At 39.3% G+C, this 106,420-nt stretch overlaps 2 protein-coding genes and 1 pseudogene across 3 annotated transcripts; 1 reads left to right on the forward strand and 2 right to left on the reverse strand.

Annotated features, from left to right (window-relative positions):
• Positions 1-3,295: 3,295 nt before the first annotated feature.
• Pkp2 (plakophilin 2) lies at positions 3,296-67,017 on the reverse strand. 2 transcript variants are annotated; one of them, XM_021658742.2, is made up of 13 exons: positions 66,633-67,005; positions 56,189-56,301; positions 54,915-55,471; positions 49,684-49,819; positions 43,095-43,302; positions 37,257-37,434; positions 20,778-20,895; positions 19,406-19,570; positions 18,381-18,554; positions 14,012-14,165; positions 10,170-10,359; positions 5,971-6,058; positions 3,296-3,820 (listed from the first exon to the last, which is right to left on the reverse strand). In XM_021658742.2, exons 1-13 carry the CDS (start codon positions 66,853-66,855, stop codon positions 3,752-3,754), a joined length of 2,373 nt encoding a protein of 790 aa, XP_021514417.1. In that variant the 5' UTR covers positions 66,856-67,005; the 3' UTR covers positions 3,296-3,751. The 2 variants fall into 2 exon arrangements, with proteins under 2 accessions (XP_021514417.1, XP_021514418.1); XM_021658743.2 differs by lacking the exon at positions 10,170-10,359 and having other exon boundaries at positions 66,633-67,017.
• Positions 7,932-8,968, reverse strand: LOC110562072 (protein phosphatase inhibitor 2-like). The gene has a single exon (XM_060391718.1). It carries the CDS (start codon positions 8,719-8,721, stop codon positions 8,068-8,070), a length of 654 nt encoding a protein of 217 aa, XP_060247701.1. The 5' UTR covers positions 8,722-8,968; the 3' UTR covers positions 7,932-8,067.
• Positions 67,018-95,392: 28,375 nt separating the features above from the next.
• On the forward strand, positions 95,393-96,748 carry LOC110562069 (nucleus accumbens-associated protein 1-like; annotated as a pseudogene).
• The last annotated feature ends 9,672 nt before the right edge of the window (positions 96,749-106,420 follow it).

The following is a 106,420-nucleotide window of genomic DNA, read 5'->3' on the forward strand; positions in this document are numbered from 1 at the left end:
TGGTTGTAATAAAATAGCACTATTTGGGCATGCTTTTCATTTCTTGCCAGATCTGTTAACAGCGTGTAGGCACAATTCAACTTTCTGAGGCTTGAACTGCTCATTGATGTTAGATTTATGGGGAAACCTGATCAGCCAGTAGGAATGTCTGCTGCTGCCTCAACATGCTTCTTTGGGTAATAACTACTTTCTGATCTACCTGCTGTCAGTTTGCAGCACTCCATATGAACAAAATGCTCAGAGACTGGTTTTCAGTCTACTAAAATTAGCAGTGTGCAATAAACCACAGCTACAAACAATCACACTGATAGGTCTGAGCACATGCAGGTTTGTCACACGCAGAACACTCTGTTTGGGGTATCATGATGCCTTCTGCTGGGGTTCAGAGAAGGCTTGAAACAAGAAGTTTTGTGTTTTTTGTTTGTTTCTTTGTTTATTGGAGGCAGAGTATGTATTTATGGCTTAAATGAAAGTCACTATGTAGGCCAGGATGGGCTTGAACTTGCAGAAATCCATCTGCCTCTGCCTCTGGAATGCTGGGGTAAAAGATGCTTCACCACATTTGGTCCAAGAACCTTTTGCTCTCTGTAGAACTCTTCCTTTCCCAATCATACAGGACTCATGTGCTGAGAGCAATATTCAGAACCACATGCCAGCCTATATTTATTCCCTTTCACGGTTAGGTCTCCTATGGATTTTAGAATGTTTTTCTTTTTGCTTAAATTGTAACCATCTTCATACTAACAGATGGTATTCTCTCACACTTATCACAGGGAGATAGTTTGTCTTACATGCCTTAAAAGGCTGGCATTTATTAGTAAATCAGTACCACTGCAAATTAAAATGTTAACCTTAAAGCAGAATTATATTTTTTATATTTCTAAAAGTTAGTTCCTTTTTGTTGTTGTTTCCCCTCCCTCAACAAATATCTTCATACCACATTACTGAATCTTAAACTGGGCCTATTGTACTAGCCATTAGCTTAATGGGTGAGTGAATGTCTTCTGCTGTCACTAGGATTGAGTCTTGTTGGATATAAGATACTCCAAAAACTTGACTAGGTGTCTTCTAAAATTCCTTCTTAATCCTGATAATTGATTTGAAACTCCTGCACATTTATTTAAAATATATGTGTATCAGTGTCATCCTCACGTCAGTATGAAAGTTTGTTATGTCTTTGTTAAGCAGAAATCTCACAACCTATTATACATACACACATATACTATTCTGTTTTCTTCTGAGGACTTAATTCTGTAGAGGATAACTTGCTTGGTATTAAGCAGTTTGTCTAACCTGGCTATTTATTCTCCCTTTTGACACGTTAATCCCGTTTTTATGGATAACCTTTTGAAGATAGAGAATTACCAGTCATGTGAAAACAAATGCTCTTGCAATGCAATCCCAAGCCAGGAACCTCATAGATTCTAGAAAACTATCCAGAATTCTTGGATATAGGAGTGGTCCTCATAGCATAAACAGACAAAAAGGGATTCCATGCTTTGGGAGATGGGCACAGTCTGGAAACAATAGCCTGTGTATATGGTCAAAACTGCTCCTCATCTATACCTGGCGCTCCTTAGATGTGCTAGCAAAGAGTAAAGTAGGGGCTGCTTATAAACAGCTTGAAGAAGAGGATCAAGTTAGCTAATTGCTCATAGACTGACAACAGTTGTGTGTCTTTCCATTTTAATATACTTACATCACCACTGAAAATTTTTCTTGGTAAAGAGTTTAGTACTTTAATTTGAAATAAATATAAATAATTTTAGGTGATGTCACTTTCACTCATTTTGTATTTAATATAACTGAATAACACCTTAAGTTAAAGACACTAAAAGCAAACGAAGAAATCCTCCACAGAAACTTTGAAACTTTCATCATGTATCTGGAGAAATAAATGAACCCTGAATGCTTATTAGAACTTTGGTGAAAGATTCTCTCTTCAGTATTTAGAAAAAAATAAATTTTGCAACCTGGGCTAATCATTTAAGTTGAAGCTTTTAAAGTTAAAAACATTTTAAATTAGAACATAATACAGCACTAAACATACATTTAAATAGAAATGAGAATTTGTTTTCTGTTCTTTTTATTCACCAAAGTAGCTGAAGGATTTTTCTTCTCTTACTGTCTTATGCAAATGAAGTCAGACTTCAAAGGAGAAATAAACAGCAGAAATGTAGTTAAAGGACTCTTGGGAATGGCTTTAATTACTATCTAGTTAAAACTGCATTTCCCACTGGCTCTTTGGTCTCCCCACCCCCGAAGGGAGGAGCAGTCCTGTTAGGCCACAGAGGAGGGCTTTGCAGCCAGTCCTGAAGATACCTGATAAAAGAGGATCAGATGAATGGGGAGGAGGTCCCCCCTATCAGTGGACTTGGAAAGGGGCACGGTGGAGATGAGGGAGGGAGGGAGGGACTGGGAGGGAATGAGGGATCGGGACACGGCTGGGATACAGAGTTAATAAAATGTAACTGATAAAAAAAAAAAAAACAACAAAAAAACCCTGCATTTCCCATAGATGCACTTCCCTAGCAATAGATAACACCAGCTGCTTGGAGGTACTTCTCAGGTTCAGGCCATAATAGCTTCCTGCATGTCTCTAGAGCTTCCTTACCAGGGAAGCCAGCATGAGCAGCCCTGTGTTATACTTTAAATGAGGGATGAAGTTGACAATATAATTCATTAAAACAAATGGCTTTCGGTGGCAGTTTAAGCTCACTGCCTCAGTGGCCCTTGGCATCTGTTGGAACCTTGCTGAAGGACAGAACATTCTTGAAGAATCTAAACTTTTAAATTTTTTGAATTATTTTTATTTTACATGCATTGGTATTTTGATGAATGTATGTTTGTGTGAGGGTGTCTGTTTGGAACTGGAGTTACAGTTGTGAGCTGCCATGTGGATGCTGGAATTGAACCTGGGCCCTCTGGAAGAGTAGCCAGTGCTCTTAACCACTGGGCCATCTTTTCAGCTCTGGACAGAGCATTCTTATACCAATTCCAATGGGTAGAAAAGCCCAGACACACTGTAACTAGAGAGATTCACAGCTATTAGTGCCATTACAGGTAAATGATTTCTTAGAGCAGAATTTCCATTTATACAATGTTTAGGGAGAATGCAGAATTTCAGAACCAATACTTGTCTTTATATATAGCCAGATATTTTTAAGTTTGCTATGACCACTTCTTAGTTCCCTTGTATTATTGTCATGCAACTCTGTAATCTACATTTCTTAACATTCATTAAAATTAAAGGAAGAAAAAAAAAGTAACCAAGAGGGTCAAGAATAATCACAGATTAAACGATTTGCCATCAATGCTTTATTCTTGTCCTCTGTTCAACATTGTTAATAATGAAGTAACATGCAGATGAGTGACAAGAATGAGAAGATAGGCGGGATAAAGATGTCAATCACACTTTCATAGTCTGGGCATATAACGTCTCTCCTCAGGTATTCCTTTGATGCTCACTCACATGAATTCACACATACTGGAAGCTTGGATAATGATACCATGTCTGTATAGGGAAAACAGATTTCATAGCCAGTACTGGTGGCAACCTTGTAAAAGTCTTTAGTATGCTTAACAAAATTATGTTCTGATAATTCATTTTCTAGATTTGGGGAATGAAAATAGAAAAGAATATAAACAAAGCATGCTTTTTGAGGTTTCTTGGGTCTGTTAGTAGAAAAATAGGTGTTTTATTTGAGTAGGCTTTTTTTTTTCTTCTTTTCTGTATCTGTTTTCACCTTCATCAGTCTTTAAGGGAGTGGTAGGCTTTGGTGGTCCGGCTGTTGACAAAGTCTGTCTTCTTAAACTGAGCCTTTGGAAGAAGCAGACAAAAAATGTAAAAGGCTACTAAATCCTCCCATAAGAAAATGCCTCATCCATTTGCCAGTTGAAGGACACTTAAGTTGGTTCCATTTTCTGGCTGTTGTGAATAGAGCAGCAATGACTTGGCTGAGCATGTGTCTATGCAGTAGGATGTCAAGTTGTTTAGGGCATATGTCAAACGGTGGTATAGCTGGTCATAAGGTAGATTTATTATCTTTCCGAGAATTTCCCACACTGATTTCCAGGGTGGTTGTAACAGTTTGCAACCCTAACAGTGAATGAGGGTGCGGCTTTCCCATAATCCTTACTAGTATTCATTGTCATTTGTACTCTTGAGCTTAGCATTCTGATTGGGGTAAGAAGAAATCTCAAAGTAGTTCTAATTTCCATTTTTTCTAATTGCTAAAGCTGTTGAAATAATTTTTTTGAAACAACCTAAATGCCCTTCAACTGATGACTGGATAATGAAAATGCAGTACACATACACACTGAAATTCTATTCAGCTGTAAAGAAAAGTGAAATCATAAAATTTGCAGGTAAATAGATTAAACTAAAACATTTTATTGAATAAGGTGACCCAGACTCAGAAAAACAAATCACTTGTTTTCTCTTATTTGGGGCTTCCCGCTCTTAACCTTTATATATATAAGTATATAGCCTGGATTATCTGCAGAATGAGAACAATTAAAATGGACCAAGGTAGGCCAGGGAGTAAGGGAAAGGTTGGGCTGGGGGCAGGGGAATAAGGGAAAGTTCTTGAGTAGGGAATGATATAATCAAGATAAAAGAACAGATAAAATGAAGGTGGAAATGGAAAAGATGGGAGTGTTTTAACTGGAGATGAGGAGGGCAATACAGAGGGAAAAAGAAGGAAGGATAAATAATGCTAAGGATGTTTGAAAAGACATAACAAGTTATTTCATGTTTACCTAAAACTATATATCTATGTGCATACATAGATATGTAGCTTAAGGAAGTTATACCACTTGGGGTGATAATGTTCCCCCGCCCCAAAGCCATAGGCTATCTAACAAAACCCCTAGTACCTGTGAGAAAACACTTCTCAATTTGTTGATCAGGAGGGTCCAAGAGACTCCCAAAGCAACTTAGGCTTATTACTGTTTTCCATGGCTGCTTCCCAGAACTTGAAGATAAATCCCTATTGTTGAAGACACCACACGCTGTGGACACAGGACTTGGAGGAACTGAGCTGGAAATGACTTGGAATTCTCCTTCCTAAGGAGTGACTCTCACACATAGCAAGGTGCCATGCAAGTTGCCAAGGAAGAGGGGCGATCACTAATAATTGTAGCCAGCTGCAGTGTACAACAATCATGATTGGTCTGGCAAGATATCCACAGCTCTGTACGAGGGACACTTTTATCTTGGAGGTAATAACTGCCTAATAGGATTTAAGGATTGCTCAACAGGAGGGAAATCATGTCTGGTTTATAAACCCTGGAGAGGTCATATGCCCAAGAGGAGGAACTGCTGCTGCCAGATCCTAAGTCAATATAATTTCTAATTGTATTCTAAATACAATTTCCTTATAGCCTCTGGTGAGTGTCAAAGACGTTTCTTTTTGCAACACAGAGAAACTATTACAGAGATCTACAACTGATCTAAATGCAGAGAATAAGGGACTGTGGAGTGCCTAACAACTGATACATCTGCAATGCAAGCCTATACCCAAGGCTCAGAGAAAACCATGGAAGAAAGGGATAGAAAGATTTTAAGAGCCAGAGGTCCATGACATCTGTTGCGATATGGCAGCAAAAATGGACCCATGAACTTTCAATAATATAATCATTTCAAAAAGACCAGCAAAATGGTACCTCCAGTTGACATACCAATGTAGACAGGGGAAATTTCATATTACCCTTCTCCTAGATGAAGAGCTACAGGAGGTCAAGGGTCACTGAGAAAGAAAGAACCAACTACTGCCAGGAATGAACTCCTACACAGGTTGTCTAATCCCATGTAGTCAGCCTCAGACACAAGCTAAGCTGGTAAAGCAATAGATTTCATAGATGTGTGCATAAGTACATATGTGTGAGTGTGAAGAAAGAGGAAGAGGAGGAGGAGGTGCTGACTTCTCATGAGTACCAAGTCTCCTTTTATCTGGTCAGTGTTCTCACCTTCTTGTAGGCAGTATGGAGCTCTGTGTGCGCCCACAGGGAGTACAGGAGGACAGAAGCAGCTCTGCTGGCTTTGTTGGGGGTAGAGCTGAAAAGAGAGAGATGCTTCTGGGTCAGTGAAATATGGCGCTTCAACCATTCCCTTCACGTTCCTTAAGTCTTCACTCAATATGGCTTCAATGTTGCTACTTGTCATACAAAGAGGTTAACTTTGAAGGCAGAGTTCACTTTTTAAGAGGCACTTTTAAAATTTCAAGGACAGTGCTAATAAATAAGTGATTTACTGAGAAAAAAATAAATGTTATTTATATATATTTTAAATCCTTTAATTACTTACAGAGCCTTTACATGTGTGTGTTGTGTGTGTTTATATATTTACAGACTCCAACAGAGAAAAACAAATGAAAATGCGCACGTCTCTGAGACTAAAGGCCCTATTAATGTCGGGGCAAAACATTTTTTTTTAAGTTAATATAATACTCTTTTGTGGTAGTACTTTTTTTTTTTTAACAAGCAAGGACTCTTACCACTTTATTTTGACATTATGATAGTTCCATAAATTTAAAGTGGAAGATAGCTGTTCAATAAAATATATATGAAATGGCTTTTATTGAATACCTATCTTCAGTGTGTATATATATATATACTCATTATATATATTCATTATATATAAAGTTATATATATATATATATATATATATATACATATATATAAAATGAAGTTATTTTAAAAGTCTGTCATATAACAGATTCATTTGGTCTACCAAAAACTTACAATACAAATAAATGACTATAAAGGAAACCATCACTAAACTAAGACACACAGGGACTACATTTCAGGGGAAATGATTTCTACCATGTTAAATGAATCAAGTCCATTTGTCACAGTGTGCATTATCATATTCCCTTAAAGCAGGGACTTTTCAAAATCTTTAAATTTAAAAATATTCAGGTACAATTCTGTCTGTACATTCAGAAACAATTATATTCTGATTACATACAATGGTTTTGTGCAAAAAGCTTCAGCTAACTGTTTTCTAAGGTCTAAAGTCAAATGAACTAATATTAGCCATTTACTGATCAAGCTGTCAGAGAAGTATAGAGATCAAGTTGCTGTCCTTCCTGCCATAGATATGGCTACTACTAGATCTAGTTTCTTCCTGTATTAGAACTAGCAGGTATCAAAGTGAGAATTCATTCTGTACCAAATAACAGAAATGCAGTAAGAGTTCATGTCCAAAAGCCTTTGTCATCCTTTACAATTGTATGTGTATAAGCAGAAGGGAATGGGAAACAAGAGCAGGTTAAGACAGGTATATAAATAAACTGGTGTATATATATAAGACACACATATATATATATATATAAAATGCTGAGCTAGCATATGGTATTAAGAGCCTTATCTGAAGTCTTCCCAGGGTACTAAAACAAGCAGAGCAGATGTCAGTGCAACTTTAACCTGGTAACTGAGTGTGGCTGTGAATGGGGAAACCAGTGTGGATGAAAAAAGTTCATTCCTTTCCTTTCTAGCACAAAGAAAAGCAACAGGACTTTTAAAAGTCAGATGAGAAAATCAACAGTAACTCTTAGAAGCCTTTTCCATTAGCCAAAACAAGCTACAGATAAATGTAGAAAAAAAATCTCTCAGCCTAAATATTTATCCATCTATATATCCCACTACGTGAATAGGCTTTTGATTAAAAGAAACATCAAACTACCCGCCCAAACATTCTATAAGAGGTATGACTATTTAGAAGTGACAAAATAAATTAGTTTCCCCCAATGACATTAATCTCTAAAGTGTAAAAATCTATATAATATCTTATACAAGTGAACCAGTGTTCTTACAAATGTAAAGCAATTTTGGACTAATGACATTACACTATATTTGTGGTGAAGTATGAGGCACAAGAATATATGCATAATTAGACATTTTCCATCTAATCAGTCTCTGGCTATCACTTAATTCTTGGCACTATATTACTGGTGTGTATTTTCACAAGTCACGAATTGTGGAGATCAAGAGGCAGTATTTATAGTAACAAGGTTTGTATTTGACAAACGACTGTATTGTGGAAGACATTTCTTTTATGAACTTTATGATTTGTGTTGCAGATGGTCACTTGCTGTAGATCCTTGATTTGATGCTTCAATATTCATGCTCCCTCCATCTGCGGTCTCTGACATTTTTTCATCTTTGTCATCATCATGCAGTTCTTCTGAAATTAACTGTCTAGCTAATTTGATATTTAGTCCTTCATTGTAGTGAAGCTTCCTTTTCATTTCAAACTGCTGCTTCTTTCCTCGCTCTTCAGGGGAAAGGTCATTATCTTCCTCTTCACTGTTTTTTTGTTCCCGAGTCTGATACTTTGGCTCTGAGCCTTCAGCAGCAGCTAATTTCTTAGCTAAGACATCTGGAGTCAAGACTTCGTTGCCTTCTGAATCACTATAGGCCTCTTCATCGTCACCTAGCATATTGTGGTAAGGAGTATTTGGTTCATCTATTTTCATCAAACCATAGTCTTTGTCGGCTGGGTGATATGTTGCCAGGATGTTCATTTCATCCCACTTCTGGGACTTTTTACTCAGCTCCTTTTCGACTCTCCGGCGGGGCTGTTTGGCTAAGGCTATCACCGGGGAAGCTGCAGATGTCTTGTTCTTCAGGATTCCCTTGATGGGCCTGTGCAAAACCACTGAGGCCACCGAGGCCGCTGAGGCCGCCATTGCTGGTTGCTTCGGCTGTTGGCTCATGGTCGTTACTGGTGTGGGGTCCTGGAGAAATGGTGGGTACTGCACTGACCCTCAGGCAGCCAGAGCCCAGGCCGAGCTAAAGCTACCGCATCCGCTGTCGCGGAAACCACTGCCAGCGTCACTGTCACGGCACAATGACTGCAACTCCACAGCCAGCACCTCGAGGCAGGCGGCCCTTTGCGGCTAGCATAGTAGCCCGTGGCCCTGGGAGGAGGAAGGCCTAGTGTGGCAGTACTTTTAAAGGCAGTTTTAAAATCATTTGTGTCTTCAGTGTAGCACTGAGAGAAAACTTACTCTGTCACAGATCTAATTCCCCACTGGATTTGACAGTGGCACTGGGTTCTGATGTTCTTTTTTTTTAAGATTTTTATTTATTGTGTACACTGTTCTGCCTGCATGTATGGTTTCAAGCCAGAAGAGGGTACCAGATCATTATAGATGGTGGTAAGCCACCATGTGGTTGCTGGAAATTGAAGTCAGGACCTTTGGAAGAGCAGCCAGTGCTCTTAACCTCTGAGCCATCTCTCCAGACCCCCTGATGCTCCATTTTAAAATGTGGCCTAAACTTATTTCTGGCTAGAAATCAGTTTCTGTTTAGATTTCATTACTCTCTATTACCTACTAACACATGGGTGTATTTTCTTTTTCAAACAAAGCTTGTGGGCTTATCCTTAGCACAGAAGTCTATTAACATGCAATCAAGAATACAGAAAGCAAAACTATAATGTACAAAAAATTGTTGGGCTCCTTCTTCACCTTTTCTCTTCCCATGGTGGGAAGCTTCATAGGAAGGGAGAGTCAAGTTAGAACCTAACAGTGGTGTTAGTATCCTAGGGACAGAGTCACTTGGAGTAAGTAATTCCATCCAAATTATAGGTCTCATATTCAAAGTTCTATACAGTTCTTTAATGTCAAGGGTTTTTATATTCATAATATTTATCTAGAAGTTAGTTGTTTGGCATTTGAGTTTTTAAAAGATATAATGTAGTAATATCCCATTTTGTCTGTAATGTACTTTTTTTTCTGTTTTGTTTTTGTTTTCAAGACAGAGTTTCTCTGTGCAGCTCTGGCTGTCCTGGACTCACTCTGTAGGCAAGTCTGGCCTCAGACTCAGAGATCATCCTGCTTCTGCCTCCTGAGTGCTGGAATTAAAGGCATGAGCCACCATTACCTGGTTAGTCTACTACTCTTAAATCACAGCCATTACTCTGGGAAGCTAATCCATTACATTAGTAAATATAATCTTTTAGAAGAGAAGAGATAGCTTGGCTCACTCAGTGTTTTCCTTGCCCAATACCAAGAATGAGAGGAGATGCAGCCACAGTCTGATACTTGCTTGTGGCTACGTTACTCATAGGACTCAGGAAAAACTAACTGCAGCTAGAGTATTTATCCAGTCCTGGTGACAGGAAATGGAGACAGTGATGGGCAGGTACTAAGAGACTTACCCTTCCCCTATGCTGATGGTCATAATTTTCTGCAGGCCTCCAGTGTTCAGAAGGTCTCGTGCATTCTGGTAACTATTCTGCATTAAATTGTTCAATGTATAACAAGCAGAGGCTGTAGTTTCAATGAGAAGGTCAGTACTTGGAACTGTGTCAGGAATTATGGAAACCAAATCTGGTAGAGTCTCTTTAGCTACAAAATTGAAAGAAAAACAATGCTTGATTAGAAAGATTTTTCTTTTGGGAGAATGTCTGTGTGTGAAGGTGTGTGGCACATGCACAAGCAATGTCACAGCATGATGTCAGCTGTCTTCTTACTCCCTTTCCACCTGTTTTTGTGGAGAGAGGGTTTCTAATAAACTAGAAGCTCATTTTTTAGGTATGCTGACTGGCCAGTGAGCTCTTGAAATCTGCCTCTCTTACCTCCAAGTGCTGGGGTCACAGGTTGACAAATGTATAGAAAGATGCTGAGTCTCTATAATCAAACCAGAAGATCTTCCCAAAGAGAATCCCCTGTTCGCAGTACAGTGAAAGTGTGCTGGAAACCCAATGCCCTGCTCTCAGTGTGCTGAAAACCTTTCCACAGAGTTAAGGTGGCATAAATATCAGGAATTTTAAATTTTCATATTCTTCAATTCAGCAATTCCATTTCTGGCTATGCAGATATCACCTTAAAAGTGGATAAAGATTTTAGTATGTTTATCCTATATTATATGGCTAATATACACTTATGAATGAGTATATATCGTGTGTGTCTTTCTGCTTCTGGGATACCCCACTCAGGATGATCTTTTCTACTTCCCACCATTTGCCTGCAAATTTCATGATTTCCTTGTTTTTAATTGCTGAGTAGTGTAAATGTACCACGATTTCTGTATCCATTCCTTTATTGAGGGACGTCTGGGTTGTTTCTAGATTCTGGCTATTACGAATAAAGCTCGAACATGGTCGAGCAAATGTCCTTGTTGTATAGTTGAGCATACCTTGGATATATGCCTAGGAGTGGTATAGCTGGATCTTGAAGAAGCACTATTCCTAATTGTCTGAGAAAGTGCCAGATTGATTTCCAAAGTGGTTGTACAAGTTTACATTCCCACCCGCAATGGAGGAGGGTTCCCTTTTCTCCATATCCTCTCCAGCATGTGTTGTCACTTGAGTTTTTCATCTTAGCCATTCTGATGGGTGTAAGGTGAAATCTCAGGGTTGTTTTGACTTGCATCTCCCTGATGGCTAAGGACATTGAACATTTCTTTAAGTGTTTCTCTGCCATTCAATATTCCTCTATTCTAAACAACAAGGAAGACCCTAGGGAAGATGCTCAATCATTCAGAAGGACAAAACACATCAGTCATTGGAAGCAGAGAAGACATGGAACAGGACAGGAGCCTACCACAGAGGGCTTCTGAAAGATTCTACTGATCAAGGTATCAAAGCAGAGGCTGAGACTCATAGTCAAACTTTGGGCAGAGGGCATGAATTTTATGAAGGAAGGGAGAGAAAGAGCTGGAGGGGACAAGAGCTCCAAACAGAGAATAACAGAGCCAAAAAATACTAAGCCCTGGGAGCCCTGCAGAGACTAATACCCCAACCAAGGACAATGCATGGAAGAGGACCTAAAACCCCAGCTCAGATATGGCCCAGAGACTCAGTATCCAAGTGGAGTCCCTAGTAAGGGGAGTAGGAGTTTCTCTGGCATGAACTCAGTGACAGGCTCCCTGATCACCTCCTCTGGGGGGTGCAGCCTTGCCAGGCCATAGAGGAAGACAATGCAACCAGTCCTGATGTGACCTGATAGGCTAGGGTCAAATAGAAGGGGAGGAAGCCCTACCCTATCAGCGGACTAGGGGAGAGGCACAGGGGGAGAAGAGGGAGAAAAGGTGAGATTGGGAGGAGACAAGGGAGGGGGCCACAGCTGGAATACAAATTGAATAACTTGTAATAAATGATAATTAAAAAAGGAAAAATAGTAGATAAAGGTGAGGATGGAATGATGGCTCAGAGGTTAAGAGCACTGGCTGCTCCTTCAGAGGTCCTGAGTTCAATTCTCAGCAACCACTTGGTGGCTCACAACTAACTGTAATGTGATCTAGTACCCTCTTCTGGCATGCAGTTGTACATGCAGACAGAACATTGTAAACATAATAAATCTTTTTAAGAAAAAGTGGAAAAAGACTTCTATAAAGATATTTCAGATAGAATTATATATAACTAAAAACATCACAAAAGCCTAACTATCCTATAGGCATATGTTTATTAACTAAAATACACTTGGTAAAAATAAAGCACCTGTGTGGTTCAGTTAGCAGGTGAGTGAACTTAAATGGCTCTCTTTAAGGCCAGGACCAATACCACAGCAGACCCTATAGACACCCTGGCTTTGCAGTGTGCATATGCTATCTTCCCCTCTTTGACAAACTTTTCTAACATGGAATACTGAATGCCACTATCTTCCAATATAGATTGTTCTGAGTGTGTTCAGGGGTTGATGCACATTAACTGTTGCCATATGTACTAAGCTCTCAAGAGATGTAAGTTATCATCAGAAGGTTAAACCACAGACTGAACAATCTTAAGAACATGAATATTCCTTTTACAACTTACGTGGACAACATGGAAATAATTCTGAGCCAGCTATTAGGCCCCAGCCACCCACTGAGAGCTGTGCTACCTTCTTTTCAACCCTTCTATCCCTTCTATGGACACAAGGCTATCCCTTCTATGGACCAAGGTTAAAGAAACACATTGGGGTCAATGCTGAGGAAGAGCAGCAGTTAAAGGAGTTTTCTAGCATATTTACTTATCTTAGAAAGAACATGTATCAATTAACTATATTCTACAATATACTATGGGAAGATGTCTAAACCCATATCCATGATATTCTCTCTCTCAATCACTAAACAAATAAGCAAACAAACAAATGAAAATCTACCTGGCTAGAAATCTCATTAAAAACACAACATGTATTGAAATGGGTTTTTTGTTTGGGGTTGGTCTGTTGCTATGTATTGAGATCTGGTTACCGCCTTACTATGGGCATTGTTATTAATGTTCATCTCCTGTAACCATGTGATAAGAAGGAATATTTCTAGTTACCCAAAATTGGTTGATTAAAAGGCCTAAACCTGGGCAGGCAGACTGGGGAAAGTGTGGCCAAAGTTCAAGGGCTTTCAGGGGAGGAAGATCATGAGAGAGAAAAACAGAAGGAAAATAAAGAAGGAGAGAGCAGCCAGGGTGAGCAGGGAAAGAAGCACATGGCAGGCATAGATGGAGGAAGCGGCTCTGATGAAGAATAAGGAAGTATTTCTGGAACTATGGATGGAAGGTAGCCCTGTCCCAGTGATATAAGGCTATTTAAAGTCTATCAGGTGTCGTGTCTTTTATTGATTGTGATAGGTTAGATATACCGCCATGATAATTATACACTAATAATAAACATTATTAGAACTTACCATTAAATTAATAGCAATAGTTTTTACTTATTCTTGACTATTAAGAATCAAGATGGGTCTTATTGCTTAAATTACATGTTGAACATAAAGCAACTTTGAAATTTTAAAATTGTATTTATGTTAATGACAAACATGTAGATGAGAGAAAAGCATTGAGTGGAACAGCCGAAGGGTGAGAGATGTCGTGCAGATCATCTGTCTTGCTAATTGTTAGCGTGGGCCCAGATTTCTCTTTTTTAAGTCATCAAAGCAAATTAACAAAAGGCTGGTTATCAGTGACAACAAAAGAGGGTGCCTGCCCTAGCAACCTGTGGAGCAAAGCCAGGCCTACTTATTACCTGCGCTCCTGCACTTGTATATTCAGTATTCACCTATGACATGTAGACCTCAACCCACCAATTTCATTCCGCAGAGAAAGATTCCGTGACAAATTCCTCAGCAGGGAGACAGCAGTCTTTTTCACACTGGGATCACCTACATGGAGCATCTTCCGTGTGTGCTGAAGACCATTCTCCTTCTGGACAACCATGCGAGCCACTGATGTGGGAATCTGTTGTGAGACACATCCTGTAAGTGCTATCACATTGCTAGCAGAGAAATAAGCCCTCTATAATCCCAGAGGCCGAGGGAAGAGAAAGCCAGAACTCTAATAAGAGCAGTTTACAGATATTTTCTTCAAATTCTTTTAGATTTCAATACAGTTGCTAAATAAACATATTTTTCAATATTTTTAAAGATTGGTTACTTGTTACTATTTTGTGCCTGAGTTTATAGGTAAAATAGGTCTGATATTACTTTGTGCTATATGTAAAAAAATATTTTTGAGTGTGTGTGTGTGAGCATGTACAGCCCTGTACATGGCTTGTGGAACACAGGAGGACATCAGGTGACTTCTATTGTCCTCCACCTTATTCCCATGAGCCAGGGTTTCAGTGAACCTGAATTTTGGTGTTTTTGCTAGGCTGGCCAGCAAGCTCTTGGGGTCCATATGTTTCCATTATTCCAAGGTGGTCATGATGGCTTTTTATGTGCATGAGGGCACTCAAATGGAGGTCTTTATCCTTGCAGGTAAGTATTTGTGGCCACTGAGCACCTCCCAATGTTTGAGTAATACAAACTTAATTGGTACAATTTGGCCACATAGCTGTTAGCTCTACAATGACCCAGATTCTTTGTGTTCCTAGATTGCCAACTGAGGTGAGAAAACATAAGCTCCTTTGTTACTAATTCACTTCATATTGTTCCTGTTTCTTCTGGTTCAAGTTTTAGTCATTAACATATTTCAACAAACTTTTTATTTCTAAACTACAAACCCAATTCATTCTAAAAAAAACAAAAAACAAAAAAAAAACCGGGGTTTTTTTTAAAGAAGTAATTTTATTAATTCCTTGGGATTTCATACAGTGTGTTCTGATCATACATATCTTTTCCTCCCAATTTCTTCCTGATCTACCCTCACTTTGAATTTTCTTTTTTTAAAAAACCCTGGATAAGCCTGCCCCTCTGGTGTGCCCACCAATGTATTTTAAACTTGCCTTGATGTATGACTTTCTTTGTTCTGTAGAACTATAAAAATTTCATGAAAATACTTCCACATTGGAACATGGAATTTAGAGTAACCTGAAACTGTGTTCATGGCCATGGTCATTCATAATAATAAACTATCTCTTTTTCCCTGTTAAAAAGAAAAAGAAAGAAACTCATCAGGTCCAATTGGTGCTGACCAGCTACTATTAGCCATGGCCTGTCCTGGAGTATAGTCGACTCATCAAGGATCATAGCACTAAAGAAGATTGATTTTCTTTTTCTCACCAGCTATCAATACCAATAGCTCCTCAGTTAGAGGTGGGACTCTATGTGTGTCTTCTTTCACCCCCACTACTGGGATTTTTGTCTGGCTTGAGCTTGTGCACATCTTGACGACATTGAGTTCATATGTATATGTAACTGCCAGATGGATATTAGGCGTTTGAAAAAGGCAGCACATTGCTAATTGGATTATTTTTCATCATGTAACTCTTTCATTGAACTTGCTATGTAGACCAGGCTGTCCTTGAACTTTCCACCTGCTTCTGCTTCCTCCCTGAGCATTGGGATTAAAAGTATGTGACACTAATTAGCATGTAATAAACAATTTTTTAGTGTATCTGAGACTATTGATTGCCCAGATCTAGAAAAAGCTTACTTAGAATGTAAATCTTGACCTGGCCTTCTCTGGTATCAAGAAGTCTTAGTACTGCAGATTTAGCTTGTGTCTATGACTGTATATTAAACTTCTGTTTGAAGCTAATATGAGGCTACTATGATAAAAAATCCTGTGATTCCTCAGGATATCATTTTTGTCTCATGTTTTGCATTCCCACCACCACCTGTATTCTTCATCTCCTCAACTCTACTTTCTAGAATTGAGGCTCTTAATAAAGAGCCAAACACAGGTGATGGAATACAGGGTCTCTGAAACTTTTTGTGTTTATAGTCAATATTCCTAGGGGAATCATGCATCACTTTACTATAGTCTCAAATGTTTAATGGCTCAAGGAAGTTTAATTATTACTACTTTAAAACAGCTATGTCATAATGATGATTTGGTTTTAACCAATTGTTCTCTAAGAAGATTCCTTTCCCCAGAGCTATCCACAGAGGAAGCCATTTACTATGTAGAATACCAGACCTTGGGTCAAGAGTTCCTCTCTTTCCAACATGCCATCTAAATATACATTTTATCTGAAGGCTCTGAAGACTGTCAGCCTTCTCTACTTCCTATCCATGTAGCAAAGCAAATGAACCCTTTCACACTTCCCAGGCTCCCACCTTTCATTTCTTCATGCATCAATCACTTAGTCTCATCGTCATACGGAGCCAGAAAAACACTGTCTTATGTGGCTGTAGAGTTCTGAATACCTTTTTGTCCTTGTTCTGTCTGTTTTCAACCACATTTATCTCTACTATTAGTCCCTTTATACCACCCTTTAATCCCTAAAGCTCACATCATCAATTGTCTTCTTCCTTGCATCTATACTAATGCTAGAGTTGCCTGAGCTATCACATAAATACCATCCCACTACCCTAACATTGCTGTCATCCAAGTTCAATTTCACCCACCTGGGTTCATTTAGCTTTTTGCCTTTTCTGATTTTTTGATTTGTTATATTGCTAGAATAAATAGTACATTTTCAGGTTAGCATTTCTGCAAACTTATTCATCCAACCCTCCCCCATGACCTCAAATGATGACAATCAGCTTGATTTTTTAGGCCAGGTACAGTGGCACCTGGGAGGCAGATGTAGGTGGATCTCTGTGAGTCCAAGGCCAGCCTGGTCTACAGAGTGAGTTCCAGGATAACTTGAGGTATATGAGAGACACTGTCTTAAAATAAATAAATAAATAAAAGGAGCTTTATAGGTAAGTGGCTGGAGAGACAGATCAGATATTAAGAGGACAGGCTTCTCTTCCTGAAGACCTGGGTTTCACATCCACATGGCAGCTCACAGCTATCTCTAACTTCAGCTCCATCCTCATACAGACATACATGCAGGCAAAACACAATGTACATGAAATAATAAAAAAAACAAACCAAAAATTGCTGATTTTAAAAAGAGGTGGAAGATCTAGTAATGGTTATCTGTTGCCTTCAGAATAATGCTCTAATATCTTACATAGCTCCTGCTCTCCTTCCTCACCTTTCTCTACTACCAGTCCCCAGCTATCTAGATAAAAATTACTCTATTTCATATTATCTCTTTTTTAGACCACAAGTTTCTTGAAACAATGGAGTTTTCCTTTCTGTTTGTTCAGAAGCATGCTTATGACGAATCAAAGAAATGATTGTTTATATTCCTAACCACAGTGCAGTGGTAATGTGACCTTATCATTTCATAATTTTATTTAAAATGAATACATTTACTCAAATGTTTCTTCCCCTTTGAAGATATGCCCTCTCTCTCTATGGAGATATGTATCTGAAAACTGACTAATGAACTATTTTGGAGTGCTTACTTTATGATCAAGCTTAGTTCAAATGATGATTTTAAATAGAATATATAAATATACAACATGCACACAATATATAGTACAAGTAATAACCTTTTGCCATTTATACTTTGACTTTGATGATAAAAAGTAAGTCACTGGGAAGGAGAATGAATTCTGCTCTGTGGGTGGGTTTCCAAGACACAGATCTCATACTATGGTAGACATCGCTGTTTTTACCTACAAAGAATGTGCTGCTTATTTTGGTGTGAACACTGACTTTCTGTGAGGGAGCATTCCTTTACAGGTAATATAAGCAGCAAGTGACCCCTGTCAGTGCAAACTTGTTTCCTGGGCACTTTACCCAGTCTGGGCCAATTAACACCAGTCTCTTCCCAGAGACAGAAATCAGACCAGTGAGACATCTGCTGAGTTCTCAATAGCACTGCTCATGAGGATAGCAGGTTAATAAGATATGTGAGCCTGCAGTCCTTCCTAGCTATCCTTATTACTACATAGGCACACAGGAAACAAAACCCAGTGGGGCATTCAAGACTAATCCTGAAAGAAAAGAGACCCAAACCCAAACATCTGAATTCCAAGATATGAGAAATTCCTTCCTTTCTCTCTCTGTATTTTTCTCAACTAGCTTGAGGCAGGGTTCTGAGGCCTGTAATGGAAGAAGAACTAAGCAAAATAAAAGTCAATGTGTTGCTTACTTGTAATTGTAGTATGGTACAGCTTTATAGAACCTGAGGCTAACTCTAAGAAGTAGAAAAGCTGGCACAAGACTTACCGGGCCACCTCCTGCTGTGAGATTCTGGAGAGCCCCTAATGAGGCCTCTTGGGTATAGTTTCGGGAACTCTTGGCAATTAAAGACAAATACATCCTTATTACAATGGAGTGCCACAGCCACTCAATACCCCGGGGACTGCTCCTTTCCTCTGGCATCGGCATGTCTTGGTATTGCTAAGTGCACACAAAATGAATGTATGTCAAGTGATGACTACAGTTCTGCACCCACACCAGCAGACCAGAAATACTGTCTAGAAAGACTAACAAATCAGAAAAACATTATACATGACTTTCAGTTACCTAACTTTTAGCTCAGAATAATAATTGCTTTCTAAGAAACTTTCACAACCTCCAACTTTATACTTCACAGCAAAGGGATTAAAATAGGTTCTTTTAAAATGGTTTCCAGTGCATTTAGCCTAAATTCTAAATGATCACCAGCACTTCAAAGATTAAAAAAAAAAAAAAAAAAACTGGCCTGTTTCCTCAGAGGCTTATAGATTGGTTTGGGATAGTATTAAGGGTCTAAATTTACCAACCATTTCCCAAATTCAAGCACAGCACAACACTAAGAATATAGTAGTTCACATTTTCTTCATTTTTATGTCAGTTTTGAAAGAGACATGCACCTTTCCTAGGAAATTTGCTGTTAACGTATTCACAGTTTATTTTTAGAGTATCCAAAGAAAACACCAGGGCTTCTGGTAATGCTCAAACCATGAATATATCATGGCCCAGTAAGAACACAGGGCAGCATGGTTTAATAGCTAAAAGTACATATATGAAGCCGGATTAGTAGGCACTGAATTTTATCCCCTTCACCCATTCACTGAATTGATGTAGGAAAACTAGTGAATCTTTCTGTACCTGTTTTCTTATTGCTGAAGCCTCATCGGAAGACTGATTTGAGAACTACAACTATTTGAAGCAGTAGCTGACATAGTCTCAGGAATCAGAGCCTCCTCACCCCATTCTCCCTTTGCCTTATCTACAATCCACAGTGTCTCAAAGATTTCCCAATATACCTCTTTTACTTTCCTACTTCGACTGCCAAAACATCCGATGCTTTTGTTACTGTTAGTGTGGATATTCTGGTTTTGCATGTAGATACTCTGGGAGTATTTCTCTGGGAGCTCTGCCTCCAACTGGTAGGAGAGGTTATGAAGAATGCACACACAGTTCTCTGTGGCCTGAGGAAACAGAACATGAATACTGTTCTTATACATAATTAACATCCCTTTCAGATGACAAGGTTGTTTAGGCTTCAACTCTTAAAAGGTTTATTGCATGTAATTTAGTATGCTTCAACAATAAGGTATGCAGAAATTACTGAGACTAGCTGGCATGGCTAATGTTAGATCATGAATGAATGGTCATGAGTACTATGCTAAAACACAGAATCCAAGTTTCTTAAAATAATGGTTGCCTTCTCCCCATCCTACTCTTTTAAAAAAAATATACTATGTGGAGGTAAGCCCAGTGCTTCTTGCACAGTGGACAAATGTTCTCCCACTGAACTATAGTTCTAGCCCCTTAGCTATTTTTCTGGACATATATTCCTAAAAAAACTGTATGTTCAGAACAACGTCAAACTTCACATACATAAGTTAGTAGCCACACTAAGATGGGGAATATATATGACACTCTTATAGTGAACAATTTGGAGGCTACTATAATGGCTGGTGTAGAGGATTCATGGATGGAAGCAGCAGATATGGTACAGGAGAAATGGCACAATGGTGTACTGCCTGTGCATATAGGGTTTGAGGGGAGAGGTGATAACTCATTCACTCATCTATTCATCAGTTCATTCATTCTGTATTTGATGCTAGAAATAGAACCTATGTAACATGCCATACATGTCAGGCCAGTGCATTACCACTGAGCTATAATCTTTAGCCATGGACATGCTGGTTATTAGATAGATTAAAAATAAGACAAGAAGGATGGGGTTATGGCAGAGATGAAATTCAGTTCATTGTTGAGCACGTAGTGCTTGTGTTCCTGATGAACATCCACACTGAGATGTTTAAAAGTTCATTGGAAATTTGGTTTGGGGAACACACTGAGCCTCAGGCTACATGGAAAATATGTCAGTGGTCATTGGTGGCACACACCTTTAATCTCAACACTCAAGAGGCAGAGGCAGGTAGATCTCTATGATTTTGAGGCCAGCCTGGTCTATAGAGCAAGTTCCAGGACAGCCAGAGCTACACAAAAGGAACCCTGTCTTGGAGAAAAAAGAAAATAAGATGTCTAAGCATGTAATGAAAACCTTGGGCTCAGCAAGTAAGTCAAGGAACAAAGATACACCCAAGCAATTATTTTAATAATTTGAAGCATCTCAGTAAGTCATAGTGGGTAATATGGCATGAGGGCACTTAGATATTGAATTACCTTATCATCTGGCTGGTAGTCTGCAATAGTTCCTCTGACATAATGGACCAACGAGTCAATGAGACCATCACATCTTCTCATCATCTTCCTCCCATCAGGGCCAGCTGAGCTCATATTTCTTTCAAGAACAACAAGAAACTATAAGATGTATTCTATGTATCCCAAAGGCCTATGCAAGTCATATGCTATGCATCCCAAAGGCCTGTGTAAGATGTGTGTTATGAATCTCAAAGGCCTGTGTAAGATGTGTGTTATGAATCCCAAAGGCCTGTGTAAGACATGTGCTATGAACCCAATAGGGCTGAGTTTCAAAGCTTCACTTTTAGGCTTCTTCTAGGTGTTTGGAAACTGGCAAACATAAAAGTTTGAGAGCTTGTCATCCATACAATAAATCATTAACTGCCTGATGTCAAACCTGAAACCATAAAGACACAATCTTATTAATGAGTTTTCCACCTGCTTCATTCCATGTTATCAAGGCCCAATCAGGATTTATATAATCTTGCCCATATTTTTGAGAGGCAGATATGAGGCAAATATCTATAACTAAAGAAATACAGCACACTAGAGATAGCAATATGCTATGTGTCTAAGTTCCAATTTGTTCCATGTTTTAACTCTAAATATCTTAAAAGTTGCTCTGGGCCTAACTTTTCTCATTTGTAAAAGTCTTGAAAGTTTCTATACAAACCATTATTGACAGATATTAAACCTGGTTCTCTAAAACATGACAGTTCTCTCCTTCAAATGGTGGAGAGCTAAGCTATCAGACAGAACATACTTTCCAGGGTCTGTGATGTCAGAGCCTGACCTATAAATATCTTTACACTTAGTCTTTTTCTAATTGTTGCTAAGCCATGATCACAAGTGGAGGCTACTTCCTTATAGAGAAGTGCATATTTATCACATATGGTAAAGCAAAGTATTTGGTGATCGCACTGAGCACTCAGGCCATATTTAAATTCTGGTACTATTGCTTTTATATTCCCTTGTGTTAAGTTTTTCTTTTTATCACTAACCACTCAAAAAAAAAATTCCCTGAAAAATGTTAACATTTCATTAACAGGACAGTGGAAGGGGCTATGTAGACAGCAGCCATTCGGAGCTTTGCATGCACTGAGGAACCTGCATCAGGTGCCTCTGAACTTCAGTTCCAGGAGATCTGATGTCATCTGGGTTTTGTGGGCTCACACACACAAACTCAGTCAGGTATATACATAAAATAAAAAGAATAGCAGGGCTGGGGAGATGGCTCACAACCATCTATAATGAGATCTGGTACCCTCTTCTGGTGCACAGGCACCTATGCAGGCAGAATGCTGTTTCAATAATAAATAAATCTTTTAAAAAATACTAAACAAATTTAAGTTCTGGATTTGAGAACTACCTCCTATTTCACTTGCCAACTTTAATTGAAAAACACACTATAAACTGTAATACCTGTTTATGGTCAAGTAGATCATCAAAAATATATTCAAGAGTTTCTTTTTTTTTTCTGTCTCAGGCAGTGTCACTATAACATTAATAGTTCAAAACATCTGGAGAATTACTTTCTTTATTTAAAAAATATAATTGCATTAGTGATTTCAAAATATTTTCTGTCCTCAAATACTGCCTTCAAAGGAACAAATGCATTAAGAACTAAAGGGAGTGGAAGCGGGCATATTGCAGTTCCATGGAGGTTCCACCTACAGCTGATCTCTATGAAACCACCATGCTTGGCTGCTTTAGCTTCCAAGATGGCACTTTCACAATTCAACTTAACAGTGAAGGAAAGAAGATAGTTCAAACAATTTAATGGTGTTGAACTGACACAATGAAAATTCTGATATTAACAAAATTCTTTCAGTGATTTTAATTCTTCAAAAGCTTAATTCCCTTCATTTTTGCTGTATGTGAAAAACTTGGTTGTTTTGTCAATTACAAGAATAGATAATGAAGGGTGCTGAGATGGCTTAGAGGTATAGAGTTGGCTGCCAAGCCTGAGGATCTGAGCTTACTAATGGTGAACACATGGTGGAGAGAATGGACTCCAGCCAAGCCATCCTCTGATCTTCACGTGCATATCTCTTCCAGTAATAAACACATTTTAAAAATATATTGAATGGGCTTATTAAGTGGAAACAAAACCATGTGACTATAGATTTTTCTTAAGAAATGACTGTTTACACTGGCACTGTCCACCTTTGACTACTCTCTGAGCCCATTAAGAATTGCTGTTAAGAAACACACTGATCATTTTAATCTTTGATTATACATTTTGTTGGGTGTTTAAAACCACAAAGGTAGCCAAAATTCATCACTTTTCTTTTCCACTGTCAAGGCCAGATGAGGGTCCTTGGGGATCCCCGAGCTTAGGAAGAACCCCTGCCTCCATTAGCCTTAATTTTGTAAAACCCAATGTTCATCTGCTGATGATAAGTCAAAGGTCTTGCTTCACTTTGAAAGCAGTGAGAGAGTTCTTTTGATTCTTCTGAGCAGAATGGACACCAGCTATAGTTACCTGAGAAAATCATAACAAGTGTCTCAGGAATTGAAAAACATCTTTTTCGGTCTCCCAGTTTCTCACATGAAAAAGGAACAGCCTCAAAGAGTTTAGTTTACTTTTCCTGATGACAACAAATTAGTGGTAATGTCAGGATAAGAGAACTATTTTTCTTCCATTTTATTTTTATGTGTATGACCTTTGCACCATGTCAATGCAGTGTCTGTGGGAGAAGGGTCAGAGAGGGACTCAGATCCCCCAAGATTGAAGTTACAGATGATTGTGAGATGTGTGGAGGCTGGGAATCGAACATGGATCCTCTGTAAGAGCATCAGTGCTCTTAACTGTTGAGCTATCTCTCCAGTCCTATAGGAGGACGATTTTTTCATCCTGTGCAGAGCGGTACAGGAGAGAGAAAACCTTATCCAACATTCATTCTTTCTGCTCTTTGTTTAGCAAATGTTATATGTCCCCAACCACAAGAAAATGCTCTTTAAGTTTAAAAGCTTCTGACTTTTTTCCAACTACTGGATTAGAGAAATGATCCCTTAAAATTGCTTTGACAAGTCAAAAGTTCAGTCTTGTTCACTTAGCTAAACCTCCTGTATCCTTTTCAAAGAGGACATAGCTTTGTCTAACTTCAGAGTGTTTACTCTGCTCAGGATGCTAACTCAGTGTGGAACTGCTGCCAGTTTCCAGCAGCTAATGGTTATCTGGTAGACTCCATCATCCAGACACTACTGGCTTGAAATAGAACTTATCAGGGGTTTCTGGCACTTGATGTCTTTGCTCACAGAAGTACATGAAATCTAAATGCTACAGTACTGCCTTTACATATCAAAAATATTTCCCATCATACTCAGCTATCCAAAAATATAAACAAGGGTAGATGATACCATTTTACCTATGAAAGGAGGTCATTAGACACAAGCATTTTATAATACTCTGATAAAACCAACAATTTATTTAAAATGACAATTATCTGAAAGCATTTTAATAGCTAATCTTTAATGGGTTTAGGAAACAGAATATAGACAGCATGATCCTTTTATAATCTGCCTCCTGAATGCTGAGAAATACTTATTTATTACTCTTTCCTGTATGTAACCCAATGGAGAGTTAACATAGAAAGTATCTCAGAAGTATAAATTAAATATACCAAAATAACCATTCTATTGCAAAGTAAGAATACGCTTCTACAGAAAGGTACATACTCACTTATAAGTAGATATTAGACATATAATATAGGATAAAGATACTAAAAACTGTACACCTAAAGAAGCTAAGCGAGGGAGTGGGATACAGCTGGGACACAGAGTTAATAAAATGTAACTAATAATAAAAATAAAAAATTAAAAACAACAACAACAACAAAAAGAAAAAGAAAATACATATCATCAATAAATGTAACCTAGAGGGGGGGAAAAAAAAGCAGCTAAGCAAGAAGGAGGACCCAGGGTAAGATGATCAATCCTCACTCAGAAAGGAAAATGGGTTGGACCTCAGAAAAGGGAGAAAACAGGGAACAGGACAGGAGGGCCTCTGAAAGACTCTACCCAGCAAGGTATCAACGCAGATGCTGAGACTCATAGCCAAACTTTGGTCAGAGTGCAGGGAATCTTATGAAAAGAAGGAGGAGATAGAAAGACCTGGAGAGGACAGGAACTCCACAAGGAGAGCAACAGAACCAAGAAATCTGGGCCCAGGGGTCTTTTCTGAGACTGATAGTCCAACCAAGGACTATTCATGGATATAACCTAGAACCCCTGCACAGAGGTAGCCCATGGCAGCTCAGTATCCAAGTGGGTTTCCCTAGTAATGGGAACAGGGACTGTCTCTGACATGAACTCTGTGGCTGGCTCTTTGATCACCTCTCCCTGAGGGGGAAGCAGCCTTACCAGGCCACAGAGGAAGGCAATGCAGCCAGTCCTGATGAGACCTGATAGGTTAGGGTCAGATGGAGGAAGAGGAGAACAAGAGGGGCATGGGAGAAGATGAGGGAGAGAGGGAAGGCAAGATTGGGAGGGAATAAGGGAGGGGGCTACAGCTGGGATACAAAGTGAGTAAACTGTAATTAAAATATAAAAAAATTAAAAAAAGAATAAACTTCTGAACCAGTCCTCAGTAACATGTGCCCAATGAGGAAAAAATGGTGCTCACTTGAAGGCACTATTAACCTTAACCAGACCCCAACACAGTATCTGCAGCCAATGACTGATATTAGGGCTCCCTCCTGAACTCCCAATATAGTTTTAATGGAGTTAGGGGAAAGAATGGAGTCGGGGGGGGGGGGTCGATTCTGACCTCAGTATATCTCTGAAGTAGTCTCAGACTTCACAATTTTAAAATGTTTCAGATTCCTTGCCTGGGGGGAGATTTGTGATTCTGGACTATCTCCAAGATTGTTTACCTCTCACATTCCTTAGTGTCACAATGAAAAGAGCAAAAAACAACTTGGCCCTTGCTAGAATTAAAAAGGAATTCTGATATGTTTCTGCTAAGATTAATGATGTCATGACTGAATCACCATTCATATAGAAACCTGAAGAATGGGAATAGAATTTCAAAAGCACAGGAATTAACAAATGAGACTATATGAAATTAAAAAAAGTTTCTATATAGAAGAGAATAAACAAACAGCCTAACAACTAAGAGTGATCTGAACAGTTTTCTTTTTTTTTTACATTTTTATTTATTTATTTTTTAAATTTTTATTATTAGTTACATTTTATTAACTCTGTATCCCAGCTGTAGCCCCCCTCCCTCATTCCCTCCCAATCCCACCCTCCCTCTCTCATCTCCTCCCTGCCCCTTTCCTTCCAAGTCCACTGATTAGGGAAGACCTCCTCCCCTTTCATCTGACCCTGTTTTATCAGGTATCTTTAGGACTGGCTGCAAAGTCCTCCTCTGTGGCCTAGCAGGACTGCTCCTCCCTTGGGGGGTGGGGAGGTCTGAACAGTTTTCAAAAGAAGAAATGCAGATGGGCAGTAAGGGGCACTAAGTGGGTGTACCTCTATCATGCATGAAATCTTACATCCAATTCCCTGCAGACTTAAAAGAAAAATAAAAATGAAACAACTCTCTATAAATAAAACAGACGGCTAAGAAATATTTTAGAAAACTGTTCAGCATTTGTAGCCATTAAAGAAATGCAAATTTAAACTACTTTGAGATAATATGTCAGCCTTGTCAGAATGGTCATCATCAAGAAAACAAATGACAAAAATGCTGAAGAGGATATAGGGAAAGAGAAACCTTATACACTATTAGTAGGAATATAAGCTAATATAATCACCGGAAATCCCGAAAGAGAATTACCATATGACCCAGCTGAACCACTCCTGGGCATACACACAAAGAGCTCTAATCCTTACCATAACAGATTTGTGCACTTCCATGTTTGTGACTGCTCTATTCAAAATAGTGAGCAAATAGAATCAGTTGAGATGCCCATCAGAAAACGAATGGACAATGACAATTCTGTACATATATGCAATGGATTTTGTTCAGTTATATAAAAAAAAAAATGAAAGTTTCAGGAAAACAGCTTGAGTTAGAAAAGATTAAGTTGGAGAACAATGTAGCTAGTCCTGATGAGACCTGATAAGCTAGGGTCAGATGGAAGGGGAGGAGGACCTCCCCTATCAGTGGACTTGGAGAGGGGAATGGGAGAAGAAGAGGGAGGAAGGGTGGGGATGGGAGGGAATGAGAGAGGGGGCTACAGCTTGGATACAAAGTGAATAAACTGTTAATTAATATAAAAAAATAAAAATTAAAAAAAGAAAAAAAAAGAAAATATTAAGTTATGTAAGTTAGGCCCAAAGAGTAATTCCTGCCTCTAACTATTAAATGTGCATCTTCAAATAGGAATAAATGTGAGGAAAGGCCAGAAACTAAAAGGAGCCCACATGATCTGAAAAAAAGATATTAAGGGAGAGGGGTGTTGAGGACTGGGCTGATCCAAGGTGTTCCCTGAGAACCTGATGTATATAGAAGGGGAACATAGTTCCTTGTCTGAAACCAGGCACATGCTGGACATAGATCCCAGCTGGTGTAAGACCTCCTGACCCCAGCCTTTGTCTTCTCCATTGTCTATCTTCTCTATCTTCTCCACCCCTGACACCACATAATCCTGTCACTGAAGAATGACCTGCTGGTCCAGGTCAAACTAGCGACTGAGCAGGGATGCCCTAGAATAGGGAGAAAGAGTTAAGTACAGTTGTAGTGCATAGACAAATGACAGAAGTCATGCTAGCAGGACCGCCAGAAGGTCGAGGGAAGCATTAGGAATTCAAACCCAAGGCAGCTGGATTCTAAAGAGTACTTGCTTTCCTTTAGATGGTTGTATATTTCTACATTCTAGTTCTTGTAATGTATTGCTAGAGTGCCTAAAACAGTTCTTTATACGGTGGGCACGGTGGCAGCACATGGCTCTAATCTCAGCACTCAGGCAGAAGCAGGCAGTTTGAAGCAAGTTCCAGGACAGTCAGAGCTATACAGAGAAACCCTGTCTCAAAACAACAACAAAAGTTCCTTACTTTTATTAAAAAAACAAAAACAAAAATAAAACTACCCTTGGTTCTATAAATTTAAAGATATGGGAACATGTAGTTAAGAGTTTAAGGACAAAATACCACCTAAAAGGGTGAGTTTGCAACTGATGAGTGTGCATTGGAATTTGATTACAGATTATTTACCACAACATAAAGTTGACTAAATTGTAACTGAACACCCTGTATAAATCTGGTGGGTCTCCTCCAAAACAGAAGGATAAAAGATAAAGATAAAAATAAAAAGCAAAAACCAGAAACAAAAGGCCTTAAAGACAGGAAAGTGGTATCAATTTTAAAATTATTTTTGCTTCACAGTATAAGGAAAAAATTTTTTTGATGATTGTTATAAAATGACCCAAAGTGGCTATTACTTATTTAGCTGAGCCAAATACCCTACTGCAGCAGGTCATTCACACACGGGAAAAAAGAACACAGTCTAATGCAGTTAACAGTGGATCCAACAGATGAGGGCTGGCTTATAGTAGCTGTGCTAGCACCAGAAGATGGCAGAGCTGACAAACGTGGTCTTTAAAGACTGCCGGAATTCCAACCAAGGACCATGCATGGAGATAACCGAGGACTCATGTAGCCCATGGCAGTTCAGTGTCCAAGTGGGTTCCATAGTAATAGGAACAGGGACTGTCTCTGACATGAACTGATTGGCCTGCTCTTTAATTACCTCCCCCTGAGGGGGAAGCAGCCTTACCAGGCCACAGAGGAAGACAATGCAGCCACTCCTGATGAGACCTAATTGACTAGGATCAAAAGGAAAGAAAAGAAGACCTCCTCTATCAGTGGACTTGGGGAGGGGCATGCGTGCAGAGGGGGTAGGAAGGGAGGGATTGGGATGGGAGGAGGGAGGGAACCACAGGGGGGATACAAAGTGAATAAAGCATAATTAATAAAGAATTAAAAAAAAAAGACTGCTGGAACACTGGTGTTAGGGGGGGCAGCCAGCTGGTCAGTCTCCACTCCTCAGGCACAGTGACACCTCAAAAGGAAAATGGAGCCAAGGCAGGAATGTAGGCAGTGGCACAGCAGAAGGGAAAGTGCCTGCCGGGGTGGACAGGCACTGAGAATTTCGCGCACAATGTCTAACATGTTTCCCACCTGCAAATCTCTTTTCTACTCTCACTCCTAAACTTCTCTTCATTTTTGCACAACAGGTTTTGCTAGCTCAAACTTCTACCCTAATTCCTAAATTCCTCTTTTAGGTGCTATTAGGGCTAATGAGCCCCACTCTATCAAAACAAAAGAGCTCTTGCGGCTAAATTCTCCAGTGCTGTGGGAGCCAAAGCCCCAACCCTGGAATATGCGATTTAGCTCTCCCACTTCAGACTATTTTTTCTCAGTATGTCCTTTAAACACCTCTCCTGGGTCAGGCAGGTCCTCTGGCTCTGTGACAGGGAGAAAGAGAACAGAACACCCTAAGAGATAAATACAAACAATAAAAGCTGGCAGCTTTCCATAGAAAGACATAAAAACTATCTGTCCTCTCTCTAACAACCACCCTATTAATTACCTCTGGGCTCAGCTTTCTTGAGCTAAAAAGATGTTTATTTTTAATATTTTAAATATAAAACACAAAGAAAGCTAATATTTTAGAGTGACAGACTAAAAAAAAAATCAAAAGGTAATTACCATTGCTGCTATTAAAGACTTGATATCCTGAGCAAGGTAACCCAGACCCAGAAAGACACGCATGGTAGGTACTCACTTATAAGTGGATATTAGCCATTAAGTACACGATAAGCATTCTACACTCCACAAACCCAAAAAAGCAAAGGAGGGCCCAAGGGAAGACGCTTGAATCTCACTCAGAAGTGGAAATAAATTAGACATGTGAAGTAGATGGAGAGAGGGAACTGGATAGGGAAGGGGGCAAAAGAGTGGGGATCAGGTATGTGGAGAATGGGGGAGGGGTGGGAGAAGGACTGGAAGAGAGAATGGAAATCAGTGTGTGTGTGTGTGGAGGGGACATCTCTGGGACAGGGGAGGCTCCTGGGAGTCTATGGGGGTGATCCTAGCTGTGATTTTAGCAGTGAGGGATATAGAGCCTGAAGTTGCCACCTCCTATAGCCAGATGGGATCTCCAGTGAAGGGAGGTGGACACCAACCCACCCATAAAACCTTTGGCCCCAAATTTATTCTGCCTACAAGAAGGAAGGCAGAATGAGGGAATGGAAAACCAGTAACTGGCCCAACTTAAGACCCACCCCATGGGAGAGAGCCAACCCCTGTGACTATTGTGATACTCTTCTATGCTTGCAGACAGGAGCCGAGCCTAACTGTCTTCTGAGAGGCTTTATCCAGAAGCTGATGGAAACACATGCAGAGAACCACAGCCAAACAATAGGCCCAGCTTGGGGAGTTCTGTGGAGAAGTGGGAGGAAGAATAGACGAAGCCAGAGGGGTCGAGGACTCCACAAGACCTACAGAGTAAACTAACCTGGGCCCACAGGGCCTCACAGAGAATGAACCACCAACCAAAGAACAAGCATAGACTAGACCTAGACCCCCTATACATATGTAGGAGATGTGCAGTGTGGTCAACACATGGGTTCCATAATAATAAGAGTAGGGGCTGTCTCTAACTCTGTCACTGCCACTGGATCCCTTTGCCCTAGCTGGACTGCCTTGTCTGGCCCCAACAGAGGAGGATAGGCTTAGTCTTGCAGTAACTTGAAGTGCTAGGAGGGTGGGATTGGAGGGAATGAGACAGGGGCCTACAGCTGGGATACATAGTGAATAAACTGTAATTAACATAAAAAATAAAATTTAATAAAAAATGAGAAAAAAATGTAGATCATGATATAAATGGACTCAAAGAAAAAAATCATGATCATCTCAATAGATGCATAAAAGACTTTTGATAAAATAAAATATTCTTTCTTGATAAACGTTATGGATAGAGGTGAAGACAGCACACCTCCACATCATTTGTAGATATACTTACAGACAACTTCACATTAACTAGATAAAAATTCCAATGTTCACAATAATGTCAGGGATGAAACAAGATATTCCCTTTCCCCACTTCTATTTATTATAGTGCTTAATGTTTTAGCTAGAGCAGTATGAGAAAGAAATAAAAGGGCTATAAATAGGAAAAACAGTGAAAGTATTCTTGTTTGCAGATAATATAAAAGTCCCTTAAGACTCAACCAAAACTATTCTTAGAGCTGATAAGCTTTTTTTCCCCAAAGTAGCAGGATACAAAAAACAATACACAAAAGTTGTAGCTTTTTTTATATATGAATAGAAAATAGAAGAGAAATCAGAAAAACAATCACATTCATGGTAGCCTCCAAAATGACAACTAGCATAAACCTAACCAAGGAAACAAAAGAGCTCTATGAGGAAAGGTTTAAAACACCAAAGAGAAAAATTGAACAGAATATGGAAACCTCCTAAGCTCATGGAATGGAAGAATTAATAACATGGCCATCCTAAAAATGGCCATCCTAACAAAAGTAATCTACATTCTCAAGGTTATTCCACTCAAAATTTACACAGGAAAAAAAACAATCTCAAAATGTATATATAGCATGAAAGATCAAAGACAGCCCAAAGCAATATTGAATAAAATAATATCAGTATACCTTCTAGCCAGATACAATATCTTTATTACTTTATCTACATGCCATCTTGGACAAAAGTAGATCCCTTTCCCCTTTGAAATTCCAAAAATCTGAATAGCTATCTTGATCAAGATAGCTATTCAGATTTTTGGAACTCAGGCTCTTAGTCAACACCTGCCTTAGAAACTGTTCACAGGTCCCTTTGGCCCCAGTTCTATCACCCATTCCACTTTGTATGCAGATTTCCATGTCCCCCTCCAGGGTCTGCCTGGTAAGTTCTCTGATCTTTCCATCATGCCTTTTCCACAGCTCTCCAGATCTAGCCTTGGTCCCATGACCAGCGCATCAGCCTAGTCTAGCATACCCTGCCTATACTCCAAAGGTATTCTAGAATTGAAGTAGATTTTCTCTACCCAGCCACAGGACTCTGCCCCACCATATTCAGCCCACCCAGATCTACCCTACACTCCAGGCTTGAAATAGGAAGTATATCCTAGATATACTGTCCCTTCTGTCGACCTGACTCCATTCCATCCACCCATATATCCTGTCTTCTTCTGTTCTTACCAAACTCAGAAAACAAACAAAAGAAGGCCACATGCCCACATTTCACCACAAAATGCCAACATTATGAAAATCTCAAGCCAGTATCTTCTCTCTCACACCTACCAGTCCTACAGAAATATTTGCCAATAAGAATTATCTAGATGAACTCCAACACACAAAATGTAAAATAACAATCATAAACTTCATCAAATGATTCAAGGCATTCAAAAAAGATACACAGAAACAGCTTGATGAAATTAAGAAGAAAGAGTTTAAGGAGAATAAACTGGGTGATGCATAAGAAAATACATACATAAGGCTGATGGAAATGGTAAAGACAAACCAGGACCTGAAAACAGATTTCAATTAAGATATAAAAATACTGAAGAGGACTCAAGCTGGGATGAAGATGGTACTAAGCAACCCAATAGCTCAACTAGAAAAATCAAAGGAAAGCTTTACAAGTAGAATGGACCAAAGAGAAGACAGAACATCAGACTCAAGGTAAAGTTGCAGATCTAGAACAAATAAGCAAGGAACATAAAAAGTTAAAAAAGCACAGAAAAATTCCTGGAAAATAAGGAGTACCATAAAAAAATAAACAAGAAACAAATCTTTGAGATAGCGGCATAGATGAGAGAAAATAATTAAGAATTTTACATCAATGACACAGACCTGATCTTCAACAAGATCACAGAAGAAACCTTTTCCAAACTATAGAAAGACATGCTAATACAAAGAGCATAGTGAACACCATATAAACAAGACCAAAAAAGAAAATCCTCACAGAATATCATAGTTAAAACACTAAGTATACATAACAATTATTTGCATTTAAAGGTATAAAAGAAAAAACACAAGTCACATATAAAGGAAAACACATAAGAGAAACAGCTGATTTCTCAAGAAACTTTGAAAACCCTAAGAGCCTGGAGCCATCTCAGTCTTAAAAACTATGAGCGCCAACCTAGACTTATAATCCCTGCCAAACTCTCTGCCATATTTCAATAAGAGTTAAAAAAAAAAAAACTTTCCATGACATAAGCAGCCTAAAAATATTTATATCCAACCAACCAAACTTGAGAACACAGGAAGCATACTTCAGGCTGAAGAGAGGAATGAGCAGAGTAGAGAGACTGTGGAAAGAAACATGAAGCCGTAATTAGTAAAACACAAAATACCACTCAGAACATAACAGCCACAGTAAAGATCAACAACATAATGGTCACAATTAACACACACACTTCAACAATAATTTTAAGTATCAATGGCTGCAATTCTCAAATCAAAAGACAGACAGACTGAATGGAAAAAGAAAATCCATTTCTCTGTTGCTTCCAAGAATACACATGGTAGTTTTACAGATAGGCACCTCTTAGAGTAGAAGGATGGACCAAAGTACTTAAATTGGATGGGACTGGGAAGTAAGCAGGTGCCACTATTCTAATGTCTGACAAAACAGACTTAAAAATAAATCAAACCAGAAGAGATAAAGAGGGACACTTCATTTTAATCAATGGAACAGTTAACCAAGAAGATATTACTATCCTAACCATACATGCACCAAATTTGGAGTATCCATTTCATATAAAACTGCTATTAGATTTAAAGATGCAGACCAACATCGATCCATTAATAGTAAGTTACTTCAACACCCCACTTTCTTCAATATACAGGTCACCTGAACAAAAAATAGAGGAACATCAGAGTTAATGTGTGTCGTATGTCGGAGCCGTGACTCCAGCGGCCTGCTTTGAAATTTAAATCTCAGCAGAGAGACTGCTTTTACTGGACCTTCTCTAAAGGCAGGGTAGAACTTACAAGTCCATCTCCTTTTGTTTGTGACAGCAGGTGGGATAGCTTGTGAGGGTCACACCTCTTCCTCAGGCTCCTTGTGCAAATTAACCTATTGTTCTGAGATGTTTTACTGGCTAAAAGTAACTCCTGACAATAAAAGAGGTCAGAGGGCTGGAGGCAAGGGAGGAGGCAGAGACTTGAGACTTACTGCTTGCTGCAGCAGCCTGCCTTTTGCTGTGGCTGTTGAGAGTCTGGACCTTTAAAAAGTTTCCTGTGTGCAGTGTGTTTATTTTATTAATTTTAATTCTCACTCCCGACTCAAGAACCGTTCGACTCTGCTGGCTGGCTCCGGCAGTCATATATCAAATCGAGTTTTCTATTTAATATCAAGGGATACAAACTCTACTCGGCACCACAGAAAGATTCCTGCGACACAAAACAAATACTTACAAACCCAAAAAAGTGAAATTGCTCCTTGTATAGTATCTGAACACAATACAATAAAACATATAAACTGATAACATATGAACCGCTAGTAAATATTCAAACTCAGAATGATTAAACAACTCATTACTGAATGATAAATGGGTGAAAAAAAGAAACCAAGAAAGAAATAAAAAAAACTTCCTGCAACAGAATGAAAATGAAAACAACACACACTCCCAAACACACACCCCCAAAACAAAAACAAAAACAAACAAACAAAAAAACCAAAACTTTGTGACAAACTGAAAGTTCATGTGAGGGAAATTTTAGCTTTAAGTATCTACATTAAAAAAATCAGAATGAGCAAAAAAGAAAAAAATGGCTTAAGGATATAATTTAAAAAATTGTATCATTGGAAAAACTTTTCAGATCAGATAAAATCATATATTTTTTTATAAATGTATTTCTATATTCTGTTTGTAAGTATTTTGTTGAGCATTTTTGAATATTTGTTCATGAGGGATATTGTCCTGTAATTTGTTGTTGTTGTGTCTTTACATGTTTTTGGTATTACAGTGATACTGGCATCATAAAAGTAATTTGGGAAGAAATATGTGAGGAAAAAAATGATCTGTTTTCAATAAAAGGGGGAAAAGAAAGTTCAAAAGAAAAAAGAAAAAATGGTTCTATGGGGGGAAACTTCTAAGGATGGAAGCAATGAAAAGTCCTACCCAGCAATGATGCCCATGTGCTACACCAATGACCAACATGGCACAGTAACCCTATGGGCAGCAGTAGAGGCATGCATACCCTGTTAATAACAAACAACTCTTATTAGACTTAAGATCCACGTAACAAGAGCAAAAACTATGCCTGCTACTGAAAACCTAGCCAATTACTTAGTGCTAGTGATGTCATGGATCTTGAAGAACCTATTACCACCACCTTACTAAACCAGCACAATTCCTAACACCAATCTATCAACATTTGTCCTTATACCTTTTGCAACAGATAGACACGACTACAGAAAACCACAACCAGTCAAAATGTAGGGCCATGAAGCTCAGTCCCAATGATGTCTATAAAACATTCCCTTCATCTAAAAGTCTAGGAACCTTGTAGAATAGGATGAGGAAAGATTGTGAGAGCCAGAGGACCAGGGAGTTTGTTGTGAGATTGTATCTCCTTGTAATATCAGAAGCTACAACCCATAAATTCTCACCAACATGACTACCTAAATGTGAGCCAGACAAGGACAATAATGGACATGTCAACATGTATAGGGGAAAGCCAACAAGGCCTCAACCCCACCAAAAGAACTACAGGCAGCTACGGAATGTTGGGAGCAGGCAGCTACGGAATGTTGGGAGCAGGAAAAACAGTCTTCCAGAGAAGAGCATCCCAACTGATAACCAATATCAATGTACAGTCCTGAAAACAATCTTACAGACAGAGCAGGCTGTTAGAAACACTTACCCATACATATACAATAACATATACAATATATAATACATATATAAATACATATACAACAACAATTAATTAAAAAAAAGAGGTCATTAATTTGATAGATAACAAGGAGTATATGAACGGGAGGGTTTGGAGGAAGGGGAAGGGAGAAATGTAATTATATCATAATCTCAAAAAATTTTTTTAAAAGATTTAAAAGGGGACATGACTTTAAAAGAGTTTCTTCTTTAACTAGGTGAAGGGAATACTGAGGTTTCGTAATATCTTTTTAAAAGTTATTTGTTTCTACTTTGAAAAATTATACATATAGAGAAATATGGTTATACTACTTATTCATCTTTTCATGTTAAAATAATAAACTTCTGCAAACCAAGGATGCTATATGGAGAACAGGGTGTAACAGCCGTCACTTTCTCCATGGAAACACTCTCATTATGGCTGGTTTGTAGCCACAACATAATGTCCCTCAGTTGCAATGCCATGTCAACAATCACTTGCTAGTTCAATACTCACAGTTATCTCTTTTTACTGACTTAAATTTTACCACCCACTGCTAGTCTAGTATCATCTTCTTAATGTATCTTTCCTGTTACTACTGTATTTTTTCCTTCTTTAATCCTTTTCCAACTCACTGGACACTAGCTAATTCTGCAATCAGAATAAAAGAAAAATTAACTACTCACAATCACTTCTGTGACTCTGAAATCTGTCCTTAGGCTATGTTTCTATCTTTTGTTTGATGACTTTCTACTACTCCAAATTTCATTTGCTCGGGGTTCCTTCAATTTAAAGGACTATGCATGCTAAGCAAGCATGATATCACTTGAGCCTTAGCTTTTGTCCTTGTCACACTTGATTGTTATTCAGTTTTTCATGAATTGCATTTGTGCATTCATTTCACCCAAATTCTTTAAGACTACTTTTTTTTTAGTCACCGTGGGTTATTTTATTTATAATGGAATTGAGTAAATTTATTTATTATTTATTTATGTATTCTTTGTATAATTTCCAGTAGCTAACACAATGCTTTAAATAAAAGTGTTATTTGATATTATATTGACTAGTTTTATGTCAATTTAACTAACAAGGTAGAGTCACTGAAAAAGGCAGGTGATAGGCAAGCCTGTAGGGCACTTTCTTGACTGATGGGGGAGGCCCAAGTCCACAAGGGTGGTGCCATCCTTGGGTTGGTGGTCCTGGGTTCTATAAGGAAGCAGACTGAGCTAGCCAGTAAACAGTACACATTCATGGCCTCTGCATCAGCTCCTGACTCCAGATTCCTTCCCTTCTTGAGTTCCTGTCCTGACTGCCTTGCTTCTATGATAAACAATGATGTGGAAATATAAGCCAAATAAGTTTCCTCCCCTTTTTGTCATCATGTTTCATCACAGTAATGATAACTCTGAATAAGCCCGGTATTAACTAGAAAGTTAGTTAAGACAGTGTGATTATCTAGACAGAAACAATAAATTTCCTCAGTTACCACCCAAGCAGATCCTGTCAAAACTAAACTCTGTAATTACAGAAAGGATCCAAAACAGAGTACAGTTTCACTTCTCTTTGGGTGCCTAATTTGACTATATCTTCTACCTGAAGAGGTGGGGGCAAGGGGTTGCATTACCTTAGGCATCCACTGACATTGTAGAATATATCAAAATCAAGCAAGCCATTTGTTTTGGGGTAGTCTCCTTCAGGCCACCCTGAGAAGGGGATGATGACACTCTCTGTCAAGATGAGCAAGGCTTCCGTTATCATGAGATGCTTGAGTTTATCACTAGAAGACAAGTTCCAGAGCAAACCTAGAAAAACAGCTACAATAAGAATGGTGCTCAAACTCCAGGCAAGGCCACCAGCTTCAGGACTATGAATAGGTATACTTAAAAAGGATGTGGGATGGAAACCTCTTTGGAGCTCAGTTAATGCTAACACAACTGAATCCTAAGAACTATTATCTATTGCTTAATATGCAAAGTCATGCAGGTTCAAATTAACGAGGAGTGTGAATAAAATAGTCTGAGTGTGAAATTTCCCCCACAGGATCATGCTCTGAAGCTCACCTCCCATTCTGGGAGGCTGGCTGGAGGGAGAAGGTCACTGGGGCAGGCCGTTAGTGGGTTATTATGTCTTGTTCCTTCCCTTCTCTCTGTTTTCCACCATGTGAAGAAGCAGCTCCAGGATGCCATTCCCACCACGACAGACTAGATATCTTGATGCTCTAAGCCCAAATAAACTGCCTTAAGTCACTTTTGTTTGGTCTTTTATCTCAGCAATAAGAAAAGTAAGCAACACATACTTAAGCTTCATTGCTGTTTTTTTTTTAAAGACTCTAGTACAACACTGACCTCATTGGGCTAACATGCTCGGTTCACCAACATGGAAGTGAGAAACTGCCCACCCTCCATAACTACTATTTTAACAACTTGAAGGAATTCAGTCTTTTGGTTTTCTCCCTGAGAAACGTCAGGAAGCAGGCAATGTTCCTAATTGCTGCTCCTTCTACCTGTAACCTTCACCTGGTATTTTCTGTCCCATTCATGACAACAATGCCTGTAGAACACTTTTCTTTAGCCTGCTGCAGAGCTGATCAACATTTCCAGCTAAGGTTTGCCAGCTGCTACCCAATGATGGGATTTGTCCCTTATGGACTTTTGCTAAACACCTTCCATATTTTTTTAGAGTCTGGCAGTAAAAGACAAAGAGCACTGCATCTTATCTCTCCACAACACTATTGTCAAAGATTGGAATCACATGTCCTTTAACTTTCCCTTTGATGCCATTATTAAAGGGAAAGGTTGCATAGCCAACTAGGAAAAAAATTAAGATAATAAAATACCAGGTTTTCTAGGGCATTTTCACATAGAAACTGGAACTTGGTGCTAAAAGATAACAGAAAATCACATATATGGGTCGGATTTTTTAAAATGTAGCTCTGGTACCCAAATACTTCTCAGTGGAGGTATTATGGACTTACAATTTGCTGTGACAATGGCTCTGCCCATGTGTAGTGCTGCCTTCTATCTTTTGTTCCCCAATAGGTTGCTCTAACTCACTGCTACCCAGGAAAGAGCAAAGAAAGGCCAGGAAAGAGAAGGGGTGATTTTCCCTTTCTTATCTTATCCTCTTCGATCCTCCCAGGCAGTAATTCCTACTTCTTAAATGTACTGCAGTGAAAGCATAGGCTATCTATGTTACAATAGGTGATATCATCTCTCTTGATTTTAATGACTAAAATAATGGTCTACGTAGTTAAAGCTTGGAAATTATTCAACACTTTGTGTGTTTGACCCAATCAATTAAAACACATTAGGCCTAATGTTTCAGGCTTAAGCAGTTTGCTTTGGCTGTGTATAATAGCTAATTTTTGAAAGAGCAACCAGATTTTCATGCAGCCTACACATAGCTTCCATTAGATATGGTCACGGTAGGACTGATGTCTGCTGGGAACAGGATTTCTGGCCTGCAGGAAGTCTTTTCCTGATCAAACTAGCATTTGGGGTTAGTCAGGAGCAGTGTCTCAGCCGTGGGTTCTGCAATACAATGGCTTCTTCCCTCTCACTTCATCTTAAGAGGCCCTGGAAGGGGGACAGAGAGAATAAAACTCAGATGGTAGTTGGAGACAATGTAAGGCCTGTGGTTGAGTTTTGGTTACTAAGCTACAAAAGAAAAGAGGAGAGAAAGTAAGAGAGGAGGAGAGGGTGAGGCTGGTAGTGGGGAGGGGGCTTCCTTAAGTTTAAAATAAGCAAATGAATCAAAAAGCTTCTCTGCCTGCCAGTGGCTGGAAAATCTGATACACAATGAAGTTTTCGCTCTTACAAAGAACCATACAAAGTGCTCTCAGTACATCTTACATAAAAACTAAAGAGGATTACTTTGAACAAAGGGAATGAAATTTTCCTTTAACAGTCGATATACATCCTTTTTAGATTGGCATGTACATTACTTACATAGAAATACATAATTTAGGAAGTTTTGTTGTAATTTTAAAAAAATATAATGTGGGATAATGATAATGTAAATATAGGTCATGACTACCAGATTTCTGGATGGCATAACATCGAAATAAAAGTATTCTTTGGAGATATACTTATGCACATACCCTTCTGCACACAGACACACAAGCTTAATAAGTAATCAACTAGAAATAGGGCAACTACTCAGCACAAAGCTTAAAGATGTTAGGGTTACTATATGTGGCGATTCTCATTGTCTAGTCACTAAAGAAGGTTAAACTAAAAAGACGAAGACCACTCTCTGTGTTTATAGGAGGCAAAGCCAGAATCACTAACTGAAAACTTTAAGGAGGGAGATTTTGAGGAAACCACTTTGTAGAAACCAGAAGTATCTACTTCAAAGATCCAGCTTTATTACTGGGCTGGGTAAAAATTAGCTCACTTTTTACTAAAATGTTAACAAGGATTGTTATGCTCAAGTTAGTGTTAGACTGGAAGTTTGCAAAGGAACCCAGTAACAGACCAAAATCTGGGACATCAGAATCTCAATATGAATTAAAAAATTTTTTATTTCTGAATGTAAGTTCTGCAGTCAAGGAACCCACACCTATATTAAACATTCTTTGAGACTGGTTAAAGTTTTAATGCTGTTGGTGAGTTGGGAGTCAAATTATCTTGAGTGATCTTTAATCCCTTTAATAGCATGCTATCAATTACCTCCTTGGTTCAGTTAAAATCCTTCTGTAATATGCAAATAGACCCCAGCTTCTACCAATACTAAGAATGTCATCAGATAGCCCCTAAGATTTCCAGAGACTTCTTCACTTAAATTTAACTCTCATATCTGATGTTTCCATCAATGTACTTAACAAACACCTTGATTTATGGCTTGCTTTTGATCTGTTATTATCAAAGCTTCATGAAATCATTACCACACTGGAACATTTGGTGTAACAAAACTCTGGGTTCCAGGACATGTCAGTCATATCTGGCTCAGAAAAAACTTTCTCTTATGCCCTATGGGATGAGAACTATGCTTTTTTTGTGGACAATTAAACAGTTTCTTTCTGGATATGGTGGTACTTGCTTATGATCTTAATACTCAAGAAAATGAGGCAAGTTTAAAGCCAGCCAAGGCTACACAGCATAGCTAGGGAAACAGGATACATTCCTTAAATTCCCAAATTTTTGGCAGTAGAAAAACAACGGTCTAAGGAGTGCTAATATGTAGCCTCATGACTGGGAATAGATGTGACTTAATGGTTAGACTCTAGATTCAGCAACATAATATTTGGGTTTAAGTTTTTATTTGTCTCTATTTTAATTTCTGGTTAGTTTATTCACAGAACTCAAGTTTTTCTCTCTTTGTTGAGGTCAGTCTATCTTCTACCAGCAGGTTCTTATCTTAGCCAAGAAGAAAAAACAAACAAACAGATTCTAGTCAGTGATAATCTGAAAACCTAGCAATTATAAGAGCTATAAGAATTTCACAACCCACAAACTTGACACCAACTCTGATGATACAAAAAAAATTTAAAAAGCTAGTAAAGGTAGTGAAGGGGTCTTATAGTATTAAAACACATATTTTACTAACTTGCCTACTACAAAAGGAGATACAGTTATTTAACTAAATCTCCTTTAACTTTTACATAACAAAATATATATTTTTACAGTGAAGGAATATTGCCATCTTCACTGAAGAATAGGGATCAGAAATGATAGTGACACAGACAAATGACAGCAGGGTCAATAAAGAGAAAACTAGCATACAGGCTTCTTATGTAAATGTGTCTATGTTAGGGCAACAGTTCTGAGACTTGGGAAGACTTACATGTATATTTCTTACTATATAGATGTGTCTATGTTAGGACAACAATTTTGTTCTGAGGCTTAGAAAGCACTTATTCTACAGCTAAAGGGAATCATTTAGACAATTTATATCAAATGCCAAAGCACTAATTCAGTACAATTAATACAATTAATTGTCCTCCTGTACAGAGGTCTGGCTTGCTCTGCATTCATCAGCTGTAATGCTCTTTGACTTTAGCCTTCTATCATCTGTACAAGAGAAGTATGGTTTAACGGATTTATTTTCTCAAAATAGGTGTCCTAACCCAACACTCATATCCAGGTTTCCCTGCTGTGACCCACCTTTGTAAGATCCCATCTCCTTCCTTTCTAGTCAAATTCACTTTGCCATGAACAATGATCATTCTCCTTTAGGTTACCACTAAGGCCTTTGCAGCCCTTTAAAGACCCACAATGAGACAACCTCTTCGCAAGAGTATTTTCTGACTATGAAAAGGAGAATATGCTTGATTTTCTTATGGTTTACTACTAAATGGAGAACATGCTGGGTTCTAAATGCAAGGGTTGGTCTTTTATCATGCAAAGTCTTTCATGCTTTAAATAGAAAAAAAATTAAAATAATTTCCCCAGTTCATGGCTCAGTGCCTAACATCTGGAAGTTGTGCTCTAAATGTTGACTGAATGAAGGCATCACTGTTAATTTCTGCAGATATTTCATGTGACAGATGTGAGAGAAATCTTGTATAGGACACATAGCATGTGGACAGCAGGGCAGCTTGGTGATATCCTTCATATAATTTATACAGTTGATATATCAAAATAAGGGCTAGGTATCTCCTAGCTCAGCACGTACAAGGTCCTAACAGATTTAAAAAAATAAAAATAAAAAATTTAAGTAGGATATATTGCTAAAATTTTATAGAAGAAAAATTAAGAGATTTTTCTAGCAGCAAACCTGCCAAGAATGAACAAGGGCCTGGATTCAAGTCTTGGTAGTAATAAAAAAAGAATTTACCAGAACACTGGTAACTATTATTAATTCTTAAAACCTTTCGATAACTTTAAAAATATTACATTCCTTGAAGCACAGTTTCTTTGACAGTAAAACTGAGATTTAATACCTCATAATATCTCAAAATCTAAAGTCTCTTTGGTGCTAACTACACTTCAAAACGACATGAGCTATGAAGGTCATAGTAAGAGGAGTCCAGATGATATACAGATAGAAAAAAATGGCTCTTTGCATTTTGAACAATTTGAATAATGAACATTTATATGTACCACTCCATGTCATTCCCCTCACAAATCTAGATGCTGACTGTTGAATAAACACTTGTACATACTTCTTCTCATTTTACTCTAGAATGTTTGGGATAATGTCAAATCTTGACAAACTCTCAAATCACAAAGCTGGCTCTTAATGAAGTTAAGTAAATTTTTCACATAGTTAATCTTGTCAAAAAGTTGTTTGAAAAACATTTAGTCATAGGTTTATAGAGTTTCCAATTTAAAATATTAAACAAAAACTTCAGAATATTTTCACCAGAAGAATGGAGTTCAAATTCTGGATATAAGCCATTTCCTGATGGCTTATATTAATGAGCCATCCATTCCATTCCAGAAAACATAAGAAAAAGACACAACATAAAGTCTCTGGTTGGCTCTGCATTGTAAGACTCTTACTGGTTAGTAGGCTATACCTGTTATTTGCTTTTTTGTCTCCAGGTCTCTGGTTTGCTTCAGCACCTGGAGTAGTCGAGGTACACCATTCAGTTCAGCTACTTCCAACTTGTTGTCATTGTCTTCAAATACCAAGTTTCTCAAGGCCCCACACGCACCCCGCTGAGCATCTTCATTCTGAACTTTGAGCAGCTGCAGGAGCTTAGGGATTCCTCGAAGCTGATTAACCTGGGATAAATGTATATATTCCTACTTATTATTTTTGGTGTGGCATTAAGACACTCAGGAACGAATGTTCACTGATGGACTCAACAACTGAATGTAGCACAATATGAGACTCAGATTATGGTGAAAATCTGTTCCATAAGCAAAATCTGTCAATGAGCTTCAAGAAGAAAGGTTAATTAAGGAAGGGATGAGTAAAGGGCATTTGGTAACAAAAGCCTGGAAAACAGTAAAAAATAGGATAACCTTAAATCTGGGGACTAGACAATTTTATTAAAGAACACAAAATTACATAAGTAATTTTTAGGATAAATGTTTATAGATAATAAAAATGAATAGAATTACCATCAATAGCAGAAAAATGCATTTATTATGGCAGTATTGGGAGCCTTGAAACTTATCTCCAAATCTAAGTTACCATCAACTGCTTTGAGTATTTATAAGGATGACATAAGCTATGTGAGAATTTTAAGTAAAAAATTTATACGTTTTGATGTGCTATTTTAAAACATTTTCTTCTACCCATGCATGCAAGGAAGAACATGTCGTCTATTAAGAGAGAGTGCTACAACTAGTAAGGGAAAGAGAAAAACAGGTTACTTAGCTGAATATGCTACTGTATGCCTGTAATCCTAGCACTTGAAAAGTTGAAGCAGAAGACTAGAAAGCTGCAAAGTGAGCCCCAGTCTCAAAACAGAACAACAATAACCAAGACAAAATAAAATAAAGGCGTTAGATTCACAGATTATGTAAGGTTAAAAGAAGCCAAATAGTGAACAATGTCAACTTGAGCAGTAATTTGGTGTTTTAGACTGCAAACACCATAGAAGAGGCAGACATGTCATCCAGAGTGTTAACTTGCAGTTTCATAGTTGCTCTCATCTTTTCTCCATCTACATATGCCTTGCAAAATTTCAAGTTGGCAAGGGCTTTTGGTATAGACTTCACTCATTTGCATCATCATAATGTAGAAGTTGTTAGGAAGTCAGTTTTTATAACTGCCCATGGGCTTGATGTTCAATGAAGCATAGAGGTGCCTGAGCAGCCAGCTCATTTGTGTATTACCTAAGTATCAAACTCTAGCTTCCCTCCCTCACACAGAAAGCATAAGTGAAGGCTAGCAGGGTGGCTCAGTGGGTAATGGTGCTTGATGTCAAGCCTGATGACCTAAGATTGACCCCTGGTAGAGGAAGACAATTAATTCCCACAAGTTGCCCTCTAATCTCCCCTTGTGTGCCATGATACATGTGTGTGGGCACAAACATACAATAAATGAATATGAAAAAAATAGCGAAAGTGAAATTTATGGCAAGAGTCTTCAAACCTTACATTTTCTTTTGGTAGAATTGGAGAAAAGACTACCAAGAGAGGAATAAAAACAGCTTTATACAATACTCTAAATAGTAAATTATACCATAATAATAACCACAATAACAAGTTTCCCTTCCCATTCTGTCTGTTAGAAGTATTGAGTGTCATATATTTTATCTACATTTTAGCTTGTGATAACCTTAAGGGAAGTACTTTATATATATAAAAAAGTTATATAAAAACCAAAAATGGGACAGACATTGTCTGAGTGCTTGGTTGAAGGTTAGGCCAAATTTGGGCATCTCAAGAGAGGACTTCTGGGGGTAGTATTGTCTCATATGCCTCTGCCTGAGCCGTAAAGTAGACTAAGACTTAGAAGGCTAAGTAAATCAGGGCATTAAAAAAATGTATGTATATGTGTATATGAAGGAGAAGAATTGCAGGTCATTGCCACAGAAAATATTTTCAACAAAATAATAGAGGAAATTTTTTCTTACTCAAAGAAGAAGATGCCTATCAAGGTACAAGTAGCATATAGAACATCATATAGATTGAGCCAGAAAAGAAATTTCTTCATGGCACATATTAATAAAAATGCCAAATATACAGAACAAAAAAGGAATATTAAATGCTGAAAGGAAAAAAATGAAGTAATATATAAAGGCAGACCTATTAGAAGAGAACATGACTTTTCAATGGAGATTCTAAAACCCAGAAAGTCCTGGACAGGTTGTCTACAAATTCTAAGACCACAAAATCAAAGATTGATTATTTCAATACAATCGATGGAAATGAAAAGACATTCCTTGATAAAACAAAATTCAAGCATTATCTGTTTGCAAACCCAGTCCAATTGTAGACGCCAGAAAGAAAACATCAACCTGAAGAGGTTAACCACACTGAAGAAAATAAAAGGAATAAATAACATCAGACCAGCAAATCAAAAGATGGGGAAAAAAAAAACCCCAACAAAATAACTATGCAAAACTGGCTATCAACAAACACTGCTCATTAATATCTCTCAACATCAATGGTCTTAATTCTCCTCAAGAAAAAATACACACTAACAGAATAGCTTTGAAAACAGAATTCATCCTTCTGCTACATCCAAGAAACACAACATCTTAATGTCACCTTAATCACACCTTAATCACTTCATGGTAAAAGGATGGAAAAAATATCCCAAGCAAATGGACTTAAAAAGCAAGCTGGTGTAGCCATCTTAATATCTAACACAGTAGACTTCAAACCAAAAATAATCAGTAGAAACAAAGGACACTACAGACTTGTCAAAGAAAACAAATTCTACCAACAAGACATTGTAATTCTTAACATCTATGCACCAAACACAAGAGCACTGAAATTCATAAAAAGAAATATTACTAAAGCTTAAATCACATATTGACCCTTACATGCTGATAGTAGGAAAGTTTGATGGGTCACTCCTGCCAATAGACAGGTCATCCAGATTAAACCTAAACAGAGAAATGCTGGAGCTAACTGATATTATTATAAATCAAATGGACCTAACAGATAATTACAGAATATTTCACCGAAACACAAAAGAATATACCTTCTTAGTACCTTATCCAACTTTATCCAAAGTTAGTACCTCATAGAACCTTATCCAAAACTGACCACATACAAAGCAAGTCTAAACAGATACAAGAAAACTGAAACAACATCCTGCATCAATCTAACTAGCACAGATAAAAGTTGGATAACAACAGCAACAGACAAATTAGAAACTCAGAAATTAAGAAATAAATTTTAAAATGTTTAGAATTGAATGAAAATGAATACATAACACCCAAACTTATGGAACATAATGAGAGTAGTTCTAAGAGGCAAGTTCATAGGCCTAAGTGCCAACATAAGTAATTTAACAGCATACCTGAAAGCTCTAGAATACCAGGGAAAGAAATAACTCACAAAAGGAGTAAAAGGCAAGAAATACTCAACCTCAGAAGGGCTGAAATTAACAAAGTAGAAAACAAGCGAACAAAATACAAAGAATCAATGAAACAAAAAGTTGGTTCTTTGAGAAAATCAATTAAGATTTACAAACCAGCTGGGCATGGTGACAAATGCTTTTAGTCCCAGCAGTTTGGGAGGTAGAAGCAGGCAGATAGTTGTGAGTTTGAGGTCTACAAAGTGAGTCCAGGACAGCCAAAGCTATATAAAGAAACCCTGTCTCAAAAAACAAATACAAAACAAACCAAACAACAACAACAAAACAACAAAAAAACAAAACAAAAAAAAAACCCCAAACCAATCAAAAAAGATTTACAAACTTTAGCCAAACTAACTAAATGGCAGAGAAAGAAGATCCAAATTAACAAAATTAGAGAGAGAAATCCAGAGAATTAAAACAAACATTTCTTGATTAAAAACCACTTACCAAAGTTAAATTAAGATAGGAATATAAACAAATCTATACCACCTAGTAAAACAGAAGCAGTAATTAAAAGTCCCCCTGGCACAAAAAAACAATAACAGGGCCAGATGGTTTTAGTAAAGAATTCTATGAGACTTTCAAAAAAGAATTAAATCCAATACAATATAGTGCAACTCATTTTATAAGTTCATAGTTATGCTGATTCCTTAACTGCATAAGCACTTGAAAAAGAAAGATAATCAGAGACCAATTTCCCTTATGAACATAGGTGAAAAATATTCTTAATAAAATACTTGCAAAGCAAATCCAAGAACACATCAAAAAGATCATCCCAATGGGTATCTTGTTCTTCATGTGGGTTCCCTAGTAAAGGGATCTGGAGCTGTTTCTGACAAGGATTCTGTTGCATGCTTTTCAATCATTTCCTCTGGCAGGACTGCCTTGCCAGGCCACTGTGGAAGAGGATGTCTTACTCAGCCCTGATGCAACTTGATGTGCTGGGATGGGTAGGTGGGGGAGGCTCCGTTTTTCTGAGGGTTAGGGGAGGGAGTATAGGGGCAAGAGAGAAGGGTGGAACTGGGAAGGGAGAAGTGATTGAATTAACTAAAAGGATTATTAATTGATAAACTTAATCTACAATATAAACAAACTGAAACAATAAAACTACATGATCAAAACAAAAACAAAAACAAACTACATGATCATCTCATTAGGTGCAGAGAAGGCCTAAGACAAAATTGGGCAGTCCTTCATAATAAAAGTCCTAGCGAGACTAGGAATACAAGGGACATATCTAAACAAAATAAGGGCAATTTATAACAAGCCCATAGCCAACATCAATCTAAATAAAAAAAAAAATTCAAAGCATTTCCACTAAAATCAGGAATAAGCCAAGGTTGTGCACTCTCTCCATACCTTGCCAATACAGTACTTGTAGTCTAGTCAGAACAATATGACAACTGAAGGAGATCAAGGTGACACAAAGTGGAAAGGAAGGAGTCAAAGTATCATTATTTGCAGATGATGTGATAGTGTACATCAGTGACCATAAAAATTCCACTGGGAAACTCTTACAGCTGATAAATACTTTCAGCAAAGTAGCCAGGTATAAAATTACACGTAAAAATCAGTTAGCCCTCCTATATAAAAATAACAAACTTACTGAGAAAAAAACAGAGGAACAACACCTTTCATAAAACTTAAAAAATATAAGATATCAGATGAAAGCATGATATATAATGAATAAATTGTGAAGAAAACAAAACAAAACAAAACAAAACAAACACCCACTTGCTAGATTACTCAGGGAACATATGTGTCAATCCATATGTGCTGGGACACAAAAGATGTCTCAAAAATTAGGATCACATAGATTATATTCTTTGAGGAAAAAGCAAAATTATAACAAAAGGTAAAAATTTTAAATGTTAATGAAAATTATTAAAGTACCTAGGATTTTAAAAAACCAAATGAGAAATTACAGTAATTTTCTTTGATTAAAAAAAAAGAACTTTATTCTACTTCACATTCATTAGGTTTATATTAGAAAGAAATTACAGCTTACTTTTGGTTTCTTTATGCATGTATAACATCCTAAAGATCATTTGCTGAAAATATTTTCTCTGCTGATTTCTAATAATGTGTATTTCCCTAATGCAAAAATATATAAAATATCTCAGAGGTAACTCTAACCAAGCAAGAGAAAGTCTTGTATGATAAATAGTTTATTACATTGAAGGAAGAAATTGAAAAAGACATCAGAAAATAGAAAGATCTTCCATGCTTATGGATCAGTAGAATTAATACAGTAAAAATGGTCACCCTACCAAAAAACAATGTACAGGTTCAGGGAAACCCCCATCAAATTTCCAACACGATTCTTTACAGAACTTAAAATTCAGGACAATTTTCAGCTACACACAGAAACACAAAAGGCCCACAATAGCTAAAACAATCCTGAGTAATGACAGAACTGCTGGAGATATCAATATCCCCTATCTCAAACTGTACTAAAAAGGTATAGTAATAAAAACAGCATGGTACTGGCAAAGAAACAGACACATTGATAAGCTCAATTGAATTGAAGACCTAGAAATAAGTTCACACACCTATGGGCACCTTATTTTGATAAGCAAGCCAGAAATATACCCTGGAAAAATACACCGTCTTATTTGGCCGAACTGGATGGCTTCATATAGAAGAATCCAATTAGGTCTCCACCATGTGAAGCATCCAGGGCTAGTACATATCATTGTGTTTGTCTTAAAGTCACTATTGTTCCATTTGAAACCCCATGACCAAAAGTACCTTAGGGAGGAAAGGGTTTATTTCACTCACACTTCCATAGAACAGTTCACCATCAAAAGCAGTGTGGGCAGGGAGTCCTAATGACATTCTGCTATATTCTCAGATCAGCGCACCTCAGGCTCTCCTTAACCTCATTGTGTAGGTAAAAATGAGCTTGAATTTCTGACTCTCCTTTCCCCCGAATATTAGGATCACAGGTGTGAGTCAGTTCGTGGTTTGTGCAGTGTTAGGCTTTGTGTGTACTTGGAAGCACTGTCTCAGTTCTTCAGTGAAAAGTTTTACATTTACATTAAGGACTGGCTTTGTTGTACACAGTCAACAAACCACTGCTGGTTTGCTGATTTAATGAGGGCTAGGAAGATACTCACCCTTTTCCGTGCTTCAGATTTTTGGAAGCTCTCATGCTGTATGAACGTAGCTGCAGCAGAGATCCTAGACAATGGCACATGATCTGCATCAAGCATATTCACAGCTCGCTCCAAGGTCATCTCCATGTCTGCATTCCTAGATGGTCACAGATGTGGTGAGAAAACAAATCTGCCCCTCTGACTGCCCAGAAGTGACTTAGTACCTAACATCTGCACTCTAGAGTTTCTTTAGCCTAAGAAACACCAGCACTGGAAATCAGAAGGCATCAGAAGTTAGTGACAGAATTTCTCTAGTTCCCCTTAGACTGGTCTCTGAGGATGTTGTAAGACAGTAACAATGTACACAAAATAAAGAAATGCAACTCTCTAAGATAAATAGGTATAGAATAATTATACAAAAATTACCTAAAAACCTCCAATACAACCATTTAAATATAAAGAAAATTTGTTCATAGAAAATAAAAATTATCACTACTCTGGGAATCTCACAACTATAGTAGAAACATCCTCCCTAAAAAGCAAATAAAATAATTATTTAGAGTTTTCTCAGGGTTGCTCAGAATCTGCTATTTCACCTGAAAATACAACAGCAGTTCAAAACAAAACAAACAAAATAAAACATCCCTCACTTTTGGTAAAATAAGTCATGCTGGTGTGACAAGTGCAGAAGGAGAATCAATGCTTAAATGCCTCTCTGGACATGCCTTTTCAGTTCTGTTCTGACACCCTTAGCTCTCCCACTATAATGAAGTTCATCCTGTGCTTAGGGGACAGTTTATACTTTATTAGTTGCTGGTGATTGATTCATATGTAGTTGATACATAGAGGCTCCTTTATAGACAACATTACTTGTGAAATGATAACCCCCAACTAATTCACAGAGCAATACTTTCTTTTTAATTTCTGCTAGAAAGGTTAGATAGTCTAATATGGACATGGTTACAGCCTAGGTAATACAAACACCAAAGACAGATTGGAAAGTTGTTTTCTAGTATCTGCTAGCAAGTTGTGTGAATAGTCTCTCTTCTATCAAAATGACCACTACTATATGCATGTGTGAGAAGTGAGTGTGTGTGGTTCTGTCAGTGGTGTCCCTGTGTGCTGGTGAGTGTGGGGCAGGTGGGGATATAAGGAACAATGTAATATATTTTCTGTAATACATTTTCATATACAGAATTTCAGAATATGCCACCTCAAAATGTTAAGTTTTAGCTACTGTTTATGTTGAGCTGAAAGGCACATCATGATTATTATAATATTTCAAGAGAAGCAGAATACTGCTGGCCCCTATACGAAGAATTATATCAGGATCTCATATTTAAAAGTATGCTTCAGGATACAATTGTAATTGTTAAAAAAAGAAAAGAAAGCATGTGGGCTACAAGATAAGACTTTTTTGGTTTTTTTTTGTTTTGTTTTTTGAGACGGGGTTTCTCTGTGTACCGTCTTGGAACTGAGACTGTAGACCAGGGTGGTCTTGAACTCACAGAGGTCCACCTGCCTCTGCCTCCTGAGTGCTGAGATTAAATGTGTGTGCCACCACACCTAGCTAAGATCACATTTCTTGATGCAACTTGATAGATAGTGTTGAGGAGAGAGGTGACAAATCAGGAAGAACAGTTGTTCCCTGGCTCCTGTCTTCTAAACTAGGATTCAAAAGGTGAACCGTTCAACAACTTTAGTTATGACTCTCAGTGTAGATCAGCTAAGATAAACTTTGGTAGTGTGCTTCCATAGCAACATATACACACACACTAAAAAACTTAATAAATGTAAATAACAAATAAAAGAGAAACAACACAAAATGATATTGGTCAGAATAAGAGGCATTATAGAAGCAGAAAGACACAAATGGTATATAGTCACTTATAAGTGGATATTAGACATATAATATTGGATAAACACACTAAAATCTGTACACCTAAGGAAGCTAATGAAGAAGGAGGACCCTGGGTAAGATGCTCAATCTTTATTCAGAAAGGTAATTGGGTGGGACATCAGAAGAGAGAGAAAACAGGGAACAAGACAGGAGCCTACCACAGAGGGCCTCTGAAAGACTCTATACCCAGCAGTATATAAAAGCAGATGCTGAAACTCACAGCCAAACTTTGGTCAGAGTGCAGGGAATCTTATGAAAGAACAGGGAGATAGAAAGAGCTGGAGGGGACAGGAGCTCCACAAGGAGAGCAACAGAACCAAAATCGGGGCCCAGGGGTCTTTTCTAAGACTGATACTACAAACAAGGACAATTCATGGAGATTACCTAGAACCCCTGTACAGATGTAGCACATGGCAGTTCAGTGTCCAAGAGGGTTCCCTAGTAATGGGAACAGGTACTATGTATGACATAAACTCAGTGGCTGGCTCTTTGATGACTTCCCCCTGAGTGGGGAGCAGCCTTACCAGGTCACAGAGGAAGACAGTGCAGCCAGTCCTGATGAGACCTAATAGATTAGGGTCAGATGGAAGGGGAGAAGGACCTCTCCTATTACTGGACTGGGGAAGGGGCATAGGAGAAGAGGAAGAAAGGGTGGAATTGGGAGGGGGCTACAGCTGGGATACAGAGTGAATAAACTGTAATAAATAAATAAATAAATAAATAAATAAATAAGGCATTGTAGAAAGAACTACCCCTCAAAAAAAAATCCTAGCAATTTTCTGTGTGTAGAATTCCCAACACATTCCTGCCACATAGTTTGCCTGTCTTTATCTCCTGACATAAACATATGGTTACATCCGTGAAGTCATCAGGCTCCTGTAAGTGTTGTCAAAAGAAATGAAAATTACCTAATTACCTAATTGCCTAGAGAATGGTAAGAATGCCTCTGTGAGCCGAGTGTGGTGGCGCACACTTTTCTGAAGGATTATCTTTTATATGTTAAAAATGAGGATATACAATAAAACTTATATTCAAAAAACATTTTAAAATTGAGGATGATTTTTCTATTGTTAAAATGATAATTGTAATAAACATGATGTGGAGTTAGTGTGACTTGCTCTTTGTTCCAGCAGGTCACAAACTTGCCTGCCTTATTCAGTACAGTTGTTTTTACAACACACCCTGCTTATTTTCTCTGCTCCTTTTCCAGACCCTCACTCAAATCATTCAGTTTTTCTCTCTGTGAGACTTTATAGCCAGGTAGGGCACAATGTAAGCATCTAAGACTTATTTGCTGAATTATTCAACTCTAAGAAGTATTGAAATCCTATTTATAAAAAAAATCCATGTAAAAATTTTCACTTAATGATTTTTTAATTATTTATTTTCTGTGCATTGGTGTTTTGCCTGCATGTATATCTTTTTTTTTTTTTTTTCAATGCAGTTTATTCAGGAACCTTGAACAATCCTCGGACCCTGGGGAGAGCCAGCCCACAGCTTAAATAGCCTCTGGGTAGCCAACCCAGGCGTGCCACGTGGGCAATGCAGATAGGTCCACATACATGGAAGCAAGCCAGATCCTCAGCCTTAGCCAAATGTGGAATTGTTCGTGACAGAGAGCACTCACCATCAGGAAGGTGGAAGGCGGAAACCAGCTCCATCTTTAAGGCATAGCATTCCGCAGCTCTCTACAGTTCCCCCTTTTTGTTTTAGACGCATCAGGCAAGAGTAGAGGTCTGATCTCTGATATTAGAAATAAATTGGGACTTTGTACCGATGTTCATTTAGGTGTCATCCACCCAAAGAGCATCAGACCTATCCGATACCTTTTTCTCAGAGGCGGGACCTGGGGCATCAACCCGCATGCAACCAGACATGCTCTTCTCTGGGTCCAAAGTGGCTGACCCTGAGTGCAGTGCTTAGCCTCGCATCCTGAGCGTAACATTTTAGCTTTTTATGGTATCCAGCCATGCTTGGGGAGAATGTCCTGCTTCAATGGCTGTAAAGGCCTGAATGATCATGGCTGCATTACACTGTTGTGAGACTCTAATCTTGCATATATACCACAGGCAAACCAAGGAGACCAACACCAGAAGGCCTGCTAACGTTCCCATGCCCGCCCATTCCTTCAGATGATTCATGGCTGCAGCAATCCATGATGATAATCCTGTGGCTAGTCCTGCATCCACTCTGGTAGAATTTACTGTGACAATGGCCACTCTCAGCTGCTCCATCGTAGTATCGAATTCTCCAGTCCAATTACCTAAAATATAGCTTGACAATTGTTTAGACAGATTTAAATGTTTTTTTTTGTTTTTTTTTTTTTTTTTTTCATTACAGACAGTTGTGAACTGCCATGTGGGTGCTGGGAATTGAACCCAGGTCTTTTGGAAGAGCAGACAGTGCTCTTAACCACTGAGCCATCTTTCCAGCCCTGCATGTATATCTTTGTGTGGTTGTCAGAACTTTTGGAGCTGGAGTTACAGACAGCTGTGAGCTGCCACGTGGGTGCTGGGAATTGAACACAGGTACTTTGAAGAAGCAGCCAGTGCTTAACCACTGAGCCATCTCTCCAGCTCTTCACTTGATTAAAAAAAAAAATCTTTCTCATTAGTCTGTTTGGACAAGTGAGACTGTTTCCATCTGCACCAGCAGATGCATTTCCATTCTTCTGGAAAGACAAACCCATCATTTAGTATGTTTTGCCACAATGTAAATTTACAGTTGTATTTAGATATTCCATAGGAATGTCTGACATATATGAAAAAACACTTGGTGGGCATAAAAAAGCATCGTCTGGAAGTAGTCTGCGGAGAGCTGAAATGTGAAATTGGACGAGGGCGGTTGACTCTGTGTGCAGGTGTGTGGCCAGTGTTTCTGGCAGCAGCCAAGAACACACTAGTGGGAGGGCAGCTGTCATTGCTTGTTTCTTGTTAGAATGCCTCATTTTTAACTCCCCTTTTCAGGGGAAGCAAGACTTTCCCTTCAGAAATCAACGAAAGGGGATAATTCCTAGTCTCTAGAATTTTAAAATCTCCAGAATTAAAAACTCTATTTTACATTGTCCATTGAAACAGTATTCTGACACAACTATGGCTAGTGATTATAGAATTTAAGCAACAAACGGATCCAGATAGCAAAAAGTAGTTATTTCATCCCTGTCTTCCTTCACTCCTTCATTACTCTTTCACGATATATTTTTACAGTGTCTATTATGGACCTGCCTCTCTCTTACGGTGCTGAGAATACAAGGATGAATTAGACGTTAGCAAAAAGCTAAAAGACTAGGGGTAACAGGTAAATTGATGAATGAACACAATCTAAAACTGCAAGGCAGATTCGGGAGGCTCACCCCAGCTGGGCATCAACGAAGGCGCTCCTGTCCCCACTGCTCACAGCCACCTGGCCTGCGGTGGGCAGCATCCTTCCTGGGTCCCGCAGAGTGCTGCGGAGTGAGCCTCGAGGCCAGGAGGAACGGATGGCTCTGCTTTGCATGCTCTGAAGTCGAGCATGGCTCACCCTCACAGTGTCCTCCAGCAGGCTGCCTGTGCTGTGGCTGGTGCCTGGAGGGTGAGGAGGCACCGCAGGGTTGAGAGGGCCACTGTTGAAGGCAGTATCGCTGAGTGACCCACACCCGGGTGGCCTGCATGCTGTTCCCCCCTGGTGAAGGCCCAGGATCTCTGAGCGTGCATAGCGTGGCAGGGTGAGGCGCCCACCAGGCACCACATGGCTCCGCCACGCAAACTGGTATTCACTGTGCGCATAGCGAGCCCTCTCCGGGCTTCCATCTGGAGAAATCTCAAGTCTCCTCAGGGGCTGCCTCGTGGATCTCCCCTCCATTGACTTCTGGGAACTGTACTGCGCTGTTCCTCTCCCCCAGCGACCTCCATAAGTGGCAGTCATGCCAGGCTGTATGAGAGAAATAAAACTTAAATGAAGCATGACAGACTTTGGGATTACAATCAAACATGTCAATTTCTTTGAAGAAGGAGCCAGAGGGGTCAAGGACTCCACAAGAAAACCTACAGAGTAAACTAACCTGGGCCCATGGGGACTTACTGAGACTGAACCAACAACCAAAGAGCATGCATGGACTGAACCTAGGCCCCCTGCATATACATATGTAGCAGATGTGCAGCTTAGTCATTATGTGGCTTCCCTAACAATGGATGGAGTCGTTGTCTCTCACTCTGCTGCCTGTCTTTGGCTCCCTTTCCCCTAGCTGCCTTGTCTGCCCTCAGTGGGAGAGGATGCCCTTAGTCTTGCTGTGACTTGATGTGCCAGGGTGGGTTGGTACCCTTCGGGGACCTCCTCTTCTCTGAGAAGGAGAAGAGGGGACAAGGGGGGAGGCAGGAGGGAGCTGTGATAAGGCTGTAAAGTGATTAAATAAATAAATTAATGAAAAAAGAGGGAAACAAACAGAAAAAAAAAAGACGGAAGTCAGTGCCTTTGGGTTGCCTCGAATCATACTTATTTGTACTAGGATTTAATACTGCTTAAACTTTTTAAACTTTAAAGTCCCAGTTTTCCATAATGTTCACACTTTTTTTTTTCAAAAACTGGAAAATAGACCACTTAAACACCCCCAACCCCAGAAGTCTGAAATTGTTTCCCTGATAATCTGACCTTAAGCATGTCATAGTCCCTAGTGACAGGTGATTGCCTTCCAACAAAGTCATTTTCAACCAAGTGCAGTTTGTACACATACTCAGGAACACTGCTGGTTCGATGAAGATTTCCTGAAATTAAGAACACATTAAAATCATTTAGTATACAAATGTAAATCAACAATTATTGAATGCATGACTAGCGTCTAAGTTTATATCTAAGTGTTTTAAAATGCTGGTTGAAAGCTGTCATTTGGAAATGACAAATGATCAAAGGTTATCAAAACATTTACTGGGTGTTTCCAAGTGCCAGGAGGTACATGTGGGCATTCCTGAAGGCCTGAAATATCTCTCTGAGTTGGGGACAGCCTGAGCAAAATAAACAAACTACAAAAAACACCCAACCAAACAATCAAAACCCCAAGTGAAACAAAATAAGAAGTCCATGGAAAGAACAAAAGAGGTGAGAGGGTTTTATGAAAATCTAGTGCTGTTGCAATGCTCACAATTTCTGTGAATCACTGATTGGCTCAAGCATTCAGTTCAGTAGTAAAGAGTTCAGTTTCTCAGGTCAGAGGTAGGTTCTGCTCCCAGGGTAGGAGCTCAGGAATTATTTGCTGTTCAGAAGGCACAGGCAATGAATATAAGGAGCCAGTGTAAATGAGGTGGTGGGGTCAGTGTAGCAAAGAAAACACCAACCAACTGAAAGCCAGCTTAAGGTGCTGGCATTGTAAGTCAGGCAGCTAAGAAGTTAACCTTTTTTCTATAATGATGACCATGCCTTGAAATCAGGACACTAGCCAACTATTCCACTAGCCAACTAAACACTTCAGGAGAAAGACAGGCTTTGTGCTCAGTGATGCATATCTCATATATCTTGAATTACTTATCTCTGAGGAATGTGGGATGGAAGACAGTATTGTGTCCCTCTCCTGTCTGTTTAGCCTTTTCTTGGTATCTATTCTATGTCTTAAAGGAAAAAAAAAAGACTTCTAAAACCTAGGTAATGCCTTTTTCTATTTTTTATTTTTGTCATGCAGCATTTTTTTTTTACACATGTAAGGAAGAGTGACACTCAACCATTTTAAGACATAAGAGCCTCAAGAGAGATGCTGAGAACAACAGGACATAGGCTGTCCCTCTCAATATGATGAAAGTGATCAGCATGCTCTCTAACAAAATGTTCAAATGTTAACATTTCAAGAGACTAAATTGCTTGGAGGGAGAATGAAGATTGTTGTTATCAGAAAGCTGAACAGTTTGAATCCACTTGAATTATATGTGTACCTATTTCCTGATGCCAAGCATTTTGTCTAGTTCCTGAGGGGAGGTGTCTGTAGGCTTGTAACCAGTACTTTCAAGACACTTTCCTGATTCTAGGAAACCTGCATTTTCCACAACCCTGGCAAAACAGAAGGACAAGGGAAGAAGCTTCTCACTCAGAAAGTCAGTGAAGCCTCTTGCCAATGAAGGAAGAACCCTAGTACAATTAGCAACTGGTGAAAGACTTTCTCTCTTCCCGACTATCATCTTACAGTTAGTTCCCTGGGAATCTCATCAGAAACCCCACTGGCAAGGAAGGGGCATGTATTAAACTTCCTGTGTTGCCTGCTGGCTTCTGGATTTGCATTTTCAGAGCATAATTCTATCCAAAGAACCTTTGGAGCCACCCCACTCATGTCCGTTACAAAAAGGGAAAAGGAGGAGTGGGTAAAGGCTTCTTAGCAATTTTGTGAGATTAAAAGTTGAAAGAGTCATCAAAATGGCACAGGTGGCTAATGCTGAAACAACCATGACTCTCTCTTGAGGGGCTGTACCCACACTGGGTGTGTCTAACTTCCCATCTTTCTGCTCTTAGGCGTATGTTACTTATATGTGAGCACCTCACTTTCTTTCTTAACTCTAATTCTCAGACTAACATTAAAATAAATAAATTCTCTAACTTTACCTTACATCTGCTATGCCTAAAATTCTTTTTTACATTCAAGCCACAAATGTGACTTTGCCTTGTATCAAGGCCCCTACACAATTAAGGGACCTTCTCAGGCTGCTGTGGAGACCATATGCTCAGCTGTCTCAGTTCCCTCACTACTGACACAATGGCCCCTTAATTTTCAGCAGCTAGGGCAGACTGCCTGGAATCTGAGAGTGACAGAAAGAAATTTCCTCAAGTTAGGAGAGGTCTTAAGGACTCTCTTAAGGGCTTGGCTCCTCTAGGCTAACTAATCTATCTTCAGTTCTGCACTCATGTTTTCCCCTCACTTCCTGTTCAGTCCACATTGCCAGCACAAGGTGCAAAGGTCCTGCTGACCTAGGATTGGAGACTATAAGTACAGATAGAGAGAGAGTAACACAAAAGGCTTTGAGTGTTAAGGGTCTGGGGAGGTATAATGGAGAAAGTTTATATTCCTCCAGTCTCCAAAGAAACAGAAATTTCCTACAGAGGCTGTGACAGACAAATAATTACTAACTAGCTGATGGATAAGAAAGTAGATGTTTAAGTTACTGTTGCTGCGATGAGCCAGATGTCATGTCCAAGATAACTTATAGAAAAATGCATTTAATTGGAGACCTTTTTGCTGTTTCAGAGGGTGAATCCATGATCACCATGGTGGGAAGCAGGACAATGGCAGGCAGGCATGGCACTGGAACAGCAGCTGAGAGCTTACATCTGATCCATATGATAGAGGCAGACAGAAAGGGGGAGACTGGACTGGTGTGGGCGTTTGAAACCTCAAAGCCCCACCCCCAGTGATACACCTCCTCCAACAGGTGTATCCTTCTCCCAAATACTTCCAACAATGAGGGATTAAGCATTCAAATATGAGCCTATGAGGGCCATTGTCAATTTAAACAACCACTCTAGATTTACTATTTTTGTTTGCTTGTTTGTTTTATTTTGTTTAACAACTAATGCAGAGCTGGGTGTGATGGGAGGCTGAGATAGGAAGAGCTTTTGAACCAATAACTTCCAGATAGACAGAACAATACATGAGACTGCTTCAAAACAACAACAGCAAATATAAATGACAAGGACTACAGTAGGTTAATTTTATCCTCAAGTAAAGGGCTAAAATCAACAAGTTATTTGATTGCTGCCTAATGTCATTACTGTTTCTATTTGCCACCCCTACCATCTTTAAGTAGTTTTGTCTGATGCTTTTTAGAACCATGGCTATGAGGATTCATCTGATCATTATAGCTGTATTTTTCTTAAGACTCCACAGAGAGATGGAGTGGTACTGAGCATGACGGCATGGGTTGGAGGCCAGCCTGTATGAAATGTTTCTGGTAAAAAAACAAAGTTACAATTCTTCAATATGATTTTTGTAAAAATGAGAAATCTGAAGCCATTTTATCTGTCAGCCAGGCCCAACTTCTTTCCTTACTGAACGTAACTGTTCTTTCTTCTTTAAATACACCTTATATGTCAAATGCATTTCCACAGATAAGTTGCATTTTTACATTTCTCTCTTGCTGAAACCTTCTATGATTCACAACTATCAAATTCTTCAACTAGCACTCATACAGTAGAAGAGAGAAATGGAGGAAGGCCACCTACAAAGCTACACAATTGAACTAAGTTATCCAGACAGAGAGAAATAGAAGGGAGTTGGGAAGGGATAGAAGAAACAAGATAAACTGTGTGTGTTTGCTGAGGATCAGGGTGGTGCTGACAGGAATGGAATGTGAGAAGTTGCAGGCATCACATCACAGAGAACTTGGAATGTCATGAGGAAAACAGATTCTGTTCTGTAGATAGCAGCTAAAACCCAAAGGCATTTAAAAACAACCAAAGAGAATTTAGATTCTTCACTTACCAGCTGCATGGAAAATAGAATGAGGCTGAGATTAGAGTAGCAAGAGGTTCTTATCTCAAAGTGGACTTTTCCTCCTTGACTTAAAGAATCGTATCTCTACTACAGTTCTCAAACAGTCCTGCAGCAGCACTTGACAAGTTAAAAGTTCATTAGTTTTTTTCACTCAGATATCCAAAATAGCCTACCTACACAAATTAGGTCAACATGCAGTCTGGCAGGTTGACATTTATTCTATACATCACCACAGTGAGACCAAAGTATGAGATCAGTAGTCATGTTTGTCCTTGTCTTAGGGACATGGCAGGTACTCAGACATAACACCTGCTCTGTTTCTGGGTATGTGGTGATGAAGGGAAAGTGCTTTCTATGAAATGTAGATAGCTCTTACTGAGTAATCAGAAAAAAATGACATTTTGTCAATGTTGATTCTGTATTTGGACAATATATATTATTTTCTTATCTGTATGACTTGCACACATACCTGTGGTATTTGTTACTCTATGATGAATTCATTTTACCTATCAAAAACATTCATTTGTTTCTATCCTTCAATTAAAAAAATGGCAATCTGGGGCTAAAGAGATGACTTAAAGGTTAAAAGCACAGGCTGTCCTTTCAGAGGACCAAAGTTTGATTACCAAGAGCCACATGGTAGTTCCCAACTCCAGTCTCAGGAGAATCTGATGCCTCCTTCTGGTCTCCATGAGCACTAAATACATATGGTGCAGACATGCATGCAGGAAAAACACCCGTAAGTACAAAACAAATAAATACAATTTTAAAAAATGTTAAATCTTACCCCCCACCCCTGTTTATCTTCTTTAGGTGTGCAGATTTTAGTATGTTTATCCTATCTTGTAGGTCTAGTATCCACTTTTAAGTGAGTATATACCATGTGTGTCTTTCTGCTTCTGGGATACCCCACTCAGGATGATCTTTTCTACTTCCCACCATTTGCCTGCAAATTTCCTCGTTTTTAATTTCTGAGTAGTATTCCATTGTGTAAATGTACACATTTTAAAAATACACAATTTCTGTATCCATTCCTCTGTTGAGGGACATCTGGGTTGTTTCCAGGTTCTGGCTATTTCCAGGTTCTGAATAAAGCTGCTACGAACATGGTTGAACAAAACAAGAAACAGGACAGGAGTCTACCATAGAGGGCCTCTGAAAGATTCTACCTAGCAGTGCATCAAAACAGATGTTAAGACTCATAACCAAACCTTGGGCAAAGTACAGGAAATCATATGAAAGAAGGGGGAGTTAGTAAGACCTGGAGAGGACAGGAGCTCCACAAAGGCCAAACATATCTGGGCACAGGGGTCTTTTCCAAGACTGATTCTCCAACCAAGGACCATGCACGGATATAACCTAGAACCCCTGCTCAGACGTAGTCCATGGCAGCTCGGTATCCAAGCGGGTATCCTAGTAAGAGGAACAGGGACTGTCTCTGACATGAACTCAATGGCTGGCTCTTTGACTTCCCCCGCCCCCTCCCTGAGAGAGGAGCAGCCTTGCTAGGCCACAGAAGAGGCATTGCAGCCAGTCCTGATAAGGCCTGATAAGCTAGGGTCAAGATGGAAGGGGAGGAGGACCTCCCCTATCAGTGGACTTAGAGAGGGGCAGGGAGGAGATGAGGGAGGGAGGGTGGGATTAGGAGGGAATGAGGGAGGGGGTTACAGCTGGGATACAAAGTAAATAAACTGTAATTAATATAAAAAAATAAAAATTTATTTTAAAAATGTTTACATTTTAAGAGGATTAAGTAAGTAAACTTCTAATGTGCATTGTTCTTTCTTTGAGATTCTGGAAATAATGTAATTACAGAATTTGGTTATTATTGCTTGGCTTAACTAACATTATTAGACTTAAAGGTATCTTCCAGTAAGAATTGATGGTAACAAAGTACTGTGATTTTAAATGCTATGTGTTATTTCTAAATACTTTTATTTAGTCATACATACTATTTTTATACTTTCAAACCCCATATCTAAGGTATAAAAGACATATAGTACAATTTTTTTATATTTCTATTATACTTGTTCTTAACCTTCTTAATGCAGTGACCCTTGAATACAGTTCCTCATATTGTGCTGGCCCCAACCATAAAATTATTTTGTTGCTACTTCATAGTTATAATTTTGCTACTGTTATGAATCCTAATATAAATATCTGATATGGAGGATATTCAATATGCATCCTCCAAAAGGCTTGTGAACCACAAGTTGAGAACTACTGTTTTATAAAGGGACTTTATACACTGTTTATTCTTAGTTGAAGGGAAGGGGTTACTTTGATACAAAGACTAAAATTTTTTTAACTCATGGTCTATATCCAGTCATGCTGATGCTAGTTTTTCCTTCCCAAAAGGATCATGGAACTCATGTTTAAATCATTAGGATACATGCACAAATTAGAGTTTTGCATTTTTCTCAGAATTAAATAATTTAAATATTTTGAAGATCATCTGAGCTAGAACCAAGCACTCTCATTGTAGGTCACATTAGTTAATTCTGGTGTTTGAGTCATATATTTCTTATTAACCAATAAGAATCTTAATGTTGAACCATATGAAGATAAAATAAAACAAGGCTTGTTTTAATACATGAGAAAAAGTTTTTAAAGTTGGTATCCAAAAAGATACTGTAAGAGAAGGAACCAAAAAGCCAAAAATAGCTAGAATAATCCGTTCTAATGAACAGCTTTCTGTTCCCATAACTACAGCACACCCACACTGGCGACCCTGACAGCAGCCAAACCTTTTCCTTATGGTCACTTCTGCTCTAGAGAAAATCCTGTAACTCTAGGTGTCTGTGCTGATTTTGAAGCATCCTCATTACTCTCCAACTCTGCATTTTACACACAAAAGGCTATGTCCCTCCAAGTCTAGGAGTGAGACTTCATTCTTTCTAACTACTGTTTTGTTGGTATTTTATTTTGACTGTGTATAACCAAAAGTTTATAATGACAGAAAATCCTCACATAAAAAACATCCACTGTACTAAATCTGCTAGTTGTGAATGCAGTGTCCTATGGGCTCTCTCAGGCTACCGTGGAAGTCATTCCAGTCATTCCGCCCTGAGGTATGAATGACACTTCACATTCAAAACAGCATGACCACAACCCTGCCACGGTCTTTTCCTCTCCTGTTTCCTTTTACCTACTAACTGACTAATCCTCTCTCCCAAGAATGACTCATTCATGTAATACCCTTTACAAAGGATCCTTATGGCTTAAAGCTTTATGCTATTTTATCTTTTGACAGTTTACCATTGCTTTTATATTAAAATTGAATTTCTAGTTTAGTTTTAAAAAATTATCAAAAGCTTTTATTTTACAAAGTCTCTGAAAGGGCAAGTCTATTATTGGCAGCTATATTTGGCAGTTATGAAACACGTTCTCCTTGTAGCAGCACCTGTTAACTACTTTGTTTTAGGAACGGGGGTTTTATGCTATAGCCTAGGCTTGCCTAGAACTCACAATAATCTTCCTGCCTAGTCTCCTGGGATTATGAGCACAAGCTGGCACAGTTGGCTTTTGTTAACTGCACTGTTGGAAGCTCAGAATGAATGTGTTTCTTTCTCCATAGTCCACTCTAATCTCCAATATTAAAAGTAGCTTCACCAGGAAGTCATGTAAGCAGACAGCATGGTTAAAGCTTTTATAGTAGATTTTCAAAGACCTTTTAAAATGGATTGGAATATTGCTCACTCTGTGTTATAAGCATTACATACTACAATTTAAAACAGAAATTTCTTCCTATTTATGCACTCTAGAGAGAGAGTGACAATGTAATGAGTAAAATAGTATTTTAGAGTATAATAAATTTATCTTTGCTATCTATCTTTGCCAATCTTAAATGTTTCATTCTGGCTTTTATAAGAATGTTTTAAATTTTGATACAATATATGCATCTATGTAGCCACACACCTTTGAACTTAACCCCACTTGTGGGATAAAACTGGCTTTAAACTATTCAGCAGTTTAAAATGATGCCAAAAGTCAGTGAGTGAGTTACAGTAAGAGTTAGAGCCTTACAAGGTATTAACTACAGATCTGCTGCGTTTATCTCAGCTCTTTCAGCAGACTATCTGCTGCCTCATCCTTTCTGGTATGTCAACAATCCAGAATTCTCCAGGGCACTGGAGCTAAGAGCAGTCACATCAGGGTCACTCGGTCCAGATCGGCACTGTTTTGGCCATTGCTTGTGTTTCAGCACTAGGACAAGACATGAATATAAGGGAAAATATAAAATCAATACAACTACTCAGAGACCCAAACCCTTTCAAAGTGCTTCAATTAACCAACAGACAGTAATCACCCCATCATGTGCTCCACAGCACAGGGAAGCACAAGTCAGTCCTTGAGGCCAACTTGCTTTCCGAGTAGAGGTCCAATACCTGGCCTGAGCCTAAGCTGCACTTCTGTGTGACTGCCAAAGAGCTCCATTGTAATCAAAAATAGTTCAGGGCTTTATCCCTCAGTTGGGAGAGCCACTCAATGGAGCAGAAACTGTGCCTTTGTTCTACCATGTCAACTTGGCTACTATGGAATATTTGTGCTCATCTCTCTTAGAACGACACATCTCCAACTACCTCCCATATACAACCCTATTGATTTTTTGAGATTTAAAAATCCCAGTTTCAGTGTGTGTGTGTGTGGGGGGGAGGTTATTATCACCGTTCCTCCAGAGGGATTTTCAAAATTATCTTCAGCTGGGAGAATTTAATACCCACACACTCTGAGTACTTATATTTTTTCATTTAGGACTGCATTTCTTTGGGTTTAACCTTCTTGTTATAAAGCACACCAAGTATGTGTTTAATTCAGTGCTTTAACAATGCCCTGCAAAAATGAACACATTCAGTGGTGGTGCTTGAATTAACCAAACAGCTCCTGTGTTATTTTGTAGAAAGGAGAGACCAATTTTGTGGTCCTTGGACCAAACATTCTACAACTGTTGATAGACACCTCCCACTTGAAAAGCATCCCTTATCTATCTATCTGCTTTTCCATCTCCATTTAAGGATATAACGAAGTGCAATTACACGAGATGTACAAGACAGTTTGCTATATGACAGATGCTTAGCAAAGCTCACCATTCCTTCTGCCCATACTGGCACCCCCTCCATTTGTTTGCTAGTTGATGCCTGTTTGTTCTTTTTGGCTAGCCACCCTTAGAGGAAAAAAAGAATCTTTAATATACACTGTGTTCCCTAAATAGAAGAGACTGCTTTAGTTTCAGTTAGCACTGGGCATGAGGGTGTTCAGACTATAGGGAGCAATGGTACTCGGTCATCCTAGAGACTTTAGGCAATCTCCTAACCCTAAATTTGGGTTCTTCTCCCAGGAACTACATAAGTTCTTTCCTGTGCAACCCTCCCCATCCTCTCAGAACTTCCTCAAATTTACTTAGAGGAAAGAGAGAAGGAATTACAGGGAAGCTTAATACCTAAGTAATCTCGTTTTGTGTTAGTAATCAAAACACTTAATGCCATAACTAATGATCAGTTTAAAAGTCCAGATTTTGGTGTTTAAATATCACCTCTGCTGCTTTCTACCTGGAATCTGAGTTTGCTTAGTTTCTTTATCTCTAAGCTTGGATTCCCAGAAAAGTCAGGTGGTTCATATTTGTAATCCTAGCAGATGGAGACAGAGGCAAGAAGTTTGAGACTATACACACACACATACACACATATATATAATTATATATAGAGAGAGAGACAGACAGACAGACAGACAAAACTAAAAATGATAATCTAGTTTATTTTTAAAAGATAATACAAAGTGCAAACCACATAGCCTAATTAGGAACATTATAGGCATTCGGTTACATGAGCTTACAATCATTAAACATCTCTTTACTTCTCAAGTAAACAAACTGAAATGAGTATGGCTTCCCAAATTCTGCTGTTAGAAACCGAGAGGCTGGCACTAGGCATTATTATTCCTGATGGTAACCACATTTGCCAGAGCTTGTGATGATCACTGTTATCAACGACACTTCTGTCTACTAGTCTGAGAGCAGTTCTGCACCCACGCATCTGTTGTGGCGGTGCTGGTGTGTGGGTGTGAGGTGGGCAGGCAGGCGGGGCTACCTTTGGCCTGGCCAAAGTCTTCTTCCTCCTTCTAATCCTCCGACTAGCCCAGTTTGTTCAGTGACAGACCAAACACTCACTGCAGATACTGAGTGGAGCGCTCCTAAGTACCTGGGCGAGACAGCCCCACCTCAATTTAGAGGATGTAGGAGCCACAGGGCTTTCAGGGTTTCTTTCGAAAAATATTTATGGAGAACCGTGAACTCTAAAACATCTAAATAAAAGCCAAAAGTGCCTTCTTACAGAAAAACAATCACACATAACCAGAAGTCTGCATACAATTTCAAAGTGCTTTTGGACCGGGAGCAGGCGGCGCAGAGTGAAACTGTCTGAGTTCATTAATGCAGACAATTGTGTAATTAACATACGAATAGGATAGACCTGAACCACAGGTAAAGGAGAAAGAGCGTTTCCGCCGAGAAAGTAGCCAGTCAGGAGGCGCAGCGAGTCCTGGGAGGGAAGGTGAGCAACAGGTGGGAGGGCGGACATGGGTCTGCACTGCCCAGAGCGCCCGGTCGCGCGCGCCGGGTGGGGCTCGACTCACCGCTGACCGCAGAGCTCCTGCCCCGGCGAGCCAGGGTCTGCTGCACCTGCTCGTGGATCCGCTGGCTCCGGGCCGCCGCATCGCCGCGGCCGCTGCTGCCCGCCAGCCTCAGCCGGGCCTCGGAGGGCAGGGCCAGGCTGGAGCTGTCCAGGTGTCCCAGGATCTGCTGGCCCAGCACGGTCCGGATGTAGCCACACTCTGCTGGTGAGCCCTGGACGGCCATCGCGACGGCGCGGTGACCAGGAAGGGACTGCCAGAACCTGCTGGCAGAGTCACAGAGGAGTGGGGAGCCGCCGCAAGCCCCGCCCCGTCCTTCCCCGCTCCTCCCCTCCCCGCAAGGACCCTGGCCTGCAGGGGATAGGGCGGTGGCTCCGCAAAGCTGGCGCACTCAGGCCCGGGGCAAGCGCGTCTGAGGTCCTACGTACACAGCGCCCGCGAAGGATTGTGGGAGGAGCTGCCCTTAGGACAGGTGCAGCTGGGAACTTCTCTTGCAGTGAGTAGCAAGCACTTCTAGCTAATTGGGCTCAGTTACACTGTTCCAAATTTTCACAGATGATGAAAGATGTATGAAATGCAAGTCTTCAAAAACCCTTTTATATCCTGAGTACAACTTCAGGACGACGTGCTTTTTGCACAGATGGAGTCCCAGAAACATATGTTCTCCCTCAGTGAAAGCCTCTGCTCGCTCTTCCAAATACACAAATTGTACCCAGTGCGCTCGTGTCCACCCACTTTCTTCTTAAGGAACATGCCCACACAGAGAAACTTCAATAAGAGGAGAGATGGCTTTTAATATGCTTTTTAATAGCCTTTCTAACGAATAAGTTCTCTTTATAACAAGCTCTTTGTAGGTGAACCCATGGAAGAGGCCTCTTACTTAAAATCTTCAGCAGCTTCAGTTTCTCATGCTATTAATTATGCTTCAAATGCAGTTGAGTACTGAGAACGAACATAACAGCTAAGTGCAACAAAAGGGTCCTTGACCTTAAAGTTAACAACTGACGCCCTTCACATACTGGTATTTAGACTTGGGAGAAGAAAAGAAAAAAAAAAATCTGTGTGTAGTATGAAGTGAGATCTTTCTTCTGGTTGTTCGGATTTGTACTTTTGTTGGAATGGCTAGAGAATACAGACTTTCTCCTCCCCAGGTTTCTGACCATACAAGCAATGTATAGCTGTGTGGCTTCCTGTTTTACCTGCGTATCAAGGGAGTGAAGAGGAAATCAGGGTCTAGTCACTCTTTCTCAACGACCACATGGTCGAAGGTCAGAGGCACTGGAAGTGGGAACTATGAGGACAGCTGGTCTTGGAAGCAATATGGCCAGTCTTTAGATAAATTTTAGCTAAAAGCTCGTCTTGCCCAGCCAGGTGTAAATGTACACTTGTTTGTGACGCTGAGATTTTACTGAAAACAGGGTTGAACTTGAAGGTTATAAATGTCAAGTTACAACAGCAAATCCCATCCCAGGCCCATTTTAAGCAAACCTTTCTCCCCTTCTCCCCTCTCCTAGCTCCGTCTGAAAGTTCAGTTCTGTTGCTTTATAAGATGATGGCAGCACCTACTTCTCCAGGGTCAATGGGTATATTCCTTGGCTTTTCTGCCCAGAGAACTGTGACTTACAAGTTCCACTCAGCTTTCTTCAGCAAATAATTTCTCTCATTTATCTTAGGAAGTATAACTTCATTTTCCTGTTTCCTATCAAATCACTTTTTTAAGGTGCTGTTATAATTGATTATCCTTTTATGTAGGTTCCAATAGGTGAGGACATCTTGTTATTGGTAGTTGTATGGTTTAATAAAGAAAGGCAATTGGAAACATAACTTATGAATAAAAGAGGATATACACCCAATGTTAGCTTATCATTTGCAGTGGTGTACCATAAGCAATGTTCTATGTATTTTCAGACCTCAGTTCTCTTGTCTATAAATGTGAACAACGACTGTACCTACATATGGTATTGCTGTGATCACTAAACAAAAAGTTGTCCATAAGAAATGTTCAATGGATAGAATCCTTTAGAGGACCCTTGTGGTAGGCTCCTGTCCTGTTCCCTGCCCTCTCCCTCTTCTGATAGCTTCCCTCTTCCAGTTAGCCTTTCTGAGTGCGGATTGATCATCTTACCCAGAGTCCTCCTTCTTGCTTAGCTTCTTTAGGTGTACAGATTGTAGTACATTTATCCTATATTGTATGTCTAATATCCACTTATATTAGCATGTGTGTCTTCTTCTGAGATACCTCACTCAGGATGATCTTTTCTAGATCCCACCATTTGCCTGCAAATTTCATGATTTCCAGCAGGGTATCAAAGCAGATGCTGAGACTCATGGTCAAACTTTGGTCAGAGTGCAGGGAGTCTTGTGAAGGAAGGGGGAGGGGTAAAGACCTGGAGGGGGCAGGAGCTCCACAAGGAGACCAACCGAACCAAAGGATCTGAGCAAAGGGGTCTTTTCTGAGACTGATGCTCCAACCGGGGAGCATAATGAAGATAACCTAGAACCCCTGCACAGATGTAGCTCATGGCAGCTCAGTCTCCAAGTGGGTTCCCTGATGATGGGAGCAAGGACTGTCTCTGACATGAACGTGGTGGCTGGCTCTTTAATCACCTCCCCCTGAGTGGGGAGCAGCCTTGCCTTGCCATGGAGATGGACAATGCAGCCAGTATTAATGAGACCTGATAGGCTAGGGGTCAGAGGGAAGGGGAGGAGGACCTCCCTATCAATGGACTTGAGGAGGGGCATGGAAGGAGATGAGGGAGGGAGGATGGGACTGGAAAGGGATGAGGGAGGGGCTACAGCTGGGATACAAAGTGAATAAACTGTAATTAATAAAAAAATAAATTTTAAAAAAGAAATGTTCATTGGTCCTTAGAAGTTTATTATGGATTCTCTGACTTTCTTCAAGTCTCTCTCATCTTACTTACTTAAATATTACCCTTTCACATGCACACATGCATGAGCATTGGCACAACACTCACATTCACTGTTTCTCTTCTCTGCTAATTTGTTCCATAGCTCTTATCTTCATCATGTATTCTGGCAGTTTGAAACAAAATGGTCCCCAATCATATATTTGGGTGTTTGGTCCCTAGTTAGTGGAACTTTTTGGGAAGGATTAGGAGATATGACCTTGTTGGAGGAGGTGTATCACTGTGGGGGGTGGGTGGGAACTTTGATTATAAACCCCACATCTGGCCCACTTTCTCTCTCTCTCTTTCTCTCTCTCTCTCTCTCTCTCTCTCTCTCTCTCTCTGCATGCCGCTTGTCATTCAGATATGAGCTCTTAGCTGATTCTCCAGAGCATGCCTGCCTACCTACTGCTATTGTCCCTGCTGTAAAGATTATGGAATAGGCCTCTGAAACTGTAAGAAAACTCCTAATTGAATGCTTTCTTTAAAAAGCTGCCTGGCTTGTGGTGTTTTTTCACAGTAATAGAAGAGTAACTAAGGCAGATGTATTTTGTGTTTTATTTGTTAATTACTTTCTTTGGAATATAAATTCCAAAAAAAGCATGCACTTTCTTATATTGATTGCTGTTCTCAGGACCAAGTAGATAGATCTACATCAAATGAATGGATCATGCACAGAACATGCAGTACTTTACATGGCACATACTAAGTACACAAAACTGTTAGTATAGTTGTTTATGTTTCTTGTAATAACTTGCTACATAAAGTCACAAGAACATTAATGCAATTCATTGGCTCTTTTATCACCTGTAGAGGTTAAAAATAACCTAAACCAAGATAGTGTTTGTAAGTTTGAATACTCATAGGACTGAGGATTCAGTAGAATGTGGCCTTGAAACTAAGACAAGCACACAAGCTTCTGAGAAGCTCCAGGAGCAATGGCTTAAAGACAATGAGAGGAAGTGTTCAGACTCCAGCACTGTGACCTGGACCAGATTGTTTTAGCTTTTATAGCAGTCCTATATCCTAACACAGTTCAGGTCCTGTCCAATCTCTTTCTTAGGAAAAGGCTTATTGACTTCCTAATTATGAGCAAGCTCTGAGGCAACTGTTGAAGGTAGCTTCCCAAATAGTTGAAGCATGGAAACAATATGAATGAGGTCTAGCTATTCTGTAACCTGCTATCTTTCACCCTTAGGTACAGTTTAGAAAACTTCTCTTTTTCTTGACTTTCAACACAATATGATTTGTAAAAAAAACTAATCCATAGAAATGCTGAAGTGAAATATAATGGGTAGCCAAGTAATTGAGTACTGTTTGTTTGGTTGTTTGGTTGGTTGGTTGGTTGGTTGGTTGTTTAAATCACCTTGACACAAGCTATAGTTATGTAGAAAGATGAACCTTAGTGGAGAGAATACCTATCTCAGATTGTCTGTAAACACATCAATAGGGTCAATTAATGTGGGAAGACCCAACAGACTATGGGTGGTGCTATCCCTGGGTAATTGTTCCCTGTGGTATAAGAAAACAGGCTGAGCAAGCCAGTAAGCAGCATTCTTTCATGAGTTTTGCTCTAGTTCCTGCCTTCAGGTTCCTGCTTGAGTTCCTGCTCTGACTTTTTCTCATGATGGATTATAATCCATGAGATAAAATAAACCCTTTTCTCTCCCAGTTGTTTTTTATTTTATTTTTCTCATTAGTTACATTTTGTTAATTCTGTATCCCAGGTGTATCCCTCATCCCTCCCCAATCCCACCCTCCCTCCCTCATCTCCTCCCTGCCCCTTTCCAAGTCCACTGATGGGGAGGACCTCCTCCCCTTTCATATGACTCCCTTTTGGCAGGTATTTTCAGGACTGGCTGCAAAGTCCTCCTCTGTGGCCTAACAGTACTGCTCCTCCCTTGGGAGGTGGGGAGGTCAAAGAGCCAGTCATTGAGTTCCTGTTAGAAATAGTCCTTGTTCCCCTTACTATGGGAAACCAATTGATTACTGAGCTATCACGGGTCACATCCAAGCAGAGGTTTTATCCTCTCATGGTCTTTGGTTGAGTGTCCATCTCAGAAAAGACCCTGTGCCCAGATATGTTTGGTCCTTGTGGAGCTCCTATCCTTTCCACATCAAACTCCCCTTCTTTCATATGATTCCCTGCACTCTGCCGAAGGTTTGGTTATGAGTCTTAGTATCTACTTAGTATCTACTTAGTAGCTAGGTAGAGTCTTTCAGATGCTTTCTGCGTTAGATTCCTGTCATACATTCAATGAATATCTCATTTGTCTTTCTAAATGAGGATTGATCATCATACCCCGTGTCTGCTTTCTTGATTATCTTCTTTAGGTGTATAGATTTCATTATTTCATTATTTCCTATCTTTTAGGTCTATATAAGTGAGTATATCCCATGTTTGTCTTTCTCCTTCTGGGATACTTCACTCAGAATGATCTTTTCTAGATCCCACCATTTGCCTGCAAATTTCATGATTTCCTCCTTTTTGATTGCTGAGTAGTATTCCACTGTGTAAAAATACCACAATTTCTGTATCCATTCCTCCGTTGATGGACATCTGGGTTGTTTCCAGGTTCTGGCTATTACAAATAAAGCTGCTACAAACATGGTTGAGCAAATGTCCTTATTGTGTACTTGAGGAAATTTTGGGTATATGCCTAGCAGTGGTATAGCTGGGTCTTGAGGAAGCACTATTCCTAATTGTCTGAGAAAGCGCCAGATTGACTTCCAAAGTGGTTGTACCAGTTTACATTCCCACCAGCAATGAAGGAGGGAGATCTTTCCATCTTCTGAGATCTTCAATTTCTTTCTTCGGAGATCCAAGTTGTTTTTATTGCAGCAATAGAAACCTAACTGGGAACAAGTTCCTTTTCTTGTGAACCTGCAATAAGAATTTAGAAGTTCTTGAGTTTTTAACTTGCATTTTAAGCTGAATTATGCCTGATTTACTGACTATATTACTTTTTCTAAAAAAAAAAAAACAAAAAACAAAAAACAAAAAACAAAAACAAAAACAGAAAAAAGTTTAACCCAAGGTCACTTTGAACTAGCTATGTAGCCAAAGAGGACTATGGTATGATGAGTCAGCTCACTCACTGCTTTACACATTCTATCAGCTAAGCTACATCCCATGCCCATGATATACACATACAATATATACTTGAAGCACTTATCTGTCATTGTTTTCAATTATATAGTTAAGTTTTCTCAAAGTGGTTTTTATATATTAAAAATTCAGAAAGTTAAAGACTAAACAGGTTGCCCCTGTTTCTGCTTCCCACAGTACTGGAATTGCAGGCATAGCATTTTTAGACTTCAAACATTTCTTCCAGTCGAAACTCACAGACTTGTATAAGCAGAATGTATGAGTTCAGGTAATTCCATTCTGGACATATGACCACAGCTACTGTAATGAGGTTGTCAGATCCTTGGCTGATAGGCAGAGAAGCTGAATGGAAGGGTCAATGTGGTTGAAATCATGGTCTATGCATGGTCTTTATAACTTAAGATAACCATGCTTGCAGAAACACACATATTCTAAGACACTTGTTTGGTTCCCTTTGGCTATCAGATTGTTAAAAATGGTCATCAAAGAAATCAAAATTTCTCCCCGAAGACTCCAAGTTGGGAAGGGAAAGGTGGAAACCTATTGCTGGACAGGGGAGAAACTTGTCTTTTGAAAAGAGATTTCACATAATTCTGAAAGTTTGTCCTTCAATGATGGGCATGAGCACACAATGACCCTGAGTGCTTAGATCATTTACCTCTTTCTCTTGCTTTGTACTTAAAACTAAACCTCATCCTGAAGATAGACTTGGGATGAGGGGTCACTGCTGATTCCTCTTCCCTGTGTGGCCATAATGTTTAAATCTAATTTCTGTGCTTTCCACTCTTACTTGTCTACTGAATTGACATATTGAGGAAGAGTAGACTAGTCTGTTTAGTTAGGGCTGTCAGTTCCCAGACTCTGACCTTAAAAACTCCAATAACACTAACACATGCGTAACTAATATTGCTCCATAAATAGTAGATTCATTGTAACCTCTCACCTGAACTCAGCTTATTCATTTGCCTGAGGTTCAGCTAACCAAAGGTTTCTGAAGAAGACAGAGTAGCCTGAAACAAAATGCCAAAATAACTCTCATATCTACATAAGAAAATTGTCCTCTCCAGGTCTTACTAACTCCCCCTTCTTGGAGCTCCACAAGGACCAAATATATCTGGACACAGGGGTCTTTTCTGAGACTGATTCTCCAACCAAGAACCATGCATGGATATAACCTAGAACCCCTGCTAAGACGTAGCCCATGGCATCTCAGTATCCAAGCGGGTATCCTAGTAAGGGGAACAGGGACTGTCTCTGACATGAACTCAGTGGCTGTCTCTTTGACCTCCCCCTGCCCCCTCCCTGAGGGATGAGCAGCCTTGCTAGGCCACAGAGGAGGACATTGCAGCCAGTCCTGATAAGGCCTGATGAGCTAGGGTCAGATGGAAGGGGAGGAGGATCTCCCCTATTAGTGGACTTAGAGGGGGCAGAGAGGAAATGAGGGAGGGAGGGTGGGATTGGGAGGGAATAAGGGAGGGGGCTACAGCTGGGATACAAAGTAAATAAACTGTAATTAATATAAAAAATAAAAATTTAATAGAAAAAAATAAAATAATTTGGTACTAAAAACAAAAAGAAAATTGTGTATTGACGTCTAAGTTTATGAGGTGTCAGAGAAATTCAGTGCTAGTGGTTATTTTTATAACTTTATTTTTATGACTTCAGTTTTATTAAAAATACTGTACTACAAGTATTTTTAATTGTTTGGAAGATATTAATTAATTAACTTGAGTATAAGTATATATTCATTTACAATCAAACTTTTGTATTTTAAATCTGTCTTCTCAAGCTGGGCATGGTAGTGCACACCTTTTATCTCAGCACTTTGGGAGGCAAAGGCAGAGGAATCTCTGAGTTCAAGGCTAGTATAGTCTACAAAGGGAGTTTCAAGACAGCCAGAGAAAATGTGTCTCAAAAACCAAAACAAACAACAACAACAAAACCAAAACCTGTCTTCTCTTTTTATATTAATGCTATTTTTCTTTTAACTCCAAAAGTTAAAGTACTATAGTTTATTTAGAAAAATAATACTTAATAATATGATTTGGATTTTAAAAGCCACAACCTTTAATACCCTTTTCTCTTTTTAAAAATGTGAAATATCATCATAAAATGGTGGAGGGATTACCATTGCTTCCAGAAGGTAGAACAAAAGAAGGACTTTTCTCCTAAGGGAGAAACCACTATGGTGCTCTAAAAGAGGAATATATGCAGGAGTGGGAAGAAATATGATGACCATGGGGATGGAAGAAAAGGACAAGGAAAATATGGAGATATTGGAAAGGAAAGGGGCTGCTCACCATAACATCTGGTGATGTGTCTTCAAGTTGAGAAACAAGAATCCCCCACAAATAATATTTTCTGTACAAGTTGTGGACATAGAGATAGTGCTTGTTTCATGGATAGGTATTTTATGTTAAAATATTCATGAATCATTCTTAAGGACTGTGCTGGTTAGTTTTATGTCAAGTTGACCTAAGCTAAAGTCGTCTGAGAGGAGGAAACCTCAAATGAGGAAATGCCTTCATGAGAGGCAGCCGTAAGACATTTTCTCAATTAGTGATCAGTTGGGGAGGGCCCAGCTCAAGGTACATGATGCCTTTCTTGAACTTGTGGTCCTGGGTTATATAAGAAAGCAGGCTGAGCAAGCTATGAGGAGCAAGCCAGTGAGTAGCAACCATCACCATCATCAGCTCCTGCCTTGTGTGAATTCCTGTCCTGATTGCCTTCATCAAACAGTGATATGGAAGTGTAAGCCAAATAAACCCTTTCCCTCAACTTGATTTTGATTATGGTGTTTCATCACAGTAATAGTAAGAAAAGGACCAAGTATTTATGATTTTGGGTATAGCCTTGTTTCTTTCCAGGCATTTTCTGGGAATGTCAAACAAGACTATTAACTTAGTTTTCAATGAGGTTCTCTGACCTTCCTCATGATTCATCTACAGCTTCATCTCATCAGTATGACATTAAAGGTTTCCCTCAAGGAAGCACCCTGCAAGCTCATCTAGGTTCCTTGGGAACCCTGTGGAAACAATAACTTAAGACTTTATAATAATATAATTGTATTTTAATTATATTGAGCACTGTCTCTCAGTCAGTAGAACTCTTCCTATGGGAAATGTATTGGACAAATGGAGAAGAGCCTAGGTGACTTCTGTGCTGTCTGTATGGCCAGGCCACACCCGACTCCATCAAACTTCTATGTGTATATCACTTATTCTCCCTAGATCCTTATCTTGAGCATTGTTTCTCACTGCATAGAATCCGTTTTTGTGGAAGAGATCACATGTATTTTGCAAAGAGTTTTGATGTAATCATGCCTTAAACTGTATTGTATACATAGGAATGAGTTACCAAGGCTTTTTTTTCTCCAAAATTGAACTGTACTTAAATATGCCTAAAATAAACTATTAGCTCTAGAAGTTTGAACCAACGTTGATTACTGAGTTGTGTTGAACCAGTCTGCCTTCTTGGCTTCATACGGATGGCTATCCTGCCAGCCCTGGTGCTGCAGAGACACCCAAGCATGCTAGTAAGCATCATTCATCTGTGCTCTTTTGTTGTGAATGTTTTGGTTTATGATATGTAAACATGTTTTTGTTAAAATTTCAAGTCGGTGATTTTAGTTTGACTACACTTGTTAAGTGTCTCGTTCAGAAAGTGTTCTTTGCTAGGTTGAATTCTGAGGACTTGACACCGGAAGAAAGTGAGGCTGCTTGGAGGACTGTTTGCTGCTGGTTTATCCTGCTGCTGCATTTGTTGTTTGCTGATTTGCTGGTTACCTGGACTTGTGGATTTCTGGGCGACTGATATTGGTATTGCCACCAAAAGAATCCTATGATCCTATGTAGTGGGAAGTAGTAGAGAGAACTCCACTTCCTATCCACACTAACCTCTTTTCCTCCTACCTGGTTTTGGGGGGTTGAAAGGGAGATAGGTGTGTTTAATGACACTAAAGTAAGTTTGTTAAAAAATTAAGGTCAACAGTCTTTATGTCAGTTCCTGCCTCCAATTCTCTGCCTTGATTTCCTGCCATGGCTTTCCTTGAGGATACAATATAATAGGGAAGCATAAGCCAGATAAATCCTTTCTATCCCAAGTTCATCACAGCTTTAGAAAAGCAAACCGCAACAAATATCAAAACATGTTTAGATTCAATGTGTCCATATGTCACAGCAGATTATAACTTGGCTGCTCTTTGTGTCAATGTCTTTAAACTTTGAACCATCTCATTCAGGGTGAAGATGTCCCCAGAGATGGTTGGAAGAAAAAACGGGCACTGGAGCTTTGGTAATTGTCTCATGCCCAGTTAATGGCTAAGTGGATGGGCTTATGGCATCTGATCTAGGAAGGGAACTCAACTCTGGTTATCCTGGCTCTGGTAGTTTAAATTAGCATAAAGTAAGTTCCCATTTGGTGGAATTGTTTGGGAAGGACTGGGATGTGTGGCCTTGTTAGAAGAACTGTGTCACTAGGGATAGGTTTGATGTTTCAAAATAGTTGCACCATTCCCATGTCTCTTTCTCTGGCTTGTGATTGTATCTCAAAATATTAGCTCTCAGCCTTTGCTTAGAGTTCATTGGTGTACCATCATGGATTCTAACCCACTGAAACAATAAGCTCCAAATAAACTATTTCTTCTATATGTTGTCTTGGTCATGGTGTCTTAACATAGTATAGAAAAGTAACTAAGACACCATGTTTATACTGGATGGACTGGTGGTCTCTCCCCAGATAGAGACTCACTGTGAGAATTCCCAGTCATTTTCTTTCTTCTTTTAGATCCACAAGTAAGCACTGATAATATAGCTTGGTCTCACTAAAAATTAGAAAATAAAAAGTTTGACCTAGGACTGGGCAGCTAGCTCAGTGGGTAAGAGCACTATCAGCTGCTCTTCTAGAAGACTAAGTTTCAACTCCAAGCATTCGATGGCTTACAAAGATGTGTAACTCCAGTTGCAGGAGATCTGACACAGTCTGCTGGGCACCAGACATACAGATGGTACATAAACATACATGCAAGCAAAATGGTCACACATCAAATAAAATTTAAAAACTTTAAAAATTTAAAATTTAATTACAGTTTATTCACTTTGTATCCCAGCTGTAGCCCCCTCCTTTATTCCCTCTCAACCTCACCCTCCCTCCCTCATCTCCTCCCATGCCCCTCTCCAAGTCCACTGATAGGGGACATCCTCCTCCCCTTTCATCTGAAGTACTTTAACTTAAAGTGACATTGAAGAAGGCATTTCCACCCTCTGCTGTTTTGCAACTAAGGCATAAGTCTCAAGTATACATGATAAGCTTCTGCTTTTTCTCTTTATGCCACTGAGCCTTTCTTGCATTTCAAGTAACTAGAGATGTGAGTTTATACTTCACAGGTCTTTATAATTTGTTTGCAATTGATCTAGTTTAATTGAGTCACCTTTATTCACTGTAATTATTTTCATGTAAAATTGTCTTTTTGTGTTAATTTTTATCCTAAGGAAAAAACTGAGTAGCAACATATGTGACCATTTTAGTTTGATATATTTGTCAAAAATGCCACTCCTCCCCATTCCCCCTTCCCCTACTATATGCAACTGTCTCTAATTTTCCCCACTTCCACCTTAAATTGCTCATGTGTTCTGTTGTCTTCCCCAACCCCTCCTTAATTTTTTTTTGTCATTTCATGGGTACTTTTGCAGTAACCTGGCTTCTATTGACATATACATTTGCCTACAAACACATACCTAACAATTAGAATCTAAGATGTGTATAGGACAGAGAAGATACTGTATTTGTCATTTTGAGACTAGCTTAATGCCTAGTATAATGTTCACACTTCCATACATTTTCCTGCAAATTTCTTTTTTTTTAAACCAGTAAATAAAATTCCACATTTTATGCACCACATTTTCATGATCTGTTCATCAAAAATTGGTGGATAGGCCATGTATTAATTACTTTTCTATTGCTTTGTAAAGCACCACAACCAAGGCAACTTATATAAGAAAGCACTAATTGGATTTATGGTTGCAGAGGGTTAGAGTCCATGATGGCACCAGGAACAGCTGAGAGCTCACATCTAGAACCACAAGTAGGAGGGAGAGAACATATCAGGAATGGTATGATTTTTTTGTCTTAGTTTGGGGTTTATTGCTGTTTAGAAAAGCTATGACCAAGGCAACTCTTATCATCGTGGCAATAAGCATGGAGGTATGCAGGCAGAAATAGTTCTGTAAGAGCTAAGAGTTCTACATCTTGATCTACAGGCAGCAAGGAAGAGACTGTCTACCACACTGGTATACCTTGAGCATATATGACCTCCACAGTGAGACATTTCCTCTAACAATGCCACACCTCCTAATAGTGCCACTCCCTAGGACCAAACATTCAAACATATGGATCTATGGAGCTATTCCTATTTAAACCACTACACTTTTGAAACATCAAAGCCTGTCCCCAGTGACACGCCTTCAATAAGGGCATACCTCCTAATCCTTCTCAAACAGTTCCAACTAGGGCCTAGAGGCCATTTTTTTTTAGAGGCCATTTTTATTCATCCCATCACGACTTATTTCATTTCCTTGCTATTGTGAAAAGATCACCAATAGTTGTCTAAGTATCTGTGTAGTAGGATGTAGACTCCTTTAGGTATAAGCCCAAGAGTGGTGTAAGCAGGTGTCTTAGGATTTCTGATAAAGACCATGACCAAAAGCAACTTTATTTCATCGTATACATCCAGGGAATAGCTCATCACTGAGAGAAGCAAAAGCATAAACTCAATGCAGGAACTGAAGACAGTAAGCTCTGCTTACTGGCTTGCTTCTCATGTCTGTTCTACCCTTTTTCTTATACCACGAGGACCACCTGTCCAAGGTTTGCACCACTCATTCCAGTCTATTAGACTCTCCTACATCAGTCATCACCCATCAAGAAAATGCCCCTACAAACTTGCCTGCTGTCAATTGGTTGGAGGCATTTTCTCAATTGAAGTTTTCTCTTCCACAATAATTCTAGCTTCCAAGATAATGCCAAATCCCGGCAATCTAACAGAAAACACAACCAGGACACTGGATCATACGATAGTTCTATTTTTAGTTTTTGAGGAAGTACAATAAAGACTTTCACAGTGATTCCACCAGTTTATACTCCAACAACAATAGATAAGGGTTCCTCTTTGCTATATCCTCTCTATCATTTGATGTAATTTCTTTTTTTTTATGGTGTGTTGGAAATGTAGCACAACAGTCCTTGTGCCCACAGGTCTCCAGAGAAACCAGATGTTAAGCACTCAAATTGTCTTTCTAATGAGAAAGATATAAAAAAGCATGTTCTTCTGTCTAGAAAGCTGGAAATTAGAAGTGATGAGTGGCCTGGTGAGCTGTATTATCTGTTGGGCCAGGCCATCCTAAGGTCCTACAACAGGACTGAAGGTGCCTCATAATCTAAATGACCTTTACTTCCAGGGCCTCCACAAGCTCCCACCACCAGGACCAGAGATACCTAATAGTCTGAATGGCCCTTACATTATCTGGATAGCCAGAGGCTTCCTCCAGCTCCCTCAACCAGGACCAGAGGTGGCTAATAGCCCTACTGACTTCTGTGCTATTTGTATGACTGAGACCAGGCCAGAGCCTTTCTAGGCCCTTAAGCTAGTATAGGTAACCTATCTCTATAACTCATCTTCTTGACATGTACCCTGAGTCATGTTTCAATGTAGTTAGGCTTCCTTGCGCACTGGAGATTGTATTAACACCAGGGAACTTTCTTTTTCCAAATTGTACTATGTTTAAGTTTGTTGGCAATAAACTGCCTGAGATCAAACTCTTTAGAAGTCTTGATTCAGATTGATGAAGTGAATCTCAACTCAGTTTCATTCTCATATCTTCGCAGTTTGCTGCCGGGACATTTGCTGAGACAACCTCAACGGTGGCAGTGTAGGCTGGTTTTGTTTCAGTTTGACACAAGGTGGAATCATTTGTGTCTCATTTAGAGTTTTAGTGCTGTGAGAAGACACTATGACCATGGCAACTCTTATAAAGGAAAACATTTAATTGGTCCCAGCTTAAACTTTCAGAAGTTTAGTCCTTTATCATCATGGCAGAAATTATAGCAGTGTACAGGCAGACATGGTGCTGGAGGAGCCGAGAGTTCTACATCTTGTTCTGCAGGCAGCAGAAGGAGATTGTGTGACACACTGGGTGTAGCTTACACATAGACCTCAAAGCTTTATCCTCCACAGTGACACACTTCTTTCAAAAAGGTCACACCTACCCAACCATGCCAGACATTTTTATAATGCCATTCTCTATGGGCCAAGCATTCAAACACATGAGTCTGCGGAGGCCATACCTATTCAAACTATTACAAATTCATAGGAGGAAAGGCACAGTTAAAGGAGTGTCCTTACCACACAGGCCAGTTGGTAAGCCTGTGAGACATTTTCTTGATTGATGTTTGATGTGAGAAGGCTCAGGTGACTGGGAAGTGACACTCCTTGGCTGGTAGTCCTGGATGCTATAAGAAAACAGACTGAGAAAGCCACAAAGAGAAAGCAAGCCAGTAAACAGCACTGCTTCACGGCCTCTGTCTCACTTTGTCTTCAGGTTTCTACCTTGGCTTCCTATAGTGATAGAATTATAAATTATATAGCAAAGCCAAACAAACAAAAGGAAAAGAAAATTTTCCTTTCCAAGTTGTTTTATGGTGATGACATTTTATCACAGTAATAGAAACCTGAGAGATCATTCATTCTGACAAAGGAGGGATAGACTCTCAAAATAGCTATTTAACTTATTTGTATGTATATTAGTGTTTTGACCGCAAGTACATTTGCGCAGCACATGCATGCCTGGTGTCTGTGGAGGTAATTAGAACATATCAGATACTCTGGAACTGTAGCTGTAGATGGCTATAAGATGTCCTGGGGGTGCTGGAAATCAAGCCACTCCTTCAGAAGACCAGCCAGTTCTCTAACTGCTGAATCGTCTCTCCAGCCTTTCAAAGTAGTTTTTCTTTTCCTCTTTTATTGAAAATAGATTTTTCACACAATATGTTCTGATTATAGGTTTCCTGTCTCCCAACTTCTTCATACTCTTTCTGTCTCTCTTTAGAAAACAAAGAGGCATCTAAATGATAAATAATAAACTAAAACAAAACAAAACAAATGGTTTTAGTCTGCATTTTACTAATGGCTGAATATGTTGAACATTTATTTCAAATGTTTGGTCATTTGTGTTCCTCTTTTCAGAACTGTCTGTTAAGTTCATTAGATTCACAGATGTTTTGTTTTAGTTCCTTAATTTTTGCAGTTTCTTTCAAAAATTATACTTTCACAATTTAATAACATGTAATACACCTTAATCATGACACCCCCTGCAGATTTCCCCTCCTATCCCCTTTATCCTCTCACTGAACCTTTCCTTCTTTCCAACAAGGACAGTCCTATCTTCATATATTCCTATGCCATTTTTAATTAATGTTGCCTGAAACACTAATAAAATAGATGGGATTATATTCTTGTGCAAAGGCAAATTTCCACTGGCTATACCACTGTTAATAGGATATTGTCTTCCTAGCAACTGTTAGCTCCCATATTCCCTCAGGGAATGGTAAGCAGTGATAAGCCTGCCTCCCACCCATAAGAGAATGTTGATAGACCCAGTCTTGTGCAGGTAGCTACTGTTACTGTGAGTTAATTAATGAAGTAGTCATGCCGTGTATAGAAGACAACAATTTATAGCACCTATTTCCATCTTCTAGCTCTTGCATTCTTTCTGGCCCCACTTCTATGATTTTCCCTGAGACTTAAAATGGGGTTCTGTGCAGGGTGCTGTGGTCCACACCTGTATTCCCAGTACTTGGGGAGGTAGAGGCAGGCAGATCTCTATGAGTTTGAGGCCAGCCTGGTCTACAAAATGAGTCAAGGACAGCCAAAGCTATGCAGAGAAACCTCTGAATCATAAAACAAAAACAAAAAGAAAGAAAAGTGGTTCTGTAGATGTCCAACTTAGGACTGAGCACACAACAACACTTATTCTCATCATTTTGACCAATTTTGATTCTCAGCATCCATGTTTTGCTCACTGAAAAAAGATTCTTCTCTGACCAATATTGAGAGTATCATTAATATACAGGGATAAACATAAATATTTAGAATTTGACACCATATCAACAGTAGTCAGTGTCTCCTATTATTAGGCATCAATTCCTTGTGTGGAGTGAGCCACAAATCCAATGAAGAATGTGCTTGGTTACCTCCATAATAAAAATGACTATTGCACCAATGGTCACATCTTGCTTGGCATGTTGGCATTGCAGCTCATGGTTTTACAACCAGTTAAGATCATTGGTGACTTTTATTCTCCAGTATCATGGAAGCTAACTACCACTTAGGAAACTTCACATTTGATTTCTCTGTGTCCCGAAACAAAAATATTTGGGTCTTGAACAACAGGGTCTTTTCATTTAGTTCTGGTGGGAAACCCAGAGCCTTGGCAATACCCTGTTTTATTTGGGGTCCTAACAAAGTCTCATTTGTCAACTGTTGTCCTAATTTTCTGACTGAGTCCTTACCTATGCTTATCTTCAACTGTTTTTTTCCTCTCTCTCTCTCTCTCTCTCTCTCTCTCTCTCTGTTTTCTTTCTAGCAGCTTCAGAGTTTCACCAAAGTCTTTTATCCATTGGGGTTGATTTTTGTACAAGGTATGGGATAAGGATCTTTCTAGGTGTAGATACCCAGTTTTTCCAGCACTATTTGCTGAAGATACATTTTCTCCAATGTGTGCTTTTAACATCTTTGTCAGAAATCAATTAGTTTTAGATGTGTGGGCTTATATCTTGCTCCTCTGTGCTGGCTCACTTTCTTTTCTTTCTTTCTTTCTTTCTTTCTTTCTTTCTTTCTTTCTTTCTTTCTTTCTTTCTTTCTTTCTTTCTTCCTTCCTTCCTTCCTTCCTCCTTCCTTCCTTCCTTCCTTCCTTCCTTCCTTCCTTTCTTTCTTTCTTTCTTTCTTTCTTTCTTTCTTTCTTTCTTTCTTTCCCTTTCTCTCTCCCTCTCTCTCCCTTCCTCTCTCCCTCTCTCCCTCGCTCTCTCTCTCTTTCCCTCCCTCTCTTCCTTCCTTCTTTCTTTACTATACCAGTATAGCATAACTTGAAATCAGATATTGAGATATTTCAAGAAATTTTTTATTGGCTTTTCAAGGGTTTTTATAGGGTTTCTTTGTGTAGCCCTAGCTGTTCTGGAACTTACTCTGTAGATCATGTTGGCCTTGAATTTGGCAATCCACCTGCCCCTGCCTCCTGAGTACTGGGATTAAAGGCATTTGCCACTACAGCCCAGAACTTCAAGAAGCCTTACTGCTCAGGATTCTTTTGGCTACCTGCAGCCTTTTCATATTTCTATATAAATTGTAAAATTGATTTTTTTTCTATTTTTATGAAGAATGGTCCTGGAATATTGATGAGGATTGCATTGAATCTGTATATTGCTTTTGATAGGATGGCTACTTTCACAATACTAATTTTTCTAATCCACAAACACAGGAGGTCTTTCCATTTTTCAGTGTCTCCCTCAGTTTCTTTATTCAATGTTTTAAGGTTTGTGTGGTATAATTTTTTCACTTCCATGTTAGGTTTTTCCAAGGCAGTTTATTATTTCTGAGGCAACTATACATGGAAATTTTTTTTGCCACATTTCTTTCCTAGAATATCTATTATGGTTTACAGGAAAGCAACTGATGTTTTTGTGTTAATTTTGTATCCTCCACATTGCTGAAAGTTTTTATCAGCTCTGAGGTTTTCTGTTTTTTTTTTTTGTTTTTTTGTTTTTGTTTTTTTTTTTGTGGAGCTTTAGGGTCCTTTACATATAGAATAATATCATCTTCAAATAAAGGATATTTCCACTTCTTTTCCTATATGTAACTTTTATTTTCTTCCACTTCATTGAATAGAATGGAGAGAATGGGCACCTTTGCCTTGTTCCTGATCTTAGTCTCTGTCCTTCAAGGTTTTCTGGCTGTAGGATTGTCATATATAGTCTTCATTACATGGAGATATATTTCTTTTAATTCTATGTTTCTTGGAGCTTTTATTTCCCTAAGACAGGGTTTCTCTGTGTATCCCTGGCTGTCCTGGAAGTGGCTCTGTATACCAGGCTAACCTTGAACTCACAGAAATCCACCTGACTCTGCCTCCCAAGTGCGGAGATTAAAGGTGTGTGTCACCATTGCCCAACTTCTTAGAGTTTGTTTGTTTGTTTGTTTGTTTGTTTGTTTTAAATATAGGAGTGCTCTGTCAGCATGTATACCTACCTACCAGAAGAGGGTATCCGATTCTTTTATAGATGGTTGTGAGCAACCCTGTGGTTTCTGGGAATAGAACTCAAGACCTCTGGAAGGGCAGACAGTGTTCTTATTCTCTAACCATCTCACCAGCCGTTCTTAAAATTTTTTTAAACCATAAAATGATGTTGTATTTTGTCAAGGGGCATTTTTATACTCACTGAAGTGATTGTATGATGTCTGTATTTGTATCTACTTTGCTTTTATTGAGAATTTTTGTACTGATGTTAATAAGAGAAATTTGTTTGTAATTGTATAAGTATGTGTGAGTGAATGTGTGTGTGAGTGCATATGCTGTTGTGGACATTTTAGTTTATGATAGGTAAACATGTTTTTGTTTTGATCTCAAGTGTAGGATATGAGACTGATTCAGATTATCCACAGCAGCAAAGTATTTTCCTCATGAGGGCTCTGAGGGGGCTCTTTGTCAGCTTCATATAGTTTAAATATGAGGACTCTAGAGAGGGAATGAAGGCCAGAGCCCAGAGAGTGTTGGGGAGCTCCAAGAAAGAAGGCTGCTGGTGTAATGCCAGGTTCACAGGACCCTCAGAGACCACAAGGAGGCAACTTGATGCAATAGCAAGAGAGCTTTATTAGGAGAGCAATTGAACTCAGGACCCAAGTCTCACTTCACTGATGCAGCAGTAGAGAAGTGGGGACCCTGACCCCTGAGTGAGCAGGGCTTTTAAAGGGAATGTCTGTGATCAGGGGGTTTCCATGGCAGCAATCAGGGGGGCAAAAGCCTTGGTGTTACAGAATTGGGTGAAGTTTAGCAGGGCAGGGTACCTTCTCTGAGGCACACAATCACAATGGCCAAGGCATATAATTACAATGGCTATTTTTCTAAACTCTATCTGAAACACTGGGGAGAATTTTCCCACCTGATTCCCAACCAATTCTCATTGATTATTGCCAGGGAGTTTGATTCTATTTTCTATGAAGCATTTACTCTGCTATATTTCCTGGAGGCTGTTGTTAGGAGAGTTAACTTTGTTCTCTGCCAGGTGTACATTCTGTGATATTTCCTGGTGCCTGAATTCAGTTCCCAGTCAAGATCTTTATTTCAAAATGGAGTTATACTCAGGCTAACTTAAACTCTTCTCTGGCACTGGACTCTTTAGTACAATTAGTCAAGAAAATGAAAATGCTACACTAAAACCCAACAGTAAGTAAGCTACATACTAAATAATTTTTAAGGCCCTCTTTCTAGTAAACATGTTCATTAGCTCTCATTCATTTCCCCTAGCAAAGGTTTGAATATCCATGAGCCTCAGCTAAACCAACAGAACCCAAGCAACTGTTTCACAAGTCCAACCTATATATCAAATGACAGAAACATGAATGGACTAAGCAAGTAATACTATGAAGAGTTACTGAACTAGAGTCAAGTAGAAAGAATCATGACAATCTTCAAGATTAGCCAGTCTCTGAAATGGCATAGTGAATTTTAGGATAAATTACACTGTAACAAAATTAGGCTTTACTGCTACACAAAACAGCATTAAAATAAAAAACATAACTCACCAAATTTATACAACTACTAGTGAATACATTTCCTTTCTAGTTATTGAATGTCTTGAGATTTTCTCTAGACAAGCATATTTTTTCTGAGCATATAATTGTTGCCTGCATATATACTCACTTTAAACGGCAAAAAAAAAAAAAAAAAGAATCAGATACTATATAGAATTGAACTTTTTTTCACCCCATCTCAATATAAACTTCTCAATTTTAGTTCAGTTAAAAAAGCAGAGAAAACACAAATACAGATTAAGAGATCTCTGTAGGAAGACAATGCAGACAGACCTGATGAGACCTGATAGAATAGGGGAGGAGGACCTCTCCTATCAGTGGACTAGAGGAGGGGCATGGGAGAAGAAGAGGGAGGGAGGGCGGGATTGGGAGGGGGGTAAGGGAGGGAGCTACAGTTGGGATACAAAGTGAATAAATTGTAATAAATAAAAAAAGAAATTTAAAAAACTTAAAAAGAGATCTTTGTAAATTTCACTGTATTTTTATAAACCTGAAGTTTTCTGTGACACTGTTTATTGACCAAATAAAGGCTTCACACTGTTCTGAGATTCCAGAAACACCATTACAAATTCAAAGGTGATATTATACTGAACTTTTAAATTTTCAATAGTTCAAAGAGACAGTTTTACGTGAATAGCACAGTAGTTGAAACCTGAAAGCAGACATTTCTAGAGTATCCATGGTAAGTCCACCAAAATGCATACAAAATTACTAATAACCATTTCTTTGACTGTTTTCTTATAAAGAAAACAAATTGGGTAGTACCTTTAAAAGTTTTGCATTTGCTTTAAAGTGTCATAACTGACAAAGTCTATGTGGAGTGTTAACTTGCTTGTTAAAGGGAGCAGCTTTAATTTGGTTTCAGTAAGTAAAGTATGTGGTGTTTACGGGAGGATTCAGTGTATTTGAGGAATGGCATAGTGGCCATATTTTGGAAACAGAAAAATGCTACCTAAGATAATGGGAAGTCTTAGTTCCTATGTCACTTGCCAAGTTGTTTAAATTTCTGTATACATCAAGCCCTAGAAGAGATTCTAGCTGCCAGGATTTCAATTTTAGTAAAGCTAAGTAAAGTTTATAAGTATTAGATTTCTTAATATTCAAAATTTTCAGTTTTAGAAGAAAAATATTGTTATGCATTTATCAGATATACTTTCCCCATATAACAAAAAGGATAGTGATTTTCTGAATGTTTATGTTAATGCTATTTCAAGGTATTTCATGGATATGCCTGTGAAGTGTTCAGAAAAATACAAGGAATTGTTTTTTCAGAAAGGTTAAATATCAAAGATAGGTAGTTTAGTCTACAGATATAAGTTAGTTACTTTTGGCTTTTCTACTTTATACTGTAACATCCTTTTACTTTGTTCTAAGTGTTTGCTTCTCAATTAAACAACAGTTTAGATATTTGCCATCCTTTTTCTTGCTCATGCAGACTTCATGTTAGTATCTTATTGCGTCTGACAATGTGTTATGTGTTTGAAGCCTAGTGACTTTTCATTTGATATTCTTGTGATTTCATATACTATATTCTTCAAGCAATAAAATTCTGATGTGTTTTTTTTTTTTCTGGTGCTTCCCTGCTGCTGTTCCTGTTTGCTGTTGATACATTTGGATGAGAAGAAGTTGGAGATATCCTGAAATGGAGGTTGCACTTACCCCAAGGAGCCTGACAACCCTAACCAGCAGGAAGTAACCTAAGAGAACTACACGCTCTCTCCTCACTAACCTCCTTTTTCTCCTACCCAGTGTTGGTCTATTGGAAGGGATTTAGGAGGAGAAGGGAGGAAGAGGATTAAGAAACATAAATAAAATAGATTTAAAAAATATGCTAACAGTGTGTGTGTTTGGTTAGGATATCAAGGTAATACTGGCTGCATAAAATAATTTTGGAAGTTGTATTACTTATATTCCTGCTGATGTGACAGAAATGACACAAATACTTTTATAAAAGCAACTCTAAGAGACAAAGGTTTATTTAGCTACAATTTTAGGCTACAGTCTATTGTGAAGAAGTCAAGGGAGGAACTTGAAATAAGTAGCCACATCCAGAGACAAGTGTTGCTTCCAGCCTGGAGCAGAGAAAATCCTTTTTGACAATGATGACAGTTAATGTAGAGACTCAGATATGGTTAACATCTTGAGAATATGTGACTATTGAGTGCTTAGCCTTAAATGGGACATCTATATCAATCCCAGAAAGGCCTAGAAAATATCACATACACTACACAGAAAGACTATAAGAGCCAGAGGATTGAAAAGGGTGCTATGAAACACTTCTAGGTATGACATGGCCACTGAAAAGATAAACACTGCAGCAATGGATACGAGCACAGAGTTGGGCTTTTCACCTCTACAACGTGGAAAAAGGAAGAGCCTGTGGGGCTCTGTTCCTTCCTGAGAAGCTATCGACTGCAGATAGCTGTTGTGGGAGTGATGTCCTTTCTTCACTGTCTGTGCAGTATAGTCACATGAGGATGTGTTGAGAAATAGAGGGAAAGGCTAATGGAAGGTGACGATGATCACAGTGCTTTATATAAAATTATCAAAAGCTAAGGAGATGAAGTAGAAATTAAATACAAGAGCATATAAACAAAAATCCAGAATATAATACAGCTCATAAAAACAACAGAATAGCAGAGGGTGCCAGGAAAGAAGCTGGTCATGCCCAACACAGGACACTAGCAAATACCAGTGCTACAAGGAAAGCAAAAAAGACCAATCAACAAACTGAACAGAACAAAAAACAAACAAACAAGCAAAACAACAACAACAACAACAACAAAACACAAAGAGAAAAAAATCAACCCCCTTCAAGCATAACCTTGAATTTAAATGGTCATATCTCCCCAATAAAAGTAGACAAATTTAAGGATTAGATTAGAAAAGCATGACCTAAATATTAGCTTTTCCCAAGAAAGACACTTAGGTTGGAAAGACATCCATACACTGAGAGACTAACCTAGAAGTCAAATTACAATGCAACCAAAAAACTCAAACTTCTATAGCAATTTTTACATCTGATAAAGTAGCCTTCAAACCAAAGTTAATCAGGAGAGATAAAGAGGGCCACTATATTTTGATGAAAAGGGACCAGTTAACCAACAGGACATGATTTTAATATTCATGAGCCAAATATTAGGGCCTTCAAACCAATAATATAGATTTGATAAGGCATAAAAAACCTATATAGGTCTAGCTACATCTTAATGAAAGACTTATATATCCCACTCTCACATTAAGATAGACATCCAAATTTTAAAAACATCAATAATAGACCTCAAAGTTAAGTATACAGTAAATCACTTGGGCTTTACAAATGTCTACAGAATATTTTTTTCTAATGGATATAGAATACATGTTATTCTCAGCAGTGAATGGGACTATCTTGAAAATAAGTATATTATAGAGCACAAAAAACTTAATAAATACAAAAGAAAGATGATAGACAAATAAAATAATGCTTCTTATCTTTTTAGATCATAGTGGCTTAAAATAGAAATCATAGCAAGACCAACCTCAGAAACACAAATACTTGAATATTGTCTTAGTTAGGGTTACAATTGCTGTAACAAAACACAACATGAACACAAAGCAAGCTGGAGAGAAAATGGTTTATTGGGTTTACACTTTCACACTGTAGTTCATCACTGAAGGAAGCCAGGACAGAAACTCAAACAGGTCAGGAATCTGAAGGTAGGATCTGGTGCAGAGGCTTTGGGGTGGGAGGGGGTGGTGGGGTTGGGTGAGGCTGCTTACTGGCTTCATTCCGAAGGCTTTCTTTCTTCCAGAACCTAGGACCACCAGCCCAGGGATAGCACCATCCACAATGGGCTAGTTCTTCTCATCAGTCACTAATTAAAAAATGCCCTTCTGGCTTGCCCACAGCCTAATCTTATGGAGGCATTTTTAATCAACGTTTCCTCCTTTCAGACAACTGAAGAAGATCAAGGGATCAAATAGAAAAGGAAGAGTCAAAGTATCTTTATTTGCAAGTGATATAATTTCATATACAAAACACCCTAAAAATTCTACCAGGAAACTTTTACAGTTGATGAATATTTTCAACCACGTAAGAGGATACAAAATTTTTCCTTGCTATATAGAATGACAAACATGAGAAGAAGAAAAAAAAAAATCAAGGAAACAGTGCCTTTCCCATTAGCCTCAAAAAATATCTTGGGATAATTCTAACCAAGAAAGACTGAAGAAAGAAAGTAAAGAAGACACCAAAAGTATCATCCAGGTGCATTGAACATTAGAATTAGTGGTATGGAAATGTCCACCCTACCAAAAGCAATCTACAGATTCAACATAGTTTTCATAGAAATCCCAATACAATTAATTCTTCACACAAATCAAAAGGTAATTTTCAGCTTTATATGAAAACACAAAAAGCTTTGTATACTAAAGCAAGTTTAACAATAATAAAATAGCTGGAAGTATGACCACCCCAGAAGTTCTACTACAGAGCTATAGTAATAAAACAGCCTGTTATTGACACGAATACAAACACACTGATGAAAGGAATTGTCTTAGTCACTATTCTGTTGCTGTAAAAAGACACCATTACCATGCAACTCTTAGAAAAGAAAGAATTTAATTGGAAATTGCTAAAAATTTCAGAGTTTAGTTCGTTTATCTTTATGGCAGCATGCAAGTACACATGGTGTTGGAGGCGGAGCTAAGTGTTCTACCTCAGGATCCACAGGAAACAGGAAAAGAGAGTCACTGGACCTGCCTTGTGTTTTTAAAACCCCAAAGCCCACACCTCATGACATACTTTCTCCAACAAGGCTACAGCTCCTAATCCTTCCAAAGTAGTACTACTTCCTGATGACTAAGCATTCAAATACATGGGCCTCTTGAGGCTGTGGTAGCTATTCTTGATTGTCAACATGATTATATCTACAACTAACTGGAGGGCACACCTGTCAGGGAATTTTTGCATACTTTGAAGTAAAAAAATCTTCTAAACCAGATCTTGAGGCGGGAAAACACACACCTTTAATCTGGGCCACAATTTCTGCCAGAAGCCTATATAAGGACATGGAGGAAGGAAACTTTTGCTCTTTGCTTCCTTGCCCTTACCTTGCTAGCAAGTCAATTTCTTCAATGTCCTTTGAACCTACTTCTTTGGGATTCACATCTACTGAAGTCTAGCTGAGACATCCAGCCTTATGGACTGAGGAACTACTGGATTCTTGGACTTTCTATTCACAGCTAGCCACTGTTGTATTGGCTGGACTGCAGCCTGAAGTCATTCTAACAAATCTCTCTCTCTCTCTCCTACACACACACACACACACACACACACACACACACACACACGTATATATGTAAATATACATATACATAAATACACACACATATATATGGATATATATGGATATATATGTAGAGAGAGAGAGAGAGAGAGAGAGAATTTCATTATATAAGTGTTGTCACTCTGGAGAACCCTGAGTAATATAGATACAGATTTTGATACCAGGAGAGGTTCTAGAGCAAAAGACATGAATCCTCTAAAAAGTGTCTGGAATAGGCTTTCCAATTTGCTGACACATACAGTTACCAAAGTCTCTCCTGGGATCTCAGAGAGTACTGAAAGCCCATGGTATAAATTATTTTACAAACTTAAGTAGATAAAAGCATTTGATTATCTTGATTCACCAATTGTGAGTGGCAACGGATTTGGTGATTCTGTATATAAAACTTTTGACAGTTTGTGAAAAAAAAATAAGGAAAATTATGATGCTGGCTGATTGCCCTTAGAATCTCTGGATAGACTGACAAAGGATAGGAATGAGCTCCATGATAAAATTAACAAATTTCTAATATTTCTGAATACAATAAAGAACAGCAATGAACTCAGTGATAAAATTGATCAGCTTCAGTCTAAAGGTTTCTAAGTATCTCTGGATGATAATCTTCTCTGCACTAGCCCCAAAGCTCAAGTTGCAGAAAAGCAAACCAAAGCCCTTACTATAAGGTTGGCTGAATTACATTAAAAATTCAAGTCCCAACCTCAGAGGGTTAAAGTAAGGACATTAATTGGTACAGAACAGGATCTTGTAACTTGAAATGGAGTGTGTGGAAAAACCTTATTGAAGTTGAGAGCTTTGAACCCTCAGATTCTCAAGGGTTTATTTTAACTTCAGAAGTAGTCTCTCTACCCTCAAAAGAAGATATACTCCCAATCCACCACTGAACTATTGCCTTTTTCACCTTTAACTAAGGAATTTAATCGTCATTCTCTGCTGAATCAAGAGTAACTTTCTATAAAGAAAATGCCAGGCAAGACAACATTGTTGTCCTTTAGGGTTTACCAACGGTTGCCTCTAGGTGACCTGTAACCTGACTTAAGGCAAAGTAGGCTCTTAGAGGGTAGGTAGAAAGTATAGTCCGTGAGGAGGTACACTATACTACTCCAGAGCTTAATGAGTTTGCTAATTCAGTTAAGAAGTCTGGGGAAAATGTGTGGGAATGGATCTTAAGAGTGTGCATTAATGATAGAAGGAACATAAAACTGGGTCAGGTGGAGGTCATTGATATGGGCCCTCTGAGTAAAGATTCTCGGTATCCACTGGCTTAGTGTTGATGAAGGGATTTCAAGAGAATGCTAGAGTGGGTACACTGTGTAACACCTAATCCTCCACAACAGGAAGGCCCAGAAGACATGCCCTTCATTGATTCTATAAGACACAAAATGGTGAGGGGGCAACTACACATTGAAGGCTTTTGTTGTTGCTCTTTTCCTTGTGACAGACCTTAGGGTTGGAGATGCTGCTTCTGCAGTGGGTTTAATTGGACCCCAAAGTAGCAGGAGCCAGGTGGCAGTAATGAATTGCTTTGGGGAAGGTGATCATAATTATCAAAATGGACACATAGACAAACAATGTATATAATGGCCTAAGGGTTATGCCCTAACCTGTAATGGTCAACACAGGCAACATGAATTTTATGGTATCATTAGTTAAATGGACCTGTACTAATTAGTAATAATTAGTCAATAATTGTGTTTTCAGGCATGAAATAGATAAGAAACTTATTGAATTTTTGTTTGATCTATAAAATCAAACAAAAAATGCAGAAAAATTCTCAAACAACTGAAAGAAAGACTATGTTGAATCATGGCAAATAGGATCTTGGCCCATGAACCAATTTCCAGACATGAGCCAGTTTGCAGACATCTTGAATGAAGGGATGGCAAGGTTAACTTGAGTAAGTACCTTGTTAAAATACCTGCAAATCTTACTGTAAGCCTTTCTCCAGTCCTTTTAGAAGGATAACTGTATACTGAGAAAAGGAAACAATTAGATTTTCCAGGGTCTAAGGGATACTGGTTCTGAACTGACAATAATTTTTGGAAATCTCAAGGAAACTTGTATCCCTCCAATTAAAGTAAAGGCTTATGGAGATCAAATGATTAGTGAAGTCTTGGCTGAAATCTGACTCACAGCAGTAGGTCAAGTGGGTCCCTGAAGTCATACTGTGGTTATTTTCCCAGTCCCAGATTATATAATTGGGATAGATATACTTAGAAATTGGAAGAATTCTCACATTGGTTCCCTGACCTGTGGAGTGAGAGCTATCATGGTTGGAAAAGCTAAATGGCAGACTTTGAGGTTGCATCTGACAGGAAAAATAGAGAAGCAAAAACAATATCTTGTAGGTTGAGATTTTTCACAAAACCTACTTTATTTAGGGCTCTTAAACACCTTCACCTCCCTTTCAACCTCCTGACCTTAGAAAGGAGATTAGTAGAGAAATGGGCTATAGACCTCTTTTATCTATTTCCTGCTGATTAGGGTCAATGGATCTTTAGGGATACCATTAGTCCAGTCTAAAGGCCAATACCAAGCAACAACATGAAGTCAGCAAAAGCTGTAAGACTCAGTTGGATTACCCCTGGAAATTCTCTGGGACATTTCTCTCTGCAAAATCAAGTGTAGAACGAATATCAGCACAGTGATGTACATCCAAAAAGCAATATCTCACTGTGCATGGGCCTCTATACATCTCTCCTCAGAGTCCACCCATGGATGGTCTTAGTTGGCCAAAGTCATACCCCTTGCATGAGAGAGCTCGTAGAGAAACAGCACATGCCCTCTCACGAGCCAACCCACAGCAAAACATCATGTTCCCAGCTTGCAACAAAACATGACATGACAAAACTGAGTCTTCAAAGAAACCAGAGATTTCCACATCAGTATCTCATCCCTGAAGGAATTGCAGAAATTAGTACCACCATCAAGGACTTGAAAGATTCAGGGTGGGGGTTCCTACATCTCCCTTTCACTCTCCTATCTGCCCAATGAAGAAGACAGATGATTGTAGAGAATGACAGTTGACTATTGAAAACTCAATCAAGTAGTGGCTCTGATTGCAGCCACTACATGTGGTGTCCTTACTTGTGCAGATTAACACATCTCCTGGTACATGATATGACGCAATTAATCTAGCAAACACTTTTTTATTGCTGCCTGTCCATAAGGCATGAAGAAGTAATTTCAGTTGACAAGGCCAGCAGTATACATTTACAGTTTTGCCTCAAGGATATATCGACTCTCTAGACATGTATCATAATCATATCATAACACAAAATGCATTGAGACCAACTCCAAAAGTATCCACAGTCTATCACAGTCTCAATGTTTAAAAGTCTAAAGTTCAAAGTCTCTTCTAAAACTCACGGCAATCTCTTAACTGTAATCCCCTACAAAATCAAAATCAAAGAGCAGATCACGACAGTGAATAGCTCCTGTGGCTACCGCTGTTGCTGAGGCCATGAAGGCCAGAGGTGGGGGCCAGGCGCTGCGGGGCGCTCCCAAGCCAGGCCCCAGCTGCCACTGCGGAGCCCCAGAGCACATCCAGAGCAGCTGTGGCCATGGCGCAGACCCTGCAGATGAAGATTCCAAACTTTGGCAACAGCGCTCTTGAGTGGCTCAATGAGCAGCGGCTACAGGGGCTACACGGCTATAAGGACTATACTGTGATGTATCAGTGGTGATTAGGGGCCACGCCTTTAAAGTCCACCATGCTGTGCTAGCAGCCAGCAGCTCCTACTTTCAGGACCTATTCAACAGTAGCCACAGTGCTGTGGGAGAACTGCCGACTGCTTTGCAGCCACAGTCATTCCAGCAGATCCTCACATTTTGCTATACAGGCCGGCTGAGCATCAACATGGTGGACCAGGTCCTGCTCAACTACACAGCCGGCTTCTCGAAGATTCAGGAGATTATGGAGAAAGGCACCGAGCTCTTCCTCAAAGTTAGCTCTCCAAGTTTCGGAGCCTCAGAGTCTCTTAGCTCAGACCCATGGTCAAGAGGCTGTGGATAGCAGCCAGAAGGAGGCTGGAGACAGTGGTGGCAATTATGGCAGCTGCAAGATGGACAAGTTTTCCGCACCATACCTGGCCCCTGACTAGATGCCAGTCTCAGTGGCCACAGCTACAGCAGCAGTGGCAGTAGTTGCAGTGGGAGGATGCGTGAGTGGGCCCAGCATGTCAGAGCAGACCAACCCCAGGTACCTCCTGTGCTTACACCAGTGACAACCCTGGCTCCTACCACACTGGTGAGGACATTGAAGAAAAAGCTGGTGAGGGGGGTACAGAAGAACAGTACTGTGGTATGTATACCATGTACGGTATGTTGAATGTTGGCTAGACAGCTGAACAGGTGGTACCCGAGTCCCGCAGGTACATTCCAGTGTGGGCAAGACCTGGCATCTCTCCCAGATGAACTCATAAGCCAGATCGGCAATCACTGCCATCCAAAGCTCTATGATGAAGGTGACCCCTCAGAGAAGCTGGAGCTTGTGACAGGCACCAATGTATATATCCCAAGGGCACAGCTCATGAACTGCCACATCTGTGCAGGCGCTAGGTCTTACTCCATAGGCTCCTGGCTTCTTTATAGCTGTGACACCGCATCCATTCTTCTCCCAATGACCCCAGACACAAGCCACTGGACAATCATGTCCTCCATGCTGTCAAGTACTTCTGCCAGAACTTGGTCCCCAATTTCAAGAAGATTGAGATGAATGCTGGCCTATGCACCAGTGCCTGCCAAGTGGTACGCAGAAGCTGGCTGCCCAGGACCAAGCACCGGTGGAGGGTGATAGCTACAACACCTTTATCAGCGACACTGGCAAGATAGAACCAGACATGATGAACATGGAACACAGATTCAAGAAAGCTAGCCTCAATGGCGAGGCCAGCCCTTCAGCTGAGGTTATCCACTAACATTTTTACAGGATGTCATACTCCCCATTCTATCATGGAACCTCAACTACCACCTGGTCACCATGTACCGTCTGTTCTTTCCCAGGACCTCTGAATGAGTGCTCCATGCCCTCCATCTGGATGCAAGAGCTGGCTGACCAAGGGTAAGCCACTGTACCTAGCAAAGGACAACACCTACAGAAATTTTCTCAATGACAATGAGAAAGAGCTGAACATGGTGGGCATAGAATACAGCTTCCAGACAGACAGCCCCTCAGAGGAGGTCCTGCAGTAACTTCCCAGGGCCCTCCCATGGATGTCACATTCCCTCCTCCTGTTACACACATACCCCTAGAAACTTAGTCACCAGCTACTATCTCTTCCTCCCCAGAACCTGCAGTGGATGCTGAATGCTCCCAGCCCCTCTGCCTCCCTGTCATTTCACGCGTTTTCTCAAAAGCAAACTGGGCTGGGTCAAGAGAGAACAGGCATCAAGTGGGATCTCTGACCTTCCTCAACACTCATGGGGAGCCCTGGTTCCCCTTCCTCTTAGGCATTTCCCAACACCAGGCTTGGCTAGGGGACCACCAGGGCTCAAGAAGAGCCTACCCTTCACTGTGGCTGCTTGGGACTCCACAGCACCAGGGGTTCTCAGGACCCCTCCGAGACCCCACACCCCAGTGATTGATTCCATGTCTCCAGAAGCGCCTTCCTGTCTCACTACTCTGTCCCTGCACCTTGGAGCTGGATTAGATGAGGCCACTTTACAACTGAGGAAACAAAGCCCAAAAAGGCTTAGAAAAATTCTAGAACTGATCCTCTCTGACAGCCATCCTCATTCTGCTCTTGATTATACCCTGTGATTCGGCCTCTGTGGGTCTTCTCAGCCCAAGAGGTTAATTCCAAGAGAGCAGTACTCCTGTGGGCAGGTGAGGGTCTCAGGACAGGTTTCCAGTCTGGCAGAATTTGTGGGTGTGCCTGCGTGCATTTGTTTTTAAAAACAAGATCAAGAGGCAGCAAGACCAGGGTTAGAACCAGTAGCAGGGTGGGAGACTCCTGCCCTTTTCCCATCTGACCCTGAGCAGGGTTCCCAGCCCCTACCCTTTGTACATAATTTTTTGAAACCTTTTAAAGCAAATGAATATTGAAGTATAAGATTTCCTTTTATTTTTCAAATCAGTGGGATATTCTGGTGATTGAGTTAATAATCTCATGTGCTCAATAAAACATATATAAATCTTGAGGAACAAAGTAAGCTAAATAAGTAATCAGACATGCCTACATTAAAACTCTTTGTAAAGTACATGTGACACTAAAGATGGATTCTGTAGATTGACTGAGAAAATAAGCTGATGCTAAGGGTCTTAGGGGAGGATCTGGTGTAGTCTCCAGCCACACAAACAGCTCTAAGATCACCAGGCTATTAACCAGGCCCATTCCCAGCCTTTTGGGTGGATAACAGGTCATGCAGCCCTTCCTTCGAAGGAACAACCCTGTGTGTTAACATTCCAGTTCCTCTCATGCTTATTTCTGAGCACAAGGGCCCACCTGCCTTCTGAAACATCTCTGTTTTTATTTTTTAAAGAGAAATTTGTGGCTGTAATAGAGGTCAGGGTTTAATATATTACCGACATGGCTAGTCTAACTATTACAGATGAACATAAGAAAATTATAAAAATAACAAAGAGACCCAGACCCACAGGGGCTTACAGAGACTGAGACATCAACTAAGGAGTATGCATGGTCTGGACCTAGGCCTCCCGCCCATAAGTGGCCAATGGCAACTTGGTCTTCATGTGGCTCACTGTTTCTAACATGGACTCTATTGCCTTCTTTTAGATCACTCCCTACTGGCAGGTCTGCTTTGCCTGGCCTCAGTGGATGAGGATATGCTCAGTTCTGATGTGACTTGATGTGCTGGGGAGGGTTGATACGGGGTGGGGAGGGAGGCTCCCCCTTTCTGAGAGGAAAGGGGGAGGAGAAGAGGGAAGGAAGGGGAGGAGTAACTGGGAAAAGAGGAGAGAGGGGCATCCTTGGTATGTAAAATAAAAAAACTTAAATAAAATAAAATTAAAAAAAGAAGAGCTAACAGAGAACTAAGGAAAGGGAAAAGCCATCTTAATAATGATAGCCATTCAAAAGCCATGTGAGAGAGTTTATCTTTTTTCAAATAATTAATTTGACCATCAACAGTACTAGATAAATCTGAAACATTAAAGCAACATATGCCAGGGAATTATTGGCAAACAAGATTATGACTGAACAACAAGAAATATATAGTAGCTCAAGTTTTTTAAAAAGCTATGGTTCTTGATTTGCCCATATCTTGGCTAATTTCTGCTAAATTTTTTGCTGTAATATTAGCAGTTTTACTACTCTCTGTATTAGAGTATTAATTCCTGGGACTGGTAATAAAGAAACATAAAAATAGTCCTTAGTATGGCAAACAACATCATATTGTCTCTTATTAAGGTGAGCCTTTTATTCCCCCCTGAGAAAATTCATTTGAAGTCTGCAATGACAACCTGAGAATTAACATATAATATACTCAGTAAATAAAACAGCATCTATTTTGGGTGAGTAGTATTATGTTTTTGTTGTCTCTCCAAGGTCTTAGCTGAATAAGTTAAAGCCTGATGTCTCCCCAAGTTAACAGCTTTTGGACAAGAGAAAAAGCACTATCCTTTGAAGTGAAAACATTTCAAGTTAGTATGGCTCAATGTAGCATAATATGTGGGGATTTAGGTGGGGGTACATGTTCCACCATCTTTTTAAAAATAGTTTGACCCGCTTTGGACCCAGAGAAGAGCATGTCTGATTGCATGCGGGTTGATGCCCCAGGTCCCGCCTCTGAGAAAAAGGTATCGGACTGGTCTGATGCTCTTTGGGTGGATGACACCTAAATGAACATCAGTACAAAGTCCTAATTTATTTCTAATATCAGAGATCAGACCTCTACTCTTGCCTGATGCGTCTAAAACAAAAAGGGGGAACTGTAGAGAGCTGCGGAATGCTATGCCTTAAAGATGGAGCTGGTTTCCGCCTTCCACCTTCCTGATGGTGAGTGCTCTCTGTCACGAACAACTCCACATTTGGCTAAGGCCGAGGATCTGGCTTGCTTCCATGTATGTGGACCTATCTGCATTGCCCCCGTGGCACGCCTGGGTTGGCTACCCAGAGGCTATTTAAGCTGTGGGCTGGCTTTCCCCGGGGTCCGAGGATTGTTCAATGTTCCTGAATAAACTGCATTGAAAAAAAAAATAAATAAATAAAAGGCTCAGCATCCCTTGGGAAAAAAAAAAAAAATAGTTTGACCCTGTGGTTTATAAGGCATTTCAGTAACATAATTAATTGTTCATAAATTGCCAATTCTGTGAAGTGTTTGCTAATATAAGCAGGATCATTATCAGGTTTTAGTTGAAGATCCTAGAAAGGAAAAGATATCAATCAATGATTAATGGCATCTGACATTGTTCCATATCTGTGAGCAGAAGCAACAATCATATTAGAAAAAATTATCAGGTTCCAAGATGGTGGTGACCAGTGTGTACCATAGCTAAGGGGCAGAAGATCAGAGACTGCTAAACAAATCCAAAATACCGACTTTGGTGCTTCCTGGACTGGAGGGGACTTCCCAGGAGTAGGGGAGGCTAATATCCAGCCCCTCCTCGCCCCCATGGCTGTCCCTGAGGTCCAGGAGTCAGGAGCTGTGAGCCCCCTGCCCTTTCCTCATACTCCCAGTTCCAGGGACCCTCAAGGGCAGAATCTGGATTCCAGGGACAGCATCCCAACCTCCAAACCACTCTTCTACTAGTCCCCCTGTGGAGACCAGGTGGACAATAAAAATCATACTGAACTCCGGATCTAAGATGGCAGAGCCCAGACAAATCTGAGTTTCAGGAGATTAGCATCTGCTTCGCCTGTAAGCTGCAGCTCAGCTGCCATCTGAGGCATCTGTGCCCCTCATTGGTGCTCCCGAAGCTGCCAACAGAGGCACCCACACCCCTACAAATGCCTTTTGAGAAACTCACACCCTGTTGCTTCTGCTTCCCTGTGACTACCACCTGAGACACCAGTGCCCTACAGCTGCCTCCTGAGATACCACCAACCCTGAAACAACCTTCTGAGACACCTGCACCTTTGCACACCCCTGCATGTGGGCCTGCCCTTTGAGGCACCTGTGTCCACACTCGTGCTTCTGTCCTTCAAGCACCTGTGCCCATGCCCCTGCCTTTCGAAATACCCATCTCAGTGTGGCTGTGTCCGAAATGCCAGCACCCATTCATGTTTCCCTGGATCTCTTTTCCATCCTGAAGACTACTCCAGACCCAGAGATAGGTGGATATAGTTTTCAGTGCAGCTTTTCTACCTTCAGATCCTCACTTAATCATAAAGACCAGATAAATCTAGGAACGGAGAGCCAAGGCTATGGACACAGATGGCCAAAGGCCAGTGTAAGAACATAATCAACAAAAACCAGGACATCATTACTCCACCAGACTCCCTTTCCCCCACCAAAAACAAACAAACAAACAAACACAACAGTGGATACTCTAGTGCAGCTGAAACACAGGAAAATGACCTTAAATCTATGCTAATGCAGTTGCTAAAGGAATTTAAGAGAAAATGAACAAATTTCTCAAAAAATACTGAAATGCAACCAAATAGAGGCCCTCAATGACAGACAGTAAACCACAATCAACCAGGGGAAGGAAATGAATAAAACTGTTCAAGACATGAAAACAGAATTAGAATCAATAAAGAAAACACAAACTGAGAAACCCCTGGAGATGGAAAACTTGGAGACGAGATTAAGAACCAGAGAAGTAAGCATCACCAACAGAATACAAGAGATGGTGGAGAGAATCTCAGACATCATAAAATTAAAGAAATCAATATAGCTCTCAAAGAAAAATTCCTGACACAAAACATCCAAGAAATTAAGGATACCATGAAAAGACGACACCTATGAATAATGGGTATAGACAAAAAAAAAAGAAGATTCCAGGCTCCAAGGACCAGAAAATATTTTCAAGAAAATCATGAAGAAAATTTTCCCAACTTTAAGAAAGAGATGCCCTTAAACATACAAGAGGCATACAGAAAACCTAATAGACTAGACCAGAAAAGAAATTCCTCCTGCCACATAAAAATCAAAACACTAAATCCAAGTAGCATATAAAGGTAGACCTATCAGAATCATACTTAACTTCTTAACAGAGAGGGTGAAAGCCAGAGGGGCCTTGGCAGATGTCATGCAGACTCTAGGTGACCACAGATGCCAACCCAGATTACTATACCCAGCAAAACTTTCAGTCAACATAGATGGAAAAAACAAGATATTCCATGACAAAACCAAGTTTAAACAATATATTTGCACAAATCCAGCCCTATAGAAGATACAAGAAGAAAAACTCCAACTGAAGGAAGTTAACTACACCCAAGAAAACATAGAATATAGATAACTTCACAACAGCAAAACAAAAAGAAAACAAGCACACAACATACTATCACCACCAACGGCACAATAAAATGAACTAACAATCATTGACCAATAATATCTATCAACATCAATGAACTCAACTCTCCAATAAAAAGCACAGGCTAACAGAATGGTTGCTAATACAGGATCTAATTCTGCTGCATTCAAGAAACATATCTCAGCAACAAAGGGTTTTCAAGCAAATGGACCCAAGAAGCAAGCTGGATTAGCCATCCTAATATCTAATAAAATAGACTTTCAACCAAAATTAATCAAAAGAGATGGGGAAGGACACTTTATTATCATCAAAGGAAAAATCCACTATGAGGACATCACAATCCTGAACACCTATGCCCCAAATACAGGGGCACCAGCATTCGTAAAAGAAACATTATTAAAGCTTAAATCACACATCAATCCCAACATATTAATACTGGGAAACTTTTTTTTTATCAGTTACATTTTATTAACTCTGTATCCCAGCCGTGTTCCGATCCCTCATTCCCTCCCAGTCCCTCCCTCCCTCCCTCATCTCCACCGTGCCCCTTTCCAAGTCCACTGATGGGGGGGACCTCCTCCTTATTCATCTGATCCTGTTTTATCAGGTATCTTCAGGACTGGCTGCAAAGCCCTCCTCTGTGGCCTAACAGGACTGCTCCTCCCTTCGGGAGTGGGGAGACCAAAGAGCCAGTCACTGAGTTCCTGTTAGAAATAGTCCTGGTTCCTCTCACTTTGGGAAACCAATTGGTTACTGAGCTACCACAGGCTACATCTGAGTGGAGGTTCTAGGTTATATCCATACATGGTCCTTGGTTGAATGTCAGTCTCAGAAAAGACCCTTTGCCCAGATATATTTGGTCCTTGTGGAGCTCCTATCCTTTCCCCATCAGGCTAACTCCCCTTCTTTCTTATGATTCCCTGTACTCTGCCAAAGGTTTGGTCATGAGTCTTTGCTTTGAAAACACTGCTAGTTAGAGTCTTTCAGATGCGCTCAGTAGACTCCTGTCATACGTTCAATGTACATCCCGTCTGTCTTTCTTGATCATCTTACCCCATGTCCGCTCAATTGATTATCTTTTTTAGGTGTATAGATTTCATTATGTTTATCATATCTTATAGGTCTATATGAGTGAGTATATCCCATGTTTGTCTTTCTCCTTCTGGGATACTTCACTCAGAATGATCTTTTCTAGATCCCACCATTTGCCTGAAAATTTCATGATTTCCTCCTTTTTGATTGCTGAGTAGTATTCCATTGTGTAAAAATACCACAATTTCTGTACCCATTCCTCCGTTGATGGACATCTGGGTTGTTTCCAGGGTCTGGCTATTACAAATAAAGCTGCTATAAACATGGTTGAGCAAGTATCAATACTGGGAGACTTTAACACCTTGCTTTCACCAATGGACAGATCATTGAGAACAAAACTAAACAGAGAAATAATAAAGCTAACAGAGGTGATGAATCAAATGAACTTTTGTGTTTCACCCAAATGCAAAAGAATATACTTTTTTCTCAGCACCACATGGAACCTTCTCCAACTTGACCGTAGAGTCAGTGACAAACCAAACCTCAACTGATACATGAAAATTGAATCAACCCATTGCTCTTAATCAGATCACCATGGATTAAAGCTAGACCTCAACAACAGAAAAAACAAAAAGCCTACACACTCATGAAAACTGAACAACTCCCCACTCAATGATCACTGGGTGAGGGAAGGAATAAACAAATTAAAGACTTACTAGAATTCAATGAAAATGAAGGCACAACTTACCCAAACTTATGGGACACCATGAAAGCAGTGCCAAGAGGAACATTCATAGCACTAAGTGCCTTCATAAGGAAATTGAAGAGATCTTATATTAACAACTTACCAGATCACCTGAAAGCTTTAGAAAAAAACAAACAAACAAGGAAACACACCCAAGAGGAGTAAATGGTAGGAAGTAATCAATCTCGGGACTAAAATAAATAAATTAGAAACAAAGAGAGCAAGACAAAGAATCAACAAAGCCAAAAGTTATTTCTTTGAGAAAATCAACAATATAAACACACCCTTAGCCAATCTAACTAAAAGACAGAAAACAGTACCCAAATTAACAAAATCAGAAATGAAAAGGGGGACATAACAACAGACACTGAGGAAATTCAAAGAACCATTAGCTCTTACTTCAAAAGCCTATATTCCACAAAATTGGAAACTCTAAAGAAAATTGACAATTTTTAAAAATAGATTGCATCTACCAAAGTTAAATCAAGAGCAGGTAACCACTTTAAATAGCCTTAGAACCCCTAAGAAAATAGAAGGGGTCATTAAAACTCTCCCCAATCCTCCCCCCAAAACCCAGGGCTTTTAGCACAGAATTCTACCAGACTTTCAAAAAAGAGCTAACATCAATAATCCTCAAACTAGTCCACAAAATAGAAACAGAAGGAACATTACTAAACTCATTCTATGAAGCCACCATCACCCTAGTACCTAAACCACACAAAGAGTCCACAAAGAAAGAAAATTTCAGACCAATCTCCCTTATGAACAGTGATGCAAAAATACTCAATAAGATACTTGCAAACCAAATTCAAGAACACATCAAACACTTCATTCACCATAATCAAGTAGGTTTCATCCTAGGGATGCAGGGATGGTTAAACATATGAAAATCCAACAATGTAATCTACCATATAAACAAACTGAAAGAAAAAAAATCATGATCATCTTATTAGATGCAGAAAAAGCCTTTGATACAATCCAACATTCCTTCATGATAAAAGTCTTGGAGACATCATGGGTACAAGGCCCATATGTAAACAAGGTAAAGGCAAGCTGATAGTCAACTAAGCTAAATGTAAAGGAACTCAAAGCAATCCCACTAAAATCAGGGGCAAGGTAATGTTGCCCACTCCCTTCATATCTCTTCAATATAGAGCTAGAAGTTCTAGCTAGAGCAATAAGAAAACTAAAGGAGATTAAAGGAGTACAAATTAGAAAGGAAGAAGTTAAAGTATTTCTATTTGCAGATGAAATGATAGTACACACAAATTATCCCAAAATTTCCACCAGAGAACTCCTGCAGCTTATAAACTTCTTCAGCAAAATGGATGGATACAAGATTAATTTAAAAAAAAATTGTAGCCCTCCTGTATACAAATGACAAATGTGCTGAGAAAGAAATTAGGGATACCACACCCTTCACAACAGCCACAAATAATGTAAAGTATCTAGGGGTAACTCTAACCAAGGAAGTCAAAGACCTGTATGACAAGAATTTCAAGTCTCTGAAGAAAGAAGTTGAAGAAGATACCAGAAAGATCTCCCATGTTCATGGATCAGTATGATTAACATAGTAAAAATGGCTGTCTTACCAAAGGCAATCTACAGGTTCAATGCGATCACCATCAAAATACAAACACAGATTTTCACAGACCTTGAAAGAACAATTCTAAACTTCATATGGAAAAACAACAACAACAACAACAACAACAACAACAAAAAACAGAATAGCTGAAACATCCTATACAATAATAGAACTTCTGGAAGTATGTCCATACCTGGTCTCAAGCTGTACTACAGAGCAATAGTAATAAAAACTGCATTTCTACTGGCATAGAAATAGACTGGTTGATCAATGGAATCAAAGACCTGGGAATAAACCCACACACCTATGCACATCTGATTTTTGACAAAGGAGCCAAAACCACAATAGAAAAAGGACAGCATCTTCAACTAATTGTGCTGGTATAGCTGATGTCTATATGTAGAAAAATGCAAATAGATCCATGTTTATCATCTTTCACTAAACTCAAGTCCAAGTGGGTCAAATACTGAAACATAAAACCAGATACACTAAATCTGTTAGAGGAGAAAGTGAGTAAGAGCCTATAACTCACTGGCATAGGAGACAACTTCTTGGACAGAACATCAACAGCACAGGTTCTAAGATCTACAATAAATAAATGGGACCTCATGAAACTGAAAAGCTTCTGTAAAGCAAAGAACACTACCAATAGAATGAAATGGCAGTCTACGGATGGGGAAAAAAAGTTTTCACTAACCCAACATCCAACAAAGGGCTAATATCCAGAACTTAAGAAATTAAACACCAACAAACCAAATAATTCAATTAAAAATGGGATACAGAACTAAAGAGAGAATTCTCAACAGAGGAATCTCAAATGGTGGACAAGCACTTAAAGAAATGCTCAAAGT

Source organism: Meriones unguiculatus, chromosome 9, assembly GCF_030254825.1.
Source record: "Meriones unguiculatus strain TT.TT164.6M chromosome 9, Bangor_MerUng_6.1, whole genome shotgun sequence".
In the NCBI taxonomy this organism is placed as follows: domain Eukaryota; kingdom Metazoa; phylum Chordata; class Mammalia; order Rodentia; family Muridae; genus Meriones; species Meriones unguiculatus.

What these genes read in the sequence shown, in the direction of transcription:
- Pkp2 (XM_021658742.2), bottom strand. Translation starts at nt 66,855, where the DNA reads ATGGCCGTCCAGGGCTCACCAGCAGAGTGTGGCTACATCCGGACCGTG. An exon ending in TTCGTTGATGCCCAGCTGGG is followed by an intron (nt 49,820 to 54,914) that starts GTGAGCCTCCCG and finishes GTGACCATCTAG; the next exon opens with GAATGCAGACATGGAGATGA. An exon ending in TCCATACTGCCTACAAGAAG is followed by an intron (nt 3,821 to 5,970) that starts GTGAGAACACTG and finishes CTTCTTCCAAAG; the next exon opens with GCTCAGTTTAAGAAGACAGA.
- LOC110562072 (XM_060391718.1), bottom strand. Translation starts at nt 8,721, where the DNA reads ATGAGCCAACAGCCGAAGCAACCAGCAATGGCGGCCTCAGCGGCCTCG.